This window comes from Phyllobates terribilis, unplaced genomic scaffold, assembly GCF_046119375.1.
Source record: "Phyllobates terribilis strain yellow unplaced genomic scaffold, ASM4611937v1 Scaffold_136__1_contigs__length_4911898, whole genome shotgun sequence".
NCBI lineage: Eukaryota > Metazoa > Chordata > Amphibia > Anura > Dendrobatidae > Phyllobates > Phyllobates terribilis.
Window position 1 is genome coordinate 3,379,243 of NW_027362896.1, and position 144,179 is coordinate 3,523,421.

General features: G+C 45.1%; 3 protein-coding genes across 8 annotated transcripts; 1 reads left to right on the forward strand and 2 right to left on the reverse strand.

The window, feature by feature from the left end:
* Window positions 1-26,132: 26,132 nt before the first annotated feature.
* LOC141204984 (uncharacterized) lies at window positions 26,133-31,519 on the reverse strand. Of its 5 annotated transcripts, XM_073664034.1 has the most exons (8): window positions 31,455-31,519; window positions 30,691-30,839; window positions 30,260-30,414; window positions 29,951-30,130; window positions 29,746-29,869; window positions 29,566-29,663; window positions 29,277-29,367; window positions 26,134-27,208 (listed from the first exon to the last, which is right to left on the reverse strand). In XM_073664034.1, exons 3-8 carry the CDS (start codon window positions 30,335-30,337, stop codon window positions 26,445-26,447), a joined length of 1,335 nt encoding a protein of 444 aa, XP_073520135.1. In that variant the 5' UTR covers window positions 30,338-30,414; window positions 30,691-30,839; window positions 31,455-31,519; the 3' UTR covers window positions 26,134-26,444. The 5 variants fall into 5 exon arrangements, with proteins under 5 accessions (XP_073520131.1, XP_073520133.1, XP_073520132.1 ...); XM_073664030.1 differs by having other exon boundaries at window positions 26,133-27,208; window positions 29,746-30,130; XM_073664032.1 differs by lacking the exon at window positions 30,691-30,839 and having other exon boundaries at window positions 26,133-27,208; window positions 29,746-30,130.
* Window positions 31,520-40,769: 9,250 nt separating this feature from the next.
* LOC141204967 (uncharacterized) lies at window positions 40,770-89,324 on the reverse strand. 2 transcript variants are annotated; one of them, XM_073664007.1, is made up of 7 exons: window positions 89,238-89,324; window positions 88,930-89,109; window positions 88,724-88,847; window positions 88,546-88,640; window positions 88,257-88,347; window positions 85,176-86,213; window positions 40,770-44,152 (listed from the first exon to the last, which is right to left on the reverse strand). In XM_073664007.1, exons 1-7 carry the CDS (start codon window positions 89,307-89,309, stop codon window positions 42,909-42,911), a joined length of 2,844 nt encoding a protein of 947 aa, XP_073520108.1. In that variant the 5' UTR covers window positions 89,310-89,324; the 3' UTR covers window positions 40,770-42,908. The 2 variants fall into 2 exon arrangements, with proteins under 2 accessions (XP_073520108.1, XP_073520107.1); XM_073664006.1 differs by lacking the exons at window positions 85,176-86,213; window positions 88,257-88,347; window positions 88,546-88,640; ... (1 more) ...; window positions 88,930-89,109; window positions 89,238-89,324 and adding exons at window positions 48,085-48,175; window positions 48,372-48,469; window positions 48,553-48,676; ... (1 more) ...; window positions 49,069-49,217; window positions 69,037-69,102 and having other exon boundaries at window positions 40,770-44,527.
* A 31,301-nt stretch (window positions 89,325-120,625) lies between these two features.
* Window positions 120,626-140,873, forward strand: LOC141204963 (uncharacterized). The gene is made up of 7 exons (XM_073664000.1): window positions 120,626-120,696; window positions 130,748-130,897; window positions 131,027-131,206; window positions 131,289-131,412; window positions 131,496-131,593; window positions 131,791-131,881; window positions 137,110-140,873. Exons 2-7 carry the CDS (start codon window positions 130,805-130,807, stop codon window positions 139,137-139,139), a joined length of 2,616 nt encoding a protein of 871 aa, XP_073520101.1. The 5' UTR covers window positions 120,626-120,696; window positions 130,748-130,804; the 3' UTR covers window positions 139,140-140,873.
* The last annotated feature ends 3,306 nt before the right edge of the window (window positions 140,874-144,179 follow it).

Below are 144,179 nucleotides of genomic sequence, written 5' to 3' on the forward strand. Positions count from 1 at the left end.
GCTTGTTTCACCTGCATGGAGAGTTCCTTTGACCGCATGTTTACTTCACAGTAAAAGCTTCCAAATGCAAGCACCACACCTCAAATCAACTCCAGGCCTTTTATCTGCTTAATTGAGAATGACATAACGAAGGGATTGCCCACACTTGTCCATGAAATAGCCTTGGAGTCAATTGTCCAATTATTTTTGGTCCCTTTAAAAACAGGGTGGCACATGTTAAGGAGCTGAAACTCCTAAACCCTTCATCCAATTTTAATGTGGATACCCTCAAATGAAAGCTGAAAGTCTGAACGTCAACTGCATCTGAATTGTTTTGTTTAAAATTCATTGTGGTAATGTCTAGAACCAAAATTAGAAAAATGTTGTCTCTGTCCAAATATATATGGACCTAACTGTAAGTATAACGTCATGCTGGCAACCCATGACCTAGAACGCAAACCCAGCTTTCTGACACTAGGCACTAGATTGCCACACAAAATCCTTTGGTAATCTTCAGATTTCATGATGCCTTGCACACAGTGAAGGCACCCAATGTCAGAGGCAGCAAAACGACTCCAAAACATCTTTGAACCTCCACCATATTCCACTGTAGTTACTGTGATCTTTTCTTTGTAGGCTTCATTCTGTTTAAACAGTAGAACGAAGTGTTTTTTACCGAAAAGCTCTATACTGGTCTCCTCTGTCCACAAGACTTTTCCCCAGAAGGGTTTCAGCTTACTCATGTACATTTTGGCAAACTACAGTGTAGCTTTTTTATGCCTCAGTGTCAGCAGTGGGGTCCGCCTTATTCTCCTGCCATAGCGTTTCATTTAATTCAAATGTTAATGGTTAGTTCACGCTGGCACTGATGCACCCTGAGCATGCAAGACAGCTTGAATTTCTTTGGAACTTTGGTGGGGCTACTTATTCACCATCTGGACTATCTTGCGTTGCAACCTTTCGTCAATTTTTCTCTTCTGTCCACATCCAGGGAGATTAGCTACAGTGACATGGGTTGTAAATGTATTGATTATGTTGTGCACCATGGACAAAGGAACATCCGGATCTCTGGAGATGGACTTGAAAAATATCAAGAATTTCAAGATTAGAACAATTTTGGTTCTCAAGTCCTCAAACAGTTCTCTTGTTCTCTTTCTGTTCTCCATGCTTAGTGTGGCACACGCATGCACACTATGCAAAGATTGAATCAACTTCTCCCTTTTTATCTGGTTTCAGGTGTGATTTTCATGTTGCCCACACCTGTTACTTGCCACAATTGAGTATGAACGAGTTTCACATGCTTGAAACGAAGTTGTTTACCCACACCCCACAATTTTGACAAAAGGTGGCAGCAATTTTGACCGGCCCATTTTTGGTGGTTTTGTGTGAAATTATGTTCACTTTGCCTTTTTTTAATCTGTTTTTTTTTGTTCTTCCTATACACATAAAGGAAATAAACATGTATAGCAAAATGTGTAATTGCAGTAATTTTCTGGGAGAATTACTTCATTTTTTGGAACAATTTTAAGGAAGCCAACACTTTGACCATGACTTTTTTTTGTTGCAGCATTTCATCCTCTACATGTTCAGCTATATTAGAAGGCTTGTAGCAAACTCCAATTAGCAGCGTTCCATTATTGGCATTTCCATGTACATTTACCCATACTGACTCTACATTGTCGAAGCTCCACTCCAATGTCGTCATTTAGCACAGGTCTTAAGTTGGATTTAATGAAAATACCCACCCCTCCACCTTTTTTTCTTTCCTAACCTTTTGAATGTAGTGTAACCCTCTATGTTTGTCACTCAGTCATGGCTTTCTAGCCAGGTTCCTGTAATGCCCACCACATCGTAATCTGTGGCTGACATTAGGTTTGTTTGCAAGACCTCTTGCATTTGCCAGCAGACATTTACTATTAACTATTTATTACTCCTACTTGCCTCCTTACTTTCCTTGAATGTCCCAGCCCCCTAAATCCTCATTGACCCCTACTGTCTCTCTCTCTCTCTGTCTACTCTATGCCCTTATTTGCACAAAAAAACCTCCCTCCTCACAGATCCTAGTTTAAAAGCTCCTCCATCCATCTGACCATTTTTCACTGCAGCACATCTGCACCCTCCCAGTTGAGGTGCAGTTTGTCCTTATCGTAGAGCCTGTAGCCGACAGAAGCAGGCCCAGTTCTCCATGAACCCAAACCCTTTATCCTGCAACTTATTTATCTCCTTAAGTTCCCTCTAACTTTCTAGTGACGCTAGTGGAATCGGCTGTATTTCTGCAAACACTACCTTGGATGTCCTGTACTTCAGCTTCTCTCCTAATTCCCTGTGATCATTTTTAAAGACCTTCCACCTTCCTCTAACTTTGTCATTGGTACCAATGTGTACTGCTGCACAATCTTTCCACTTAACGAGATGGTGCAGACAGCGCCTGACCCACCTGGAACTAAGAACTCGCTCTACCTCATACTCCCAACACCCTTCCAAATCCACCTTATTTATGTCTTGAGGTCCCCTCAAATTTTTTTAAAAGAGAAGAATGGAAAGAATTATGATTTTCCAGGTAATAAGAAGTTGCAACTTAACTGTCACATGATTTAAATTTGTAATAATTTTATAAGGACCTACAAATTTAGGTGCAAACTTTCTATATGTGACCTTTAAGCGCAGATATTTTGAGGACAACCACACAATATCCCCCACCCTAAAGACAGAAGCTTTCCTACGTCTGCAGTTAGCACCACTTTTGGCCTGGTCACTAGCTACCAAAAAGACCCTTTTGTCCTCCCTCCGGACCTTAATTAGTTGGGGACAAAATCTCTCCTCCACTGGCAGGGATGATTGTAATCCTGAAATATTCCCAAACTCTGGATTAAAACTACAGCAGCTAAAAAAAAGCAAGGTCCCGGTAGCCTTTGAGGAACGGTTATTTAGAGCACACTCGATAAGGGGCAGAAATTCCACCCGGTCTTCCTGATTTGAGGAGACAAAACATCACTAATACTGCTCTATTTCCTGGTTCATCCTTCTGGTTGACCATTAGTCTCGGTATGATAGACTGAGAGAAAAAAGCAGCTTATTACCCAATCTGGAGCAAAAACTAGCCAGAAATTGAACCCCTGAATGAAAAATTATACACCATGAAATTTAATCTATGAGAAATGAACAAAGTTGCTAAGATCCTAGCTGTTGGCAACTTTTGAAGCAGGACCAAAAGAACCTTTTTGCTCAAACGGTCCACCACCACCCACACGACAGTAATACCACCAGAGTTAAGCAAATCATTGACAAAGTCCATGGACAAGTGGGTCCAGGGCTGCAACGAAACATCGTTAGGGAAGAGATAACCCACTGAGCTTGATGAGAGGCTTTAGCCCTGGCACAGACTTTGCATTTCCAAACATACTCTCCAATATCCTTAAGAGCATTCTGCCACCAAAAGGACCTAGAAAGAGATCTCCAAGTGGCAGACGAACCCGCGTGCCCAGCTAAAACGGAATCATGTTCTTCATTAAGAAGATGTACATGTAAAGAGGGCAATACATAAAGCTTGTTCATAGGTAAACCTTCCTGAGCATCCTGAATGCGCTGCCTAAGATCTTCACCCACTCCTCTGTGACTGGAGAGGTGGATGGCCGTATATGACCCTTAGGGCTCATACCCATATGTGTGAAAAACGTTTCGATATCTGGACCGGAAAATCGGATGAGTGTCATGCGATTTTCATGAGGACAATGCGATTTTTCACATCTAGCATCCATATGACATCCGTATGCAATGCATTTTGCTTTCTCTGCAACTATTATTCGATAATCATTTACAGTGTTATATGCTACAGAATGGTAATGTATCCGTAAAAATTGGATGCCATATGGATGGTCCGTGTGCCATCCGTTTTTTTTTTCTCGCACCCATTGACTTGCATTGGCGAGTCTTGTCCGATATATGTGGCAAATTGCAGCATGCTTCGATTTTTTGTGCAGATGAGCAGGGACTCATAGATTAACATTGATCAGAGTGCAATCCAATTTTTTATCGGATTGCACTCATCCGTTTTTCACGCAGATGAGTATGAGCCCTATGCAAGAAAAACAGACTAGAGCAATCCGATAAATCGGATTGCACTCTGATCAATGTTAATCTATGAGGTACAGTACAGACCAAAAGTTTGGACACACCTTCTCATTTAAAGATTTTTCTGTATTTTCATGACTGTGAAAATTGTACATTCACACTGAAGGCATCAAAACTATGAATTAACACACGTGGAATTATATACTTAACAAAAAAGTGTGAAACAATTGAAAATATGTCTTATATTCTAGGTTCTTCAAAGTAGCCACCTTTTGCTTTGATGACTGCTTTGCACACTCTTGGCATTCTCTTGATGAGCTTCAAGAGGTAGTCACTGGAAATGGTCTTGCAACAATCTTGAAGGAGTTCCCAGAGATGCTTAGTACTTGTTGGCCCTTTTACCTTCACTCTGCGGTCCAGCTCACCCCTAACCATCTCGATTGGGTTCAGGTCTGGTGACTGTGGAGGCCAGGTCATCTGGCGTAGCACCCCATCACTCTCCTTCTTGGTCAAATAGCACTTACACAGCTTGGAGGTGTGTTTGAGGTCATTGTCCTGATGAAAAATAAATGATGGTCCAACTAAACGCAAACCGGATGGAATAGCATGCCGCTGCAAGATGCTGTGGTAGCCATGCTGGTTCAGTATGCCTTCAATTTTGAATAAATCCCCAACAGTGTCACCAGCAAAGCACCCCCACACCATCACACCTCCTCCTCCATGCTTCACGGTGGAACCAGGCATGTAGAGTCCATCCTTTCACCTTTTCTGCATCGCACAAAGACACGGTGGTTGGAACCAAAGATCTCAAATTGGACTCATCAGACCAAAGCACAGATTTCCACTTGTCTAATGTCCATTCCTTGTGTTCATTAGCCAAAACTTGTCTCTTCTGCTTGTTGCCTGTCCTTAGCAGTGGTTTCCTAGCAGCTATTTTACCATGAAGGCCTGCTGCACAAAGTCTCCTCTTAACAGTTGTTGTAGAGATGTGTCTGCTGCTAGAACTCTGTGTGGCATTGACTTGGTCTCTAATCTGAGCTGCTGTTAACCTGCGATTTCTGAGGCTGGTGACTCGGATAAACTTATCCTCAGAAGCAGAGGTGACTCTTCGTCTTCCTTTCCTGGGGCGGTCCTCATGTGAGCCAGTTTCTTTGTAGCACTTGATGGTTTTTGCAACTGCACATGGGGACACTTTCAAAGTTTTCCCAATTTTTTGCACTGACTGACCTTCATTTCTTAAAGTAATGATGGCCACTCGTTTTTCTTTACTTAGCTGCTTTTTTCTTGCTTTTTTCTTGCCATAATACAAATTCTAACAGTCTATTCAGTAGGACTATCAGCTGTGTATCCACCAGACTTCTGCACAACACAACTGATGATCCCAACCCCATTTATAAGGCAAGAAATCCCACTTATTAAACCTGACAGGGCACACCTGTGAAGTGAAAACCATTTCCGGTGACTACCTCTTGAAGCTCATCAAGAGAATACCAAGAGTGTGCAAAGCAGTCATCAAAGCAAAAGGTGGCTACTTTGAAGAATCTAGAATATAAGACATATTTTCAGTTGTTTCACACTTTTTTGTTAAGTATATAATTCCACATGTGTTAATTCATAGTTTTGATGCCTTCAGTGTGAATGTACAATTTTCACAGTCATGAAAATACAGAAAAATCTTTAAATGAGAAGGTGTGTCCAAACTTTTGGTCTGTACTGTACATCTCATCTGTGATTTTTTTTCTCAGTTGAAATTGGACTGAGAAAAAAATCGCAGCATACTGCGTATATCGGACGAGACTCGCCAATGCAAGTCAATGGGACCAGCCGTATGCCATCCGATTTTTATGGATACATTATCATTCTGTAGCACAGAACACTGTAAATGGTCTTGTAAATGATGGCAGAATAATAGTTGCAGAGAAAAAAAACCCATACGGATGTTAGGTGCGAAAAATCACATTTTCCTCTCATGAAAATCGCATGGAACTCTATCGTTTTTTCGGTCCAGAATACGGAATTTTTTTTTCACACGTATGGGTATGAGCGCTTAGCTGGACTCTTCTGAATATAGTTTTTCAAGGCCGCCCTCCCTGGAAGGGGTTAAACATACGAGATTTCTGCATTTTAGCTCCTGGTATGAAGTGGATAGCACAATCATATGCCGCCATATAGTAGACATCCAGTAACTGGTGATAATCACCTCATGTGTCGTCTATTTGTCTCCAAGCAGGAAAATCCCATGTTGCATCCACACATAAAACTGTAGAAAAGGCGGCGCGGGGTAATTGTGCCAGTAGTGAGGGGCAAATAATGCCGGAAATGTCACTGACTGCGGAGAAGTTTCTCCACCGGCTCTGCAGGTGGAGGTATCTGGAGATCCCCCTTTACTGGGCGCTGGGGGGGCATTAACCCCTTCAGCACGGAGACTCTTTTGGGGTCTCTGTGTGGTGTGAACAGTGAGGTAACAGCTGTGTACAGAATGCGGCTTAGCTGGTTCCCGTCCACATTAGATCCATTCAGACGACTGCAGGATGAAGGACAGAAGCCCAGAGAAGTCCTCGCACAACACCATTAATCATCTCCTAGTTCTATCACAGAATACTGTATGTGGCAGGTACTCAATGGATCTTCTGCTTTCTGGACCGGTTCCTCCTGTAAGTCCTATTAACCCTTTCTCCCCAGAGCCTGTTTGTTCACCTTCCTGAGCAGTATCACTTTATGAGGTAATAACTCTGGAGCTTCAGCGGATCCCATTGATTCTGAGATTGAGTTTTCTTGACAAATTGTTCTTCATGTTAGTGGTAAATTTAGGACGATATTTTTTGCTTTTATTTGTGAAAATATCAGAAATTTGGAGAAAGTTTCACAATTTTCAAACTTTTAATTTTTATGCCTTTGAACCTGAGTTCTGCGACACAAAATAGTTAATAAATAACAACATATCCCACATGCCTACTTTCCATCAACACCATTATTGAAACATAATTTTTTATGTTAGGAAGTTAGAAGGGTTAAAAGTTTATCATCAATTTCTCATTTTTCCAATGTGTGGTGAGCACTTTGAACCCCAATGTGCTTTATGAGGCGTGATAAAAAAAAAAACTAATTTTCCCCACAAAAATGTTTTTAGCCCCAATTTTTTTATTTTCACAAAAGTTACAGGAGAAAATTGACTCCAAAATTGATTGTGCAATTTCTCCTGAGTAAGCTGTTAACCCATATGTGGTGGAAAACTAATGCATTGGCTCGGAAGGGAAGGGACGCCATTTTGGCTGGAATAGGTAGTGGACGCCATGTCTCATTTAAAGAACCGCTGACATTCCAAAACAGCAGAAACCCCCTCAGGTGACCCCATTTTGGAAACTACACCTCTAGAGGAATTCATCTAAGGGAGTAGTGAGCATTTTTAACCCTCAGGCGATTAATAATATAATAATAATAATAATAATAGTTTATTTTTATAGCGCCAACATATTCCGCAGCACTTTACAAATTTTAGGGGGGACTTATACAGACAATACAGAATAAGCATATCTCATATCGAACGGAGTGAGGGCCCTGCTCGCGAGCGTACAGTCTATGAGGAAGTGGGGGAGACACAAAAGGTAAAAAGTACATATATTGTATAATGCAGCCTTGATATACTGAATAGGATAAATAATAATACATGGACTGGTCGCCAGCCAGTATGTGTGCAGTCCTGACAGAGGCTTTTATGTGCATGGTTGGTTTGAACCCGAAGTTGAAGAAGATTTTAATATGGGGGAAAGCTGGGATGGACAGAGTGTGTTTAGGTGATACGCCAGTCTAAAGAAATGTGTTTTTAGGGTTCGCTTGAAACTGTGGGTATTGGGAATTAATCGAACTGTCCTGGGTAGTGCATTCCAGAGAATTGGCGCAGCACGCGAGAAATCTTGGAGACGGGAGTGGGAAGTTCGGATTATGGAGGATTTTAGTTTCAAGTCATTTGCAGAACGGAGGGCACGTGTAGGGTGGTAGACTGAGACAAGGGAGGAGATGTAGGGGGGTACTGAAGCATGGAGCGCTTTGTGGGTAAGCGTGATAAGTTTAAAACGAACTCTATATTGGATGGGCAACCAATGCAATGACTGGCACAGGGAAGAGGCATCTGAGTAGCGGTTGACGAGGAATATGATCCTGGCTGCTGCGTTCAGGACGGATTGGAGAGGGGAGAGTTTAGTAAGAGGGAGACCGATTAGTAGAGCGTTGCAATAGTCAAGACGAGAATGAATAAGAGCGACAGTAAGAGTTTTTGCCGAGTCAAAGGTGAGAAAAGTCCTGATTCTTGAGATGTTTTTGAGGTGTAGATGACATGAACGAGCGAGTGATTTGATGTGCGGAGTGAAAGAAAGATCTGAATCAAAAATGACCCCAAGACAGCGGGCTTGTAGCTGGGGAGTAATGGTTGAGCCACAAACGGAGATGGCAATATCGGGCACAGGTAGATTAATGGAGGGAGGAAAGACGAGTAGTTCAGTTTTTGACAGATTCAGTTTTAGGTAGAGGGAGGACATAATGTTAGACACAGCAGAAAGACAATCACTGGTCTTTTGTAGTAATGCAGGGGTGATGTCCGGAGCAGAGGTGTATAATTGGGTGTCATCAGCATAGAGATGGTACTGAAAACCGAATCTACTGATTGTTTGTCCAAAAGGAGCGGTGTATAAGGAGAAAAGAAGGGGGCCTAGGACTGATCCTTGAGGAACCCCGACAGTAAGAGGAAGTAGGGAGGAGGAGGAGCCGGCAAAAGACACAGAGAAGGAGCGGTCAGAGAGATAAGAGGAGAACCAGGAGAGAACCGTGTCCTTGAGGCCAATAGTGCGGAGCATAGTGAGGAGGAGCTGGTGATCCACAGTGTCAAATGCTGCAGAGAGATCCAGGAGAATCAGCAGGGAGTAGTGACCATTAGATTTAGCTGTTAGTAGATCATTAGAGACTTTAGTGAGGGCAGTTTCAGTAGAATGTAAAGAGCGGAAACCAGATTGTAAAGGGTCAAGAAGAGAGTTGTCTGAGAGATAGCGGATTAGACGGGAGTGGACCAGGCGTTCCAGGAGTTTAGAGATAAAGGGAAGATTGGAAACAGGTCTGTAGTTGGCCGTGCAGTTCTGGTCGAGGGATGGTTTTTTAAGTAATGGTTGTATGCTGGCGTGTTTAAAAGAAGAGGGAAAGATACCAGATGAGAGGGAAAGGTTGAAAATTTTAGTTAGGTGAGAGGTGACAGCTGGAGCAAGGGACTGAAGGAGATGTGAGGGAATAGGGTCGCTGGTGCAGGTGGTAGGGCGAGAAGATGCAAGGAGCCTGATCACTTCATCTTCCGTGACTGGTTCGAAGTCTGAAAATGAGCAAGATACAATGTGGCGGGGGGGAGCATGCATAACATTTGGGGATTGGGAGAAAATTTCCTGTCGGATATGGTCAATTTTTTCTTTGAAATAGTTAGCCAGATCGTCAGCGCTGAGGTCGGTGGTCGGGGCCTGTGCTGTTTGATTGAGGAGAGAATGAAACGTGTCAAAGAGTCGTTTAGGATTATTGGAAAGTGAGATGATGAGGTTGTTAAAGTAGGTTTGTTTGGAGAGGTGAAGGGCAGAGTTATATGTTTTCAGCATAAATTTATAGTGGAGGAAATCTTCGGGCAGATTTGATTTTCTCCACAGCCGTTCAGCGCACCTGGAGTACCTCTGGAGAAGACGTGTTTGAGGCGTGTGCCAGGGTTGTCGCCGTCTATGCCGAATTGTTCTTTGTGTAGGAGGTGCGGCTTCATCCAGGGCGCATAGCATTATTTTGTTATAATGCTTCAATGCAGATTCGGGACATGAGAGGGAGGAGATTGGGGCCAATGATGATTGCAACCTTTTTATAAATTTCTGGGTGTTAATGGCGCGTAAATTTCTATAAGTGTGGACGGTGGGAGTGTCTTGAGTAGAGTCACAGTTCTTGACAGAGAGTGAAAGAAGATTATGGTCAGAGAGTGGAAGGGGAGAGTTAGTAAAGTCATGTACTGAGCAAAGCCGGGAGAAGATCAGGTCCAATGTGTTCCCGTCCTCATGTGTAGGAGAATTAGCAAGCTGTGAAAGGCCGAAGGAGGAGGTTAATGATAAAAGATGCGTGGCAGATGGGGAAAGAGGATCGCCAATTGGGATGTTAAAGTCTCCCATGATTATCGTGGGGATGTCGCAGGATAGAAAATTTGTAAGCTAGGCAGCAAAGTGATCCAGGAATTGACGGGGGGGACCTGGGGGGCGATAGACAACCGCCACTCGCAGGGAGAAGGGCCGGTAGAGTCTGACTGTGTGGGCCTCAAAGGACGGGAAGATAAGGGAGGGTACAGGGGGGATAACCTGAAAAGTACATTTTGTTGAAAGAAGCAGACCAACACCTCCACCTGATCTGTTGTCAGGTCGTGGGGTATGAGAGAAATGTAGGCCACCATAGGAGAGAGCTGCAGCGGCGGTGGTGTCCGACTGCTGGATCCAGGTTTCAGTGAGAGCCAGAAGGTTGAGGGAATTAGAGAGGAAAAAGTCATGGATGTAAGAGAGTTTATTACAAGCTGAGCGTGCATTCCAAAGGGCACAGTTGAATGAGACAGAAGATATGCAGGGAATATTAATGAGATTAGCAGGGTTTCTGAATGTAACAGGGAAAGAGTTAGTGTTATTATTACTGGAGGGTCCTGGGTTGGGAGAAATATCACCTGCGACTAATAGAAGGAAGATACAGAGAGTGAGCAGATGATTGAGTGATTTGTGAGAGCGTTTCCTGCGTTGTATGGTGGGAATGAATGGATCTGCGTGGTATAACATTGTGAAGAGAGCATGACAACTGTACATAGGAGAAGAGAGGAGTGAGGGATTAATATGGATGAAGTGTGCCGCATTTGTGGGTGAACGGTGAATGTGGATGATCGTAGCAACCAGAGTATAAATGGCACAGATACAAATGGTGAATACTGTTTGCCAAAAAGATGACCTGGAAGCAAGTTTGTTTAATTGTCTTGCATGTCTTACCTGTCTCCTGCCCTGTCCAACTGCCATTTTCTAACTGCCAGGGCACTTTGCTAAATTATGGCACTTCGATAAAGTATGCATAAATGCTATATGCATAAATGCCCCCGCATTCACAGAATTGTATAACATTGAGCTGAGCAAAAGAAATATTATCATTTTTTCCACCAAAATGTTACTTTGGCCCTACGTTTGTAATTGAAGAAAACAAACAATAAAATTTATTATGCAATTTCTCCTGAATACGTCAATACCCCATACGTGGTCGAAAACTACTTTTGCGGCACAGTGCATAGCTCAGAAGGGAAGGAACGCCATTTCACAGTGCAGATTTTTCTGTTATGCTTTGTGGGTGCCATGTCACATTGGCAGAGCCCCTGAGGTCCCAGAACAGAAGAATCCCCCTTAAGTGAATAGAAGAATGGTAGCACTCACCATAAGTATGCGGGATCTGCAGTCTTTATTTGGATAAAGACATAAAGGAACAGCAGTGCAGGAGGAGTGCGGGAGAGAACGTTACTGGACTATGGCCGTTTCACGCTTGATTTAGCTTCTACGGGTCTACATCCGTATAATGTACAGTGGACCTGTAGAAGCGCAATCAAACGTGAAATGGCCGCAGTCCAGTAACGTTCTTCCCCGCACTCCTCCTGCACCGCTTCTCCTTTATGTCTATCCAAATAAAGATTGCAGATCCCACATACCTATGGTGAGTGCTACCATTCTTCTATTCACTTACTGCATATACATGGACTCTGGGTATTAGCACCGCTGACCCTAGGCTGATCCTGCAGCAAATCTCTCCTGAGGACGTCTGCTCTGGATGAACAAGTCCTGGTGCTAGCTTAACTTTTTCATAGACCCCCCCCTTAAGTGATCCCATTTATAAACGACACCTCTCAATGAAGACATCTATGGGTGCAGTGATCATATTGACACCAGAGGTGTGTCACAGAATTTTATGCACCATCACTGCAATGCATCACACCAGTGTTACACTGACATAAGCCTCTTAGACCATGCTACTGGCATCTTACAAAAAAATGAAGGTTCTTGGCAAATTTATGTATGCCCATCAACCACTGCAAAGTGACCTCCGCATGATGGGTAACTATCCTCCTAAACATGCTTCTTTTGGGCTATAAGCCTAAGAACCTTAATTTTTTGTAAGTATATTTTATTTAGCAATAATGCAGTTTAGCTCTTCTGTTCTCAGTGTTTGCATGTCTTGGCCCTTACAGTGTGCTGCTGTGCTTTCTTATTATATGTTATGCAGTCATTGCAGCATGCACCTGTTCACACTATATGGAGGTGCTGGTCAGGTTCTTTGTTTTCTTGCAGTTTACCATGGAGTTTTGACTGCCTCCTTTTCTGACTCTGCACTCCACCCATCAGTCCAAGGGTGCTTTTAATTAGTATTGGTTTCTACTTGCCCACTTAAAATTGTAGGCTTATAGCCCAAGAGAGGCACGTTTAGGAGGATAGTTACCCATGCTACTGGCATGATCCAAGCAGACCACTGTTGCTGGCAGACTGGATGTCATCATGACGACCTCGGGTTGATTTGATAACCATAGGGCCCTCTCGATGACATTCTGGGGGCAATGGTTGGACAGGAGAGGGAATCCCTTACCTCTCCTAGCCTACTAAATATTGCGATTGATATCGATCGCAGCATTTAGTGGGTTAAACCACTAGGTGCAGGCACTGCACCTGGCTATGAGAATGTATCATGTAGCCAAGACCCCGGCAGCGATCACGCTGTCACAGCTTCTGTGCCACGCATGATACCCATGTCGTACCTATACAACATCAGTCGGGAACCCCATTCGACCATGATGTATAGGTACGTCAAATGTCATGACGGGGTTAAGGATTAGGTGATAACTAATCGCAGCCTTCAAACTAGTTCTTTGTTCTCCTTTTAATGCATGGGGTGATACAGCATTCAAATATTCCAAAACAATAAAACTGTTCTCCAGGGGTTCTCCAGCAATATGATAAAGATGGCCTTTGTCACATATTTCAGAGTGCAGTCTGTCCTAGTCACGTGTCAGGATGGGTTGCAGAATGAAGAAACACAGCTTGAGAAGTGTCTCAACTTTCAGAGAAGCAGCGTCATGAACAAACAAATCTCCGACAGCCAAAGAGCAGGGCTGTGACATGAGAAAAAATAAATCCCCCCGCTGACTGAGCACAACAGGGGTTTTTCTTCTGCTTCATCCTCCTCTATGCTTAACTGTATACCCGTTCTGCTCTGTCTGCCTGACGGCGTTACAACAGGGAATGGCGACGGACTGAGCATGTAGAACTGAGTCTGGAGAGAAAAAAAACCCTGTTGTGCTCAGTCAGCGGGGAGGTTATATTTGTTCTCATGTCACAGCCCTGCCCAGTGGCTGAGTGACGTATGGTTGTTCAACAATTACCCCACGCTGCTCCTCTGACAATTGTTGCATTTCTTGAGCTGTTTCTTAAGTCTGCAACCCATCCTGACACATGAAAAGGATGGGTTGCAGTTTGAAATATTTGCTGAGGACCATTTGTAAGCTTTGTTTATGCGATAGTTTCCCTTAATAGTGAGATCTTAGTATTATGTATACCTATCCATGTACTATAGATTTGAGTTACTGCAAATCATGTTGGCTAAACATACTCATCAAAATTGCTAAGAGGAGTATTTTTACCCCTCTGTAAAATATGTAGCATGACCTCTTCCAGAGCCTGTCCTATGGAACAGTGGGGGTACCACCAGTCAGACCCTCAGCCAAAAGAAACTTATGTCACTTTACAATAAAACTGTAAAAAATGTTTTGTCCCTTATGATCTCTGCAATTAATCAGGCTGCATGGGGCATATGGAAGGCCGGAATACACCGAGGACTGGGAGGACCTAACACCTTGGTTGTATAAGCGAATATCATGGATGTTTTTGTTGTTGTTTTTAACCGGTACTGCTGAAGACAGAACAATTGTCTGCAAGATCTGAACAACTTAGTGCAGGTCTACTGGTGAGGACTTTGCTGCAGATAGTTTCTGCAACAAATCACACTGTGTGAACGCACCCTGATAATGATCCAACTGGCAGTTACTGTTCTTTAACCCCTTTCCAACGACGTCAGTAATAGTACGTAGCTGCGCCCTGGGACTTATGGACCAGCTACGTACTAATACGCATAATGCGATCGCGCCCGCACTCAAGCGCTGCGGGGCGATCGCCGCCGGGTGTCAGCTGATTGTCACAGCTGACACCCGGTGCTATGTGCCAGGAGCGGTCAAACACCACTGCTGGCATGTTAACCCCCGAAATGCAGCAATCAAAGTCGATCAAGAAACAAAATACTAGAGCTCCAAATCATGTCTCTATTAAAATGAGGCATAAATAAATTGTTTAAATTGTAATTTTATTAGGAATAAATATAAAACATACATAAAATAAGCAAAGGTATCAGAACATGTAGCAATCAAATAGCAAAGCATATGACGGAATAGATTTTAAGTATATAGTGTTTTATAATCATCCCTAGAGGAGTATAAATGCCAATAAATATAAAGGAGCAGGATGTAAAAAAGTATTAGAAAGTGCTAGTGCATAGATATCAGTACTCAATATATATGATAGCAGCAAAATTAAACAAAGTGCAAATGTGTGTCAGAACATAAATAAGTAATGAATAAATAAGATGCAAGCGCCTAAATTCATTTACATTTAACACATACTATCAGCTAGTCAAGATATTGCACATAGGGAAGTCTGAAAAAAAGAGCAAATTTATCAAGTCAAGCATAATGCCACTTACATATTGTAGTTGAGGAGCCTTGCTATCCGGCCACCACCCCCGAGGGTGGTGGCCGGATATCAATCAATCAACATTGATTTGATTTCTTCCTCAGGTCATCATGTGATAAATAAATGTTCACTGTTTTTCTACACCTTCTCATCTTGGTTGTAATCATGACAGCACCCGCCACAATGCCTTATTTTCTGATTTTTTGCCTCGCAACAGCTTCTATAAAAGGAATTTTGAGGAGAAGTTGCCTAAGAAGCTCAAAGGGAGGCTATTGGAGAGCAATAAAAAAAAAAAGGTCCCAAAGTTCCACCAATTGAATGTAAGGAGGGTGCAATGAGCCACCTCCTGTAGGAAGGTCTTAACCTGTTTGTGAAATGCTAGTATATCATGAAAAAGTATGGAAAGGGCAGAAACCTGTCCCTTCAAGTAGGAAAACTTTAGTGTAATATAAGATCTTCGTATAGTGGAGGATCTGGAAGTGGAGGGCTTTGTGGCCTTAAAATGGGTGTGTGAGGACAGTCTAGGTTTGAATGAGGGCTGCCTGGAGTTGGAGGGTCGAGAGGAGTTTGTCGTCTCTGTAGGAATAGGAGTCACGAGAGGAGAAAAACCTCTGGGAGCACCTATATGGCAGTGAGCATAGAGGGAGCCGGGCTAAACACATGGGAGGTATTTGTCACAGCGCAAACAAAGACAATAAGTAACTAGAGCCACAGGAGGCTGCATGTGGGCTCCTAGGAAGAGGACATGGTGCCTGGAAAATTGAAAATAGGCCCAAAATGGCACCTATTGCTAACCAGTAAAGGTGCAGGCATGAAAGCATGCTACTGTGTCCTCAAATGGCAAAGGTGACAGATGGCACCTGGGTCTTCTGTTTGGATGCTTACTTAGGAAAGGAGTGTGAGAACAGGAGAAGAGAGTCAACAAGAGAGTCTGCAGCAGAAAACCCAGGAAAATAAGGCTCTTCCCAAGTAAACCCAGTGAAAACTGCTTGAAGGGAGAAAAATGCCAGTCTCTTATTCCACCCCCCACCCTCCCTTCGCCTCCGTCATACCACTCTACCACTGCACCCAAGCCAGGTGGGGGAGGTGGGAGTGGTATCATGCCACCCTATAGGCGGAACAAGATTTCTGACCTAGCCGCAAGAAAATAAACAGCACAGCCAAAGCAATGAAAGAAACTTTAAAAATTCCCCGAATAATTCATTTAGAAACAAAGCAAAAATGCAATGGTATTGATCAGCCAAGATCGCAAGGAAAATGCACACATGGGATGCAGCAGACCCCCTTACTAGAAGAGGTAACACAGCTGCAGAATACTGATGAACAACCACTCTCAGCCTCTTCATCCATTGAGGGGGGCGATCGCCTTGCATTAGAACTGCACATAGATGAACTTGCAATATTGTGCAAGTCACACACATGTAGTACAGTGCCTAGCCAGCAGCCAGGACCTGGGTGGGCCCCGTACCACCGATAACACTTCCTCGAACTTCACAAAAAAGCACATGAACCCCGGAAAAAAGCCGCCGAGAAGCATCAAGAAAGTACAGAAAGAGAGAAAAGAATGGCCCAATGGGAATAGAAAGTTGGGAGACCCTCAATGGACAGACTCAAGCAAGCCAATAGAAATAAAGAGAAGGGGAGGGGGAGTTTGAAGGGATTATACTCATCTACTGTATCTGATGTCATTGGATGCTCACAGGGTCACCGCTTCCGTGACCTCACATGGATTGTGGAGACACCAGCACTCCACTGCGGTAGCAGTCATGGTGGACAATGGCCAGTGATGAAATGTAATTCGCAGGGAGATACACTACAGTGAAGTGAAAGGGATGGTGAAAAAAAGATGGAGGAAATCTGCACCACCTGGGAAAAAAATTGTGTAGAAGATTCAATGCAATTTGTGCCTAACTACTATGGACACTGGGCTAAAATTGAGCTTCACAGTGTCTGACTAGGGAATGTAGCCCGTTATGTGGAGCAACATTTTTTTAATGCAGTTTTGAGCCTCCAGGTGACACTGTGTGTACCCACGGTTCTGTGTCCCCCAATACTATTAACAAGAAAAAACATTTTATGTTCAAAACATGACTCACTCCTCACCTCTCAGCCCCTTCAGGCAGATATCCATGTAAATAACATTAATCCCTTACTTCAGATAACCAACATCACCCCCTTTCCTGTGACGTCCCCACCCCGCCACGTAAGTAACCTCACCCCTTCCCTTCACATAAACACCACCTACCTGCAGCCTCATGCAAGTAACATCCCCTTTCCTGCGAAGCCCCCAGCATGCAGCACCATGCAAGAAACAGCCAGCAGCCGCTGCCCTGTACAGTCTCCAACATGCAGCCCTATGCAAGCAACATCACCCCTTCCTGTGCAAGCCACCCAACATGCAGCATTGTGCATGCAGTATCAGCACAATCCCTGTGCAAGACCACCGACATGTAACATCACCCCCTTCCCTGTGCAAGCTCCAAATTTGCAGCTCTTTACAGGCAGAATTGCCCCACTGCCTGTGCAAGCCCTCCCATATGCAACAATAGCCTTTCCCTGTGCAGCCCAGTCAACATGCAGCCCCGTGCTTACATCCTCCTCCTCCCTGTGCAAGCCCCCCAACATGCAGCATCAGAATATCCCTTATAAAAGTCCACTGACTTGAAGCCCCATGCAAGAAATATTAACCACTTTTCTGTGCTCTCAAAATACAGTCTCGGACGACTCACACATAGGACGCAGTCAGACAGCCGTATAAATCATGCATAGTGTAGCGTCGGCGTCCCTGCCTCCTGCTAGGCAGGGACGCTGTTCCCCTCACCTCTCCGCTCCGTGCCCGGCGTCTTCCTCCCGCTCTGCTGGCAGCGCGCGCTCCTCCCCGGTCACTGTGCTTAGGGCGCGCGTGCACTCCCCCTCTCTTAAAGGGGCCGCGCGCGCCGCCCTAAGGAGTCCCCGGCCAATGGCCGGAGGACCTCTCCATATATAAGGCACCTCCTCCAAGATGGAGGTGCCCGAGCAATGTTGTTGCAAAGCCTTCACTCTGCTTCAGCCCTCAGGTCCCGTTACCAGTCACCTGCCAGTTTCCTGCTTGTTACCTGCCAGTCACCTGCCAGTCACCTGCCAGATTCCTGCTTGTTACCTGCCAGTCACCTGCCAGATTCCTGCCTGTTACCTGCCAGTCACCTGCCAGATTCCTGCCTGTTACCTGCCAGTCACCTGCCAGATTCCTGCCTGTTACCTGCCAGTCACCTGCCAGATTCCTGCCTGTTACCTGCCAGTCACCTGCCAGATTCCTGCCTGTTACCTGCCAGTCACCTGCCAGATTCCTGCTTGATACCTGCCTGATATCCGCTTACCTGCTTGCAAGCCTGCGGTCCGACGGTCTGCCTTCCGACACCTGTCAGTCTGTCTATGGACCAGCCTGCCCGCTCACCTGGGAGCGTCCACCTGCTACCTGCATGCTAGCCTACCTGGAGGCTCTGCCGTCACTTGCCGTGACCACCTGCCTGTCCAGAGACTCTTGCCCGCTCACCTGGGAGCGCTCACCTGCTACCTGCCTGCTAGCCTACCTGGAGGCTCTGCCGTCACTTGCCGTGACCACCTGCCAGTCCAGAGACTCTTGCCCGCTCTCCTGGGAGCGTCCACCTGCTACCTGTCTGCTAGTCTACCTGGAGGCTCTGCCGTCACTTGCCTTTACCACCTGCCTGTTCAGAGACTCTCGCCCGCTCACATGGGAGCGCTCACCAGCCACCTGCCTGCTGTCCTTCTACCCAGAGACTGTCCCTGTCACTTGCCGTGACTACCCGTCCTTCTACCCAGAGACTGTCCCTGTCACTTGCCGTGACTACCTGCCCGTCTTCCCTGGGAGCCACCCGCTTCCTTACAAGGACCGCCCCCTTGTATAGTTGCTCAGAGGTTCCGCCTCCCAGACCCGTTACAGTTTGCTCGGGCCATGGAACCCGGTGGCACCCAAGCTCCCTCGCTCTCGGACCTATGTCATGAACTGTCCCGTCAGAGGTCCCAACAGGAGTCCATCCTGAGTCACCTGCGGAATGTCAACTCTCGCCTGGACAATCTGACTGCTCCACCAGCAACCACCGCTAGTGTCTTGACTCGCAACCCGGCAGCGCCGCTGCCCACCAATACCATGGTATCCTGACCCCGGCTTTCTGCACCTCCTCGCTTCGGAGTTGACCCCGCTCAAGCTCGGGGCTTCATAAACCAGTGCACCCTGCACTTTGAACTCTTGTCCCACCAGTTTATCTCCGACCGGTCCAAAGTAGCCTTTATCATGTCCCACCTCACGGGGGAGGCTCTGGCTTGGCTAAATCCTCTATGGGAGAGAGGAGACCCCCTGGTGTCCGACCTGCCAGCCTTTCTCACGGCTTTCCGGAAAGTATTCGACGAACCCGGACGGAGAACCTCATCCGCATCGTCTCTGCTACGCCTCCATCAAGGAAATCTCACCGTGGGCCAATATGCCATACGGTTCCGTACCCTTGCTTCGGAGCTGGCCTGGGATAACGACACCCTGGTGTCTGTCTTCTGGGAGGGTCTGTCCGGCTGTATTAAAGATGAACTCGCCGGTCGGGACATTCCGACCACTCTCGACGACTTAATAACACTTGCCACTCGGATTGACATCCGGTTCCAGGAGCGCGCCAAAGAGGTCACCCGTGAGAGGAGGTTTCCACGTCTAGCCCCTACCTTCCAGAAACCCGTCACTCCCTCTGTTACTCCCCAGGCACACTCACCTGAGCCTATGCAGGTCGACCAGACCAAGATGGTCAAAACCCGTCAAGACTTACGCCGTGCCGAGGGGAGCTGCTTCTACTGTGGCAGTAAGGAGCTCCGGATCCGTTCCTGCCCAGAGAGGTCGGGAAACGCCTGTGTCTAGGATCGCTCAGAGAGGTCACCCTAGACAAAAGTAAACCCTCTCCATCCCTGATGCTGTCAGTCTCTATCATCTGCGGAGAGAACCGCTATTTTGAACTGGCTCAACTTGACTCAGGAGCTGCTGGAAATCTCATCTCTCAATCCCTGGTAGAAAAATACCACATTCCCACCAAACCTCTGGCCGTACCTTTATCTGTCGCCGCCGTGGATGGGGGTCTCTTACCACATCCCATCCAACTCATCACCGAATCTCTAACTCTACAGGTGGGAATGCTGCATTCTGAGAGCATCTCCTTTCATGTTCTGCCTGGACTCTCTCACGCACTCTTGCTAGGCCTACCTTGGCTCCAGAAACATGCACCCGTGCTTGACTGGCAGACCGGAGAAGTCCTTCGCTGGGGACAGGACTGCCATAAGACTTGTCTAGTTCCCGTTCATCCTGCTCGTCCTTCTCCTACCCCAGTCAATCTACCCGGTCTACCGGTTCCCTATTGGTCTTATGCGGATGTCTTCAATAAAAAAGAAGCAGAGACATTACCCCCTCATAGACCATACGACTGCCCAATCGACCTGATACCCGGCTCTACTCCTCCCCGTGGGCGTATCAACCCTTTGTCCGCTGCAGAGACCCGGTCCATGTCAGAATATATTGAGGAGAATCTGGCCCGGGGATTTATCCGGAAATCTACCTCCCCGGCGGGAGCAGGCTTCTTCTTCGTCAAAAAGAAGGATGGCTCACTCCGTCCATGTATAGATTATAGAGGTCTTAACCAGATTACAGTGAAGAATAAATACCCCCTCCCGCTCATTCCTGAATTATTTGACCGTCTGAGGGGGGCTAGAATCTTCACCAAACTGGATCTCCGTGGGGCGTATAACCTGGTCCGTATCCGTCAGGGGGATGAGTGGAAGACGGCATTCAACACCCGGGACGGCCACTATGAGTACCTTGTAATGCCCTTCAGTCTCTGTAACGCTCCTGCCGTCTTTCAAGAGTTGGTCAATGACATCTTCCGTGACCTTCTCTACTCCTGCGTGGTGGTGTACCTGGACGACATCTTGGTCTTCTCTCCGGACCTTCCTACTCACCGGAGGGATGTTCGTCAGGTCCTGCTCAGGCTCAGGCAGAACCACCTCTATGCTAAATATGAGAAGTGCATCTTTGAGCAGACCTCTCTTCCATTTCTGGGCTACATAATCTCTCAGACCGGCCTACAAATGGATCCTGAGAAACTGTCTGCCATCCAGAAGTGGCCCCGACCAGAGGGGTTGAAGGCTATTCAGCGGTGCCTGGGCTTCGCCAACTATTACCGCCTCTTCATACCGCACTTCTCTTCCCGGACTGCCCCTATTTCTGCGCTCACCCGTAAGGGTACTAATCCCAGAGAATGGCCGCCCGAAGCTGAGGAGGCCTTTCTTTCCTTAAAACAGGCTTTCTCCTCCGCCCCGGTGCTGCATCGTCCGGACGGCAACAAACAATTCTTCCTAGAAGTTGACGCTTCCTCCTCCGGAGCCGGGGCGGTACTTACCCAAAAGTCATCTTCTGGAAGAATGGTAACCTGCGTTTTTTTCTCCAAACTCTTCTCCTCTTCTGAGCGCAATTATTCTATTGGAGACCGAGAATTATTGGCCATTAAGCTGGCACTGGAGGAGTGGCGTTACCTGCTCGAGGGGGCTCTTCACCCGGTAAAAATTTACACAGACCACAAGAACTTGGCCTATCTCCAGAACGCCCAGAGACTTAACCCGCGCCAAGCCCGGTGGTCCTTGTTTTTTGCCCACTTTGATTTCGTTCTTCATTTTCACCCGGCTGACAAAAACATCAAAGCTGACGCCTTGTCCCGATCCTTCCTGGTGTCTGATCTTGAGGAGGAGCCTAAACACATCATCGATCTCGCCAGAGTAATGCAGGTGGCCCCCATGAGTCTAAATCGTCTCCCTCCCGGTAAGACATTTGTAACGGTACCTGATCGGGAGAAAATCCTACACTGGGGTCACTCGTCTAAGCTAGCTGGGTACGCCGGTCAGAAAAAGACCCTCCAGCTTATTACCCGGCACTACTGGTGGCCTACCCTGCACAAGGACGTTATAGACTTTGTTTCTGCCTGTGTGTCCTGCGCCCGCAACAAGGTTCCGAGACACCTGCCAGCCGGTCGCCTCCTTCCTCTTCCAGTACCTACTGCCCCCTGGCAGCATATAGCTATGGACTTCATAACTGATCTCCCTGTCTCTGCCGGTTGTACGGTCATTTGGGTGGTTGCTGACCGTTTTTCCAAAATGGCTCATTTCATTCCCCTGCCAGGCCTCCCGTCTGCACCCGAGCTGGCTAAAGACTTTATCCGCCACATCTTCCGTCTCCATGGCCTGCCCCTCCACATCGTGTCGGATCGTGGGGTTCAGTTCACCTCACGCTTCTGGAGAGCCACATGTAAGCTGCTAGACGTCACCCTGGACTTCTCCTCCGCTTACCACCCACAGTCCAATGGTCAAGTGGAGCGGATCAATCAGATCCTGACCAGTTACCTCCGGCACTTCGTTAATGCCCACCATTCAGACTGGGTGGATCTCCTACCTTGGGCCGAATTCTCTTACAATAATCACGAGAGCGAATCTTCCTCCAAATTCCCTGTTTTTTGTAGTCTTCGGTCAGCATCCTCGGATCCCATTTCCCGTCTCCACCTCGGTGGACAATCCGGCTGCGGAATCTCTCGTTAGCAAATTTTCCTCCATTTGGGAGAGTACCCGATCCGCACTCCTTCAGTCGTCCGAGCGGATGAAAAAACACGCTGACAAAAGACGCCTGGATCCTCCACAATTCCGTCCTGGAGATAAAGTCTGGCTCTCGTCCAAGTATGTCCGGCTCAAGATTCCTTCCTACAAGTTAGGGCCTCGGTTCATCGGCCCACTGGAGGTTATCAAACAGATCAACCCGGTGGCCTATAAATTGAAACTCCCGGCCAACTTGCGGATCCCTAACTCCTTCCATGTATCTCTCCTCAAACCCGTGGTACTTAACTCTTTTTCCAAGTCTACAGGTACGCCTCCTGCTCCGGTTTCCGCTGAAAACGAGTTTGAGTTAGAGAACATTCTGGCCACCAAAAGGGTAAGAGGAAAGACCTTTTTTCTAGTAGATTGGAAGGGGTTTGGTCCTGAGGAGAGAACGTGGGAGCCCCGGGAGAACATCCATGCCCCTCTCATCCTTGGTAAATTTCTGTCTGGCCTAAAAAAGGGGGGGCCTAAAGGGGGGGGTACTGTAGAGTCGGCGTCCCTGCCTCCTGCTAGGCAGGGACACTGTTCCCCTCACCTCTCCGCTCCGTGCCCGGCGTCTTCCTCCCGCTCTGCTGGCAGCGCGCGCTCCTCCCCGGTCACTGTGCTTAGGGCGCGCGCGTGCGCTCCCCCTCTCTTAAAGGGGCCACGCGCGCCGCCCTAAGGAGTCCCCGGCCAATGGCCGGAGGACCTCTCCATATATAAGGCACCTCCTCCAAGATGGAGGTGCCCGAGCAATGTTGTTGCAAAGCCTTCACTCTGCTTCAGCCCTCAGGTCCCGTTACCAGTTACCTGCCAGTCACCTGCCAGATTCCTGCTTGTTACCTGCCAGTCACCTGCCAGATTCCTGCTTGTTACCTGCCAGTCACCTGCCAGATTCCTGCCTGTTACCTGCCAGTCACCTGCCAGATTCCTGCCTGTTACCTGCCAGTCACCTGCCAGATTCCTGCCTGTTACCTGCCAGTCACCTGCCAGATTCCTGCTTGATACCTGCCTGATATCCGCTTACCTGCTTGCAAGCCTGCGGTCCGACGGTCTGCCTTCCGACACCTGTCAGTCTGTCTATGGACCAGCTTGCCCGCTCACCTGGGAGCGTCCACCTGCTACCTGCCTGCTAGCCTACCTGGAGGCTCTGCCGTCACTTGCCGTGACCACCTGCCTGTCCAGAGACTCTTGCCCGCTCACCTGGGAGCGCTCACCTGCTACCTGCCTGCTAGCCTACCTGGAGGCTCTGCCGTCACTTGCCGTGACCACCTGCCAGTCCAGAGACTCTCGCCCACTCACCTGGGAGCGCTCACCAGCCACCTGCCTGCTGTCCTTCTACCCAGAGACTGTCCCTGTCACTTGCCGTGACTACCCGTCCTTCTACCCAGAGACTGTCCCTGTCACTTGCCGTGACTACCTGCCCGTCTTCCCTGGGAGCCACCCGCTTCCTTACAAGGACCGCCCCCTTGTATAGTTGCTCAGAGGTTCCGCCTCCCAGACCCGTTGCACATAGATCGAAATGCAATGATTGGACTGGCTGGCAGCTCTCCCGACACGAGCGTGACAACTTCATGTATTCCTATAGAGCTGTCACACTTGAGTAGGGAGAGTCGCCGTTTAACATTGCACTCCGATATACGTCCGATTAATATGGCTGTCAGACTGCGTCCTTAGTCCCATATTTAAAAAACAGAAAGACATTGTTCCCATCTCCTTACAGCTCCATGATGCAACGCCTTCCTCCTCTCATTGTCAGTATAGAGAAGCCTCATCTCCAGCCTTCTATCTCCGGCGTTAACACGCCGTTTGAACCCATTTTCTGCAACACTCACGGCTTGTTCTACCGACTCCGGCACGTGTCTATCACCTCTAGTTGCAGTTGTGACTTCTTCAAAGGACCCCTGGAAGCAGCACGCGTATATCTTCATTTGGACTACCATTTTCTCTTAGACAGGTAGGAATCACTCTTTTGGTATTTTGAGTGGTTTGCAGCGCATCTCTTTTCTTTTTAGCATGCACAAAGTTATCTTCACATGAGTATGATCAGGTCACTTACCAAGGGACCCGACACGTGTTTCACCACAGACGAAGCTGTGGTGAAACATGCGTCGGGTCCTTTGGTGGGTGAGCTGATCATTCTCATGTGAAGATAACTGTATGTGCATGCTATATGAAATCCCTTATATTACTTAGCAATTGAAAGACACTTAGTAGGAACATTCAATATCCCATCTTCCTTTTATTCATACAACATCTTGAACCTCAACAAACAAAATCTGTATATCACCGAAGGTAGATGCAGCATTAGAAGTATGGGGTGTACTCACTAACAAAATAAGTTCTATGCTAACTGCGCTCTATAAAAGCGCCTATAGAAACTTTAGAGCAATAAAATCCAGATTTTGAACTTAAAAATTGGTAACTTTTGGGTATTACATCAATTGGAGATTTGTATAAAAAGGAGGAATCAACCTCCTTCTCTTCATGTACAATTAAATATAATCTACCATATAAAGACTACTGTACAGTGGCATGCAAAAGTTTGTGCACCCCTGGTCAAAATGACTGTTATTCTAATCTCTTAAAGGGCTAAAGTTAAAGATGACACATTTCCTGTGTGTTTTAGGCAAAAATATATATACTGTATATAGTCATTTTTTTTTCAATTTAACAATTACAAAAATGAAAATGGGTTGATGCAAAAGTTTGGGCACCCTTGAAAATTTGTGTGCTCAGATAACTTTGACCAAGGTTTCAGACCTTAATTAGACTGTCAGGGTTATAGCTTGTTCACTATCGTCATTAGGAAAGGCCAGGAGACGCAAATTTCGCAGCTTTATAAAAATCCAGCCTTTTCTAACCTTGTGCTAAAAAACAGCAGCCATGGGTACTTCTAAGCACCTGCCTAGTACACCAAAAATAAAAATGGTGGAGGCGCACAAAGCAGGAGGCTTTAAGAAGATAGCATAGTGTTTTCAAGTTGCCCTTTCCTCAGTTAAGAAATGACAGTTAACAGGAACAGTGGAGGTCAAGATAAAGTCTGGAAGACCAAGCAAAATTACAGTAAGAACTACTAGTAGTATTGCTAGAGAGGCAAATCAGAACCTCTGATTGACTGCAAAAGATCTTCAGAAAGATTTAGCAGACTCAGGAGTTGTGGTTCATTGTTCTACTGTTCAGAGACACATGCACAAATATCACCTTCATGGAAGTTTCATCAGAAGAAAACCTGTTCTGCATCCTCACCATAAAATTCAACATCAGAAGTATGCAAAAGAACATATAAAACAAGCCTGATGCATTTTGGAAACAAGTCCTGAGGAACGATGAGGTTAAAATAGAACTCAAAATCCACAATAGACTACCCCTAAAAAGGCGCAAGATAAAGGTTTCACAACTGCCCTGATATGAACACCACTGAACATATGTGGCTAGACCTCACAATCGCAGTGCATGCAAGACGACCCAGGAATCTCACAGAACTGGAGGAATTTTCCAAGGAAAAATGGATGAAAATCCCTCAAACAAGAATTGAAAGACTCTTGGCTGGCTACTAGGTAGTAACCATGCACAGTGCCCAAACTTTTGCATGGACCCAAAGATGACATCACTGTCCCCAACTTCGGACAAATCAAACATTAAGAGGGAATCGGAGAGCAGTCAAACCCCTGGCTTCCTGTTGATGTCCAATACGTCCAAGGTGGGGACAGTGAAGCTGGCGCTGATTGGGCGCAGGGCTCGTGTGATGAAACAACCTTACGAACCCCGGGAACACGAATACCGACACCGCCACAACGGAGCTGGCAAGGAAGGTGAGTATGAGTGTTTTTATGTTAACGAGGTCAAACATGAGGAATGACAAGAGATTGTCCTAGTAGTGGGCAACCCCTTTAAAAAGTTTTTGTACATTTTTATGTTAAAACATATCCAACATTCTGATCATGAAAAAGCCTTCTCCCCTGTGTGACTTCTCCGATGTTTATTAACAGTTGATTTCCGTGTAAACCATTTCCCACATTGAGAACATGAAAATGGCTTCTCCCCTGTGTGAATTCTCTGGTGTTTAACAAAATCTGAGTTATTGCTAAAACATTTCCCACATTCTGAACATGAAAAAGGCTTCTCTCCGGTGTGGGTTCTCTGGTGCCTAACCAAAGCTGATTTATCGTTAAAACATTTCCCACATTCTGAACATGAAAAAGGTTTCTCCCCTGTGTGGGTTCTCTGGTGGCAATTAAGATTTGATTTTTGGTTAAACCATTTCCCACATTCTGAACATGAAAATGGCTTCTCCCCTGTATGGGTTCTCTGGTGTCTTACAAGATCTGATTTCTGGTTATAACATTTCTCACACTTGGAACAAAAAAATCTATTCTCTGCAGTGTGGAATTGTTCAAGTTTAAGAAAGGACTTTTCGAAGGGAAAACTATTTCTATATTCTGAACTTGAAAATGACTTATTTGCTTTATGATCAGTTCGTTTTTTAATGCTTATTTTGTGACTTTGATTTTCCTTAGGAGTCGGTAATGAATCAGAAGACAGGACCTGTTTCAAAGGATCAGATAATAGCTCTTTGCTGTGAAGGGATGATGGTAAATCTGGAGTAATGGCATTCACTTCAATTGTATCCTGTGGGATCTCAAGATCATCTGATTTAAAAATTGAAGATGTCAGCTGTCCCTCTGATCTCCTGGTGCAGTCATCTGCCAAGGATAAAAACAATTATTATTTTAGAATAAAATATCGTTGAATTTTATATATTATGACATTTCTACTTAAACTGTCCGTAAAAACGGCAAGTTATGCAAAAATATGGAATTATTCACTAAGACACTGACAGATCACAGTTTAATAGAAAACCACATATAATGAACCAGTAAAGCGTGGCGTTCAACTATTTGTTCATTCTGCTTCCCAAATATGGAATAAAAAGCCACCAATATTATGTAAGCTAAAATAATACCAATAAAACTTCTACTCATCTCATAAAAAACAAGTCCCCACTCAAGTCATTCATCTGTCGGTGGAAAAACAGGTTTCCACATTATTAGTGGCTCAAAGGCTCTTGTAAAGCAACATGGCTTCCATAAACCAATCCAGCAATATCCGCTCTCCCAAAGTCAAATCTCCCCCTCACTTCTGAGCCTTGCAGTGTGCCCAAACCACATTTAGCATCCACGTATTTGGCATTACTATAGTGAGAAGAACCCACTTAATTTACGGTGTGTGTCTCCTGGAACACGATCTGGGCACTAAGTGTTACATAGTTACATAGTTTATAAGGCCAAAAAAAGACAAGCGTCCATCCAGTTCAGCCTATTTCTTGTGCACTGCAGCTATTCCGCAGTTGATCCAGGGGAAGGCAAAAAGGCCAATTTACATCATTGAGGAAAAATTCACTTCCTGACTCCAATCTGGCAGTCAGATTAAATCCCTGGATAAATTAACTATCCCTAAGCATAAGATGTAATTTTATTGTTCTCAAGAAAGGCAAGAAAATGTTGGGTAATAAAATGGCAAATGTACAAGATTCATTCTCCAACATCCACTACGTGCTAATTTCCGGAAAGTGCATGTGGAGTCAAAATAGTCACTACTCCTATAGATTAATTCACTGAGGGTTATAGTTTCCAAAATGGAGTCACTTTATGGGGATTTCTACTGTTCTGGTTTTCTGCCATTTTGTCATATTAGGGATTCTGCAAATGGTGTGTCCTATCTTCTCTGGGATCTGCTCCCATGAAGTCTGCTTCTGTCACCTGACGCCTTATTCATTTTGCAGGTGTCGCTGGTAATGGAGGAGAAGTCAGAACCAGAAGTTCTGGGCGACGCAGGCTCTATCCAGCCACTAAGAATAGGGCGTAAGATAACACTAAGAAAATGGAGTAGATAGCGCCAAGCCTGTTCGTGGTGGCCATCTTTTGAGCTGCCAGGTGACCATGAACAGTGCCTCCAATACATTGTGTCTGCCAACTATTCCAGCAAGATCTGCATTCATATAGCTAAATGGCGCACCTTCCCTTCTTAACCTGCCATGTGCCCAGACAGTAGTGTACAACTGTATATAGGGTACTGTCAGATTCAAGAGAAGTTGGAAAATAATTTGTAAGGTCCATTTGTTTCCTATTATCCTTTGTGAAGAATTCCAAAGTTATCACCATATAAAGTGACAAACGTCAGATTCGAAAAATGAGGCCTGATTAGAAACACAAAACTGTCTGTGGGAAGGCACAAAATACTGTAGTCAAAAACTGTGAGTATAGACAATAACAAATCATAAAAGTTAAGTTTGGTCATAAAGACTGGACCTGGTCTTGTAGGGACCATATGAGCACATTCAGCAGCACAGAAGGGAGAAAAGGTAGATTCATCTAATACGATATCAGGATTCTAGGAAACCAATAGATCATTACCCTCCGCTTTCTCTTACAGGCTCATCATAATGTTTTTCTTCAAGTGATTTTTTAACTTGTCAGCAAATTATACGTATGTTGTCATTTGGCCTTGTAGTTCACAAACCTGGGCAGGTAACGGTCAGCATCTTCTAATCCCAGGGGGAGGTGGATCCTCCAGGTTGTAAGTTCTACAGGAAAGGTCTTTCAATGCCCAAAGTTATTTGAACAGTTTTGGATGGAGGAGAATGTTGTGGTCTAGAGGCAAAATGGTGATCACACGATTGTGATACAGCCGGACTACACAACCGATAAAGGAGCCACAGCCGGTGACTGAGAAGAATTTGTGACTTCTCAGCATTTAGTGGTTACTACTCACCTGGGTAGTCATATGTAGGAATCTCCTCTTTACACCGCTCATCACCCCTCACATATGTCTCTGTAGTATTAATATGGGTCAGATCTTCACCCTGAAACAAACATTGTAAAAGTCACAGACAGATGGAGAAGTCCCATCTATGATCAGCTCTAATCTTGCCATCTCCACCGTTCTCATTAAACAAGTATAAAACACATAATACTGGTGGATAAAACAAGACTGAGCACAAGACCCTCACAGCTGTCTACACATCATAGGGGAGATCTCATGACACCTTCTCTCCATCTACCTGATGATCCTGAGGAACATTGGGGTCTTCTTGTTTACAGTCCTGTAGAAGAAGAGGACGGGGACATCTCTCTGGTGTTGTCCTCTTACTGGATAGATCTGGAGGAAACACATACAGGGACTGAATTCATTCTTTACATACAGATAATATAGGCCGTGTGTATTTAGTCCTGTCTATTACCTAGAGATGTGAGGGGCTGGGGAACCTCCATCATGACGTCCTTGTACAGATCTTTGTGTCCTTCTAAATACTCCCACTCCTCCATGGAGAAATAGACAGTGACATCCTGACATCTTATAGGAACCTGACACATACAATGATAGTCATCCCCCCGATCCCTCCATAGCGTTACTGTATAATGTCCCAGTATTCCCAGCAGTGTCACCTCTCCAGTCAGCAGCTCAATCATCTTGTAGGTGAGTTCTAGGATCTTTTGGTCATTGATGTCATCATGTATCAGGGGGTGAGGTGGAGGCCCTGTGATTGGGCTCAGGGGTCTTCCCCATCCCTCAGACACAGGGTCCTGACAGCGCTCACTAGAGGTCTTCTTCACAACTGTGTAACCCTGGTTATAGAGAGACACATTAATAAATCTCACTCCAGACATTTCCAGAGTCCTCACCTCTCCAGTTCTGTCCATCTGTTATTCCCATAGATAAGAATGATGTAATGTGACGTCATCAGAATCTCTCACCTCTCCAGTAAGCTGGAAGAGGATCTCTAGGGTGAGGTGGAATATCCTCTCCGCCATCTTGTCTCTTTCCATATCCATCCCTAATGGGATGGATGATTCAGAAAAATTCTGTTATATAGAAGATCTCCACTGAGAGGATCCGATATTGTAGAGACCTGAATAGGAAGATGATGAGCCGATGTAACATCATAAAGATCCTGTGTAATAATACAATTACTGAAGACCATGGGGGAAAACATATCAGGAGATAGAACGTGTAGTTGTTGTATTCTCTAGTCTTGTATGGATGGAACACCAGTTGAATTGCTGACTATGACATCTCCTTCATGCACTTTTCTGTGTTTGTTATGCCAGAACTGTTGGAGGATTATTAAAGGTGATAGTTTTCCCACCAATTAGAGGGGACACCTGTGGATATCGGTGTTTTGTACCTGCTAGAGTTCTGGTGATTTACTAGTTAAAGTGCTCTTGTGGCAAAGTGGACGTTGGACAAACATCACGATCAATTACAATCAGACTGAAGGAACATCGTCCTCTATTCGGCTCTATGATTCTAGGATGAAATCCACTGCGGCCGCTGCTAAAAAAAATTGAAAAAGAGCAGAAGTTTGGTGAGACCACCGTGGCCAGACATTTCTCGGAGATAAAAGTTCTGATGTGCGATGGTCGGTGTTAGAAGAGGTTCTATAAGACAGTGTTCCCCAACTCCAGTCCTCAAGGCCCACCAACAGGTCATGTTTTCAGGATTTCCTTAGTATTGCTCAGGTGATGTAAATTATCACCAGTGAAATCCTGAAAACATGACCTGTTGGTGGGCCTTGAGGACTGGAGTTGGGGAACACTGCTGTAAGACCCAATACGTCCGGCCAATCACAGTAATGCCAGTATCCAACATGGCTACCGGATTACTGTGTATGGCGCGCAATCCCCGCATATTTATTGGCTGTGTAACAGCAGCAATTATTGTGCTGGACGGAACTAGGAGAGGAATAATGGCGCTGTGTGAGGACTTCTCTGGGCTTCTGTCCTTCATCCTGCAGTCGTCTGAATGGATCTAATGTGGACGGGAACCAGCTAAGCCGCATTCTGTCCACAGCTGTTACCTCACTGTTCACACCACACAGAGACCCCAAAAGAGTCTCCGTGCTGAAGGGGTTAATGCCCCCTGCGCCCAGTAATGGGGGTCTCCACATACCTCCACCTGCTGAGCTGCCACCACATATATGGCTGCTCTGTGCGCACAGGAGCTGTGATGAGGTCACAGGAGGGGAGGAGTCAGGGGTCACATGATCAGGGGCCTCAGTGGATGCAGGACTCTGCTGTGCTGGTTGTCATGGTGCTGGATGAGCTGAAGTTTATGTGTGGGGTCAGGAGGGGTTTACAGTGTGTACGGAGCAGAGCCGTGTGTGTACGAGGTGTACGGAGCGGAGCCGCGCGTGTACGAGGTGTATGGAGCAGAGCCGCGCGTGTACGAGGTGTACGGAGCAGAGCCGCGTGTGTACGAGGTGTACGGAGCAGAGCCGCGCGTGTACGAGGTGTACGGAGCAGAGCCGCGTGTGTACGAGGTGTACGGAGCAGAGCCGCGTGTGTACGAGGTGTACGGAGCGGAGCCGCGTGTGTACGAGGTGTACGGAGCAGAGCCGCGCGTGTACGAGGTGTACGGAGCAGAGCCGCGTGTGTACGAGGTGTACGGAGCAGAGCCGCGTGCGTACGAGGTGTACGGAGCAGAGCCGCGTGCGTACGAGGTGTACGGAGCGGAGCCGCGTGCGTACGAGGTGTACGGAGCGGAGCCGCGTGCGTACGAGGTGTACGGAGCGGAGCCGCGTGCGTACGAGGTGTACGGAGCGGAGCCGCGTGCGTACGAGGTGTACGGAGCGGAGCCGCGCGCGTACGAGGTGTACGGAGCGGAGCCGCGCGTGTACAAGGGGTACGGAGCGGAGCCGCGCGTGTACAAGGGGTACGGAGCGGAGCCGCGCGTTTACGAGGCGTACGGAGCAGAGCCGCGCGTGTACGAGGCGTACGGAGCGGAGCCGTGTGTACGAGGTGTACGGAGCAGAGCCGCATGTGTACGAGGTGTACGGAGCAGAGCCGCGCGTGTACGAGGTGTACGGAGCAGAGCCGCGCGTGTACGAGGTGTACGGAGCGGAGCGGAGGTGTACGGAGCGGAGCCGCATGTGTACGAGGTGTACGGAGTGGAGCCGCGCGTGTACGAGGTGTACGGAGCGGAGCCGCGCGTGTACAAGGGGTACGGAGCGGAGCCGCGCGTGTACAAGGGGTACGGAGCGGAGCCGCGCGTGTACGAGGCGTACGGAGCGGAGCCGTGTGTACGAGGCGTACGGAGCAGAGCCGCGTGTGTACGAGGTGTACGGAGCCGAGCCGCGTGTGTTCGAGGTGTACGGAGCCGAGCCGCGTGTGTTCGAGGTGTACGGAGCGGAGCCGCGTGTGTACGAGGTGTACGGAGCAGAGCCGCGCGTGTACGAGGCGTACGGAGCGGAGCTGCGCGTGTACGAGGCGTACGGAGCGGAGCCGCGCGTGTACGAGGCGTACGGAGCAGAGCCGCGCGTGTACGAGGTGTACGAAGCGGAGCCGTGTGTGTGTACGAGGTGTACGGAACGGAGCCGTGTGTGTGTACGAGGCGTACGGAGCGGAGCCGCGTGTGTACGAGGCGTGAGGAGCGGAGCCGTGTGTGTATGAGGTGTACGGAACGGAGAAGTGTGTGTGTACGAGCGTACGGAGCGGAGCCACGCGTGTACGAGGCATACGGAGCGGAGTCGCGCGTGTACGTGGCGTACGGAGCAGAGCCGCGCGTGTACGAGGCGTACGGAGCGGAGCCGCGCGTGTACGAGGTGTACGGAGTGGAGCCGTGTGTGTGCACGAGGTGTACGGAGCGGAGCCGCGTGTGTACGGAACGGAGCCGTGTGTGTGTACGAGGTGTACAGAGCGGAGCCGCGTGTGTACGAGGTGTACGGAGCGGAGCCGCGTGTATACGAGGCGTGAGGAGCGGAGCCGCGTGTGTACGAGGCGTACGGAACGGAGCCAAGTGTGTGTACGAGGCGTACGGAGCGGAGCCGCGTGTGTACGAGGCGTACGGAACGGAGCCGCGTGTGTGTACGAGGCGTACGGAGCGGAGCCGCGTGTGTACGAGGCGTACGGAGCAGAGCCGCGTGTGTACGAGGCGTACGGAGCAGAGCCGCGTGTGTACGAGGCGTACGGAGCAGAGCCGCATGTGTACGAGGTGTACAGAGCGGAGCCGTGTGTGTGTACGGAGCGGAGCCGCGCGTTTACGAGGTGTGCGGAGCCGCGCGTGTACGAGGTGTACGGAGCGGAGCCGCAGGTGTACGGAGCGGAGCCGCGCGTGTACGAGGCGTACGGAGCGGAGCCGCGCGTGTACGAGGCGTACGGAGCGGAGCCGCGCGTGTACGAGGCGTGAGGGGTGGAGCTGCGAGTGTACGAGGCGTGAGGAGCGGAGCCGCGCGTGTACGAGGCGTGAGGAGCGGAGCCGCGCGTGTACGAGGCGTATGGAGCGGATCCACGCGTGTACGAGGCTTACGGAGCAGAGCCTCGTGTGTATGGAGCGGAGCCGCGTGTGTACGAGGTGTACGGAGCGGAGCCGCGTGTGTACGAGGCGTACGGAACGGAGCCGAGTGTGTGTACGAGGCGTACGGAGGGGAGCCGCGTGTGTGTACGAGGCGTACGGAGCGGAGCCGCGTGTGTACGAGGCGTACGGAGCAGAGCCGCGTGTGTACGAGGCGTACGGAGCAGAGCCGCGTGTGTACGAGGCGTACGGAGCAGAGCCGCGTGTGTACGAGGTGTACGGAGCAGAGCTGCGTGTGTACGAGGTGTACGGAGCGGAGCCGCGCGTGTACGAGGCGTACGGAGCGGAGTCTCGCGTGTACGAGGCGTGAGGGGCGGAGCTGTTTGTGTACGAGGCGTGAGGAGCGGAGCCGCGCGTGTACGAGGCGTGAGGAGCGGAGCCGCGCGTGTACGAGGTGTATGGAGCGGATCCACGCGTGTACGAGGCTTACGGAGCAGAGCCTCGTGTGTACGGAGCGGAGCCGCGTGTGTACGAGGTGTACGGAGCGGATCCGCGTGTGTACGAGGTGTACGGAGTGGAGCCATGTGTGTACGAGGTGTACGGAGCCGTGTGTGTACGAGGTGTATGGAGTGGAGCCGCGTGTGTACGAGGTGTTCGGAGCGGAGCCGCGCGTGTACGAGGTGTACGGAGCGGAGCCGCGCGTGTTCAAGGTGTACGGAGCGGAGCCATGTGTGTACATGGTGTACGGAGATGAGCCGTGTGTGTACGTAGCAGAGTCGTGTGTGTACGGAGCAGAGTAGTGTGTGTACGGAGCAGAACCGCAAGTGTACGAGGCGTACGGAGCGGAGCCATGTGTGTACGAGGTGTACGGAGATGAGCCGTGTGTGTACATAGCAGAGTTGTTTGTGTACGGAGTGGAGCCGTGTGTGTGCGTATTGGAGCCGTGTGTGTACGGAGCGGAGTCGTGTGTGTACGAGGTGTACGTAGCTGAGCCGTGTGTGTATGTTTCGGAGCCGTGTGTGTACGAGGAGTACGTAGTGGAGCCGTGTGTGTACGAGGTGTACGGAACGGAGCCGTGTGTGTGTACGAGGCGTACAGAGCGGAGCCGCGTGTGTACGAGGTGTACGGAGCGGAGCCGCGTGTATACGAGGCGTGAGGAGCGGAGCCGCGTGTGTACGAGGAGTACGGAACGGAGCCGAGTGTGTGTACGAGGCGTACGGAGCGGAGCCGCGTGTGTACGAGGCGTACGGAGCGGAGCCGCGTGTGTACGAGGCGTACGGAGCAGAGCCGCGTGTGTACGAGGCGTACGGAGCAGAGCCGCGTGTGTACGAGGTGTACGGAGCAGAGCTGCGTGTGTACGAGGTGTACGGAGCGGAGCCGTGTGTGTGTACGGAACGGAGCCGTGCGTGTACGAGGTGTGCGGAGCCGCGCGTGTACGAGGTGTACGGAGCGGAGCCGCAGGTGTACGGAGCGGAGCCGCGCGTGTACGAGGCGTACGGAGCGGAGCCGCACGTGTACGAGGCGTGAGGAGCGGAGCCGCGCGTGTACGAGGCGTGAGGGGCGGAGCTGCGAGTGTACGAGGCGTGAGGAGCGGAGCCGCGCATGTACGAGGCGTGAGGAGCGGAGCCGCGTGTGTACGAGGCGTATGGAGCGGATCCACGCGTGTACGAGGCTTACGGAGCAGAGCCTCGTGTGTACGGAGCGGAGCCGCGTGTGTACGAGGTGTACGGACCGGATCCGCGTGTGTACGAGGTGTACGGAGTGGAGCCATGTGTGTACGAGGTGTACGGAGCCGTGTGTGTACGAGGTGTATGGAGCGGAGCCGCGCGTGTACGAGGTGTACGGAGCGGAGCCGCGCGTGTACGAGGTGTATGGAGCGGAGCCGCGCGTGTACAAGGTATACGGAGCGGAGCCATGTGTGTACATGGTGTACGGAGATGAGCCGTGTGTGTACGTAGCAGAGTCGTGTGTGTACGGAGCAGAGTAGTGTGTGTACGGAGCAGAGCCGCAAGTGTACGAGGCGTACGGAGCGAAGCCATGTGTGTACGAGGTGTACGGAGATGAGCCGTGTGTATACATAGCAGAGTTGTTTGTGTACGGAGTGGAGCCGTGTGTGTACGTATTGGAGCCGTGTGTGTACGGAGCGGAGTCGTGTGTGTACGAGGTGTACGTAGCTGAGCCGTGTGTGTACGTTTCGGAGCCGTGTGTGTACGAGGTGTACGTAGCGGAGCCGTGTGTGTACGAGGTGTACGTAAATGAGCCGTGTGTGTACGGAGCGGAGCTGTGTGTGTACGGAGCATTGTCGTGTTCGTACAGAGCAGAGCCGTGTGTGTACAGAGCGGATCCATGTGTATAGAGCCGTGTGTATGGAGCAGTATGTGTACAGAGGGGAGCCGTGTGTGTACGGAGCCATGTGTCTGCGGAACAGTGTGTGTACGGAGCCATGTGTGTATGGAGTCGTGTGTGTATGAGGCATACGGAGCAGAGCTGTGTGTGTACGGAGCGGAGCTGTGTGTGTACAGAGCCGTGTGTACGCTGTATACAGCTGTATACCCTCAGGTTCGGTTGCAGACCCCGCGGCTCTTTATCAGACTGTAGAAGAACTGACTCTGGACACTCGGTAAAACTGCGCCCGGACGTCTCTTGTTTCTCGCACAGATACTGATAACATAAGATGGAGTCAGACGAACCCTCCTACAAAACCTGATAACAAAGTCATTACTGCAGGACTGGATGAGAAAGGGATTTATTCTACAAGAAACCCTGGGGCCACAAATGAGAGAATCCGGGCCCCGTGGCTGGATACTCCGGGCCCCCGGCGTGTTAGGACCAGACGGGGTCTTTGTCCCTGGAGCTTCTCTGCTCGGTATAATGAGACTCTGATCTTGTTCTTATAAAGAGGGTTGGAGTAAAATAGAAGCTGCCTGAATATGAGGACCTTGTCTGATCTCTATGTCCTTGTGTACAGAGCTATGGAGATAGCGCTATTCTCTGTATAATAGATGTGATGTCGCTGGAGCCCTAATATTCCTGTACAGGGGTCTCTGTAGAGATAATCTTACCCCAGCATTATGGATTGGGAGAAGGGAAAAAGGGATTGAGGACATTTTATTGTAATTTACCTTTAAAAATAAAACTGTAATTAAAAATAACTGATTAAAAACAGTGGTTTGTTTTTCCACCATTTTGTCTGTAGGAGGTAAAGAGCCGAGGCTGAAGAAGTTTTATCTACAGAAGTCTACAAAAGAGGGAGGATTGGCAACTCCGAATGTCCTTGTCTATTTTGGGATTAGGAGTTAGGAAAAGGGGCAGGAGGACATTTTGGGATTTGTTTTGGGGGGTAGGGGCAAGAGATGCAATATTTGTCCATAAAGTGTAAGTATTAGTAATGAGCGAGCATGCCTGCCATTGCTTGATACTTGATCGAGCATCGCAGTGCCCGGGTATGTTTACTACTCGATCAAGTATAAAACCCATTAACGCGATGCGGCAGGCAAATCACAGTAATTCCAATAGCCAAAATGGCTACGTCATTACCGTGTATGGCAGGCAATCCCCGCGTGTTTTTTGGCGGTCTAACAGCTGCGAAACATGCGGGAGGGGGACTTAAGCACCCACGATATTCGATTGAGAACCTGAGCACCCTGATGCTCGATCAAGTATTGAGCAATGGCAAGCATGCTCGCTTATCACTAGTAAATATATGAATACAGTTAGGTCCAGAAATATTTGACCAAATCTTCGTGATTTCAGCTCTGCAGGCCACTAATGTAGATTTAAAATGAAACAACTGAGATGCAATTGAAGTGGAGACTTTCAGGTTGAATTAAAAAGGATTGAACAAAAATATCCTGTGAATCGTTTAGGAATTGCAACCATTTTTCTGCAAATCCTCCTCATTTCAGGGGCTCAAAAGTAAATGGACAAATTAACTTTGCCATCAAATGTTCATGTTGAATACTTTGTAGAGTATCCATTGCAGCAATTACTGCCTGAAGTCTGGAAGCCGTGGACATCGCCAAATGCGCTGGCGTCACTATCCCCGCTTTCTGTCGAATTGAACATGAAGAAGTGTGGGCTGCAGCTGATCTTTGACTTCCTCTTTGTGTTCAATTCGTACAAAGGTGGGGACAGTGAAGCCAGCTATGATTGGGGTCCTGGCTCACGTGTCACAACAACCGCATGGGAGCCCAGGGATTGCGACTGCCAACACCACTGGAATGGCGCCAGCATGAGAGGTGAGTAGAAGCTTTTTCATTTTATCTGGGCCAAGCATGGGGTATGACAAGGAGTTGTCCAAGTAGTAGACAACTTCTATAAACCTATGAAATGCAGCTCAATTGGGTTGAGATCTGGTGATTGATGACCATTGCAGAATATTCCACCTCTTTGCTTTCACGCTATTTTTTGGGTCATTGTTTATCGGTACTGTGCAGCACCATCCAATCAACCTTACTGCATTTGGTTGAATCTGAGCAGAAAGTATCGCCGTGTACACACAGAATTCATCCAGCTGCTTCTGTCTTCAATCACATCATCAATAAACACTAGTGATCTCACACCATTGGAAGCCATGCATGCTTGCACCATCACACGGCCTCCACCATGTGTTACAGAGGATGTGCCGTGAATTGGATCATGAGCCGTTCCAAGCCTCCTCCATACCTTCTTCTTCCCATCATTCTGGTACATGTTGATCTTCGATTCATTTCTCCAAAGAATGCTTTTCCAGAACTGGACTGACTTCTTTAGATGTTATTTGGCAAAGTCTGGTCCTTGTATTTTTAAGTCTGATTAACAGTTTGCACCTTGTGGTGAACTCTCTGTATTTGCTTATTTACTCTCATGAAGTCTTTTCTTTTATGGTGGACCAAGACACTGAAACACCTTCTTCCAGAAAGTGTTATTCACTTAGGTTGATATTGTGGAGGGGTTTTCTTTACCATGTAAAGGATTCTGCAGTCATCCACTACTGTTTTCTTCAGTGGACGTCAACACCTTTTTAGTTCCAAAGCACACCAGTGCATTTTTATTCGCAGAATGTACCGTACTGTTGATTTGGCCACTCCTAACATTTCTGCTCTTTGGTGGATTTGATCTTTTCACTTCCATTGAGAGCTCCTTTCTGTGTTATGGGTTCATAGCAACAGCTTCCAAATACAAAAGCCACACCTGGAATCAGCCCCAGACCTTTTACCTTTTTAATTGATAATAGATTCATGAGGGAAGAGCCCAAAAAGCCAATGAAAGAGCCTTTGAGATCATTGTCTAATTACTTTTGATCCCTTGAAAAAGATGCAGCTCCATATTAAAGAGCTGGAATTCCTAAACCCATACTCAAATTAGGATGTAAATACCCTCAAGTTAAAGCTGAGAGTTGGCACTTTATTAAGACCAGATTGATTTTATTTTTGTATCTTGAATATGTTTCGGTAAACAGTGAAAATGCCCAAACTTGTGTCAGTGTCCAAATATTTTCTGGACCTAACTATCTAAAGGTGCTATTGAAGTGAAATTCTCACCAGATGTTGGTAACAACCCATCCAATCCACGCAGGCAAAGAAATTAAACCAAAGTTGGCCATAAATTAAAATATGTATTATAATGAGAAATGACACAGGGAAAAAGTATTTAACTTGCTTACTGAAGTTTATTTAATACTTTGTACAAACGCCTTTGTTGTTGATGTCAGCGTCAAGATTCCTCCAGTATGGAGAAACTAATCGCATTGCTCAGTAGCGATTTTGGCCCATTTGTCTACACTAATACTCTTAAAATCCTGAAGGTCCTGTGGGTTATCTTCATCATCTTGGTAGATGGCAGCAGATTTTTATCAAGAATGTCTCAGTACATTTGTCCATTCATCCTTCCTTCAATTATATGAAGTTTGCCAGTGCTATATGCTGAAAAACAGCCCCACACCATGATGTTCCCACCTCCAAACTTTGGTTTTGTGTTTTTGGGTGATATGCAGTGCCTTTTGGTGTCCAAACATGGTGTATATTATGGCATCCAAAGAGTTCAATTTTGGTCTAATCTGACCAGACTATGTTGTTGAGCAAACTTTAAACATGGTTGGATATGTTTTTGTTCAGCAATGGTTGTTGAGTGCATTACTTATAGTTTTCTTTGACACAATTGAACCTGCTTTGCAGTCTAGCTAGATCAAATGCAGAAGTTCTTCTGATTTACTAAGGAGGTACATAACATTTATAGCAAATCTCTTGGAGTATTTCCAAGGGTGCATCATCTTTAATATAATTGTTTAGCCACAATTATTGCCTTATATGATCAGAGGCAGAATATACAGTAAGTTCCTTAAAAGTCACATAGCATAGGTGTGGTGCAGGAAGCCAGCGCCATTTTGAATATCTTCATATAATATTGATATCTTTAACAATTCCAGTTCTTTCTGTTGCTCTCCTCAGATAATTCTTGGCTCTTTGACAATTTTTTGGATAATTCTTTTCACTCCTCTGCCTGAAACCTGGTTGTGGCTGGTTTATGGTGAAATGATGTTCTTTCAAATACTGGATTATTGCCGCAACAGTACTGTACGGTACCGTACTTTAGTAGTTCAGAAATTCTTCTGTAACCAATGCCACCAATATGTTTTGCAACAATAAGGATGCAAAAGTCTTAAGACAGCTCACTGGTTTTACTCATCATTAGATATTTCTTGTATGGCATTCTGGTGAGAATTTCATGTCAATAGCACCTTTAGAAATATACTTACATAGAAATTTGGTGAAGTGTTCAATACTTATTTCACCCGCTTTATAACAATGTGAAATATTGACTGTACATTGAAGATTGCTTTTTGGATTAAAGATAGTAGCAACTTCATATATTTTTAATTCTAATATACTATATTTTTCAGACTATAATACACACCTAATCATAAGACGCATCCAAGGTGTGAAGACCCAGGGTCTTCCGTGAGCAGAACACTACTCAGACAACACAGGGTAATGATAAACAGTGTGGCAATAATTTATTGAACCACCAGCAATCACATATAGAACAGTCCCAGCAAATTCACGAGATAGTGCAAAGTACAGATTCTCACCCTTCCACTGGCCCGCCGGATATAGAGCCATGTGATATGTGGCCAGGTGACCTGATGTTCCACCTGGATTCTTCAAATAGTCTCTGAGAGTTCAGCAATGGAGCAGTTCTGTATTTTTACAGCCAGGGCTGTGGTCCCTTAGGCTGTCATCTTGTGATGTCACACAGAACAGACACAGAGACCCCCTTTTAATAGTCCACATTTGTCCTTTCAAGCCATCATTCATAGGTCAAGGGTCGTGATATTAATTCACAATGCTCAACTATCCACAGCTCATCCCCCATAGTGTTGGCTGGCAAACACCCTGCAATGGTATTTAACTTATCTAGCAAACATCCATTGTTCCAAGGCCCTGTATTGTAAAAGTGGCAGACAATACTTTGTAAGAGTTGATATGAGTTGAGAATAGCAGCCATTCATCAATTACCACCTCAAGTGATCAGTATTCAGGGTTATACAAACAATTGTCAGTGTTGAGCAACCAAAGAAGAACACAGGTTTAAAAGTCAACACAACAATAAGGGGGTATGGTTCCTGGCCATGAAATGTATGTCTGGCATAATTAAAAAGCTGTGTCATCATACAAGGTTTAAACAGCAGGAAGAAGGAAAACATTTTTTTCTACTAATTAAATATTTCTCGATGGTGTAAAGTGGAGGAGTGTGTAACGACTCAGCGCCACTGGAAATTCTGGCCACTTGAATATTGCAATTTATTGTTAGTGTTCAGCATCCCTTTTTGCAGCATTCTGCTGTTTTGATCCTTATATTTTAATGATAGTCTAATAAAATATGCTTTTATATTAATGGATCGCTTCTGTGCTCAGACTAATTATTATGGGAGGGTATTATTCCACAGGGCTCATGTCTCATTGTTTGAGCATTTAATCAGTTTACGTAGTTGGTATAGCAGGGGATCTCTTGTAAATCAACATCTAGCTGGCTTTAGTACAATATGCAATTAGTGCAATTAGCATAGTAACAAACATTGTTTCACCCTGAATCACTGTCCTTGAATAGCCAAAGAAACACACATACAGTCACAAGTCAACACAAACACAATAGTGTATTTCTCTTGGCTTAACAAATCTAGATGTCTGGCTGATTAAGATTAGAAGTTGTTTCATCAAAATCAGGAAGGACAAGGTCTCATTGTTCTCCTCTGTCACAGAAAGCTACCTCCAGTCTATAAGATGCACTCACTTATTATCAAGATTTTTTTCTTGCTAAAAGTGTGTCTTATAGTCGAAAAACAAAAAGTTTTAAAGTAATTTCCCTTTCTCATTTGATTATACAACTGTCTGTTATATGTTTTTGTACAATCTGTCAATAACATATATAGTTTCTCCACCGTCTGAGTTATTTTTGATGGTCAACAAAATGCGATTTTCCAGTAATTAATTTTTCACACTTAAGGTATAATAATGGATTCCCTCTGTGTGGGATTTTTGATCTTTAACAGGGTTGTCCAGTACTTGGACAACCCCTTCTCATTCCTCAAGTTTGGTCCTGTTAAAATAAAAACAATTATACAAACCTCCCATGCCTGTGCAGTTTCAGTCGTGTAAGCACTTCTGTTTCCGAGGCTCATGTGATGTTGCTACGTCATGTGAGCCCTGCAGCCAATCAGCACTGGCGTCATTGTCCCCACATTCGGACACATCGAACAAAAAGAGCAAGCAAGAAAGCAGCAGCAGCCCTGGCTTCCTGTTAATGTTCAATACGTCCGAAGGCGGGGACAGTGAAGCCGGTGCTGATTAATCGCAGGGATTGTGTGATGTAATAACTTCACTTGAGTCCTGGGAACACGAGTGCAGACACCCCTGGAACAGCACCGGCATGGAAGGTGAGTATGAGTGTTTTTCTTTTTACGAGGCCACACATGAGGAATGACAAGGGTTTGCCCTAATAGTGAACAACCCCTTTAAGAAAATACAATTTTCAGTTAAAACATTTCCATCATTCTGAACATGAAAAAGGCTTCTCCCCCGTGTGAATTCTCTAATGTTTATTTAGAAATGACTTCAGTGTAAAACATATCCCACATTAAGAACATGAAAAAAGCTTCTTCCCTGTGTGAATTCTTTGATGACTAATAAAAGAAGATTTCTTCACAAAACATTTCCCACATTCTGAACATGAGAATTGCTTCTCCCTTGTGTGGGTTCTCTGGTGCCTAAGAAGGTGTGAGCTCTGGTTAAAACATTTCCCACATTCTGAGCAGGAAAAAGGCTTCTCCCCTGTGTGGGTTCTCTGGTGGATATCAAGATACGCTTTCCGGTTAAAACATTTCCCACATTCTGAACAGGAAAAAGGCTTCTCTCCTGTGTGGGTTCTCTGGTGGCAAACAAAATGCCCTTTAATGTTAAAACATTTTCCACATTGTGAACAGGAAAAAGGCTTCTTCCCTGTGTGGGTTCTCTGGTGGTCAACAAAAGTGGATTTCTGGATAAAGCATTTCCCACAGTCTGAACAGAAATAAGGCTTTTCCCCTGTGTGAATTTTCTGGTGCCTAACGAAAGTTAATTTGTGTTTAAAACATTTCCCACATTCTGAACATGAAAAAGGCTTTGCCACTGTGTGAGTTCTCTGGTGCTTAACAAAAGCTGATTTATAGTTAAAACATTTCCTACATTTTGAACATGAAAAAGGTTTTTCCCCTGTGTGAGTTCTCTGGTGGTCAACCAAAGCTGATTTCTGGTTAAAACATTTCCCACATTCTGAACAGGAAAAAGGCTTCTCCCCTGTGTGAGTTCTCTGGTGCATAACCAAAGCTGATTTGTCTTTAAAACATTTCCCACATTCTGAACATGAAAAAGGCTTCTTCCCTGTGTGAGTTCTTTGGTGCCTAACCAAATTTGATTTCTGGTAAAAGCGGTTTCCACATTCTGAACATGAAAAAGGCTTTTCCCCTGTGTGAGTTCTTTGGTGGTCAACCAAAGCTGATTTCTGGTTAAAACATTTCCCACATTCTGAACAGGAAAAAGGCTTCTCCCCTGTGTGAGTTCTCTGATGCATAACCAAAGTTGATTTGTGTTTAAAACATTTCTCACATTCTGAACATGAAAAAGGCTTCTCCCCTGTATGAGTTCTTTGGTGCCTAACCAAACTTGATTTCTGGTAAAAGCGGTTGCCACATTGTGAACAGTAAAAAGGCTTCTCCCCTGTGTGAGTTCTCTGGTGGCAAACCAAATCTGATTTCTGGTTAAAACATTTCCCACATTCTGAACATGAAAAACGCTTCTCCTCTGTGTGAGTTCTTTGGTGCCTAACCAAATTTGATTTCTGGTAAAAGCGGTTTCCACATTCTGAACATGAAAAAGGCTTCTCCCTTTTCTTCGCTGTGTGAATATTTTGATGTTTAAGAAAATTTTTTTCAAGTGGAAAACAGTTTCCATATTCTGAACGTGAAAATGGCTTATTTGCTTTAGGAGCAATTAGTTTTTTTAAGCTTATTTTGTGACTTTGATTTTCCTTAGTATTCGGCAATGAATCAGAAGACAGGACATGTTTCAAAGGATCAGATGACAGATCTTTGCTGTGAAGGGATGATGGTATATCTGGAGTAATGGTATTCACTTCAATTGTATCCTGTGGGATCTCAAGCCCATCTAATTTAAAAACTGAAGAAGTCAGCTGTCCCTCTGATCTCCTGGTACAGACATCTGCCAAGAATAAAACCAATTATTATTTTAGAATAAAATATCCTCAAGTTTTATATTTTTTTAACATTTCTACTTACACTGTCCGTAGAAACGGCAAATTATGTAAAACTATTAAATTATTCACCAAGACAATGACAGTTCACAGTCTAATAGAAAACCTCATAGCATGAACCAGTAGAGCGTGGTGTCCAACTGTTTGCTCATTCTGCCTCCAAAATATAAAATAAAAAGCCACAAATGTTATGTAGGTGAAAATAATACCAATAAAAACGCCTACTCATTTCACAAAAAAAAAATCCCCACTCAGGTTCATGATCTGTCAATGGAAAAACAGAGGTTTATACATTATTAGTGGCTCAAAGGCTCTAGAAAAGCAACATGGCTTCAATAAACCAATCCAGCAATATCCACTCTCCCAAAGTCAAATCTCCCCTTCACTTCTGAGCCTTGCAGGGTGCTGAAGCCACATTTAGCATCCATGTATTCGGCATTACTATAGTGAGAAGAACCCATTTAATTTACGGTGTGTGTCTCCTGGAGCACAATCTGGGCACTATGTGTTGGGTAATGAAATGGCATATTAGCAATTTTCACGCTCCAACATTCACTGTGTGCTAATTTCTGGAAAGTGGGTGTGAAGTCAAAATAGTCACTACTCCTATAGATTAATTCACTGAGGGTTATAATCTCCAAAATGAAGTCACTTTATGGAGATTTCTACTGCTCTAGTTTTCTGCCATTTTGTTATTTTAGGGGCTTCTGCAAATGGTGTGTCCCATCTCCTCTGGTATCTGCTCCTGTCACCATGAGCCACCTTATTCATTCTGCAGGTGGTGCTGGTGATGGAGGGGACATCGGAACTAGGGTTGAGCGAGTATATTCTGTCCGAGTATGCTCGGGCCGAGCTCCGAGTAGTTACAGCTGCTCGGTGATATGGTTGAATCGCTCCCGCGTGCATGATTTGCAACTGTTTAACAGCTTTATTACATGTGAGGAATGTGTAAGAAATAGACATTCCTCACATGTAATAAAACTGTCAAACAGTCACAAATCATGCACACGGGAGCGATTCAACCATATCACCGAGCAGCTATAAATACTCGGAGCTCGGCCCGAGCATACTCGGCAAAAGGGTTAATTGAACATACTCGCTCAACACTAATCGGAACCAGAAGCTCTGGGCGGTGCAGGCTCTGTCCAGCCACTAAGATTAGGGTGCCTGGGGTCAGTAGTACCATCCAGTCTAGCAGTATAGGTGTGTGTGCTGTCCAGCTGGAGTAATCTGCTCCCTGCTTCAGCCAATTGGAGAGCACCACACCCTACTAAAGCTGGAAGCATATTTCCGGAAGCTGCCAGATCCAGCCTTGTTCTCCTCTGCGTCAGTCCTCTGTGCTCAGCTCTCGGCTTGTGTATCAGTTTCCTGTTGTGACCCCGGCCCGTTTACTGACTACTCTTGTGTCTTCTGATTTAGTATTTTCTCTGCCCTCCTGGTTCTGACCCAGCTAACAGACTATTCTTCTTTCCATCTCACACCACACAACAGCAGATAGCACCGTGGTCCAAGCCAAGGGGTCTCTCTGTAAGTCCAGATCCATGTAGAGGGGTTAAAGGATGATGGGCAAAACTGTGACTATAGACAATAACACATCTACTAAAATGATCAAACTCAACAGTCTTCTTAAGGAATAAAATGAGTAACTAGTGGTGAAATCTCTCTGGGATAATTAGAGTATGGGGCTCGGTGGCTCTTGGGATTCTAAACTATCGTAAGGAACAATATTTTCTGTCAGATGAGTTTCAAGAAGAAATATTAGACATTCAAAGAGAACTTTTTATAATAGTGCAGAGCTGAGGTGTCTTAAATATAGACCACGAGCATTCATAAGAGGTAATGGAGATCTTTTTTGAAAGACTACCAGGGAGTTACAGACTCACATAAGTAAGGCCGGCCGATCCCACCACAATGAAACGATCATACAGAATGAATGTGTAAAAAAGACATAGAATAAAAAAACATGTTACATCCCCAACAACAACGTATGTATGAGGGGAGAGCTCCAACATTAAACCAGAGTTGCACTCATTTATTTTGGACCATTGGAGCTACTAGGAGTCCTGACCAGAAGAGTACAGAAAGTATTAGCGCCCCCATTTCAGGAGAGATTGTGCAGTAATCTGACTTCCTTAGGATTAAAAACATAATGTAATTTATGACGTGGAGTGAATCCATGAAACCAGGGTTCGAGCCATGCCAACACAAATTGACACTTGTCCCTCACTGCACATTTAATGTTGTCGATCATAAAAGTGAAGTTTGGCCAGAAAGACTGGACCTGGTCTTGTAGGGACCATATGGGCACATTCAGCAGCACAGAAAGGAGAGAGGGTGGATTCATCCAATAAGATATCAGGGATCTAGGAAGCCAACAGCATCATTACCCTCCGCTTTCTCTTACAGACCCATCATAATATTTTTCTTCAAGTGATTTTCTAACTTGTCAACACATTTTATGTACACTGTCATTTGGCTTTGTAGTTTACAGATTTGGGAAAGTAAGAATCAGTATCTTCTAATCCCAGGGGGTAGGTGGATCCTCCAGGTTGTAAGTTCTATAGAAAAGGGCTTTCAATACCCAAAGTCATTTGAACAGTTTTTGGTGGAGGAGAATGTTGTGGTCTAGAGGCAAAATGGTGATTACACGATTGTGATACGGCCGGACTACACCACTGATAACTTCGGCACTCCATACATGAAAATATAAGAAATATTGTATCTAGACTAATGTCACTTTGAAAAATGGAGGTTTTTTGCGCATAATTTGGCCATACAGGCTTACAGCCCAAGAGTGGCATATCCAGTGGTAGCGTAGCGTAGTTTCCCATCATACGAAGGTGACCTTGTCGTGGTTGATGGGCACACATAAATTGGCCAAATTATGCGCAAAAAACCTTCATTTTTCAAAGTGACATTAGTCTAGATACAATATTTCTTATATTTTCATGTATGGAGTGCCGAAGTTCTTTTTGCAATTGAGATTACTCTTTTCTTCAGAGCACCCGAATAGACCAGTGAGCGACCCCTCTCTTTTTTCTATTAATCATTTTTGGGATCCCGCTCCTGGAGCATTGCAGCAGGTACGTGTTCACACTATTAGAAGTTTGACAGCCTTTTTTCTGACCATGTGTCCCTCCCATTCAGTCACAGGTGGTTTTAACTAGCTCTACCAGCCCATACATTGTAGGTTAAAAACCCAAGCAGAGACATATTGTCCATACAGGCTTACAGCCCAAGAGTGGCATATCCAGTGGTAGCGTAGCGTAGTTTCCCATCATACGAAGGTGACCTTGTCGTGGTTGATGGGCACACATAAATTGGCCAAATTATGCGCAAAAAACCTTCATTTTTCAAAGTGACATTAGTCTAGATACAATATTTCTTATATTTTCATGCATGGAGTGCCGAAGTTCTTTTTGCAATTTACACCACTGATAAAGCAGCCACAGCCGGTGTCTGAGAAGAATCTGTGACTTCTCTGCATTTAGTGATTACTACTCACCTGGGTAGTCATATGTAGGATTCTCCTCTTTACACCGCTCATCACCCCTCACATATGTCTCTGTAGTATTAGTATGGGTCAGATCTTCACCCTGAAATAAATATTGTAAAAGTCACAGACAGATGAGAAGTCCCATCTATGATCAGCTCTAATCCTGCCATCTCCACCGTTCTCATTACACAAGTAAAAAACATATAATACTGGTGGATAAAACAAGACTGAACACAAGACCTTCACAGCCGTCTACACATCTTGGGGAGATCTCAAGACATCTTCTCTCCATCTACCTGATGATCCTCAGAAAAGTTGGGATTTTCTTGTTTACAGTCCTGTGGAAGAAGAGGATGGGGACATCTCTCTGGTGTTGTCCTCTTACTGGATAGATCTGGAGGAAACACATACAGGGACTGAATTCATTCTTTACATACAGATAATTATAGGCCGTGTGTATTTAGTCCTGTCTATTACCTGGTGATGTGAGGGGCTGGGGAACCTCCATCATGAAGTCCTTGTACAGATCTTTGTGTCTTTCTAAATACTCCCACTCCTCCATGGAGAAATAGACGGAAACATCCTGACACCTTATAGGAACCTGACACATACAATGATACAGTCATCGTCCCTATCCCTTCATAATGTTACCCTATAATGTCCCAGCATTCCCAGCAGTGTCACCTCTCCAGTCAGCAGCTCAATCATCTTGTAGGTGAGTTCTAGGATCTTCTGGTCATTGATGTCCTCATGTATCAGGGGGTGAAATGGAGGTCCTGTGATTGGGCTCAGGGGTCTTCCCCATCCCTCAGACACAGGGTCCTGACAGCGCTCACTAGAGGTCTTCTTCACTACTGTGTAATCCTGGTTATGGAGAGACACATTAATAAATCTCACTACAGACATTTCCAGAGTCCTCACCTCTCCAGTTCTGTCCATCTGTTATTCCCATACATAAGAATGATGTAATGTGACGTCATCAGAATATCTCACCTCTCCAGTAAGCCGGAAGAGGATCTCTAGGGTGAGGTGTAATATTTTATCAGCCATCTTTTCTGTGTCCATATCCATCTTTAATGGGTAAATCAGGAAAATTCTCTTATATAGAAGATCTTCACTGAGGGATCTGATATTGTAGAGACCTGAATGAGAAGAAGATGAGCTAATGTAACATCATAAAAATCCCATGTAATAATAAAATTACTGGAAATAAGAGAAAAACATGAGTAGATTTATTATTTTACAGTATTTAATTTTTTCTTTACATCTAATAATAAAACCTATATATGTTAGGCCACAGACAACAAGCAGTTTTTTCCTCGGAGCCTTCAGCTGAATACGTTTCTCAAAGACTCAACTTCCATAATGCTATTTCTCGTTTCATTTACCGATACTGGAATCAACATGAACAATACTGCAGGAGATATTCATTACACGTGTCATGAGAAATAACTACTAATGATGAATCTACTACAGCTCTAGAAACATATTTGGCCAGAGTTTGCCACTGACTACATCTCCACCGGCCGTCTATATGAATGTTTCCCGTCTTCCCCGGACTGTCATCTTCTATCATGTTAGATCTCATGTCTGATTCACACACAGAAGTTTGAGGCTTTTATAAAAGCTTTTTTATTTGCACAAATATCGCGGACAGAAATTATTTGATACCAAAGTCTCCATGTACAGTGTTTTATGGGGTTTATTTCTGGCCTTAGGCTTTCCTATATTACAAGAAAAACACCAGAAAAAAGCAGAAATTAAAATGTTTCAAAAGAAAATTGGCACCAACAAATCTTGTAATAAAAAAACATGAAAAAGCATTAGATACATCTTATTTTTTTAAATGTTAAAAAAAAAAAAAAAACTGTTTTGGGCATCAGAACATAGATGTACACCTCAGGCACGGCACAGGTACGGTTGCAACAAAAAAAACTGGCAGCTTAACCACTTGTTGCTGTCAAAAGCAAATCTCAGAATGTTTGACAGAGTTTGGCCCAATACCCCTCCTTCCCCAAGTACTCGATAGCATGGGGATGCCCAGTTACTACGATACTTAAATGCCTAATAATGGTGTCTGGGCCAGCAATATACGAAAATCTATTAGGCCGGGCCAGAGACAGCGTCCAATAAGTTACATTTTAATGTCCCCATTAGACAAAAGTGGCATGAAAGCACTGATTTCGGGGGGTTTGGTAGACTATATAATGTGTTTGGGGGCTTGCCGACAGATGATGTCAGGCAAAGAAGAATCTGGCATCCTAAATTTCAGAAGCTAATCCGTTTGTTCTTCCTGTAGATAATTCTCCGCTAGAGGAGTCTGGAGGTGACTCTCTCATACAGACCACAGGAAAGCTGGAACATTTGTGTGTATGGGGGAGTTGGGAGAGATAGCCGTCTGCCAAATGACCGATCAGACAACACTTATCTCATGTGTATGGGGCCATTAGCATTACACTGATAGGCAGTGATAATACACGGCAGTACAGTCGTAAAGTGCATCAACAGCACCAGCAGCACTACCATCAACAACAGTCGCCATAACAGTAGACAACAGCAGCAGCAGATGATTTACTCACAGAGGCGGTTCGTGGCACGTCAACGGCTTTGACTCCAATGTCAGCTGATGATTTCTCTGTCCCGAAGGCGGTGAGGAGAGCCTTGCAGCAAATTTCATCGGGTGGTGACATAGATGCCTTTTTAACCGTTTTTGAAAGGGTCGCCTATAGTTAGAAATTCCTGCCAGAGCAGTAAGTGGAAGTCCTGGCGTCAAACTTAGCGGGGGAGTCACAAAAGGCCTACTATGATTTAACCTTACAGGATGCCAAAGAATATGAAAAATTGAAAATGGAAATTTTGGCGCACTTGTGAGTGGCAATGTCTGTCAGGGCACGACTGGTTCACCGCTAGGCATATCACTATGAAAAACCCCCTTGCTCCCAAATGTTTGATCTACCTCACCCAAAAGTGGTTACAGCCAGAGTCCGCTACACCAGCACAGATGGTGGAGCGAGTTGTAATGGACCGGTTCGTGCACTCCCTTCTGAGCCCGATGCAGACGTGGGTTGCCCAGGGAGATCCCTGGAACAACTTGGTGGGACTGGTCGAAAGATATCGGGGGGGGTCGATGGGTCCGTGGGAAGGCAACCCATTCCATACTGGAGAGTGGATGTATAAAAGGGGATGGGGCGTCCAAAGTCCAAGGGAGCGGTGGAGGTCATGCAAAAGGTATCAGGGATGTAATTTGCTGGAGAGGTCACGGCCCAGGTCATATAGCTGCCCAGTGTCCCCTGACCACCGAGCAAATGGACTGTAGCATGGGATGCCGGTGTTCATTCTAAGCATATCCAGCTTGCAGTGTGGACTGTTCTCCAGGCAAGGGGCCCCAAACTTGTCCTGTAAAACTGAATGGCCTGCAAATGACTGGACTACTAGACTCAGGGAGTTTGGTGACCCTCGTGAGGGCCACACTCCTTCTCCAGTTGATTGCCAGGAAGAAGGTGGGCATCTGCTGCATCCACGGGAATGCTAAAGACTATCTGGTGGCCAGAGTGGTCATTGAGATGGCCAGAGGTACTGAATCCCATGAGGTCGGCGTGGTCCAGGATTTATTGCACCCAATTATCGTTCGGGACTTTGTGTTGTTTTAGGACTTGTGAGGGAGGGGCGGTGACCTCGATTATTTGGGTAAGAAATGGGTTGGCCCTAAAAAAGTCTCACCAACCCCAGAGTCTGACGAGTTTCCCTTCTGTGTAAAGGGCCAGAGAAAATTTGGGGTTCACCCAATATAGGAACCTAACTCTAAAAGAAGCATTCAATAAGGTAACCATTATAAATGGCATATCACAGGAGTCGGGGGCTGACACCAGGTGTCCCTATTTCATGTTGAGTGGGGACTTATTGTACCGGGTTACTAAGGTGAGGAAGGAGATAGACTAGCAATTGTTGGTACCAGGACCCTATAGACAAAGGGTGTTGGACAGGGCCCATTCACATGTCTTGAGTGGCCATCTGGGGGTGGACAAAACTCAAGAACGGGTCATGCAAAGGTTCTATTGGCCCAGATGTCACCGTGAAATCCTAAGAAATTGCAAGTCCTGTCCCACCTACCTGTTAAACGTTACCACCTCTCCCTTCCAAAATCCTTTTGTGCCACTATCCATCTAGGCAGTGCAACAGAGAAACCACATTGAAATTCTATGTTGGCTGGACAGACCACAAGGTGACACTAAGAGTGTCACCGTGGCAGAAACAATTTCACCAGAAACAACAGTGCCGAGAACTGCTTCAGCGGAACCAGGACCTGTTTTCAGAGTTGCCAAGATGTACGCAGGTTGGTGAACATGGAATCCTGACGGGATCACATGTGCAGGTGAACCAAAAGCCGTATAGAATCCCCAAATCCCGCTGCAAGGTGATTTTAAAGATAGGGGGCTAAATTTGACGCATATCCAATATTGCGCAACTATAAACTCATAGAGAAGCTAGGACCAGCCAGATACATCACCTCCCTGGACATAATGAAAGGTTACTGGAAAATTCTCTTCTCTCAAAGTGCCAAGTAGAAGACAGCCTCTTACAGTGACCGGACGGTTGCTTCCAGTATAGCAGAAGCCCATTCAGACTGCAAACAGACCCAGCTACCTTCCAGAGGGCCATAGACCTGCCCTTAGCCCCTCACAAAAAGTATGCCGCAGCATACTTCGACGGTATTGTGATATTTAGCCCGGATTGGGAAAGTCATCTGCAGGAGGTCCAGGCCGTGCTGGATGCAATGAAGAAAGGGTGGTTTGTCATAAACCAAAGAAGTGTGCCATCGGGTAAAAGGAGGCAAAATACCTGGGCTATATTGTCGGAAGAAGCAAAGTAAAGCTGCAAGTGAATAAGCCGGAGGCAGTCCAAAATTGGCGGAAACCAGTCTCCAAGGAACAGGTGTTCGGACATTTCTGTGAATGGTGGAATACTATCAGTGGTTTATCCCGAATTTTGCCATGATAGCCGTACCCCTGACCGACCTTCTTAAGGGGACAAGTCGTCAATGGCCAAATTGTCTCCTGAAGCAGTCATGGCATTCTCTGAGTTGAAGCTCAGGGATACAGGTCTTCATCTTTCATGTGAAACAGGCCTGGAAATCTGCATAGTAACGCAGATGCCCTGTTTAAACTTCCCTGTTTGATAACTGAAGGTGCGAAAACCTACAGCTTTGGGCAGAGGGGGGTAAATGTGACAAAGTCACTGGCAAAGTACAGGAGGGGAGATATGTAGCACTGAGATTGTTAGCTTCAGTAATAAAAAAATAGGAAAAATGTTCCAGCACACGAAGTGATAAGGGGTTAGTCAGCAATCTTTAGTGCTAGGGTGATTAAACACCTATAGAGAGGGAGGAGGTCAAAGGATAAATTCCCAGCCTTTTAGAGCATTTGGTGTCGGATGGACCTGGAGGTGAAAGCTCTGAGCTGCTTTGTCATGTGAAGGAAAGCTAAACATTGGGTTTGTTTCTGAAGCGGGTTGTTACCCGTAGCAACAGGTAACCCGTTGTTACCGGTTGTGTTTTGTTTTCCTGTTAGGCCGGGAAGGCCGTGTTTGTTTTTGCTAACATTACCGTGGTTTATGCAGCACTCTTAATAAACCCAGTAGAAGATTTAAAGAGACTGTGTTCCTGTATCTATCTCTATATGTGTTAGCGCCATGCCGGATCCCCGCTCTAAAAGGCAGGGATTCCGGCGTGTCAGGTCACTCACCCGCTCCGCAGCTGGCACTTCCCTCCCCCATGCTCTGCCTTTTTCCAGCAGAGCTTCTGGTCGAGTCCTTAGGGCAAGCGCGCGCACTTGCCATTACGTCCCCAGCCAATGGCTGTGGGACATTACATACAGTTGTGCTCAAAAGTTTACATACCCCGGCAGAATTTTTCCTTTCTTGGCCTTGTTTCAGAGAATATGAACGATAACAAAAAAACTTTTTTTCCACGCATGGTTATTGGTTGGGTGAAGGCATTTATTCTCAAACTACTGTGTTTTCTCTTTTTAAATATTAATGACAACCCAAAACATCCAAATAACCCTGATCAAAAGTTCACATACCCCAGTTCTAAATACTGTGTATTGCCCCCTCTAACATCAATGACAGCTTGAAGTCTTTTGTGGTAATTGAGGATGAGGTTCTTTATTTTCTCTGATGGTAAAGCTGCCCATTCTTCTTGGCAAAAAGCCTCCAGTTCCTGTAAATTCCTGGGCGGTCTAGCATGAACTGCGAGTTTGAGATCTCCCCAGAGTGGCTCAATGATATTGAGGTCAGAAGACTGAGATGGCCAATCCAGAACCTTCACTTTGCTCTGCTGTAGCCAATGAGAGGTCGACTTGGCCTTGAGTTTTGGATTGTTGTCATGTTGGAACGTCCAAGTATGTCCCATGCGCAGCTTCCGGGCTGATGAGTGCAAATTTGCCTCCAGTATTTGCTGATAACATGCTGCATTCATCTTTCCTTCAACTTTTACCAAGTTTCCTGTGCCTTTGTAGCTCACACATCCCCAAAACATCAGCGATCCACCTCCGTGCTTTACAGTAAGAATGGAGTTGCTTTCATCATAGGTCTTGTTGACCTCTCTCCAAATGTAACATTTATGGTTGTGGCCAAAAAGTTCAATGTTGGTCTCGTCACTCCAAATTACCTTGTTCCAGAAGTTTGGAGGCTTGTCTCTGTGCTGTTTGGCGTATTGTAGGCAAGATACTTTGTGGCTTTCTTCTGGCAACTCAACCATGCAGCCCGTTTTTCTTCAAGTGCCTCCTTATTGTGCATCTTGAAACATCCATACCACTAGTTTTCAGAAAATCCTGAATTTCAGCTGATGTTACTTGTGAGTTTTTCTTTGCATCCCAGACAATTTTCCTGGCAGTTGTGGCCGAAATTCTTGTTGGTCTACCTGACCGTGGTTTGGTTTTTACAGAGCCCCTGATTTTCCATTTGTTAATCACAGTTTGAACGCTGCTGACTGGCATTATTAATTCCTTGGATATCTTTTTGTATCCCTTTCCTGTGTTATACAGTTCAACTACCTTTTCCCTTAGATCCATTGAAAATTGTTTTGCTTTCCCCATGACTCACAATCCAGAAACATTAGTGGATGGATGAAGGATGCAAGAGTCTGTCTAGATCCCAGAAACGCACTCAGCTTTTATGCAGACACTCTGATTACAAGAAAACAGGTCACAGGTGAGGATGTTACCTTTAGTAGCCATTCAAACCCATTTGTGTCAAATTCTGAGCATGTTATCAGGCCAAAATCACCAGGGTATGTGAACTTTTGATCAGGGTCATTTGGATGTTTTTGGTTGTCATTAAGATTTAAAAAGAGACAACACAGTAGTTTGACAATAAATGGCTTCACTCAATCAATAACCATGAGTGGAGAAAACGTTTTTTTGTTATCATTCATATTCTCTGAAACAAGGCCAAGAAGGCAAAAATTCTGCCGGAGTATGTAAACTTTTGAGTTCAACTGTATACCGTATATTGCTTCCTCCCTGCTGGGGAGGTGCCTGAGCAACCTTCCTGTTCTACAGTCTATGTTGTAAAGGTTGTGTACTACTTTATGCTACCAAGCCTGCTGCACTCCGGTGCAAACCAAGCCTGCTGCACTTTAGTGAAACCTTGCCACACTCCGGTGCTACCCACCCTGATGCTCTCCGATGCTATTCTGTGTGCCACTCTTGTGCACCATCCTACCTGACCACCTGGGCCACCTCCCTCGGGTCGCGGAGTCATAGAGCCGCCGTGCATCCAGGGTCAGATTGGGTCAAAGCCCCTCCAGGCACTCCTCGGTCCGTGGCACAGTGGTTCCACAAACCACGTTCGTGACAGTTTGCTCAGGCCATGCACTCCGCTGGACCCTGGATCCCGTCCGATCAGACCATGTACCAAGAGCTCTGCCAACAGAAAGGCGTGCAGAAGAAGTTGTCAATGCAGTTACAGTCCCTGACTACCAAGTTGGAGGCCATAAACATCTCTCCAGAGTCCCCCCATTTTTAAGGAGCCATATCTTCTTTGGAACCTTCTCAGTCTGTTTGCTTAGCTCGAGGTTCAGGCCCCCAACTCGCCCCCGACTCGCCGCTCCACCACGCTTTGATAACAATCCGAAGCTCTGCCGAGAGTTCATCAATCAGTGCTGGCTACATTTTAAACTTCTTCCTCACCTCTTCCCTTCGGACCGAACAAAGGTAGCATTCATTATGTCGCACCTTGGAGGCAAGGCCCTGACGTGGTTGAACTCATTATGGGAGAGAGAGGACCCGATCATCTCCAATTTTCCGGCATTCTTGGAGTCTTTTCACTAAACATTCGATGAACCCAGGCAGACCACCTCTTCAGCTTCCGCTCTTCTCCGTTTACGTCAGTCCAATTCATCTGTGGGACAATATGCGGTACGCTTCCGCACTCTGGCATCTGAACTCGACTGGAAAAACAAAGCTTCGATGGCGACGTTCTGGGAGGGGCTTTCTGGAAATATTAAGGATGAGCTAGTCGGTTGAGACCTACCAACTACCATCGAGGACCTCTGAGAGCGTACCTAAGAGGTGGCACATGAGAGAGGATCATGCTGCCTGGCTCCAACCTTCCAAGGGCCGCTTGTTCCTCCGTCATCCCCTGTCGAGGCCTCACCTGAACCCATGCAGGTCGACCGCTTTGCACTCGCCAGTGACAGAGGGATCGCCGCGCTAAAGGCCAGTGCCTGCATTTGGAGAAATGGGCCACTTCATTCGCACCTGTCCTGTGAGGCAGGAAAACACCAGCGTCTACGGTTGGTAGGAGAAGCCTCCCGAGACAGAAAAGACACCTCTCTACCCCTGACCCTTACTGTGGCTGTGTCAACCAGTGAATCTCAGTTTATGGAGACTGCGTATTTGAATCCCGGGGCAGCAGAAAATGTTATCCTCCTGGCTGTAGTGGATCGCATCCAAATCCCAGTTCATCTGCTCCAAAACCATCTGGCAATAACATCTGTCAATGGGAGAACTCTTCGGGAGACGGTTCGTCTGGCTACTGAGCCACTTGAAGTTCATATCGGGGTGCTTCATACTGAGAAGATAGTCTTCTATGTTCTTTCCCACATGTCTCACGCCTTTCTCTTAGGCTTACCATGGCTATGACAACATGAACCTGTGTTGGACTGGAGGACTGGAGAGGTGCTCCACTGGGGACATTCCTGCCATGAGAAGTGTCTGAACAATGTACGTCCAGCTAGGGCGCTGTCTTCTCCAGCTTTGCGGCCTGGTCTGCCGTCCAACTATTGGGCCTTTCCTGATGTATTCGACAAGTAGGAAGCAGAGACTTTGCCGCCTCACAGGTCGTATGACTGCCCTATTGACTTGATTCCCGGATCTACACCCCCAAGAGGCCAAATTTATCCACTGTTTCCAGCTGAGACTCAAGCTACGTCAGAATACATTCAGGAGAATCTGGCCAGGGTTCGGAAGTCCTCTTCTCCTGCTGGGGCCGGATTTTTCTTTGTTAAAAAGAAAGATGGACCGCTCCGACCCTGTATAGACTATCGGGGCCTCAACCAAATCACGGTGAAAAATAAATACCCTATCCCACTAATCCCTGAGTTGTTTGACCAATTAAGGGGTACCAGGTTCTTCACCAAATTAGATTTAAGAGGCACCTACAATCTAATCCGCATTCGCCGGGGAGATGAGTGGAAGACAGCCTTCCGCCCTCTTAAAGGGTCAGCGTGTGCACTTGCTATTATGTTCCCAGCCAATGGCTGTGGGACATTACATATACACTACCGTTCAAAAGTTTGGGGTCATTTAGAAATGTCATTATTTTTGAAAGAAAAGCACATTTTTTTTCAATGAAGCTAACATTAAATGAATCAGAAATTCACTCTATACATTGTTAATGTGGTAAATGACTATTCTAGCTGCAAATGTCTTGTTTTTATTGCAATATCTACATAGGTGTATAGAGGCCCATTTCCAACAACCACCACTCCATTATTTTAATGGTACATTGTGTTTGCTAACTGTGTAAGAAGGCTAATGGATGTTTAGAAAACCCTTCACAAGTATGTTAGCCAAGCTAAAAACGGTTTGGTTGATTTGAGAAGCTATAAAATTGACCTTCCTTTGAGCTAGTTGAGAATCTGGAGCATTACATTTGTTTGTTCTATGAAACTCTCAAAATGGCCAGAAAAAGAGAACTTTCATGTGAAACTCGACAGTCTATTCTCGTTCTTAGAAATGGAGGCTATTCCATGCTTGAAAGTGCCAAGAAACTGAAGATTTCCTACAAAGGTGTGCACTACCCCCTTCAGAGGAGAGCATAAACAGGCTCTAACCAGAGTAGAAAGAGAAGTGGGAGGCCCCGCTGCACAATTGAGCAACAATACAAGTACATTAGAGTCTCTAGTTTGAGAAATCGACGCCTCACAGCTCCTCAACTGGCAGCTTCATTAAATAGTACACGCAAAACGCCAGTGTCAACGTCTACAGTGAAGAGGTGACTCCAGGATGCTGGCCTTCAGGGCAAAGTGGCAAAGAAAAAGCCATATCTGAGAGTGGCTAATAAAAAGAAAATATTAATATGGGCAAAAGAACACAGACATTGGACAGAGGAAGATTGGAAAAAAGTTTTATGGACAGACGAATCAAAAGTTTGAGGTGTTTGGATCACACAGAAGAACATTTGTGAGACGCAGAACAACTGAAAAGATGCTGGAAGAGTGCCTGATGCCATCTGTCAAGCATGTTGGAGGTAATGTGATGGTCTGGGGTTGCTTTGGTGCTGGTAAAGTGGCAGATTTGTACAAGGTAAATCAGATTTTGAAAAAGGAAGGCTATCACTCCATTTTGCAACGCCATGCCATACCCTGTGGCAGCACTTGATTGGAGCCAATTTCATCCTACAACAGGACAATGACCCAAAGCACACCTCCAAATTATACATGAACTATTTAGGGAAGAAGCCGGCAGCGGGTATTCTATCTGTAATGGAGTGGCCAGCGCAGTCACCAGATCTCATCCCCATTGAGGGGTTGTGGGAGCAGCTTGACCGTATGGTACGCAAAAAGTGCCCATCAAGCCAATCCAACTTGTGGGAGGGGCTTCAGGAAGCATGGGGGGAAATTTCTCAAGATTACCTCAGCAAATTAACAGCTAGAATGACAAAGGTCTGCAATGCTGGAATTGCTGCAAAGGGAGGATTCTGTGACAAAAGCAAAGTTTGAAGGAGAAAATTGTTCTTTCTTATAAAAATCATTATTTCTAACCTTGTCAATGTCCGGACGATATTTTCTAATCATTTTGCAACTCATTTGATAAATAAAAGTATGAGTTTTCATGGAAAACACAAAATTGTCTTTGTGACCCTAAACTAATGTATACTGCTTCCTCCCTGCTGGGGAGGTGCCTGAGCAACCTTCCTGTTCTACAGTCTATATTGCAAAGGTTGCATAGCACTCCATGCAAACCAAGCCTGATGCACTCCGGTGCAAACCAAACCTGCTGCGCTCCGGTGCAAACCAAGCCTGCTGCACTCCGGTGCAAACCAAGCCTGCTGCACTCCGGTGAAATCCAAGCTTGATGCACTCCGGTGAAATCCAAGCCTGATGCACTCCGGTGAAATCCAAGCCTGATGCACTCCGGTGAAATCCAAGCCTGATGCACTCCGGTGCAATCCAAGCCTGCTGCACTCAGGTGCAATCCAGCCTGATGCTCTCCGGTGCTATCCTGTTGTTATGATCTGCAACATGAACTAAGGAAAGATAGGGGAAAGCTGTCCCTACAGTAAGACTAAGCTGAATCCCTACGAAGTAGCGGGCTGCCTGTTCCTAGCTAACAGACCCGCCTCAGTCCTCGGCTAGTCTGAACGGAGACCTATAGCATAAAGGGAGGGGTCCCTAAAAAAACTAAGGACTGGAACAAATGGGACACCTCCTAAACAGAGAAGTTGTTGCAAAACACAAAAAGACAAACTGACAAAAAGGTACTAGAGGTCCCAGAAGGACCAAGCGAACTGACAGAGAAAGGCACCGAAGCACCTGGCTAGAGAAACAGTCAAACACTGAAGTCCAGCACAGCCAAAAGGGCGGAGCTGGAATATAAAGGCAGATGATCACGTGTCCACAAAAAACAAGATGGAAAAAACAAACAGGAGGGTTCTAACACCTGTGTGCTGCTAATGGGCACCATCCTACCTGTCCTACTGGGTCCTGGGTGCAGCTGCTGGGCGGCCATTGGCCTGTTCTGGAGTATCACCTAGGCCTCCGCCCTCGTCTATTCTCGGATCGCGGAGTCGTAAAGCTGCCGTGCGTCCAGGGTCAGATTGGCGAGGCCCCTAGTTACACCACTCCAAGCACTCCTCGGTCCGTGGCACAGTGGCTCCACAAACCACGTTCGTAACAATATGCAGCCAAGTGAACTGATCTACTACTATATATATTTTAATTTTTTTTTTAATATTATAAATAGAAGGCAGCACTCTAAAACTTACAAAATTGAAATAAAGATGGACTTTATTATGCCCAAATGGCAACTTTTTGGTTCATATAACCTCTCTCAAGCCAATCGTTGTCAATTGGGCTTAATAAATTCCACCTCTTTTATTTTTGGGGGGCTACTCAGCAATGAGAGTTGACTGTCTTTGAGGGAGCTATCAGTTTACATGTTATCTCTGCTTCCCTTGGATGCATTGAGTGTAGGACTATACCTTGGCATCCTCTAGGATTATATCTGCATATTGTTGCCTGGTCAACCTCACCTAGGGGTAAAAACATTTCTATCGAATATTTACATGATATCTCAGCTCTATTGCATTAAGTATCTGAGCATTATTTGGACCATAATATTTTTATGATGATGTTTAAACTTGAATGTATAAATTTCTGAATACTACCTGCTGCAGTTATCATTGAGATTCACCTGAGGCCTTTATGCGGCAAATGTTATGCGTATCCATTGTGGAAGCTGTATAAATACCAAATATCTATCTGGGACTCTCAGACTTTGAGGTCCTACAATGACTTGACTTCACTTCAGGAGATGGGGTGTCATGACAACATCCGGGTCACCAGACAGCAGGAAGATACTTTGGTCATGTGCAGTGCATGACCAAAGTGTCTTCTGCATCTGCAGCGCTGACAGCCTGTATAGCACAGGGATGGTGTTCTATCTCTATACAGGTGATCAGAGTAAAAAAAAGAGAATGTTCCATAGTGGGACAAAGTATAAAAGTAAAAAAAGTGTTAAAAAATGAAAAATAAATAAATAAATAAATAAAAAAAATAATCTACCAAAAATAAAAATATAATGTACCCATCAATAAATATTTTTATGAAAAAAAATAAAATAAAAGTACACATATTTGGTATCGCCGGGTCCGGAACGACCTGACCTATAAAACTGTCCCACTAGTTAACCCCTTTAGTGAACACGGTAAAAAATAAATATAAAAAACGAAGCAAAAAACAATGCTTTATCATCATACCGCCAAACAAAAAATGGAATAACACGCGATCGAAAAGACAAATATAAATAAAAATGGTACCGCTGAAATCGTCATCTTGTCCCGCAAAAAAACAAGCCGCCATACAGCTCCATCAACCGAAAAATAAAAAAGTTATAGTTCTCAGAATAAAGCAATGCAAAAAATTTTTTTTTCTACAAAATAGGTTTTATTGTGTAAAAGCACCAAAACATAGAAAACTATATAAATGTGGTACCGCTGTAAACGTACTGACCCGAAGAATAAAGCTGCCTTATCAATATTACCACACGCGGAACAGCATAAAACCAAACAAACAAAAAAACAATTCCTGAATTGTCGGATTTTGTTTATTCTGCCTCCCAGAAATCAGAATAGAAAGCAATCAAAAAATGTCACAAGCCTGAAAATGGTACCAATAAAAACGTCAACTAGTCCTGCAAAAAACGAGCCATCACATGACTCTGTCGGCCGAAATATGGAAAAATTATAGCTCTCAAAATATGGCGATGCAAAACCTAGATTTTGCAAAACAAAATGTGCCTTTTAGTGTGTGACAGCTGTCAATCATAAAAACCCCATATGATTCTGGTATCGCTGTAATCGCACCGACCCGAAGAATAAAGTCGTCTAATCACTTATACCGCACGAGAAACGGCGTAAAAAATAAATTCTAGGGTTAGGGTTGGGCTAGGGTTAGGGTTGTGTTGGGATTTTTTTCAAAAGTAAAAAAAAAAAAAAGATGACGATATGGTGACTAGTGTTGAGTGCAAGTGCTCACTACTTGAGTTTGCATTGGGTGCTCGGGCATGCACTGAGTATCGCGGATGCTCGAGGGACATGCTCGAGTCTCCGCCCCATATGCTTCGCGGCCCAAAAAAACTTGTGGGGACTGCCTGCCATGCACGAGCGATCCCCGCATGTTTTTTTACGGGTGTCTAATAACCGTGAAACATGCGAGCGGGCACTCGAGCATGTCACTCGAGCAGCCGCGATACATGGTGCATACCTGAGTACCCGATGCAAACTCAACTAGTGAGCACTTGCGTTCAAGACTAATGACAACTTATTCAATATGATGACCTAATGTTATCAAATTCTGTGTCGTACCTCTGGGTTCAAAATGTTCACTATACCCCTTGATAAAATACTTGAGGGGTGTAGTTTCCAAAATGGGGTCACTTGTGGGGGGTTTCCACTATTTAGGCATATCAGGGGCTCTCCAAACGCGACATGGCGTCCACTCTCAATTCCAGCCAATTTTGCATTCAAAAAGTCACACAGTGCTCCTTCCCTTCTGAACTCTGCCATGCGAATAAACACTGTATTTTCCCCACATATGGGGTCTTGGCGTACTCAGGAGAAATTGCACAAAAGTTTTTGGGGTCCATTTTCTCCATCTACCCTTGTGAAAATAAAAAAATTGGGGCTAAAACATCATTTTTGTGGAAAAAGTTAGATTTTTTTTATTTTCACGGCTCCATGTTATAAACTTCTGTAAAGCACCTGGAGGTTCAAAGTGCTCACCACACATCTAGATAAGTTCCCTGAGGGGTCTAGTTTCCAAAATGGTGTCACTTGTGGGGGGTTTCCACTGTTTAGGCACATCAGAGGCTCCCCAAACGCAACATGGCGTCCGATAATTATTCAAGCAAGTTTTACATTCGAATAAGTCAAATGGCGCTCCTTCCCTTCCGAGCCCTGCCATGCGCCCAAACAGTGTTTATTCCCCACATATGTGGTATCTGCCTGCTCAGGGGAAATTGCACAACAAATTTTGGGTTTCATTTTTTCCTGTTACCCCTGTGAAAATAAAAAAAATTGGGCCTAAAGTAACATATTTGTGAAAAAAGTTAAATGTTAACTTTTTTCTTCCACATTTCAAATATTCATGAAGCACCTAAAGGGTTAATAAACTTCTTGAATGTGTTTTTGAGCACCTTAAGAGGTGCAGTTTTGGGTATTTTCTGTCATAAAGACCCCTCAAAGTGACTTCAAATGTGATGTCCCTAAAAAAATGGTTTTGTAAATTTTGTTGGAAAAATGAGAAATCGCTGGTCAACTTTTAACCCTTTTAGCTCCCTAATAAAAAAAAAATTTGGTTCCAAAATTGTGCTGATGTAAAGTAGACATGAGGGAAGTGTTATTTATTAACTATTTTGTGTGACATACAGTATAGACCAAAAGTTTGGACACACCTTCTCATTTAAAAAAATTTCTGTATTTCCATGACTATGAATATTGTACATTCACACTGAAGGCATCAAAACTATGAATTAACACATGTGGAATTATATACTTAACAAAAAAGTGTGAAACAACTGAAAAAATATCTTATATTCTAGGTTCTTCAAAGTAGCCACCTTTTGCTTTGATGACTGCTTTGCACACTCTTGGTATTCTCTTGATGAGCTTCAAGAGGTAGTCACCGGAAATGGTTTTCACTTCACAGGTGTGCCCTGTCAGGTTTAATAAGTGGGATTTCTTGCCTTATAAATGGTGTTGGGACCATCAGTTGTGTTGTGCAGAAGTCAGGTGGATACACAGCTGATAGTCCTACTGAATAGACTGTTAGAATTTGTATTATGGCAAGAAAAAAAGCAGCTAAGTAAAGAAAAACGAGTGGCCATCATTACTTTAAGAAATGAAGGTCAGTGAGTGCGAAAAATTTTTGAAAACTTGGAAAGTGTCCCCAAGTGCAGTTGCAAAAACCATCAAGCACTACAAAGAAACTGGCTCACATGAGGACCGCCCCAGGAAAGGAAGACCAAGAGTCACCTCGGCTTCTGATGATAAGTTTATCCGAGTCACCAGCCTCAGAAATCGCAGGTTAACAGCAGCTCATATTAGAGACCAGGTCAATGCCACACAGAGTTCAAGCAGCAGACACATCTCTACAACAACTGTTAAGAGGAGACTTTGTGCAGCAGGACTTCATGGTAAAATAGCTGCTAGGAAACCACTGCTAAGGCCAGGCAACAAGCAGAAGAGACTTGTTTGGACTAAAGAACACAAGGAATGGACATTAGACCAGTGGAAATCTGTGCTTTGGTCTGATGAGTCCAAATTTGAGATCTTTGGTTCCAACCACCGTGCCTTTGTGCGACGCAGAAAAGGTGAACGGATGGACTCTACATGCCTGGTTCCCACCGTGAAGCATGGGGGAGGAGGTGTGATGGTGTAGGGGTGCTTTGCTGGTGACACTGTTGGGGATTTATTCAAAATTGAAGGCATACTGAACCAGCATGGCTACCACAGCATCTTGCAGCGGCATGCTATTCCATCCGGTTTGCGTTTAGTTGGACCATCATTTATTTTTCAACAGGACAATGACCCCAAACACACCTCCAGGCTGTGTAAGGGCTATTTGACCAAGAAGGAGAGTGATGGGGTGCTACGCCAGATGACCTGGCCTCCACAGTCACCAGACCTGAACCCAATCGAGATGGTTTGGGGTGAGCTGGACCGCAGAGTGAAGGCAAAAGGGACAACAAGTGCTAAGCATCTCTGGGAACTCCTTCAAGATTGTTGGAAGACCATTTCCGGTGACTACCTCTTGAAGCTCATAAAGAGACTGCCAAGAGTGTGCAAAGCAGTCATCAAAGCAAAAGGTGGCTACTTTGAAGAACCTACAATATAAGACATATTTTCAGTTGTTTCACACTTTTTTATTAACTACACTGTGTTCCAAATTATTATGCAAATAATATTTTCTCAGATTTTCCCAAATTACCTATATGAATTGCAGTCATTGTAATTTTCCAGTCAAATAACTATTAGAGTACAATTGAAAGGTTTTTGTACAAACTGCCTATGATAACTGCCTTTATTCTAGGTGATGTTACATTTGCACATAGGACCGCTTGTTCAAAAGGAGCTTCTGAACTCTCTCGTCCATTGAATTTGTCAGGTTTTGGATGGTTTCTGCTTTAATTGTTTTGCATGAGGACAGAATACCCTCCCAGAGCTGTTGCTTAGATGTGAACTGCCTCCCGCCATCATAGACACTCCTTTTGATGATGCTCCAGAGGTTCTCAATGGGGTTGAGGTCAGGGGAGCATGGGTGCCACACCATAAGTTTGTCCCCTTTTATGCCCATAGCAGCCAGAGATGCAGATGTGTTATGTGCAGCATGAGACGGGGCATTATCATGCATGAAATGATCTCGATGGTCCAGATGTATGGAGTGGAGGATGGCTGGTTGATGTACCATCACCTAGAATAAAGTTTTGAGTTGAAAACTGTTTGATTTCAGTTTGTAATAACCTGCTAACGCTTATAATTTCAAAAATGACCATTTTTTTGTTCTTTATTAAAATGAAAAGGTTGAAAACTCTGCTGTGCATAATAATTTGGAACATGCATTTTAAGTGCAGTTTGAGTTTTTTATTTTTTTAAAAATATACTGTTATCATAGGCAGTTTGTACAAAAACCTTTCAATTGTACTCTAATAGTTATTTGAAAATCTGAGAAAGTATTATTTGCATAATAATTTGGAACACAGTGTACATAATTCCACATGTGTTAATTCATAGTTTTGATGCCATCAGTGTGAATATACAATTTTCATAGTCATGAAAATACAGAAAAATCTTTAAATGAGAAGGTGTGTCCAAACTTTTGGTCTGTACTGTATCTCTCTGATTTAAGGGCATAAAAATTAAAATTTTGAAAATTGCTATATTTTCAAAATTTTCGCCAAATTTCCGTTTTTTTCACAAATAAACGCAAGTGTTATTGAAGAAATTTTACCACAATCATGAAGTACAATATGTCACTAAAAAAACAATGTCAGAATTAGTGAGATCCGTTGAAGCGTTCTAGAGTAATTACCTCATAAAGTGACAGTGGTCAGAATTGTAAAAATTGGCCTAGTCATTAACGTGCAAACCACCTTGGGTAGTAAAGGGGTTAATTAATCCGCTTTGACGCGGTTCTCCCACAGGTTCATCAGAAGGCTTGATACAAGGATGTTAATTCATGAAGTTCAGCATAGTGTGCCTAATAGCCAGGTGTCCATGCATAAATATCTCACTTCATCCAAAACCGCTCCCCAGACTAGGAGAGCTATTACTATTGGTGAATTGACATAGGACATATAGAATGAAGTGTGTCTACAGTAATGTACTGTGCCTGCGCTACTTGTCATGAACGACCCTTTCTGAAAGTTATTGTAGGAGTAGATACCACAGAACCACGCAGGTCCGTGTCGGCCACAATTATATCCTAGTCTTTTCTGGAGTATATTAAAGATATGGTCACTCTATTGTCGTCAGTTCCTACTACTTGTGTTATCCCATCTTTTCTTGGTCTCTTGGTTAGGTATGGAGGATTGTCTGTCTCTTCCGTTTTTCTGCAAACGATCGTGCGGAATCCAAAATGTACTGTGGATACCTTTTTCCCTGAATCTGGTGTTCATGCATGTCTATTGCCTGTATATTAATATCTGTGACATTAGAACAATTCCTTCTCAACTGTAAAAATTGTCCCTTGGGTATTCCTTTTTTTAGTGGGATGGGGTGGTGACTATCCCACTTCAATAGTTTAATAGTGCTCATAGGTTTATGATAGATGAGTGTCCCTAGGGTCCCATCCCGTTCTTTCTTGATTAGTACATCCAGGAAAGGCAACTGGTTATAATTAACCTCTGATATAAATCTCAGGCCCACTCTATAGATATTGAGTTCCCAGACAAATTCAAGAAATTGTTCACTCGTCCCAGACCAGATGATAAAAATGTCAATATATCTATACCACACCCCAATACATGGATGTCACCACTTATGATCATCCCTGAATATTGTGGTTTCCTCCCACCAGCCCAGGAATAGGTTAGCATACAAGGGGGCACAGGGGCTCCCCATCACAGTACCCCTGAGCTGGTGGAAGTACTTCCTGTCAAAAAGAAAGAAGTTATGAGTAAGAGTGAATTTTAGAAGATCCTCCATGAAGTCATTATGTCTGCTACACTCTATTGATCTCGATTTCAAGAAATGTCTTACTCCTCTGATACCATCCTCATGCGGTATATTACTGTACAAAGCCTCGATATCTAGTAAGGCCTGCTCCCCTACATGCAAGTATACATGCTCGAGAGTCTACATGGAGGGGAGCAGGCAAAGGTAAAAACATTTTCTAGAGGGATTTTTCCAACTGTAAGGCTACGTTCTCATGATCAGGAACCAGCAGCGCTTTGGATGCAGTTATTTGGCTGCGTCCAAAGCGCTGAGTTCTAATCACGCACTTCAGTACGCATTTGTTCACTGAACCATGCAGATTTAATGCATCCTATACAATGTATTGTGGAAATTTCTGTTGCGGAGACTGGCATCTCTGCAACAGAAATTGACATGCTGCGGCTCGTAGACCCATGCCGCAGGTCAGTTTGCGCAGAGTCTAACAGAAGCACAGTGGGCATGGGATTTATAGAAATTCCATCCACTCTACTTCTACTGTAGAATGCAGCATTTTGGACGCAGCGCAGGTGAGCTTCGTCCAAAACACTGCTAGTCCGGATCATGGGCAAGTACCCTTAAACTTCAGGACTTATTCTAACTGCAGGACCTCAGGCAGTACTGTGGGAACATTATACTGTGTGGGGAGGGATAGCGGTACTGTGGGAACATTATACTGTATGTGGGGGGATGGCGGTTCTGTGGGAACATTATACAGTGTGGGGAGGGATGGCGGTACTGTGGGAACATTATACTGTGTGGGGGCATCATACATACGGCATAAGGGGCATAATGGGGGCATTACACTATGTGGGTGCATCATATATACTGCATAAGGGTCACAATGGGGGCATTACACTGTGTGGGGGCATCATACATACTGCATAAGGGGCATAATGGGGGCATTACACTGTGTGGGGGCATCATATATACTGCATAAGGGGCATAATGGGGGCATTACACAGTGTGGGGTCATCATACATCCGGCATAAGGGGCATAATGGGGCATTACACTGTGTGGGGTCATCATACATCCTGCATAAGGGGTATAATGGGGGCATTACACTGTGGGGGCATCATACATACTGCATAAGGGGCATAATGGGGGCATTACACTGTGTGGGGGCATCATATATACTGCATAAGGGGCATAATGGGGGCATTACACAGTGTGGGGTCATCATACATCCTGCATAAGGGGCATAATGGGGGCATTACACTGTGTGGGGGCATCATACATCCTGCATAAGGGGTATAATGGGGGCATTACACTGTGGGGGCATCATACATACTACATAAGGGGCATATTGGGGGCATTACACTGTGGGGGCAGTAAAGGGGCCCTGTACTATGAGAACAATAAGTTTCCTCCCTTCCTGTCTCCATAGTTGGGTCGTATGTATCTATTACAGGAAACAGAACAAAAACCTTATGATTCTTATAAAGGGGCAACACAAGACACCAAAAGAGTCTCCGTCCTGAAGGGGTTAATGCCCCCTGCGCCCAGTAATGGGGGTCTCCACATACCTCCACCTGCGCGCACAGGACCTGTGATGAGGTCACAGGAGGGGAGGAGTCAGGGGTCACATGATCAGGGACCTCAGTGGATGCAGGACTCTGCTGTGCTGGTTGTCATGGTGCTGGATGAGCTGAAGTTTATGTGTGGGGTCAGGAGGGATTGAGGCCTCTTTCACACATCAGTATCTCCGGTAGGAGTGGTGACAGTTTCCACACGTACCGGAGACACTGACACATGGAGATCCATTCAAATCTATGGGTCTGTGTACATCTCCGTGTTTTTTCACGGACTGTGTGTCCTTGTGCTCCACACGGAGACATGTCCATTTTTTTTTATTAGGGAGCTATAAGGGTTAAAAGTTGACCAGCGATTTCTCATTTTTCTAACAAAATTTACAAAACCATTTTTTTAGGGACCACCCTTCAGGTGCTTCACAGGAATTTTTGGAATGTGGAAGAAAAAAATGAACATTTAACTTTTTTCACAAAAATGTTACTTTAGACACAATTTTTTTTATTTTTGCAGGGGTAACAGGAAAAAATGGACCCCAAAATTAGTTGTGCAATTTCCCCTGAGCACACAGATACCCAATATGTAGGGAAAAACCACTGTTTGGGCGCACGGCAGGGCTCGGAAGGGAAGGAGCGCCATTTGACTTTTTGAATGTAAAATTTGCTTGAATAATTAGCGGACGCCATGTTGCGTTTGGGGAGCCCCTGATGTGCCTAAACAGTGGAAACCCCCCACAAGTGACACCATTTTGGAAACTAGACCCCTCAGGGAACTTATCTAGATGAGTGGTGAGCACCCTGAGCCCCCAAGTGCTTTACAGAAGTTTATAACATGGAGCCGTGAAAATAAAAAGCACTTGCGCTCAACCCTAGTCGCCATATCGTCATCTTTTTTTTTTTACTTTTGAAAAAATCCCAACCCTAACCCTAGCCCAACCCCAACCCTAATCCTAGCCCAACCCCAACCCCAATCCTAGCCCAACGCCAACCCTAACCTAACCCCAACCCTAACCCTAACCCCAACCCTAACCCTAGCCCAACCCTAACCCCAACCCCAACCCTAACCCTAACCCCAACCCCAACCCTAACCCTAACCTAACCCCAACCCTAACCCTAGCACAACTCTAACCTCAACCACAACCCTAACCCTAGCAGAACCCTAAACCGAGAGTTTATTTTTTACACCATTCCTCGTGCGGTATAAGTGATTAGACGACTTTATTCTTCGAGTCGGTGCGATTACAGAGATGCCAGAATCATATTGAGGTTTTATGATTGACAGCTGTCACACACTAAAAGACGCATTTTTTTTGTAAAATCTAGTTTTTGCATCGCCATATTTTGAGAGCTATAATTTTTCCATATTTTGGCAGACAGAGTCATGTGACAGCTTGTTTTTTGCAGGATGAGTTTTTACTGGTGCCATTTTCAGGCACGTGACATTTTTTGATCGCTTTCTATTCCGATTTTTGGGAGGCAGAATAAACAAAAACAAACAATTCAGGAATTGTTTTTTTTTTTTTTTATTATTCTGTTCCGCGTGTGGTAAAATTGATAAGGCAGCTTTATTCTTCGGGTCAGTACGTTTACAGTGGTACCACATTTATATCATTTTTTTATGTATTGGAGCTTTTACACAATAAAAACTATTTTCTAGAAAAAATAATTTTTTTGTATCGCTTTATTCTGAGAGCTATAACTTTTTTATTTTTCGGCTGATGGAGCTGTATGGCTGTTTTTTTGCAGGACGAGATGACGTTTTCAGCGGTACAATTTTTATTTATATTCGTCTTTTTGATCGCGTGTTATTCCATTTTTTGTTTGGCGGTATGATGATAAAGCATTGTTTTTGCTTCGCTTTTTTATTTATTTATTTTTTACCGTGTTCACTGAAGGGGTTAACTAGTGGGACAATTTTATAGGTCAGGTCGTTCTGGATGCGGCGATACCAAATATGTGTACCTTTATTGTTTGTTTTTTGTCATAATAATATTTATTGATGGGTACATTATATTTTTATTTTTGGTGGATTATTTTTTTTTAATATTTTTACAACAAAAAATTCTATTTTTTTTTTCACTTTGACACTTTTTTTTACTTTTATACTTTGTCCCACTCTGGGACTTTCACTTTTTTTATTCTGATTGCCTGCATAGCACAGTAATGGAGCACCATCCCTGTGCTATGCAGGCTGTCAGCGCTTCACAGGGAGAAGATAGTTTGATCATGCACTGCGCATGACGAAAATGTTTTCCTGCTGTCTGGTGACTCGGATGTTGGCATGACGACATCGGGTCGTCAATGGCAACATCCGGGAAGCCGCGACAGCGCTGGAGCCCGGAAGAGGAGGTGAGTAATGCGATTATCTCCCCTTGCCACCGAAATGCTGCGATCAACTTCGATCGCAGCATTGCGGGGGTTAATGTGCCGGGAGTGATGCGGGACCGCTCCCTGCACCTAGTACCGGGTGTCAGCTGTGACAATCAGCTGACACCCGGCGGCGATCGCGCCCGCACAGCCTGTGTGCGATCGTGATGACGTACTAATACATATCAGGCTCTTAAAGCCCAGGGGGCAGATGCGTATTAGTACGTCTTGGGCTTTAAAGGGGTTAAAGTGTTAGTTCATTTTTAAAAAATGAAATAAATTAGCTGCCATGTGTACATCCAGTATGTGTGGTTATTTGTTTGGCCAGATCCTTTTAAATTTTTGCACCAAAACAAAGTGCAATATTGTTTGGATTTCCCTTCCATGGCCTTGTAACTTTCTGCTAGCATTTATTTTATTTCTGCTTCTTGCATTGCACCATATGTGAAGTGAATTTGATGCCTTTGAATTTTTACCCTTATGGATAAATTTTCACATATATAATCCAATGTATTAACTGTATGTTGCAAGGCGAGTGTAAGTTTTCTTGGCTTTTGGGGTTTTGGATCCATAATATCTGTGCCAAAATTAAACATTACATGTATCAACCATTAGGTGGCCATGTGTTGCCCGGTATTGTTCTCCATGCATATGGCAAACATTACTTAATACTACCCCTTTGTGTGAATGTTTGTTTTTTTGTGTTATCTGTTTGAGTAAACACGGACCATTTATTGCCCCTGCCAAGCCCACACATACAATGTGTTATAATAATTGTAATAAAGTCATTGCTTATTTTAATATTTATTGTATATAAGGCATTTTAGATGTAAAATGACATTCAGTTGAAATAAGAATGAGGAGTGTATCTTCTAAAGTTTGTGAATATCTGCTGATCTCCTGAAAATAGTGTTTTCACTTTCTTATCTCTTTAATTAGATGCTTAGTCAAAACTAGAGGGTCTTCATATCTTTTCTGTCCATATGTTCTTTATCTCTTTCTGTAAGTTTCCAGAAGTAGAATACACGCCTTTCAGTGTCTACTTAAACTCAAACAAATTGACAATGGGGTAGACATTTGATTTTGTGGCTATCAATTTGTCTCCTTGCTACAAAATAACTAAACAACAAATTATCTTGCGAATTCAGGTGTGGACGATTTCTAATTGGTAAGGAAGAAAACTCCACTGACATTTTGGTGCGTTGACCGGGAATCCAACATCTTTCCCTCACCGGTGAGGACTGCAAACTGTGGACGGGGGAGTTTTGTAACTCTTGTAGTAAGTCCTCCACCTTCAAATTTGGTGTCAACAGAGGCATTGTCAGTTATCCCGGACTGAGGGAGAGTGACGGATTTAGTATAGTTCAAGGATCTCTGGGAATCGTCTATATCTGAATACAGGTAAGACCATTCAATTTGGTAACTTTGTTAATCCAGTATTGATGTTATTCTAGAAATTGATTTGGCGACTGTGATTGTGAACATTTGCAATTGGAGTTTGTAGGCTCCTGTAAGTTGGAAGTTGTTCACATGCAATTGGGGTTGTAAAACTCCTGTAAGTTGCGAAACTCCATAAATGTGATTGGAGTTTGTTAGTTGTTGTAAGAAATTTTGTAGAATGGGTACACAGCCAATGTGAGAAGGCTACTGTGGAATAAAAAACTCTGTGTGCACGTTAAATTTATCTAGATGGTGAGGGTCGAGGACCCCCGGGGATTAAAGAATCCACTGGATTAACCCAATATAAGAGCTCAATATAAGATTACTTTTTACCGGTATTTTGCTTTGTCTTCTGTAGTTTGTTGAATTTTGATTCCTGTTGAATGTGCAGTTTTCATTCGTTTGTTTTTTGTAGAACTAAAACGCCATAAGGCTGTGTGCCCACGTAGCGTTTTTCAAGCGTATATGCTGCGGAATTTCCGCAGCGTAAACGCTTGAAAAACGCATGTAGATCCGCACCCCATGGTCCCCAATGGCATTCCGCAATGTCAATGCCCATGCTGCGGATTTTTCCGCAGCGTATATGCTGCAGTCAAAAATCCGCAGCATGTTCATTAATTTTGCGGAAGCGCAGCGGAATCAATGTGCGGATGGTACCCAAGTCTGGAGGAGAGGAGACTCTCCTCCAGACCTGGGTACCAAAGAACCTGTAAAAAAAAGAATAAAATAAAGTTTATACTTATCTTCTGATGTTTTCCCTCCGTCGCGCTGTTGTCTGAAGGACCTGCCACGTCATTGAGTCATGTGACCCACCACATGACTCAATGACGTCACCGCAGGTCCTGCACACAACAGCGTGAGCCGCTCAAGACTCCGGACGGGGCAGAGGATGCATCAGAAGGTGAGTATAAAGTTTATTTTTTTATTTTTTACCATTCTGAACAAGTTGTCAAGCACTTTTCCAAGTGATGCTTGGAGAAGTGCTTGATAACCCGCATGCGGAAATGCATGCAAAGACGCCTCACAAACGCTTCTACCTGGCGGGAAAACCGCATGTAATATCCGCATGCGATTTTCCCGCCAGGGAGAAGCGTAAAAAATATGCTTCAGGTCCGCAACGTGGGCACATAGCCTAAATATGTTTTATGTTACATATGAGACTCCTTGAATGATCTCTTGAGTGAATGTATAAGGATTGAAATATAAAATCCTGAGTGTATAAGGGAGTCCACTTAGGTGTGGTTGACAGTCATTTGTGGACTGGAGACAACTCATAGGTTATTGTGATGTTTAAAACACCAAGGTACACGCCATCTGATCCCTAAATAGAGAATATTTGCTGTTGTATTGTTATGTGTTTTTCTCTTAATAACACTGAGGAGTTCATAGAGTCTGCGCCGGTGGTGCTCTGAATACCTGATTTTAAGAACGGGAACGTCTCTGGAAATAAAGAGGCGGTGTCAATAGACTTTATCTCAGCACTTCAGCTCTAGGAGTACGAGGGAACTTTTATCTCTTGTCTTATATGTTTTTCTTGTCTATTACACACATACACAGAGACATATATTGTATGTCCAGTCTCTAACTGTGGAAATTGTTGTATATTGTGTGCTTGTACTGTTATAAACCTTTATTGGACGAAGGTGGCAGGATATAGAGATTCAAGCTGGTATATACCTAGGACATAGTGTAATCAGCGAGGATTATTTAGATCCTGGGTATTAGTAACAGTAATAAGAAACCAGTAGAATCTTCTATCTTATTAATGACATATGAATTCCACTGATATTTGTCAGACTTCTTACAAGTGGGTAGACATCTATTGTGTAAGGATTTGCATTGTACATATATCTCATCTTGTTGTTTTACCTTCGTCCTTATGGGACGTAGATCCACAGCTATATTTTAATGTCTTGTCCTCACTTGTAAGGCAGGATTGTTATTATGTATTTCATCTGAAGGCTGGAAAGTTGTTAAGATTGTATCAAGAAAGTAACCCTTGAATGAAACTGGATACGGTCCTTTTTCATCATGATACATGGAAATAACAGTCTTCAGATTAAATATACATTGTGTTCTTGTTGGCCATAAACTTATAGGCCTAACTCTTACACAAATAGAGTGAAAAAGTGTATGTTTCTAAAAAATAGACCATTCAGGTGTCCCTTTAATCTTGCACAACCAGGAAGAACATACCACAAAGCTGAACAAACAGTCTGGAGTTTGGGATATAAGTTGTGAACATGGGAAATGTTTCAGGCAATAGTGTGGATTGTGGTTGTGTCTGGTGTGACAATAAAAAAGGAACACTAGAAGGGGATATTAAGTATATGCAAAAAATAGACCCTGAATGTGTGAAGTACCTTGATAAATGGCATAAAAAGTTTAGATTTTATGATAAACTTACTTTGACAAAATGTGAAAATTTGGTACAAGAAATACAACATTGTAATGAGAAGGAGAAAAGAAAGTATGGTCTTGCCAGTGTGAATAAATGGTTGAGTGAGGCAAGAAAGAGAGAAAATGGTAGACAAAAGAAAAAAACAGGAGAAAAGGACTGAGATGATGCCCTTGTGTGATAAGGAAGATGTATGGCTGCGAATAGACCCCCACCTCATCAAGCTTCCTCTCCTGCCCCGCAAGTGCAACCACCCTCTGCTCCAGAGTTTGGAGACATTCCTCCTACCATAGAGTTAACTCAGACCAGGGATTTAAGTATTCCAGACCTGGATGTAGGTTCTCCTATAAGGTTAGACCGTAGTTTGACCCGTACTGGTACTGCCTATAGCCATTGGAGTGTGACTAGTCCCAAACTCCTTAGAATAGATGAGGCACAGAGTTACCCCATGATTGAGGTCCCCAATGGTCAAGGAGGAATGGTCCATGTGTACAGACTTTGGACTGACAAGGACATTATAGATGCCACTCAGAATATTCCTTACTAGTGATGAGCGACCATGCTCGCCACTGCTCGATACTCGCCCGAGCATCTCAGTACTCAAGATGCTCGGAGCTCGCCGAATACTTTATAGATGCTCGGGCGGGAGCTCGGGTCCCCGTCCTGCATGTTTGGTGCTATTTAGAGCACCAACCATGCAGAGATTATCTGCCACTCACTGTAATGTCACAGCCATGGTGGTTGTGGCATTACAGTGATTGCCCAAATCGATGGGAACAGTGCTCACAGTGAAACATGAAAAGCCGACAATTCAGCAGCGGTATACACCGGTACCCGACAATTTAGAACAGAAAGAATAGAGCATCACACATAGATTAGATAGAAACATGTAAGTCACACATATAATAAGTACAGTGACAGTGTTGATTACTGTACTTGTCATTTAGTGTTAAAATAAAGGATTTATTAAAAAAAAAAAAAAAAAAATTGGCGTAGGGTTCCCCGTAATTTTAGCCTTTAGCAGACAGCAGGGGCAGATGTTTGAAGCCTGGGAAGGGGGTAATACCCACAGAGCTTCCCAGGCTACTAATATCAGCCCCCAGCTGAATACCTAGCCTTTACTAGCTATTAAAATGTGGGACCCCAAAAAAAATGACGTGGGGTCCCCCCTTTTTTAATAGCTAGCAAAGGCTAGGCAGACAGCTGGGGGCTGATATTAATAGCCCAGGAAGGGTGCCATGAATATTGGCCCCCTCCCAGGCTAGAAACACCAGCCGTCAGCCGCCCCAGATATGGCGCATCCATAGGATGCGCCAAATTCTGGCACTTAGCCTCGCTCTTCCCACAGCCCTGTAGCGGTGGCAGTGGGGTAATAGGGTTGGGGTTGATGTCAGCTTATAATGCCAGCTGACATCAAGCCCAGGTTACTAATGGAGAGGTGTCTATAAGACACCCCCATTACTAACCCCATAGTGAAAGTTTTAAAAAAACACAAACACCCAGAATAAAGTCCTTTAATTGAAATAAAGACACAATTGTTTAATGTTGTAAATTAGACTCTACTTATCGTCACACCCATTCCAGCTAAAGACAACGATCTCCTGCAATAAAAGTAAAATAATAAACCAATCTCATCCTTACCTTTCCATGGTTCCCAGGGCGGCTTCAGCTCTGCTACATTGACATGTCAGGCTGGATCGCAGCAGAACTCTGCCATCCAGTTTGCCATGCCGCAGACACTGAGAAGCTCCTCAGTGAAGCTCCTCAGTGTCTGGCTGTGACGGCATCCAGATGAGCCTAGTTCATGTCCAATGAACTCAGCTCACCTCATGCACGTCACTGACAGCGTGGGAGAATTCTCCTATGCACGCAGTGCCGGCGAAGGACGTCACCGCTTGAGCAGGAGAATTCTTCCACGCTGGGACGGCATTGAGATGGCAGGCTGGATGGTAGCAGAACGCTGCCGTCCAGCATGCCATCCTTCAGAGACACTGAGGAGCGCAGGCACGTTGTCAGAAAATACTGCCATTTCTGGCCTCCATTAAAAATTTCCTTTAGTGTGTAAGTGAAGCAATTCACAGCAGTTTACTGTTCAAACTACTTACCTACAGGCCAGGTATTTAAAACTGTGTTTTCTGCATCACACAGATTAAATATACGTTTTCAGAAAATACTGCCATTTCTGGCCTCCATTAAAAAAAAATTTCAGTGTGTCAGCAAAGTTTTTGACACTGGTTTGCTGTTCAAAACAGTTGCCTACAGGCCAGGTATTTAAAACTGTGTTTTCTCCGTCACACGGATCACATATACGTTTTCAGAAAATACTGCCATTTCTGGCCTCCATTAAAAATTTGTTCCAGTGTGTCAGTGAAGCAATTGACACCAGTTTGCTGTTCAAAATTGTTACCTACAGGTCAGGTATTTAAAACTGTGGTTTGTCCGTCACACGGATCACATATAAGTTCGCTCCAAATTCAGTCATTTGTCGTGAGCGTGGAAGATATTGTCCTCCATTTAAAATGGGCAAGGCACGTGGCAAGGGACGGGGAACTGGACTTGATGGTAATGATGGTGCATGCAGAGGCCGAGGCCGTGGGCAAGTTGAAATTGTGCCACAACAAACACCCACATCTTTTCGCTTGACCTTCCTGTCCCAATTAATAGGGGACTGCAGCACACCACTACTGAACCCAGAGCAGTGTCAAAAGGTTATTGGTTGGATAGCAGATAATGCTTCCAGTCACTCAGCCACCACCACCACCTTGTCTTCCACATGGTCAAGTCTCAGTAGCTGTGAGTCTGGAAAGCATATTCCTCACCCTGAACCTCCTTCCTCCCACTATGCTGAGTGCCCAGAGACAACTGATCCCACACTTGGACACTCCGAAGAGCTGTTTACTTTCCCATTTATAGATTCGGGCCTCTCACCCGGTCCACTTGAAGCGGGGCAAGAGGAGATCGCATGTAGCGATGCTCAAATATTTGAGCAGCTATGGTCACATGAAGGGGACGGTGGGAAAGTGTCACAAGAGGTGGACGATGATGAGACACAATAGGCAGAAAGTCAGGATTAGGACCAGAGTGCAGAAGTGGAAGATGAGGTGGTGGATTATATAGTAACTGACCCAACCTGGCAGGAGGACATGCAGAGCGATGACAGCAGCACACAGGGAGAGGGAGGCGGAGCACCCCAACAGGCAGGAAGAAGCATTGTGGTGGCCGCAGAAAGAAGGCAGGCAACCGTGGCAGGGGTGGCAAAACGACCAACCTGACCACCACCAGCATGATCAGGCACATGTCAGAAAAGCACCTGACTTTGCAGGCCGAACCCCAGGGTCCAGGAACAGTGTCTGCGGGTGGCACCATTGCTTCTTCCGCTGTTGTGCATGCAAGCCAATCCCCTGTCCATGGTGCATGCGAAGATGCCTCCTGCCCTGCATCTGTCATTGCACACTCTCAAGTAGCAGCATCAGGTAGCACGTCCAAGTCCTGGTCCGAGCGCAGCGTTCAGTTGTCCATACCCCAGTCCTTGGAACGCAAGCGCAAATACGCAGCCAACGCCCCACAGGCCACAGTACTAAATTCCCACATTTCACGACTGCTTGCGCTCGAAATGTTGCCTTTTAGGCTCATGGAGACGGAAGCATTCCGCAACCTGATGGCACGGCCGTCCCTCAGTACATGGTCCCGGGCCGCCACTATTTCTCCCGGTGTGCCATCCCCGCATTACACAAGCACGTGCCCAAAACATTAGCCATGCCCTCAACAACGCAGTTACCGGGAAAGTCCACCTAATCACGGACAAGTGGACAAGTGCTTGTCGGCAGGGATGGTACATCTCGCTGACGGCAAATGGGTTAACATAGTGGATGCTGGGACCCAGTCGAACTTTGGGACGGAACACGTCCTCCCGACGCCGAGGATTGCGGGCCCTAGGTCAATCAGGGATGCCCCCACAGTCTACAGCTCCTGCACCTCATCCTCTTCAGCCTCCTCCTCCTCTTCAGTCTCCATCTCCGAAATGATCACATCAGTCACAAGCTGGAAGCACTGCAGCACTGCCTCAGCCAAGCGGCAACAGGCTGTGCTGAAACTAATATGCTTAGGTGACAAACCGCACAATGCTGAAGAGTTGTGGACAGCTCTGAAAGAGCAGGCAGATCTGTGGCTGACACCGCTGAACCTACAGCCAGGCATGGTCGTGTGTGACAATGGCCGGAACCTGGTGGCGGCTCTGAGGTGAGGCGAGCTCACACACGTACCATGCCTGGCCCATGTGCTAAACCTCATGGTTCAGCGGTTTCTCAAATCCAACCCAGAGCTGCCGGATCTGCTTATTAAAGTACGCCGCCTGTGTGCCCATTTTAGAAAGTCACCTACAGCTTCCGCCGCCCTTGCCGTGTTTCAGCAGCGTTTGCAGCTTCCGGCTCACAGACTGGTATGTGTTGTCCCCACGCGTTGGAACTCTACACTGCAGATGTTGGGAAGGATCTGTGAGCAGAAGAGGGCAGTTGTTGAGTACCAGCATCAACAAGGTCATCGGCATTCAGTTCAGACTCCAAACATAAGACCTCAGGAGAGGACATTGATGTCAGACATATGTACCATCCTTCAAAACTTTGAGGACTCCAACAAGATTGTGAGCGGCGATGATGCCATAATTAGCGTCACCATCCCGTTTCTCTGTCTTCTGAAACACTCTCTGCTCACAATCAAAGAGGATGCATTGCAGGCAGAACAAGATGAGATGGAGCAAGGAACCATACAGGGTGATTACACACAGCCCAGCCTCATCTCATCCCAATGTGGATTTGATGACAATGAGGAAGAGGAGGAGGAGGAGGAAGAATAGGAGCTAGTTTCATGCACTATAGATGGTACTACCTGCACAGCTGTCATACCTTCTGTTCAGCGTGGATGGCCAGAGGACAGAGAGGGGAAGGAGGAGGAGAGCATGGTCAGTCATCCTCTTGGTGAGGACACGGAAGTCTTGCCTTTTAGCAGTCTGGCACGCATGGCTGAGTTTATGTTGCGCTGCCTTTCCCATGACCCTCGCATTCTCAAAATTTTGGGTGACAGTCATTACTGGTTGGTGACACTTCTAGATCCATGCTACAAGGAGAACTTTATATCTCTTATTCCTGAGGCGGACAGGTCTACAAAAATGGGGCAGTACCAGAAGGCCCTTGTTGCGGAACTATTAAAAAAATTCCCATCTGAAAACGCTGGCGGCAGAGGTCACAGTTTGTTGAACAACCAAGGAGTACAGGCGAGAAAGACACAAATGTAATCCAGCAGAGGCAGGGGAACACTGTCAAAGTTCTTGGACAGTTTTTTCAGACCCTTCCATCGCACAGGCCCCAAGTGCGGGGTACTTTCACAAGGAGTGCAAAGTTTGGGAAGATGCTGAGAGAGTACCTTGCCGACCGTACCAACATCCTCCGTGATTCCTCTGTGCCTTATAAATATTGGGTATCCAAGCTGGATACGTGGAATGAACTGCCTCTCTATGCCTTGGAGGTCCTGGGCTGCCCTGCCGTTAGCGTTTTATCAGAGCGGGTTTTTAGTGACGCTGGTGGAATTATAACTGATAAGCGCATCCGCCTGTCAACTGAAAATGCTGACAGGCTGACTGTTATAAAAATGAACAAGGGCTGGATTGGGCCAGACTTCTCAACACCACCGAATGATAGCAGCGTAACATGAACTAAAATTCAGTGTCTTTGTTTGGGAGGTGTATTCCCATGCACCTCCTCACACCCACACATGGGTATACGCTTCCTAATTTTGGCTATTTGCTCTTGTCCTCCTCCTTCTCCTCAACCTCCACCACCATATCACCAGGGTGACCGTGGTCAGTGATGCAACACCCACATAATTATTTTAAAGGGTGTTTATGCCCGTAAAAAAAAAAAAATTATACAGTATGTTCATGTGTTTTTTTACTAAGATCCTCCTCTATGTCTCTTCAAAGGGGTATTGGGTTGCGTCCAAATTTTTGGCAGCCCTTGCAGTCACTGCATACGCAATAACAGTATAGGAGACCCACTTGTTAATAATGGGAACAACAAAGCATAGCTGGCTGATGGCTCTCTAACAATAGGGAGGGCCGACTGCTGGCCTTTTAAGAATAGTAAGGGCCGTCTGATGGCCCTATAAAAATAGGCTTTATGACTTTCAGAGTCCCTCCATCATAAATAAAACAGGATGTGTCTGATGATGTGTCACACACCACATTGCCAGATAAGGTTGTAAAATGTTAAAATGACATTTCCCGGTGAATGCATTTGTCTTAAAAAATAACGTAAAAAACCCCAAAACAATAGGATCATTCTTTAGTATAAAAGAATTTTAACCCCAATATAATCACATTGTTCAGCTCCTGCACCTCCTCCTCCATCTCCGAAATGACCACATCAGTCACAAGCTGACAGCACTGCCTTGGCCAAGCGGCAACAGGCTGTGCTGAAGATAACATGCTTAATACTTAGGTGACAAACCGAGCAGCGCTGCAGAGTTGTTGAAAGCTGTAACACAGCAGCCTGATCAGTGGCTCTCACCGCTGAACATACACCCAGACATGGTCGTGTGTGACAATGGGCGGAACCTGGTGACAGACAAATGACAGCCAGAGTAGATACAGTTTCTCTTTATGCCAGTACTTTCACCGAGCTAAAGAATATGGCTGTGGTGAAATACAACTCCCACTAAGAAGCTGTTTCAGATTGAAAAACACTGTGCCCACCAGAGGATTTGATTCTGAGGGCTCACCTTTCTTCCCCGCTCAAGAGCCCCATAGCAGCTGCAAAGTTAGCGCTATCATGAACTCTCCTGAGGTAGAAGCCAGGGCACACCAGAGGATTCTCTGGTGGGACCGTCCAACCCTGCCGAGAAGCAGTCCTGGCTAAGAAAAGTGTGGGGAAGGTTCCTGGACACTCTATGGCTGCTATTTTATGTGGATCGGACGTGCTTGTGCATGTTATTTCTCAAACTGCATTGCAGATCAGGCCATTGTCCAACTCTGTATTCATCAAATTAAATGCGCAAAGAAAGATGTTTGTGTGTCAAAGCACCACTGACAAGTGCGAGTTGATGTTGGACGGGCTGCCATTGCTTCTGCAACAAGCTACATTAGAGAACTTCCTGGGAGAAATGACACCCAGGGTAGATACGATTTCCCTCTATGCCAGTCCTTTCACCGAGCTAAATACAACTCTCAGCAAAAAAAAACTGTGTACTGGCTCCGTACCGTCCCTGGCCACATTTACCTGTCCACGTGTTTGTGGTTAGGCGGTCCTTCCCAGTAAGTGCACTGGAGAGGGCACGGGTAATGTTGTGGGACCCGTGCTTGTGGAAGGCGGAGACTATACCGGGAGAAATAGTGGCGGCTGGGGACCGAGTATGGACACCCAGCTGCCGCTGGCATGAGATTGTGAAAAGCTTCTACCTCCACGAGCCTAGAAGGCCATATTTCAAGTGCAAATAGCTGCCCAGAAATCTGGCAGTTTAGTATTGTGGCCTGTGGGTGCGTGGGTGGCTGCATACTTGCGCTTGCATTCCAAGTAACAGAAAACTAAGCAGATGGTGGCCTCTATCATCATCATGGCCTCATCTCAGGACTATGAACTCTCCTGAAGGAGAAGCCAAGGCCCACCGAAGGAGTCTCCGGTTCTCTGGTGGGCCCGTCCAACCCTGCCGAGAAGCAGCCCTGGCTAAGAAAAGTGTGGGGGAAGGTTCCCGGGCACTCTATGGCTGATCCATTTAATGTAGATCGGACATGCTTATGCATGTTATTTCTCATACCGCATTGAAGATCAGGCCATTGTCCAACTCTGTATTCACTGTATTCATCAAATTAAATACGCAAAGAAAGATGTTTGTGTGTCAAAGCACCACCGACAAGTGCGAGTTGATGTTGGATGGGCTGCCATTGCTTCTGCTTCTGCAATAAGCTGCATTAGAGGACTTCCTGGGAGAAATGACACCCAGGGTAGATACGGTTTCCCTCTATGTCAGTCCTTTCACCAAGCTAAATACAACTCTCAGTGGTCCTTCCTAGTAAGTGCACTGGGGAGGGCACAGGTAATGTTGTGGGACCCGTGCTTGTGGAAGGCGGAGACGATACCGGGAAAAATAGTGCCAGCTGGGGACAAAGTATGGATAACCGGCCGCCGCCGCCATAAGATTGTGGACAGCTTCTGCCTCCACGAGCCTAAAAGGCCACATTTCAAGTGCAAGCAGCTGTCAAAAATTTGGCAGTATAGTATTGCAGCATGTGGGAGGGTGGGTGGCTGGCAGCATACTTGCGCTTGCATTCCAAGGAATGGGGTAGGGACAACTGAATGCTGCACTGTGACAAGGACGTGGACAGGGATTGTTGCAAGTCTGCAATGACAGGTGCATGACGGGAGGCATCTTCGCATGCTCCCAGGATCACTTATGATGGGCACACTTTTAGGCAGTGACCTGGGAGTCAGAAATGCTTCCAGAGGTCTTCCCCATGCTGTTACCATGTCTTTTCAGCACTGTATGCATGGCCAGATAAGGTTGTAAAATGTTAAAATGACATTTCCCAGTGAATGCATTTGTCTTGGTTGAAAGCAATGCAAAAACGCATCAAAAACGCTACTTGTGAACATAGCCCAAGGTGTGGAGGAGTATTTTTGTTTTTGGCTATTTATTTTGCCTTATATACAAGTCATTACCCTGGAAAGGAAGTTCCTTAACATATTTCCCAGGAAAATACATTTTGGTTTTGTATGTTTTATTGTGAGTCCGTAAAAGTGGCGTAATACCTCTGACAACATTGTTTACAGCAGTGACCTGGGAGTCAGAAATGCTTGCAGGGGTCTTTCCCTTGTCATTTGAGCACTGTTCCCATCGATTTGGACAATTTTTAGACCCTCTGCAGACCGCCGGGGAAGCCGCCTGAAAAATACTCGAGTTTCCCATAGACTTCCATTGGACTCGTTGCTCGGATCGAGCACCCGAGTATTCCAATTTGCTCGACCCGAGCAACGAGTACCTGAGCATTTTAGTGCTCGCTCATCACTAGTCCTTAATGATTAATTGCTTACATTCTAGACTTTTCTTACACCAAACTGTGGAGTAGTGAGAGACAAGGATGGTGAGAGATGTAACCAAGATATTGCAGCTATGGAGAAAAGATTTCAAGGAAAATGAAATCCATCAATGCTTCCAGATTATTGTGGCATAATTTTAAGAGATGATCCGATACAGTAGTACAAGAAACAAGCAAAAAACAGTTGTTACTGAATGAGGACTAATTTTGTAGTGCAATTTCTGTAACTGTTTAAAATTCGCAATAGGGTATAGACAGGTTTTAGTTATTTGAATTGTTTCTAAGTTTTCTCTACATAAATATCAGAAAATTGGCATAATAAAATATTCTGCATCTGTATATTTACAAAAATAATAATGTTTCAAAGTATTGAAACTTTTATCATTAATTATATGTAGCAGTAAAAGGAAAACTCATTGTCCAATTTAAATTCAGGTCAAACTCATTAAGAAATGGCACAGTTCATAACGGAACCTGACAACTTTTAAAAATATGTAAAACAGTGTTACATGATCTGAAAGGTCCATGAGCTAGGTTCTTCAGCTGCTCAGTCAGGACGTGCAGCCTCCGGACAGGTCCCGATACCTTCCTCTCCTCCTCTGCACCAAACAGATCTAAGTGTGGGGCTTGAGGAGACAGCAGTTCTCTCACTGATCAGGAAGGACACAGTCTCATTGTTCTTAGTCACAGGAAGCTATCTCCAGTCTATAGGATGCACTCACTTATTAGCAAGAATTTTTCTTGCTAAAAGTGTGTCTTTTCAAGTAAAACATTTTCCACATTAAGGATATAAAAAAGGATTCTCCCCTCTGTGACTTCTCTGATGTATATCAAGATGCGCTTTCCGGTTAAAACATTTCACACATTCTGAACAGGAAAAAGGCTTCTCCCCTGTGTGAGTTCTCTGGTGACTAAGAAGATGTGATTTCTGGTTAAAACATTTCCCACATTCTGAACAGGAAAATGGCTTAACCCCTGTGTGAGTTCTCTGATGTCTAACAAGATCTGATTTCTGGTTAAAACATTTCCCACATTCTGAACATGAAAAAGGTATCTTTTCTGTGCGAGTTCTCCGATGTCTATCTAGATCCACTTTAAGGTTAAAACATTTTCCACATTCAAAACATGAAAGAGGCTTATCCCCTGTGTGAATTCTATGATGTTTGATAAGACTTGATTTCTCTGTAAAATATTTTCCACATTCTGAACATGAAAAAGGCTTCTCTCCTGTGTGAGTTCTCTGGTGCTTAACAAGATTTGATTTCTGGTTAAAACATTTCGCACATTCTGAACAGGAAAAAGGCTTCTCCCCTGTGTGAGTTCTCTGATGTGTAACAAGATCTGATTTCTGGTTAAAACATTTCCCACATTCTGAACAGGAAAAAGGTTTCTCCCCAGTGTGAGTTCTCTGATGTCTATCAAGATCTGATTTCTGGTTAAAACATTTCCCACATTCTGAACAGGAAAAAGGCTTTTCCCCTGAGTGAGTTCTTTGATGATTAAGAAGACTTGCTTTCTTGTTAAAACATTTCATACACTTGAAACAAGAAAATTTATTCTTTGCTGTGTGAATTTTTTGATGTTTAAGAAAAAACTTTTTGAGGGTAAAATTATTTCCACATTCTGACCATGGAAATGGCTTCTTAGCTTTAGGATCAGTTTGTTTTTTAATGCTTATTTTGTGACTTTGATTTTCCTTAGTAGTTAGTAATGAATCAGAAGATAGGACCTGTTCCAAAGGATCAGATGGCACATCTTTACTGTGAAGGGATGATGGCATATCTGGAGTAATGGCATTCCCTTCAATTGTATCCTGTGAGATCTCAAGCTCATCTGATTTGAAAATTGAAGATGTCAGCTGTCCCTCTGATCTCCTAGTACAGTCATCTGCTAAGTAAAAAAAAAATTACATTTGAATAAAATATTCTTGAAATTTATATTTTTGAACATTTCTACTTAAACTGTTGGTACAAATGGCAAGTTATGTAAAAATTTTGAATCATTCACCAAGACAATGACAGTTCACAGTCTAATAGAAAACGTCATAGCATGAACCAGTACAGCTTGGTGTTCAACTCTTTGTTCATTATGCTTCACAAATATGAAATATGAGAAAATGATACCAATAAAAATTTCTACTCATCTCACAAAAAACAAGCCCCCACTCAGGTCCATCATCTGTCAATGGAAAAACAGAGGTTTCCACATTATTAGTGGCTCAAAAACTCTTGAAAAGCAACATGGCTTCCATAAACCAATCCAGCAAAATCCGCTCTTCCAAAGTTAAATTTGCTCCCTACTTAACTCAAATGGAAAGCACTACACCCTACTAAAGCTTATGCATAATGCCAGAAGCTGCCTGATACAGCCTTGTTCTCCACTGGTTAAGTCCCCGTGTTGTGTATTTTCTTCTTCGTTTCTTCTTGTGATCCCAGTCCATTTACTGACTACTATTGTGTCTTCTGAATTTGTATTTTTTCTGCCCTCCTGGTTCTGATTCGGTAACCTGACTATTCTTCTTGTAATCTTACACCACAGAACAGCAGGCAACACCAAGTCCAAGCCTAGGGGTCTTTGTGTAAGTATAGATCCATGTAGCGGGGTTAAAGGATGATGGGCAAAACTTTGACTATAGACAATAACACATCTAATGAAAAGATTGAAAAAAAAAAAGAAAGAGTAACTAGTGGTGAAGCCTATCTGGGATAATTAGAGTATGCTTCTCGGTAGCTCCTGGCAATTTAAACAATAGTAAGGGCCAATATTTTCTGTCAGATGAGTATCAAGAAGAAATATACATTTAATGAGAACTTTTTATAATAGTGCAGAGCTGAAATGTCTTAAATTAAGAACTCGGGCATTTGGAAGAGACAATGGAGACCTTTTTTGAAGGACTACCAGGGAGTTACAGACTCACATAAGTGAGGCAGGCCAATCCCACCACAATCAAACTATCATACAGAATGAACCTGTAAAAAAAAAAGACAATAAAAAAACACGTTACATCCCCAACAAGAATGTATGTTTGGGGGAAGGGGGAGGACTCCAACACTAAACCAGAGTTGCACTTATTTATGGTAGACCATTGGAGCTACTATGAGTCCTGACCAGAAGAGTAGAGAAAGTATTAGTGCTCCCCATTTCAGGATAAATTGCATCTAAATTCTTTAGGATCGATAATATAATTTATGACATGGAGTGAATCCATGAAACCAGGGCTCGAGTCATGCCAACATATCTCCTGCAGGCATGAGTAAATTTTATTACAGCCATCAGCCACTCACAGCTTAGAGATATATCATGGCACAGGTGTAATGTTTTTTTGTATACTTTATCTATTTGAAGTTATTTGGTTTAAAAACAAATTGAAAAGTCAGGGTAAAGGGAAACTCTGTTGTTATTCTACAGAAATTCACACTTGGTCCTCACTGCACATTTAATGTTGCCGATCATAAAAGCGAGGTTTGGTCATAAAGACTGGACCTGGTCTTGTTGGAACCATATGAGCACATTCAGCCGCACAGAACGGAGAGAAGGTAGATTAATCTAATAAGATATCAGGATTCTAGGAAGCAGACAGCATCATTACCCTCCACTTTCTCCTACAGGCTCATCATAATATTTTTCTTCAAGTGATTTTCTAACTTGTCAGCACATTCTACGTACGCTGTCATTTAGCTTTGTAGTTTACAGATCTGGCAGGTAAAAGTCAGGATCTTCTAATTTCAGTTGGTAGGTGGATCTTCCAGGTTGTAAGTTGTATAGAAAAGGGCTTTCAATGCCCAAAGTCATTTGAACAATTTTTGGTGGAAGAGAAGGTTTTAGTCTAGATCCAAAATGGTGGTCACACGATTTTGATATGGCAAGCCTACATGACCAGTAAACTATCCACAGCCTGTGACTTCTCTTCATTTAGTGGTTACTACTCACCTGGGTAGTCATATGTAGGAATCTCTTCTTTACAGAGGTCATCACCCCCTTCATATGTCTCTATAGTATTAATATGGAACAGATCTTCATCCTGAAAAAAATATTGTACAAGTCACAGACAGATGGAGCAGTCACATCTATGATCAGCACTAATCCTGCCATCTCCACCGTTCTCATTACACAAGTATAAAACATATAATACTGGTGGATAACACAAGACTGAGCACAAGACCTTCACAGCCATCTACACATCATAGGGGAGATCTCGTGACACCTTCTCTCCATCTACCTGATCCTGAGGAACATTGAGATCTTCTTGTTTACAGTCCTGTGGAAGAAGAGGATGGGGACATCTCTCTGGTGTTGTCCTCTTACTGGATAGATCTGGAGGAAACACATACAGGGACTGAATTCATTTTTTACATACAGATAATTATAGGCCGTGTGTATTTAGTCCTGTCTATTACCTGGTGATGTGAGGGGCTGGGGAACCTCTATCATGATGTCCTTGTACAGATCTTTGTGTCCTTGTAAATACTCCCACTCCTCCATGGAGAAATAGACGGTGACGTCCTGACACCTTATAGGAACCTGACACATACAATGACAGAGTTATCCCCCAATCCCTTCATAGCTTTACTATAAAATGTCTCAGCATTCCCTGCAGTGTCACCTCTCCAGTCAGCAGCTCAATCATCTTGTAGGCCAGATCTAGGATCTTAAGGTCATTCATATTCTCATGTACCAGGTGATGAGGTGGAAGCCCTGTGATTGGGCTCAGGGTTCTTCCTAATCCCTCAGACACATGGTCCTGACAACGCTCACTAGAGGTCTTCTCCATTATTGTGTAGTCCTGTTTATGGAGAGACACATTAATAAATCTCACTACAGACATTTCCAGAGTCCTCACCTCTCCAGTTCTGTCCATCTTTCATTGCCATAGATAAAATGATGTAATATGGCATAATCAGAATCTCTCACCTCTCCAGTAAGCCAGAAGAGGATCTCTAGGGTGATTTTTAATATTTTCTCAGCCATCTTGTCTGTGTCCATAACTATCTTTGATGGGTAAATCAGGAAAACTCTAATATAGAAGATATTCACTAAGAGGATCTAATATTGTAGAGACCTAAATGAGAAGTTGAGCAGATGTAACATCAAAAAATCCTGTGTAATAATACAATTACTGGAGATAATAAGGGAAACATTTGAGATTTATGTTCTACAGTATTTAGATTTCTTCTTTACATCTAGTAATAAAACCTATATATTTTAGGCCACAGACAACAAGCAGTTTCTTCCTTGGAGTCTGCAGCTGAATACTTTGTCATAGACTCCTCTACTTTATTGCTAATTTTTGTCTCATTTACTGACACTGGAATCAGCATTAGCAATACGGCAGGAGATATTAATTACACATGACATGAGAAATAACTATTTCATGATGAGGACGACATCTTCATCTTCTACTACAGGTCTATAAACATATTTAGCCAGAGTCCGTCACAAACTACATCCCCAACGGCCGTCTATATGTTTCCTTACTTCACCGGACTGTCATCTTCTAACAAGTTAGAGCTCAGGTCTGATTCACACACAGAAGTTTGAGGCATTTCTAAAAGCTTGTTTGTTTGCACAAATACCGTGGACAAAAATTATTTGATAGCAGTCTCACCAAGACAGGAGGTATTTGATGCCAAAGTCTCCATGTACAGTGTTTTATGAAGTCTATTTCTGGCCTTAGGCTGTCTTATATTACAAGAAAAACTCCATAAAAAAGCAGATATTAACATTTTGTTAATTATTTTAAAACAAATGTTTAACATGTTAAAAAGTAACTCTTTTGGGCACCAGAACATAGATGTACACCGCAGGGATGGCACAGATGGCCACATGGCTACACAAACCCTGGCAGTTTAACCACTTGCTGCTGTCAAGAGCAAACATGGCATCTAAGATGGTTTGACAGAGTTCGGCTGAGCGCCCCTCCTCTCCCAAGTACTTGATAGTATGGGGCTGCATAGTTACTACGATACTTAAATAACCAATAATGGTGTCTGGGCCCGCAATGTAGAAAAGTCTATTAGGCCGGGCCAGAGGCAATGTCCAATAAGTTACTTTTTAATGCCCCATACACATTAGACTAAAGTTGCATGAAAGCACTGATTTCCGGGGTTTGGTAGACTATATACATTATTTGGGGGCCTCCCAACAGATAATGTCAGGGCAGAGAAGCATCTGGCATCCTGAATTTCAGAGGCTAATCCGTTTGTTCTTCCTGTAGATAATCTTCCAATAGAGGAGTCTGGAGGCGACTTTCTCATATAGACCACAGGAAAGCTGGAATATTTGTGTGTACAGAGAAGTCAGAAGAGATAGCAGTCTGCCAAATGACCGCTTAGCCAACACTTATCTCGTGTATGGGGCCGTTAGTATTACATACATACAGCTGACACCTATCGGGTGGCAATATTCCCTTATTCCCTTGTTCTCCTGTGTGCCCATCTAGCTCAGAATGAGGGCTCCCAGACAGTATGATTGCCCTCCCAATTCCTGATATTTAAAAACAAACAAAAAAACACACCACACACACACACACGGCTGAATGGTGGATCAGGGACCCTTCAACTCCCTGATTCACTGTTCTATTCAATGGTATCACCATCATAGGAATGTGGATATCACTGAAATTGTGATGATGGGTAAGGAGAGCGTGCTCGGTGCCGAGCCGTCTCAATTCATGGGCACCATACAGGCCGCATGGGCGGCCACTATGGATGATACGGTCTTACCAACTATTGTGCGGCAAATATCTCATAGATACTGGGTTCATTATTATCTGAACCAACAATGGGGCTAAGTGAGTATTCATTCATTAGCTGTGGGGTACTCCGTGGGGTAGATGGTACCATATTGTGTGTGAAGGGGACAATACTGTGGGAACTCCACCCTAAAATAAAATACTAAACCTTTTTTAAATATATAAATTGAAAACGGGGACTAACAACATATATATTTACTTATACTAAAAACTAGCAAAATTACCTGCTGAATGGCTTGTTGTGGATGTACATAAACAGATGTAAGCAATGATGCTGCTGAACAAATGAAACAGTCACTACTGTACCCTATCCTGTACCTAAACAAAGCTGATATTGCCTAGCTGCCGAGGTTAGCACCCTAAGGAACGACAATGGCGCCCCCGCTCACTGGTGGCTGTCCTTCAGAAGCCCTAGTTAACTCTGACATACAGTTAGGTCCATATATATTTGGACAGAGACAACATTTTTCTAATTTTGGTTCTAGACATTACCACAATGAATTTTAAACAAAACAATTCAGATGTAGTTGAAGTTCAGACTTTCAGCTTTCATTTGAGGGTATCCACATTACAATTGGATGAAGGGTTTAGGAGTTTCAGCTCCTTAACATGTTCCACCCTGTTTTTAAAGGGACCAAAAGTAATTGGACAGATTAAGTAATTGTAAATAAAATGTTCATTTCTAGTACTTGGTTGAAAACCCTTTGTTGGCAATGACAGTCTTGAACTCATGGACATCACCAGACGTTGTGTTTCCTCCTTTTTGATGCTCTGCCAGGCCTTCACTGCTGTGGTTTTCAGTTGCTGTTTGTTTGTGGGCCTTTCTGTCTGAAGTTTAGTCTTTAACAAGTGAAATGCTTGCTCAATTGGGTTGAGATCATGTGACTGACTTGGCCATTCAAGAATATTCCACTTCTTTGCTTTAATAAACTCCTGGGTTGCTTTGGCTTTATGTTTTGGGTCATTGTCCATCTGTAGTATGAAATGACGACCAATCAGTTTGGCTGCATTTGGCTGGATCTGAGCACACAGTATGGCTCTGAATACGTCAGAATTCATTCGGCTGCTTCTGTCCTGTGTCACATCATCAATAAACACTAGTGACCCAGTGCCACTGGCAGCCAGGCATGCCCAAGCCATCACACTGCCTCCGCCGTGTTTTACAGATGATGTGGTATGCTTTGGATCATGAGCTGCACCACGCCTTCGCCATACTTTTCTCTTTCCATCATTCCGGTAAAGGTTGATCTTGGTTTCGTCTGTTCAAAGAATGTTCTTCCAGAACTGTGCTGGCTTTTTTAGATGTTTTTTAGCAAAGTTCAGTCTAGCCTTTTTATTCTTGATGCTTGAGTGGCTTGCACCGTGCAGTGAACCCTCTGTATTTACTCTCATGCAGTCTTCTCTTTATGGTAGATTTGGATATTGATACGCCTACCTCCTGGAGAGTGTTGTTCACTTGGTTGGCTGTTGTGAAGGGGTTTCTCTTCACCATGGAGATTATTCTGCGATCATTCACCACTGTTGTCTTCTGTGGGCGCCCAGGTCTTTTTGCATTAATGAGTTCACCAGTGCTTTCTTTCTTTCTCAGGATGTACCAAACTGTAGATTTTGCCACTCCTAATATTGTAGCAATTTCTCGGATGGGTTTTTTCTGTTTTTTTTTCAGCTTAAGGCTGCGTTCACATATTGCGTATTTTCGCGCGCTTTTTTGCGTGCGCTTTTTCAAAATACGCAATGTGCCTTGTGTCTGCCAGCAAAGTGAATGGGAAATTCACTTTGCCGTTCAGACACTGTGTTATATTACGCAGCGCGAAAGCGCAGCTGCGTCCTGCGCTTTCTCCTATTGTGCCCATTATAAGCGATGGAATTACGCAGCGGTGTTCACACACTGCGTAATTCCATCGCTTTTTTACGGAGGCGCAGGATGGATACTCACCTACCCGATGTCAGGGGAGAGGCGCCCGGTCTGCTCCAATCCCGCGCTTCCAGCATCTGCCGGTGAGCTGATCAGCTGTTAGCTAACCGGCTTGTAACCGGACGGTCAGCTGATTACAAGCCGGTCAGCTGACAGTCTGCTGATCGCTTCACGGCAGATGCTGCAAGCGCGGGACGGAGCAGACGCGTCTCTCATCCATTGGGTAGGTGAGTATCCATAGTCTGTACATACACTGCTAGGGACACACACGACACATAGACACACAGACACAGACAGTACACACACGACACACAGACACAGACAGTACACATGTCACCCTTCATTTCACATTGCGTTTTTTGCTGCGCTTTTTTATGCAGTGTGTGAATGGAGGTGCTTTTTTTACCTGCGTAAAAAAACGCAGGTAAAAAAAAGCAGGAAAATATGCGCGCGTAAAAAACCGCAGGGAAATATGCGATGTGTGAATGCACCCTAAGGATGGCTTGTTTCACCTGCATGGAGAGCTCCTTGGACCGCATGTTTACTTCACACCAAAACCTTCCAAATGCAAGCACCACAGCTCAAATCATCTCCAGGCCTTTTATCTGCTTAATTGAGAATGACATAATGAAGGGATTGCCCAGACCTGTACATGAAATAGCCTTGGAGTCAATTGTCTAATTACTTTTGGTCCCTTTAAAAACAGGGGGGCACATGTTAAGGAGCTGAAACTCCTAAACCCTTCATCCAATTTTAATGTGGATACCCTCAAATGAAAGCTGAAAGTCTGAACTTCAACTGCATCTGAATTGTTTTGTTTAAAATTCATTGTGGTAATGTCTAGAACCAAAATTAGAAAAATGTTGTCTCTGTCCAAATATATATGGACCTAACTGTATATAAAAAAAAATGTCTCAAGGTATACAGGGTGGTCCAAAAGTAGGTGGACAGAAAGTGTAATAAGGTTATGAAGGGGGAGAGTTATCAAACAAGGTGTAAAGTGAAACTGGCTCAGTTGCCCTTAGCAACCAATCAGATTCCACTTTTCATTCCTCACAGACTCTTTGGAAAGTGGAAGGTGGAATCTGATTGGTTGCTAAGTTATCTAGTTTTCACAGATAGATCTCCCCAAAATCTGTTTTCTTTTCAGATAATTCAGATAACACATAATGGCAAATAATTTAAAAACATATCAAAGAAAATGGAATTTAACAGAGTATTGGAAATCTCAAAATGCTGAAAAATTGGGTTGAAACATTGGGTACCCAAGCCCCAAAGAGACAAACCATTTACCGCATTCGTGACAAATTCAATGCCACTGGCTCAATCCTTAAAGCTCCAAAAACTGGTCGACCCAAAACAGTCTGTACAGAAGATAATAAACAACTTGTTGCTGAAACATTTTTTCAGAGTCCAAAAAAGTCCACAGAAGAGCCTCTTTGGAATTGGGATTTTCACGAGCTGCGAATCCTGAAATCTATTGGGTGGAAAGCTTATCGTCCACGTCTAATTCATGATTTATTGGAGGATGATCCAGACAGGCGGCTACAATTTAGTGAGATTATGCTTAACGAAATTGAAGAAAATCCAGTAATTTTAGATAACATGTGGAGTGATGAAGCTTCTTTCACATTATCCAGCCATATTAACAGACATAATTGTATTTACTGGTAAAATGAGAACATGCATTTAACATTAGAGCAACAACTAAATGAGCCTGGTGTCAATGTTTGGGGTGGTATTTCAAGTTTTGGTGTTTTTGGACCAATATTTTTTGATGGAACAGTCACAGGAGATAAGTATCTCGAAATTCTAATGAATCAAGTTGTTCCCCAGTTACAGCAACAGCCTAATTCAAATGACCTTTATTTCCAACAAGATGGGGCCCCTCCACATTATTCAAGAGTGGTCCGCGAGAATCTTGATGAAACATTTCCTAATAAATGGATTGGCCGAAGAGGCCCACTTGATTGGCCGGCACGTTCACCAGACTTGACCCCAATGGATTTTTTCTTATGGGGAGTAGTCAAGGACAAAGTTTATAATCGAAAACCAAAAAGTGTCAGTGATTTGAAAAATTACATAAGAGATGCATTTCAAGAAATTAATACCCAAAGGACTTGTGTAAAAAAGTTTGTTGAAGCGACAGGCAGACTTCAAAGCTGTGCAAATTGTAATGGAAAACAGTTTGAGCACCTGCGTTGATAAAATTTAAGGGCTTTTGTATTATTGTTCAGAATATCTAATTGTCAATGTTATGCTTGTGTTAGTAAATATAATTTTATATATAAATCAAAATAAATGTTATTATTTTCTGTCCACCTACTTTTGGACCACCCTGTAAAAAGGAAAGGGTATGGTACTCATCAGAGAATGTTTCAATAATCTGCCTCAGCGTGTTTCCCCAACAGCTTCATCAGGAGGCTTAATACAGGGATGATAATTCATGATGTTCAGCATAGTGTGCCTAATAGCCAGGTGTCCATGCATAAATATCCCACTTCATCCAAAACCCCTCCCAGACTAGGAGACCCATTCCCATTACTAGAGGTGTATTGTCATAGGACATATAGAATGGAGTCTGTCTACAATAACGTACTGCACCTGCGCTACTTCTCATGCGCTAGAGGTCCGATAATGACCATCCCCTAGTGCGCATGTCCGGAACTGAAGTGCTTTACACTGAAACGCCAGATAAACTGATTGCCGCCGCGCCACTCGTACCCGTGACTGCGCATGTCCGTAGTTATGTGTTCCATGTGGGAGAACATAATGGCCTATATGTGCCCGGACCATCACCCTTGTCAGTAGATAAAGTAACATAAGGTTAGAGGGTGTCTGTTTGCCTGTGTGTTGTATCCAGTCACCTGATTACAGGGGCATAATGGGGGCATCATACATACTGAAAAAGGGGCATAATGGGGGCATTACACTGTGTGGGGGCATCATGCATACTGCATAAGGGGCATAATGGGGGCATTACACTGTGTGGTGGCATCATACACACTGCATAAGTGGCATCATACATACTACATAAGGGGCATAGTGGGGGCATTACACTGTGTGGGGGCATCATACATACTACATAAGGGGCATAATGGGGGCATTACACTGTGTGGGGGCATCATACATACTTCATAAGGGGCATAATGAGGGCATTACACTGTGTGGGGGCATCATACATCCTGCATAAGGGGCATAATGGGGGTATTACACTGTGTGGGGGCATCATACACCCTACATAAGGGGCATAATGGGGGCATTACACTGCGTAGAGGCATCATACACCCTGCATAAGGGGCATAATGGGGGCATTACACTGCGTAGGGGCATCATACATCCCGCATAAGGGGCATAATGGGGGCATTACACTGTGTGGGGGCATCATACATCCTGCATAAGGGGCATAATGGGGGCATTACACTGTGTGGGGGCATCATACATACTGTATAAGGGGCAATATTGGGGCATTACACTGTGTGGGGGCATCATACATCCTGCATAAGGGGCATAATGGGGGCATTACACTGTGTGGGGGAATCATACATCCTGCATAACGGGCATAATGGGGGCATTACACTGTGTGGGGCATCATATATCCTGCATAAGGGGCATAATGGGGGCATTACACTGTGTGGGGGCATCATACATCCTGCATAAGGGGCATAATGGGGGCATTACACTGTGTGGGGCATCATATATCCTGCATAAGGGGCATAATGGGGGCATTACACTGTGTGGGGGCATCATACATCCTGCATAAGGGGCATAATGGGGGCATTACACTGTGTGGGGGCATCATACATCCTGCATAAGGGGCATAATGGGGGTATTACACTGTGTGGGGGCATCATACATACTGCATAAGGGGCATAATGGGGGCATTACACTGTGGGGCAGTAAAGGGGTCCTGTACTATGAGAACAATACGTTTCCCCCCTTCCTGTCTCCATAGTTGGGTCGTATGTATCTATTACAGGAAACAGAACAAAAACCTTATAATTCTTATAAAGGGGCAAGACTAGACCCCAAAAGAGTCTCCGTGCTGAAGGGGTTAATGCCCCCTGCGCCCAGTAATGGGGGTCTCCACATACCTCCACCTGCAGAGCCGCCACCACATATATGGCGGCTCTGTGCGCACAGGAGCTGTGATGAGGTCACAAGAGGGGAGGAGTCAGGGGTCACATGATCAGGGGCCTCAGTGGATGCAGGACTCTGCTGTGCTGGTTGTCATGGTGCTGGATGAGCTGAAGTTTATGTGTGGGGTCAGGAGGGGTTTACAGTGTGGATGTAGCAGAGCCGTGTGTGTACGAGGCGTACGGTGCGGAGCCGCATGTGTACGAGGTATACGGAGCGGAGCCGCATGTGTACGAGGTGTACGGAGCGGAGCCGTGTGTGTACGAGGTGTATGGAGCGGAGCCGCGTGTGTACGAGGTGTATGGAGCGGAGCCGCGTGTGTACGAGGCGTACGGAGCGGAGCCGCTTGTGTACGAAGTGTACGGAGCGGAGCCGCATGTGTACGAAGTGTACGGAGCGGAGCTGCGTGTGTACGAGGTGTACGGAGCAGAGCCGCGTGTGTACGAGGTGTACGGAGCGGAGCCGCTCGTGTACGAGGCGTACGGAGCGGAGCAGCGCGTGCACGAGGCGTACGGAGCGGAGCCGCGCGTGCACGAGGCGTACGGAGCGGAGCCGTGCGTGCACGAGGCGTACGGAGCGGAGCCGCGCGTGTACGAGGCGTACGGAGCGGAGCCGCGCGTGTACGAGGCGTACGGAGCGGAGCCGCGCGTGTGTATGAGGCGTACGGAGCGGAGCCGCGGGTGTACGAGGCGTACGGAGCGGAGCCGCGCGTATACGAGATGTACGGAGCGGAGCCGCGTGTGTACACCCTGGCCACACCCCAATATACGCCCATTTACCATTTCTTTCTTCCCTGGCAGGAGGAGTTGTCAGAGGGGCGCTGGTATGAGGGGCATTCAGCAGACAGCCCTCATCCCCATTCCTGATATGCATGGCCCCCTCATCCCCCATCCAGGTGTGCATGGCCCCCGCAGACCCAATCCTGGTGTGCATGGGCTCCGCAGACTCAATCCAATCCTGGTATGCATGGCCACCTCAGCTCCAATCCTTGTATGCATGGCCTCCTCAGACCCAATCCTGGTTTGCATGGCCTCCTCAGATCTAATCATAGTATGCATGGCCTCCACAGACCCAATCCTGGTATGCGTGGCCCCCTCATCCCCAATCCTGGTATGCGTGGCCCCCTCATCCCCAATCCTGGTATGCGTGGCCCCCTCAGCCCCAATCCTGGTATGCGTGGCCCCCCTCACACCCAATCCTGGTATGCATGGCCCCCTCAGACCCAATCTTGATGTGCATGGCCCCCTCAGACCCAGTCCTGATGTGCATGGCCCCCTCAGCCCCAATCCTGGTGCGCATGGCCCCCTCAGGCTCATTCCTAGTGTGCATGGCCCCCTCAGACCCAATCTTAGTATGCATGGCCCCCTCCTCCCCAATCCTGGTATGCATGGCCCCCTCCTCCCCAATCCTGGTATGCATGGCCCCCTCCTCCCCAATCCTGGTATGCATGGCCCCCTCAGCCTCAATCCTGTTATGCATGGCCCCCTCAGCCCCAATCCTGGTATGCATGGCCCCCTCAGACCCAATCATGGTATGCATGGCCCCCTCAGACCCAATCGTGGTATGCATGGCCCCCTCAGACTCAATCCTGGTGTGCATGACCCCCTCCTCCCCAATCCTGGTATGCATGGCCCCCTGCTCCCCAATCCTGGTATGCATGGCCCCCTCCTCCCCAATCCTGGTATGCATGGCCCCCTCAGACCCATTCGTGGTATGCATGGCCCCCTCAGACCCAATCGTGGTATGCGTGGCCTCCTCAGACCCAATCGTGGTATGTGTGGCCCCCTCATCCCCAATCCGGGTATGTGTGGCCCCCTCAGCCCCAATCCTGGTATGCGTGGCCCCCTCAGCCCCAATCCTGGTATGGGTAACTCCCTCAGCCCCAATCCTGTTATGCCTGGCCCCCTCAGCCCCAATCCTGGTATGCGTGGCCCCCTCACACCCAATACTGGTATGTGTGGCCCTCTCACACCCAATACTGGCATAAAGTACAGACCAAAAGTTTGGACACACCTTCTCATTTAAAGATTTTGCTGTATTTTCATGACTATGAAAATTGTACATTCACACTGAAGGCATCAAAACTATGAATTAACACATGTGGAATTATATACTTAACAAAAAAGTGTAAAACAATTGGAAATATGCCTTATATTCTAGGTTCTTCAAAGTAGCCACCTTTTGCTTTGATGACTGCTTTGCACACTCTTGGCATTCTCTTGATGAGATTCAAGAGGTAGTCACCGGAAATGGTTTTCACTTCACAGGTGTGCCCTGTCAGGTTTAATAAGTGGGATTTCTTGCCTTATAAATGGGGTTGGGACCATCAGTTGTGTTGTGCAGAAGTCTGGTGGATACACAGCTGATAGTCCTACTAAATAGACTGTTAGAATTTGTATTATGGAAAGAAGAAAGCAGCTAAGAAATGAAGGTCAGTCAGTCTGAAAAATTGGGAAAACTTTGAAAGTGTCCCCAAGTGCAGTTACAAAAACCATCAAGCGCTACAAAGAAACTGGCTCACATGAGGACCCCCCAGGAAAGGAAGACCAAGAATCACCTCTGCTTCTGAGGATAAGTTTATCCGTGTGACCAGCCTCAGAAATCGCAGGTTAACAGCAGCTCAGATTAGAGACCAGGCCAATGCCACACAGAGTTCTAGCAGCAGACACATCTCTTCAACAACTGTTAAGAGGAGACTTTGTGCAGCAGGCCTTCATGGTAAAATAGCTGCTAGGAAACCACTGCTAAGGACAGGCAACAAGCAGAAGAGACTTGTTTGGGCTAAAGAACACAAGGAATGGACAATAGACCAGTGGAAATCTGTGCTTTGGTCTGATGAGTCCAAATTTGAGATCTTTGATTCCAACCACCATGTCTTTGTGCGACGCAGAAAAGGTGAACGGATGGACTCTACATCCCTGGTTCCCACCGTGAAGCATGGAGGAGGAGGTGTGATGGTGTGGGGGTGCTTTGCTGGTGACACTGTTGGGTATTTATTCAAAATTGAAGGCATACTGAACCAGCATGGCTACCACAGCATCTTGCAGTGGCATGCTATTCCATCCGGTTTGCGTTTAGTTGGACCATCATTTATTTTTCAACAGGACAATGACCCCAAACACACCTCCAGGCTGTGTAAGGGCTATTTGACCAAGAAGGCGAGTGATGGGGTGCTACGCCAGATGACCAGGCCTCCACAGTCACCAGATCTGGACCCAATCGAGATGATTTGGGGTGAGCTGGACCGCAGAGTGAAGGCAAAAGGGCCAACAAGTGCTAAGTATCTCTGGGAGCTCCTTCAAGATTGTTTGAAGACCATTTCCGGTGACTACCTCTTGAAGCTCATCAAGAGAATGCCAAGAGTGTGCAAAGCAGTTATCAAAGCAAAAGGTGGCTACTTTGAAGAACCTAGAACATATTTTCAGTTGTTTCACACTTTTTTGTTAAGTATATAATTCCACATGTGTTAATTCATAGTTTTGATACCTTCAGTGTGAACGTACAATTTTCATAGTCAAGAAAATACAGAAAAATCTTTAAATGAGGTGTGTCCAAACTTTTGGTTTGTACTGTACATGGGCCCCTCAGACCCAATTCTGGTATGCATGGCACCCTAGACTCAATCCTGGTATGCATGCCACCCTCCTCCCCAGTCCTGCATGCATGGCCCCCTCTCACCCAATCTTAGTATGCTTGGCCCCCTCAGAGCCAATCCTGGCATACATGGCCCCCTGTCATGCAAGGTGTGGGAAAGACTTAGTGCAACACTAAGGGAAGAGGGGAAGGAGCTCAGACTCTAGGGAAAGGGGTGGAGTTGAGACCTCCTAAGTTGGTCTAGTGTCACCCTGTCTCCTCTAACGACCCTATATTGGCTCTTCACCAATCGCCGCACGCGTGCCTCGCCCTATCTTTCCCTGGCATATGGCTAAGGCTAGGGAAGGGAAGAGATGAGCACTAGTCGATCCCCACTGAACACTAAAGACAACAAGGGAGAACAAACAGGGAAATACCTTAGGTTTAGATGACTCCAGACAAATGCACACATGTCCTCAAGCTCCAGAGAGGAAGAAGTACTGCTCTTGCTAAAGCCTTCACAAGCAGTAATGAAAATCGCTGGCACCTCCCTCTGGAACACAGCAGGTATTTATACCCCCAGGACAGGGTGTTAATTGGCCAGAGGAAGGTAGCAGCTGTATCCTAGAGACAGCCTCTAAGAAGATGTCTGTAATGCCAAACGTAGAGATCTCCTGCAACCAACTGCAGGGCAACTGTCTGTCACTTTTGACAGACCTGTGACACGCCCTCAGACCCAATCGTGGTATGCATGGCACCCTCAGACCCAATCTTGGTATGCATGGCCCCCTTATCCCCAATCCTGGTATGCGTGGCCCCCCATCACTGCACACATGAAAAAAATAAACACTTCTACTCACCTTCCTACCTCCTGTCTGCTCCAGCGCTGCGTCCTGTCTGTCAGTAGCTAATCTCAGCATCTGATCAGCGCATGACATCACTGCCATGCATCCTCAGATGCCGAGGTGAGCTGCGGGGATATTCGGGACTATGGGCGTGGAGAGGAGTGAATAGTCATTCTCCTCAATATTGCGCACTGACAGCACGGCCGTGTGGTAGCTGCAGCTTCCAGCTACTACCTGGTGCCCACTGCTCCAACGCCGAAACCCCCACCTTCACTGCTGGGACAAGTGCTGAGCAGTGACAAGATGCAGGACTGAGCCCTCAAAGCAGGACAGTCCCACGGAAACTGGGATGGCTGGGAGCTATGCGCATGTGTACGGAGTGAAGCAGAGCGTGTACGAGGCATACGAAGGGGAGCCGCGCGTGTATGAGGCGTACGGAGCGGACTCGCGCGTGTACGAGGCGTACGGAGCGGACTCGCACTTGTACGAGGCGTACGGAGCGGACTCGCGCTTGTACGAGGTGTACAGAGTGGACTCGCGCGTGTACGAGGCATAAGGAGTGGTGCCGTGCGTGTACGAGGTGTACAGAGCGGAGCTGTGTCTGTACGACGTGTATAGAGCGGAGCCGCGTGTGTACGAGGCGTACGGAGCAGAGCCGTGTGTGTACGAGGTGTACGGAGAGGAGATGTATGTGTACAAGGTGTACGAAGCGGAGCTGCATGTGTACGAGATGTATGAGGTGTACGGAGAGGAGATGTGTGAGTATGACGTATACGGAGAGGAGACGCGTGTGTATGAGGTATACGGAGAGGAGCCACGTGCGTATGAGTTGTACGGAGAGGAGACGTGTGTGTATGAGGTATACGGAGAGGAGCCGTGTGTGTATGAGGTGTACGGAGAGGAGTCGTGTGTGTATGAGGTGTACGGAGCGGAGCCGTGTGTGTATGAGGTGTACGGAGCGGAGCCGTGTGTGTATGAGGTATACGGAGAGGAGATGTGTGTATGAGGTGTACGGAGAGGAGATGTGTGTATGAGGTGTACGGAGAGGAGACGTGTGTGTATGAGGTATACGGAGAGGAGACGTGTGTATGATGTGCTCGGAGCAGAACGATGATAACGGAAATAGTGCGTGTGGAGCATAGAGTGAAGCACTTGCTGATTGGTGTCAGAAGGAAATTGTGAAATGTCTAAAGTCGGTACAAATTTGCTTCTCTAGTCTGGAGGGTCGGCCGTGGTACCTGACGGACTTCAGAGATGTGTTCTCGGAATAAGAGGCGGAGATACTACCTCACCATCGTCCTTATGATTGTGCTATTAATCTAAATGCTAAATTACCTAAAGCTCATATCATATAGAAAATGTACTGATGAACCAAGATGCATAAAATATAACAATGCTTTATGAAATACAAGATAAAATACACAAAATATATTACAATAAAAATACAGTGGGAAACGACAAGATGGCGCCACAAACCCACAATATGGAATCATGTAAAACTAGGTACTGGATCTCTATATCGCCAGGATTAATCATCAAGTGGGAACCCAGTGTCAGACACTATTATAGGAACCTGCAGAAGTCTCTGCTGTCTCAGCAAGTACATAGACACATGTTGTAAGATAGCAATAGAGTATATACATTACCTTCTTGTGGGTGGTATCACCAGCCCCTAATAACTCAATGTTAGAACATAGAAGAAATATATGTATAACCATTTGTCCATGAATCTACCACTTGGGTACTTCACACCACCATGGAGGCGGTAACTGGTTCCCTACAGAAAACCCTCATCATATAGAAAATGTACTCATGAACCAAGATGCATAAAACACTTATTGATCGTAAGCTCTTGCGAGCAGGATCGTCATTATTTTTGCTTTAATTATTGTATTATCTTTAGCTATGTTACTTATGACTGTTGTATATGAATTGTACAGCGCTGCAGAATATGTTGGCGTTATATAAATAAAGATTATTATTGTTATTATATTGTGGGTTTGTGGCGCCATCTTGTGGTTTCCCACTGTATTTTGTATTGTAATGTATTTTATCTTGTATTTAATAAAGTATTGTTATATTTTATGCATCTTGGTTCATGAGTACATTTTCTATATGATGAGTGTTTTCTGTAGGGAACCACTTACCGCTTCCATGGTGGTGTGAAGTACCCAAGTGGTAGATTCATAGACTAATGGTTATACATATATATTTTTTCGGGGTACTATAAACCATTGACACAACAAGTGTTGCAACATTTTGTAGGATTCGCCAACTATTATAGGAAATTCATTAGGCTTTTTTCTCAGATTGCTGGACCTCTTATTGTCTTCACATGGAAGGGGGCAGATATGAAGGTTTGGTCACCAGATGCTATTGGGCTTGTGAAAAATTGGAAGAGTGTTTTATGTCTGCTCCTGTTCTACATAATGCATCTAGTAGTGCGGGGCTATGTAAAAAAGAAGGCAGGTCAGTGAATGATCAGTGAGCTGTCATAACAGCATACAGATGAATATATAAGCAGAGCACCACAGGCCACCCTGGAGCACGAGCATATCATTATCTCCAAGCTGAAAGTAAAGGTTACACAAGAACCACAGGACGGATTTCATCAACCAAGGTATCATATTATTCAGTGTAATGTCGTCCACCAGACAGTGTATGTAGTTTATTGAGCACAATCCTGCTGACGTGTGCTTTAAAGTGCCTTATTATAATATAGGGGATTTACGAGAAGCCGGCAATAATAGTGAGAATTGTATGTATGATTCTCCTGGAATATGGTGGTGGTATGTAGATAGAGATTATGAATAGTGATGGGCGATTCCGAACAGTAATGTTTGGGGTCCGTACCGAACAACTACTGTTCGGGCACAGACTTTCTCGGGAAATCCGTGTTACTGTTCGGGTCCAGGTTCGGGTGTTTCCCGGGCTGTCATCTGCGTGACAGCGCAGGAAACACAGGCTCTGATTGGCGGTAACATAGTTACCACGGTAAGAGCGCTGTGGGATTATGCTGACAGATGTCAGCATGATCCCACAGCTGTGACAGTGACCTGCGGTGAAAATCTTACTGCAGATCATAGACGCCAGCTGATGTGACTACTACCCCCATCAGCCGGCACCTGCTGTCATAGAAAATAGGGAGCACAGGCGCCACTGGATTGAAGCAGTAGTCTGTTGTCAGCGGCGCCTGTGCTGAAAGTAAAAAAAACAAATGTCGAAATGAATAAAAAGAATTAAAATAAAAAAAACACATTATACTCACCTACACCTTGTCCCTGATGTCTTCGACCCCTACAAAAAATAAAAACACGCCATATACTCACCTTACACCTAATCCCTGAAGCCATTGTCTCCTGAAATAAAGATAAAATAATAAATGACCATAATCTTCACCTGTCCACTGTAGTCCATATTGTGAGTGTCCCACATCGATCTCATGAATAGAACGGCCACATCAGAAAATGTGACGTCTCTATTCTGCAGCCGCGATACACTGACAGGAGCGTGACCTCACTTACGGCACTACTGCTGCGTGGGAATTTTTTGACAGTCTGTGTCAGGCGCAGCACTTCCTGTGGTGCTGAAGCAGCCTGTGACATGCGCAGTACGATTTGATATTCTTACTTCAACAATCATGGCGCAGGATACACTCAGGCGCTTAGAGCGCATGCCCGGCCAGAACACCTCCTGGCACTGACACTGACATGCGCGGTAGCATTTGATAGACACTCAGTTTTGGCGCTCGATTGTATGATCCAATGGGGTGAGTCATGTTATCTTAGATTATTGAAAGCTACGCATCTGGTACTTGATTGCAATTAAATGTAATATGTGTTTTGTGTAAATCTGCGATCTGTGTATCACCAGGACTTTATTCATAAATATACAATGAGGTTTGCACATGTCTTTTGTACTAGGCATTTTGGTTCTGTAAAGCACTTATGCACTTTATTTACATCATTGATTATCTGATGGATGACTCTATTTATATGATGTAACTTCACTTATTCACTGCTTGAGAAAGGCTCAAATCGGAGCCGAAATGTCACCACTAGCCCTTATGGGCCATGAAACCACATTATGTTTTCTACAAGGAGTGCTGTCCTTTATTTTTGGAGTAGAGACATGGATAGATAGATATACAGATAATAGATAGATAATAGATAGATACATAGATAGATAGATACATGGATAGATAGATAATAGATAGATGCATAGACTGATAGACAATTAGATAAATAGATATACAGATATTAGATAGATAATAGATTCATAGACTGATAAATAGATAGATAAATAGATATATGGATAGCTGTCTGAAAGCAGGAAAAGCGGGAATCTGTCCTGTTCGCTGACGGCTCCTTGTTATACGGATGAGATGGAGTCACTGTGTCTCCTGGACATCGTGTTCTGTATCTGCACTTCTGATTAGCTACAACACCTAGTCGCTGATAACAATGCCTCAAATAAGAACCTGAAAAGTCCTCTGTATCTGTGTGAATAGAGTCCTCTGTATCTGTGTGAATAAAGTCCTCTGTATCTGTGTGAATAAAGTCCTCTGTATCTGTGTGAATAAAGTCCTCTGTGTCTGTGTGAATAAAGTCCTCTGTGTCTGTGTGAATAAAGTCCTCTGTGTCTGTGTGAATAAAGTCCTCTGTGTCTGTGTGAATAAAGTCCTCTGTGTCTGTGTGAATAAAGTCCTCTGTGTCTGTGTGAATAAAGTCCTCTGTGTCTGTGTGAATAAGTCCTCTGTGTCTGTGTGAATAAAGTCCTCTGTATCTGTGTGAATAAAGTCCTCTGTATCTGTGTGAATAAAGTCCTCTGTATCTGTGTGAATAAAGTCCTCTGTGTCTGTGTGAATAAGTCCTCTGTGTCTGTGTGAATAAAGTCCTCTGTATCTGTGTGAATAAAGTCCTCTGTATCTGTGTGAATAAAGTCCTCTGTATCTGTGTGAATAAAGTCCTATGTATCTGTGTGAATAAAGTCCTATGTATCTGTGTGAATAAAGTCCTCTGTGTCTGTGTGAATAAAGTCCTCTGTATCTGTGTGAATACAGTCCTCTGTATCTGTGTGAATAAAGTCCTCTGTATCTGTGTGAATAAAGTCCTCTGTATCTGTGTGAATAAAGTCCTCTGTATCTGCGTGAATAAAGTCCTCTGTATCTGTGTGAATAAAGTCCTCTGTATCTGCGTGAATAAAGTCCTCTGTATCTGTGTGAATAAAGTCCTCTGTATCTGTGTGAATAAAGTCCTCTGTATCTGCGTGAATAAAGTCCTATGTATCTATGTGAATACAGTCCTCTGTATCTGTGTGAATACAGTCCTCTGTATCTGTGTGAATAAAGTCCTCTGTATCTGTGTGAATAAAGTCCTCTGTATCTGTGTGAATAAAGTCCTCTGTATCTGTGTGAATAAAGTCCTCTGTATCTGTGTGAATAAAGTCTTCTGTATCTGCGTGAATAAAGTCCTATGTATCTATGTGAATATAGTCCTCTGTATCTGTGTGAATAAAGTCCTCTGTGTCTGTGTGAATAAAGTCCTCTGTATTAGTGATGATCGAGCATACTCGCAAGTACTCGGTACTCGCCCAATCATCTCAGTACTGCGAGATGCTCGGGCGGATGCTCGGGTCGCTTCCCTGCATTTTTGGCACTCTTTACAGAGCCAATGAACATGCAGGGATTGCCTGCCACTCAATGTAATGCCGCAGCCATGTTGGTTGTGGCATTACAGTGATTGGCTGGCCGCACATCGTCATCAGATCTATATCAGACCTGGCACCGCTGTGATCGTCAGTCTACTCCGCAATCAGGCAGTGTAGGGAAAGGTTCTGCTGAGCTAGGGAGAGATTTGATTGTGTATTAGGTAGTGTAGGAAAAAAACAAGTACATTACACATATCCATCTCAACAAACAGTCCTTCTGAGGACTAATCCATCTGCAGAGATATCAGGCAGGCAGTGTATATAGGCAGGCAGGCAGTGTATATAGCAGACTGCAGTGCATATAGCACAAGAGGCTCCATTCCAATTCTGCCTTCTGCTGCTGTTAGATATTTCTAGACAAAGGCCCAGGTCTCAGGGGCCAGGAATAATTTTTTGTTGGATCTTAATCCTCATTATTTGCTTAAAAAGCAATCCAGAGAACACCGTTTTTTTGTGCCATGTGCTTGTTGGTACTGCAGAATACAACCAGGTCCTTTCCATATTACAGCGCTAAAAATCCATCTATTTAAAACTGTGGTTTGTCCATCACACAGATCACATATAATTGCGCTGAAAATACTGCCATTTTTGGCCTCCATTCAAATTTTTTTTCAGTGTGTCAACAAAGTTTTTGACATCCGTTTGCTGTTCAAAATACTGTAGTTACCTACAGGCCAGGTATTTAAAACTGTGGTTTCTCCGTCACACGGATAACATTCACATATAATTGCGCTGAAAATACTGCCATTTTTGGCCTCCATTCAAATTTTTTTTTAGTATGTCAGCAAAGTTTTTGCCACCGGTTTGCTGTTCAAAATAGTTACCTACAGGCCAGGTATTTAAAACTGTGGTTTTAGCCATTTGTAGTGAGCGTGGAAGATATTGTCGTCCATTTAAAATGGACAAGATGAGTGGCAAGGGAAGGGGAACTGGACGTGATGGTGATGGTGCATGCAGAGGCCGAGGTCGAGGCTGTGGGCAAGCTGAAATTGTGCCACAACAAACACTCATATCTTCTCGCCTGACCTTCCTGTCCCAATTCCTAGGGGACCGCAGCACACCACTACTGAACCCAGAGCAGTGTCAAAAGGTTGTTGGTTGGATAGCGGATAATGCTTCCAGTCACTTAGCCACCACAATCACCCTGTCTTCCACACGGTCAAGTCTCAGTAGCCGTGAGTCTGGACCGCATATTCCTCACCCTGATCCTCCTTCCTCCCACCATGCCGAGTGCCCAGAGACAAATGATCCCACACTTGGACAATCTGAAGAGCTGTTCACTTTTCCATTTATAGATTCTGGCCTCTCGCCCGGTCCACTTGAAGCGGGGCAAAAGGAGATTGCATGTAGCAATGTCAGAATATTTGAGCAGCCACGGTCACACGAAGGCAACGGTGGGAAAGTGTCACAAGAGGTGGACGATGATGAGACACAAATGCCAGAAAAGCCAGAAATTCAGGAGGAGGACCAGGGTGTGGAAGTGGAAGACGAGGTGGTGGATGATATAGTAACTGACCCAACCTGGCAGGAGGACATGGAGAGCAAGGACAGCAGCACACAGGGGGAGGGAGGCAGATCACCCAACAGGCAGGAAGAAGCAGTGTGGTGGCTGCAGACAGAAGGCAGGCATCCGTTCCCCGTAACACCAACACGAAGGAAGTTGCCAGTTAGGTCTTCCCGAGTCTAGTTGTTTTTTAAAGACTCTGTCGATAACCCCAAAAAGGCCATTTGCACCACCTGCCAGGCCAGCCTCAGCAGGGGTGGCAAAACTAGCAGCCTGACCACCACCAGCATGATCAAGCACATGGCAGCAAAGCACCCAACTTTGTGGGCCGAACCCCAGGGTCCAGGAAGAGTGTCTGTGGGTGGCACTATTGCTTCTTCCGCTGTTGGGCATGCAAGCCAATCCCCTGTCCATGGTGCATGCGAAGATGCCTCCTGCCCTGCACACTCTCAAGAAGCAGCATCAGGAAGCACGTCCTTGTCCCAGGGCAGCATTCATTTGTCTATACCCCAGTCCTTGGAACGCAAGCGCAAATACACAGCCAACACCCCACAGGTCACACTACTAAATTCTCACATTTCACGACTGCTTGCTCTCGAAATGTTGCCTCTTAGGTTCGTGGTGACGGAAGCATTCCGCAACCTGATGGCAGCGGCCGTCCCTCGGTACTCGGTCCCCAGCCACCACTATTTCTCCCGGTGTGCCGTCCCTGCATTACACAAGCACGTGTCCCAAAACATTAGCCGTGCCCTCAACAGCGCATTTACTGGGAAAGTCCACCTAACCGCGGACACGTGGACAAGTGCTTGTGGGCAGGGATGGTACATCTTGCTGATGGCACACTGGGTTAATATAGTGGAAGCCGGGACCCAGTCGGACCTTGGGATGGAACACGTCCTCCCGACGCCAAGGATTGCGGTCCCTAGGTCAATCAGGGTTGCCCTCACAGTCTACAACTCCTACACATCATCCTCCTTAGCCTCCTCCTCCTCTACAGCCTCCATCTCCAAAATGACCACATCAGTCACAAGCTGGAAGCACTGTAGCACTGCCTTGGCCATGCGGCAACAGGCTGTGCTGAAGCTAATACGCTTAGGTGACAAACCACACAACGCTGAAGAGTTGTTGACAGCTCTGAAAGAGCAGGCAGATCTCTGGCTCACACCGCTGAACCTACAGCCAGGCATGGTCGTGTGTGACAATGGCGGAAGCCTGGTGGCGGCTCTGAGGCGAGGCGAACTCACACACATACCATGCCTGGCCCATGTGCTTAACCTCGTGGTTCGGAGGCTTCTCAAATCCTACTCAGAGCTGCCGGATCAGCTTGTTAAAGTATGCGCCGCCTGTGTGCCCATTTAAGAAAGTCACCTACAGCTTCCGCTGCCCTTGCCATGTTTCAGCAGCGTTTGCAGCTTCTGGCTCAAAGACTGGTATGTGATGTTCCAACGCGTTGGACCTCTACACTGCAGATGTTGGGACGGATTTGTGAGCAGAAGAGGGTAGTTGTTGAGTACCAGCATCAACAAGGCAGTCAGTATTCAGTTCAGACTCCACACATAAGACCTCAGGAGTGGACATGGATGTCAGACATATGTACCATCCTCCAAAACTTTGATGACTCCACCAAGATGGTGATCTCGCTTCTCTGTCTTCTGAAATGCTCTCTGCTCACAATCAAAGAGGATGCATTGCAGGCGGAGCACGATGAGATGGAGCAAGGAACCATACAGGGTGATTACACACAGCCCAGCCTCATCTCATCTCTCATCCCAATGTGGATTGGGTGACAATGAGGAAGAGGAGGAGGAGGAAGAACAGGAGCTAGCTTCATAGGCTATAGACGGTACTACCTGCACAGCTGTCATACCGTCTGTTCAGCGTGGATGGCCAGAGGACTGAGAGGAGGAAGAGAGCATGGTCAGTCATCCTCTTGGTGAGGACACGGAAGTCTTTTCTGTTAGCAGTCTGGCACGGATGGCTGAGTTTATGTTATGCTGCCTTTCCCATGACCCTCGCGTTCTCAAAATTTTGGGTGACAGTCATTACTGGTTGGTGACACTTCTAGACCCACGCTACAAGGAGAACTTTATATCTCTTATTCCTGAGACAGAACTATTAAAAAAAATCCCATCTGAAAACGCTGGGGGCAGGGGTCACAGTTCGTTGGACAACCAAGGAGTACCGGCGAAAGAGACACAACTTCAATCCAGCAGAGGCAGGGGAACAGTGTCAAAGTTCTGGGAGAATTTTCTCAGCCCCTCCCATCGCACAAGCCCTGAGGCGCAGAGTACTCTCACAAGGAGTGCAAAGTTTGGGAAAGATGCTGAGGGAGTACTTTGCCGACCGTACCAACGTCCTCCGTGATTCCTCTGTGCCATATAATTATTGGGTATCCAAGCTGGATATGTGGAATGAACTGGCTCTCTATGCCTTGAAGGTCCTGGCCTGCCCTGCCGCCAGCGTTTTATCAGAGCGGGTTTTTAGTGCCACTGGTGGAATTATAAGTGATAAGCGCGTCCGCCTGTCAACTGAAAATGCTGACAGGCAGACTCTTATAAAAATGAACAAGGGCTGGATTGGGCCAGACTTTTCAACACCACCGAATGATAGCAGCGTAACATAAACTCAAATCCAGTGTCTTTTCTTGAGAGGTGTATTCCCATGCACCTCCACACCCACACATGGGTATACGCTTCCGGATTTTGGCTATTTGCTCTTGTCCTCCTCCTTCTCCTCATCCTCCACCACCATATCACCAGGGTGACCGTGGTCCGTGATGCAACATCCACATAATTTTTTTAAAGGGTGTTTATGATCAGGGCCGGCGTCAGCACCCGGCGCACCCGGGCAAGTGCCGGGCCCTGAGCAGGCAGGGGGGCCTACTGGCGGTCGCGCACCCCGCCGGGCTATGGGCGGAGGAGAGCGGTGTCAGCGCCCGCCCTTCTCCGCCGCTTGCTCAGGGCCCCGGCAGCCGGATACTTACCTCTCCCCGTGCCTCTGCAGATCCGCTGTCTTCCTGCTCTGCGCTCCCTGTGACGTCTCAGGTCAGAGGGCGCTGTGACATCTTTCCACCGAGCCATCACAGGGAGCGCAGAGCGGGACGACGCCGGCAACGCTGGGGTCCGGACCCGAGCAGCGGGCAGCAGGTGAGGAGGAGGGAGGTGAGTATTTTGATTTTTTTTTTAATGTATGGAGGCATGGGGCATAATATGGGGGGTGACATCCTGCATGGGGCATAATATGGGGGGGTGACATCTTGCATGGGGTATTATAAAGAGAGGGGGGGAGACATCCTGCATGGGGCATTATAGAGAGAGGGGGGGTGACATCCTGCATGGGGCATTATAGAGAGGGGGGGTGACATCCTGCATGGGGCATTATAGAGAGAGGGGGGGTGACATCCTGCATGGGGCATTATAGAGAGAGGGGGTGACAGCCTGCATGGGGCATTATAAAGAGGGGGGGTACATCCTGCATGGGGCATTATAGAGAGAGGGGGTGACAGCCTGCATGGGGCATTATAAAGAGGGGGGGTACATCCTGCATGGGGCATTATAAAGAGAGGGGGGTGTGACATCCTGCATGGGGCATTATAAAGAGAGGGGGGGTGACATCCTGCATGGGGCATTATAAAGAGAGGGGTTGGTGACATCCTGCATGGGGCATTATAGAGAGAGGGGGTGACATCCTGCATGGGGCATCACAGGGAGCGCAGAGAGGGACGACGCCGGCAACGCTGGAGTCCGGACCCGAGCAGCGGGCAGCAGGTGAGGAGGAGGGAGGTGAGTATTTTTTTTTTTTTTTTAAATGTATGGAGGCATGGGGCATAACATGGGGGGGGGGGTGACATCCTGCATGGGGCATAATATGGGGGGGTGACATCTTGCATGGGGCATTATAAAGAGAGGGGGGGTGACATCCTGCATGGGGCATTATAGAGAGAGGGGGGGTGACATCCTGCATGGGGCATTATAGAGGGGGGGTGACATTCTGTATGGGGCACTATAGAGAGAGGGGGGGTGACATCCTGCATGGGGCATTATAGAGAGAGGGGGTGACAGCCTGCATGGGGCATTATAAAGAGGGGGGTACATCCTGCATGGGGCATTATAAAGAGGGGGGGGTGACATCCTGCATGGGGCATTATAGAGAGAGGGGGTGACAGCCTGCATGGGGCATTATAAAGAGGGGGGTACATCCTGCATGGGGCATTATAAAGAGGGGGGGGTGACATCCTGCATGGGGCATTATAAAGAGAGGGGGGTGACATCCTGCATGGGACATTATAAAGAGAGAGGGTGGTGACATCCTGCATGGGGCATTATAGAGAGAGGGGTGACATCCTGCATGGGGCATTATAGAGAGAGGGGTTGACATCCTGCATGGGGTATTATAGGGAGAGGGGGTGACAACCTGCATGAGGCCTTATAAAGAGGGGGGTACATCCTGCATGGGGCATTATAAATAGAGGGGGTGACATCCTGCATGGGGCATTATAAAGAGAGGGGGTGACATCCTGCATGGGGCATTATAAAGAGGGGGGGTGACATCCTGCATGGGGCATTATAAAGAGTGGGGGGTGACATCCTGCATGGGGCATTATAAAGAGAGGGGGTGACATCCTGCATGGGGAATTATAAAGAGGGGGGTGACATCCTGCATGGGGCATTATAAAGAGGGGGGTACATCCTGCATGGGGCATTATAAAGAGGAGGGGTGACAGCCTGCATGGGGCATTATAAGGTGGGGAAAGCCTGCATGGGGCATTATAAGGGGGGGGGGACAGCCTGCATAGTGCATTATGTGGGGGGAACAGCCTGCATGGAGCATTATAAGGGGGGGGGGACAGCCTGTATGGGGCATTATGTGGGGGGTAACAGCCTGCATGGAGCATTATAAGGGGGGGACAGCCTGTATGGGGCATTATGTGGGGGGTAACAGCCTGCATGGAGCATTATAAGGGGGGGGGGGACAGCCTGTATGGGGCATTATGTGGGGGGTAACAGCCTGCATGCAGCATTATATGGGGGCCAGTATCCTGTATGGAGCTTTATAAGGGGACCAGTATCCTGTATGGAGCGTTATATGGGGGCCAGTATTCTGTATGGAGCCTTATATGGGGGCCAGTATTCCGTATGGAGCCTTATATGGAGGCCAGTATTCTGTATGGGGGCCAAGTATTCCATATGGAGCCTTATATGGGGGCCAGGATTCAGTATGGAGCCTTATATGGGGGCCAGTATTCCGTATGGGGCCTTATATGGGGGCCAGTATTCCGTATAGGGCCTTATATGGGGGTCAGTATTCCGTATGGGGCCTTATATGGGGGCCAGTATTCCGTATGGGGCCTTATATGGGGGCCTGTATTCCGTATGGGGCCTTATATGGGGGCCAGTATTCTGTGTGGAACGATTCGCTGGTTTCTGAGCTATTGTGGAATTTACAATAGATATCGCTCATGTAATGTAAGAAGTGAAATCTTTGCAATGTACTATATATATATATTTCTCTGCGGTATCTGTGCATCATGAATCGTGGCATGTATTAAAGGGGCCCACTGAGACTCTTTCGCCCGGGGCCCAGAAAAACCTAGAGCCGGCCCTGTTTATGATGCCCATAAAAATTTTTTTTTATACAGTATGTTCATGTATACCCCCAGGGGTAAATGTTTGTCGGCCCATACACTTAGTGCATGGGCATTACAAGTATAGGAGGCCTGCTCCTTTCTAATAAGAACATTTTTTTATGAGGCCCTCCTCCACGTCTCTTCCAAGGGGCGTTGGAGTGCCTCCCAAATTTTGGGAGCCCTTGCATTCACTGCATAGGCAAACACAATGGGAGACCCACTTCCTAATAATGGGAACATTGTTTTCAGGAGACCCTCCTCTAAGTCTCTTCAAAGGGGTATTAGGGTGCGTCTAAATTTTGGGCAGCCCTGCCACTCACTGCATACGCAATAACAGTATAGGAGACCCACTCTTTAGTAATGGGAACAATAAAACATAGCCGGCTAATGGCTCTCTAAGAATAGTGATGGCCGACGACTGGCCCTTTAAGAATAGTAAAGGCCGCCTGATGGCCCTATAAAAATAGGCTTTGTGACTTTCAGAGTCCCTCCATCATAAATGAAACATGATGCGTCTGATGATATCTCACACACCACATGGCCAGATAAGGTTGTAAAATGTTAAAATGACATTACCTATTCTATGGGGCAGCTCAGATCACCGTTTTTTTTCTCAAGCGTATTAGGCGTTCATGCAAAATCACAGCATGCTGTGATTGTACGCGTATATCGTGCGAGACTCGCCAATGCAAACCTATGGGTGTAAGAAAAAAATCGGTCACCACACGGACCATCCGTATGCCGCCCAATTTTTACGGATACATTACCATTCTGTAGCACAGAACACTGTAAATGGTCCTGTAAATGATTGGAGAATAATAGTTGCAGAGAAAATAGACGCATTGCATACTGATGTCATACGGATACACGGGCGAGAAAATATCGCATCATCGCATTACACACGGATTATCATACGGAGAACTCGTGCGACTCTCATCAGTGAGAATCGGAACGATTTTGTCTACGTGTAGTGTGACTCCGGCCTGAAGCTTCTGTTCTGCTCCAATAGTCTCAGAGATTAACAAGAACACATCCATCACAATAAGACTTTATACACACAAGACTTGTGTTATTGTGGAAATTTATACCTCAAACTGTGTTTTCATTTGAACTTTATGTCTATATCCATATATAGATGTACTGTATATGTATATATATTTAGAGATAGTTGTATATTTACATATATCTATGTGAGGACACAGCATTTCTTCTTAATTCTGCCAAACGCAATGTTAGTCAGTGGGCACAGGGACAGGAGCTGTTGTCGGTGACTCTAGTTGTAGATGTAATTAATTGTTGGAATCTTGAATGGCTGCTGTGTACGGATTATAGCGCCCCCTACAGCTTATTGTCCTGCTCTCCTTGTGGAACAAAGGCACAGGCTAACTGAGCCATTGATCATTGTTAGTTTCCTGTCTACCTATTGTATTAGTGCATTCAAGGTTGTTCTCATGCAAATATTGAAGGACTGGCTATGAACACTTGGACAATGAGAGACGACCTTCTCCCAATCCTGTTGGAAAATACCTGAATACAAGCTGTGACCAAGAAAAGTAGGATCTGCCTCTTTTTCCACACACTCTACAGCAGGGGTCTCAAACTCGGCTGGGTATATGGGCCGCACATGGAAAAAATTAGAATTTGGGGGGCCGCATTCTTTGTTCAATGTGACATTTTTAGTGATACCATTTTTTTTTGTGTACACCTTTTGAACATTTTTTCCGTGTTTATTTTTTTATAGCTTGGGTCGTTATGGATGTGGCGATAATAAACGTGCACTTTTTTGTGTTTACTTTAGTTTACATATAAAACAGCATTTTTAGTGCCCAATATTTTTTCATGCTTTATTTTTATTTTTTTGATTTTTACAATTTTGTTTCCCCCAATTGGCCACATACAGTAATATTGTCTTACAATTAGCATCATATAGTAATAATGGCAAACATCTTGTACTAATGTTCCCCATCCAAGTCCCCATCTTGTACTAATGTGCCCCATCCAGGTCCCCATCCTGTGGCTATGTGCCTCATCCAGGTCCCCATCTTGTGGCTATGTGCCCCATCCAGGTCCCCATCATGTGGCTATGTGCCCCATCCAGGTCCCCATCTTGTGGCTATGTGCCCCATCCAGGTCCCCATCTTGTGGCTATGTGCCCCATCCAGGTCCCCATCTTGTGGCTATGTGCCCCATCCAGGTCCCCATCCTGTGGCTATGTGCCCCATCCAGGTCCCCATCTTGTGGCTATGTGCCCCATCCAAGTCCCCATCCTGTGGCTATGTGCCTCATCCAGGTCCCCATCTTGTGGCTATGTGCCCCATCCAGGTCCCCATCCTGTGGCTATGTGCCCCATCCAGGTCCCCATCTTGTGGCTATGTGCCCCATCCAGGTCCCCATCCTGTGGCTATGTGCCCCATCCAGGTCCCCATCTTGTGGCTATGTGCCCCATCCAGGTCCCCATCTTGTGGCTATGTGCCCCATCCAGGTCCCCATCTTGTGGCTATGTGCCCCATCCAAGTCCCCATCCTGTGGCTATGTGCCTCATCCAGGTCCCCATCTTGTGGCTATGTGCCCCATCCAGGTCCCCATCCTGTGGCTATGTGCCCCATCCAGGTCCCCATCTTGTGGCTATGTGCCCCATCCAGGTCCCCATCCTGTGGCTATGTGCCCCATCCAGGTCCCCATCTTGTGGCTATGTGCCCCATCCAGGTCCCCATCTTGTGGCTATGTGCCCCATCCAGGTCCCCATCCTGTGGCTATGTGCCCCATCCAGGTCCCCATCTTGTGGCTATGTGCCTCATCCAGGTCCCCATCCTGTGGCTATGTGCCCCATCCAGGTCCCCATCCTGTGGCTATGTGCCCCATCCAGGTCCCCATCTTGTGGCTATGTGCCCCATCCAGGTCCCCATCTTGTGGCTATGTGCCCCATCCAGGTCCCCATCCTGTGGCTATGTGCCCCATCCAGGTCCCCATCCTGTGGCTATGTGCCCCATCCAGGTCCCCATCTTGTGGCTATGTGCCCCATCCAGGTCCCCATCTTGTGGCTATGTGCCCCATCCAGGTCCCCATCTTGTGGCTATGTGCCCCATCCTGGTCCCCATGTTGTGGCTATGTGCCCCCTGTTCTTCACACACATAAAATAGAAAAAAAAAGATGATTCTCAACTGTCCTCCGTTCCCTCGGCGTCCTTCCTGCAGATGTGGCCCGCAGGCACCACAGAGTCAGACCCCTTGACGATCCCGACCTGGTCCAGGAGGAGCCGCCGACAGCAGCGCTGCATTGCCGCACAGAGACTGTCTCCCAGCACAGCATTTCCAATGCCAGCCGCCGACCAATCAGAGGCCAGCAGCTGATATCTGCGTATGGCAATGACGTCATACTCGCTGCGCCGACACGCAGATATCAGCTGCTGGCCTCTGATTGGTCGGCGGCTGGCATTGGAAATGCTGTGCTGGGAGACAGTCTCTGTGCGGCAATGCAGCGCTGCTGTCGGCGGCTCCTCCTGGACCTGGTCGGGATCATCAAGGGGTCTGTGCCTGCGGGCTGCATAAAGCAGCCTCAGGGGCCGCATGCGGCCCGCGTGTTTGAGACCCCTGCTATACAGCAAGCCACCGACCAGCTGGAGGAACACAGATCTGCTCCACTGACCATCACTGAACCCTCAAAGACGCTGGAGAATCCAGGTTGGGGACAATCAGGTCACCTGGCCACATACCTCACTGCACTCACTCAGCTTCCTAAGCTTGCCGCTACCTCCTCCCTGGTTGCCGGCCACAAGTTGGGGTAGTCGGCCCTGGATGCTCCAAAGTCACAGCTGCTCAGAGCCAGCGGAAAGGTGAGACTATGTCATGTGCACCATCTCATGTACTTGCTGGGGCTGTACTGTATGTGACTGGCTGGTGTTGGTGCAATAAATTATTGCCGCACTGTGTTACCCTCACCCTGTCTGGTCTGAGTAGTGTCCACGGGAAAGGAGAGCGGGCATTCAGTGGGGTGAGCCGTGGTCCATATGGTTTTCTAAAGGTGAGACCACCCACTGACCCTCGTGTCTCCACTCTATCTATTTATTATATTTCAAAATGTTTATGAATTTCTCTATAAAATGCTATATGACAATGATTATATAATGTACATTGTGGACCATTCAGCCTCAGATGCAGAGTGTGAACATTGACAAAAATCTATATTGTACATTTAACTGAAATAAATGATACAATCCATCAGAAATGTTAACCATTTAGACGGTTTTCGAAAAGTTCCGGATAAATATGAACAAAATGTAAATGTTCATTGATAAGACGTGAATTCAGCGGGTCGGTCCTGAGGGAATTTACATCCCATGTAGGAATTCAGGGGATCTGGGAAGGGATTTCGCACCATATGAACAACACCGGATGGAATGGGCCCAGATAACCCGGCACCAAGGCTGGAAAAGATCCATATGCTGGTTTTCTTTGATGCCGATATGAAAGAAATAAAAACAAATATTTTCTAACGCTTTTCTATTTTTTTTTTATAATTATTTGATATTAACCCCTTTACCACCTTGGGCTTCTCCATTTTTGCGTTTTCGTTTTTTGCTCCCCATTTCTCCAGAGCCATAACTGTTTTATTTTTCCGACAATATGGCCGTGTGAGGGCTTCTTTTTTGTGAGACGAGTTGTACTTTTGAAAGACACCATTAGTTTTACCATATTGTGTACTGGAAAACAGGAAAAAAATTCAAAGTGAGGTGAAATTGCAAAAAAAGTGCAATTTCACAATTGTGACTCACCGGCGCCTGCGCACAAGTTTCCTGCTCCACCTGGCTACACAGATGGCAGGAAGAACAGCGCCGTCCATACAGGGTAAATTGTGCAGGCGCGGGATCCGGCCGGGAACTGCACATCACAGGCCCCTGTAACATGCAGGGTAGGGGGGGGGGATATGGGAAGGAAGCTAATAGGCAGGGATTACTTCGCATCCCCCAGACGTGAAGCTTGCCAAAACTAATTTAATAAAAAGCTATTACCCAGCAAGTAGACCTCTAATATGGGACATTCAGGTAAGTATAGATTCATACTTCACCTGGATCCCAATATTAGAGGTCAGATAGGTCCCAGGGGTGACAAATTCCCTGTAACATGTTAACTGCCATGGGAGGATCGCGACTCCACCTGTGGCTGTTAGGGGCACGTGACAGCTGTCATGTCCCTGGAAAGGAGCAGAGTCATCGCCGGAGTCCACACGCCTCGCACACATGCGCGGCTCCGCTCCGTACGCCTCGTACACGCGCGGCTCCGCTCCGTACGCCTCGTACACGCGCGGCTCCGCTCCGTACGCCTCGAACACGCTCGGCTCCGCTCCGTACGCCTCGTACACGCGCGGCTCCGCTCCGTACGCCTCGTACACGCGCGGCTCCGCTCCGTACGCCTCGTACACGCGCGGCTCCGCTCCGTACGCCTCGAACACGCTCGGCTCCGCTCCGTACACGCGCGGCTCCGCTCCGTACGCCTCGTACACGCGCGGCTCCGCTCCGTACGCCTCGTACACGCGCGGCTCCGCTCCGTACGCCTCGTACACGCGCGGCTCCGCTCCGTACGCCTCGTACACGCGCGGCTCCGCTCCGTACGCCTCGTACTCGCGCGGCTCCGCTCCGTACGCCTCGTACACGCGCGGCTCTGCTCCGTACACCTCGTACATACACGGCTCTGCTCCGTACACCTCGTACACACGCGGCTCTGCTCCGTACACCTCGTACACACGCGGCTCTGATCGGTACCCCTCGTACACACGCGGCTCTGCTCCGTACGCCTCGTACACAAGCGGCTCCGCTCCGTACACCTCGTACACACACGGCTCCGCTCCGTACACCTCGTACACACACGGCTCCGCTCCGTACACCTCGTACACGCGCGGCTCTGCTCCGTACACCTCGTACACGCGAGGCTCTGCTCCGTACACCTCGTACACGCGCGGCTCCGCTCCGTACACCTCGTACACGCACTGCTCCGCTCCGTACACCTCGTACACACGCGGCTCTGCTCCATACACCTCGTACACACGCGGCTCTGCTCCGTACACCTCGTACACACACGGCTCTGCTCCGTACACCTCGTACACGCACGGCTCTGCTACATCCACACTGTAAACCCCTCCTGACCCCACACATAAACTTCAGCTCATCCAGCACCATGACAACCAGCACAGCAGAGTCCTGCATCCACTGAGGCCCCTGATCATGTGACCCCTGACTCCTCCCCTCCTGTGACCTCATCACAGCTCCTGTGCGCACAGAGCAGCCATATATGTGGTGGCGGCTCTGCAGGTGAAGGTATGTGGAGACCCCATTACTGGGCGCAGGGGGCATTAACCCCTTCAGCACGGAGACTCTTTTGGGGTCTTGTGTTGCCCCTTTATAAGAATCATAAGGTTTTTGTTCTGTTTCCTGTAATAGATACATACGACTCAACTATGGAGACAGGAAGGGAGGAAACGTATTGTTCTCATAGTACAGGGCCCCTTTACTGGCCCCACAGTGTAATGCCCCCATTATGCCCCTTATGCAGTATGTATGATGCCCCCCACACAGTGTAATGCCCCCATTATGCCCCTTATGCAGGATGTATGATGCCCCCACACAGTGTAATGCCCCCATTATGCCCCTTATGCAGGATGTATGATGCCCCCACACAGTGTAATGCCCCCATTATGTCCCTTATGCAGTATGTATGATGCCCCCATTATGCCCCTTATGCAGGATGTATGATGCCCCCACAGTGTAATGCCCCCATTATGCCCCTTATACAGGATGTATGATGCCCCCACACAGTGTAATGCCCCCATTATGCCCCTTATGCAGGATGTATGATGCCCCACACAGTGTAATGCCCCCATTATGCCCCTTATGCAGGATGTATGATGCCCCCACACCGTGTAATGCCCCCATTATGCCCCTTATGCAGGATGTATGATGCCCCCACACAGTGTTATGCCTCTTATGCAGGATGTATGATGCCCCCACACAGTGTAATGCCCCCATTATGCTTCTTATGCAGGATGTATGATGCCCCCACACAGTGTAATGCCCCCATTATGCCCCTTATACAGGATGTATGATGCCCCCACACAGTGTAATGCCCCCATTATGCCCCTTATGCTGGATGTATGATGCCCCCATTATGCCCCTTATGCTGGATGTATGATCCCCCCATACAGTGTAATGCCCCCATTATGCCCCTTATGCAGGATGTATGATGCCCCACACAGTGTAATGCCCCCATTATGCACCTTATGCAGGATGTATGATGCCCCCACACCGTGTAATGCCCCCATTATGCCCCTTATGCAGGATGTATGATGCCCCCACACAGTGTAATGCCCCCATTATGCCCCTTATGCAAAATGTATGATGCCCCCCACAGTGTAATGCCCCTTATGCAGTATGTATGATGCCCCCCACAGTGTAATGCCCCCATTATGCCCCTTATGCAGGATGTATGATGCCCCCACACAGTGTAATGCCCCCATTATGCCCCTTATGCAGGATGCGTGATGCCCCCACACAGTATAATGCCCCCATTATGCCCCTTATGCAGGATGTATGATGCCCCCACAGTGTAATGCCCCCATTATGCCCCTTATGCAGTATGTATGATGTCCCCACACAGTGTAATGCCCCCATTATGCCCCTTATGCAGTATGTATGATGCCCCCACACAGTGTAATGCCCCTTATGCAGTATGTATGATCCCCCACACAGTGTAATGCCCCCATGATGCCCCCACAGTGTAATGCCCCCATTATGCCCCTTATGCAGTATGTATGATGCCCCCCACAGTGTAATGCCCCCATTATGCCTCTTATGCAGTATGTATGATGCCCCCACACAGTGTAATGCCCCCATTATGCCCCTTATGGAGTATGTATGATGCCCCCCACAGTGTAATGCCCCCATTATGCCCCTTATGCAGTATGTATGATGCCCCCACACAGTGTAATGCCCTCATTATGCCCCTTATGCAGGATGTATGGTGCCCCCACACAATGTAATGCCCCCATTATGCCCCTTATGCTGGATATATGATGCCCCCCACACAGTGTAATGCCCCCATTATGCCCCTTATGCAGTATGTATGATGCCCCCACACAATGTAATGCCCCCGTTATGCCCCTTATGCAGTATGTATGATGCCCCCACACAGTATATGCCCCCATTATGCCCCTTATGCAGGATGTATGATGCCCCCACACAGTGTAATGCCCCCATTATGCCCCTTGTGCAGTATGTATGATGCCCCCACACAGTGTAATGCCCCCATTATGCCCCTTGTGCAGTATGTATGATGCCCCCACACAGTATAATGTTCTCACAGTACCACCTGAGGTCCTGCAGTTGGAATAATCTCTCTGGAATTGGTTTTCCTTTGCCTGCTCCCCTCCATATATACCCCCCAGCATGTATACATGCATGTAGGGGAGCAGGCCTTACTAGATATCGAGGCTTTGTACAGTAATACACTGTGTTCCAAATTATTATGCAAATAATATTTTCTCAGATTTTCCCAAATTACCTATATGAATTGCAGTCATTGTAATTTTCCAGTCAAATAACTATTAGAGTACAATTGAAAGGTTTTTGTACAAACTGCCTATGAGAACAGTATATTTTAAAAAAAATAAAACACTCAAACCATTTTCAACTCAAAACTTTATTCTAGGTGATGTTACATTTGCACATAGGACCCCTTGTTCGAAAGGAGCTTCTGAACTTTCTCGTCCATTGAATTTGTCAGGTTTTGGATGGTTTCTGCTTTAATTGTTTTGCATGAGGACAGAATACCCTCCCAGAGCTGTTGCTTAGATGTGAACTGCCTCCCGCCATCATAGACACTTCTTTTGATGATGCTCCAGAGGTTATCAATGGGGTTGAGGTCAGGGGAGCATGGGGGCCACACCATAAGTTTGTCCCCTTTTATGCCCATAGCAGCCAGAGATGCAGATGTGTTATGTGCAGCATGAGACGGGGCATTATCATGCATGAAAATTATCTTGCTGCAAAATGCACGGTTCTTCTTCTTGAACCATGGAAGAAAGTGCTGTTTGAGAAACTCAACATACATTATGGAGTTCATCTTTACCCCTTAAGGGATCCTAAAAGGGCCGACAATCTCTCTCCCCATGATTCCAGCCCAAAACATTACTCCACCTCCTCCTTGTTGGCGCCGTAGCCGTGTTTGCATGGGGTGTCCATCAACTAGCCATCCTCCACTCCATCCATCTGGACCATCGAGATCATTTCATGCATGATAATGCCCCGTCTCATGCTGCACATAACACATCTGCATCTCTGGCTGCTGTGGGCATAAAAGGGGACAAACTTATGGTGTGGCCCCCATGCTCCCCTGACCTCAACCCCATTGAGAACTTCTGGAGCATCATCAAAAGGAGTGTCTATGATGGCGGGAGGCAGTTCACATCTAAGCAACATCTCTGGGAGGGTATTCTGTCCTCATGCAAAACAATTGAAGCAGAAACCATCTAAAACCCGACAAATTCAATGGACAAGAGAGTTCAGAAGCTCCTTTCGATCAAGCGGTCCTATGTGCAAATGTAACATCACATACAATAAAGTTTTGAGTTGAAAACTGTTTGATTTCAGTTTGTAATAACCTGCTAATGCTTATAATTTCAAAAAAGACCATTTTTTTGTTCTTTATTAAAATGAAAAGGTTGAAAACTCTGCTGTACATAATAATTTAGAACATGCATTTTAAGTGCAGTTTGAGTGTTTTATTTTTTTTAAAATATACTGTTATCATAGGCAGTTTGTACAAAAACCTTTCAATTGTACTCTAATAGTTATTTGACTGGAAAATTACAATGACTGCAATTCATATAGGTAATTTGGGAAAATCTGAGAAAATATTATTTGCATAATAATTTGGAACACAGTGTACACGTCACAGGGCATTTCTTCCCGTCCACCGGCCCGCAAGCATCGGAATCTTCACTGAATAAAAAGCCTTTTCATAGCAAACAGACCTGTAATATGAGGCATACAGGTAAGTATAGATTCAAATTTCTATCATCTGTATCCCCATATTAGAGGTCAGATAAGTCCCAGCGAGTGACAGATTCCCTTTAACCCCTTTACCGCATGTGACGTATTAGTACGCACATGCGGTAATCCCCCGGTTCAGTGAGGGCTCCGGCGCTGAGCCCGTACTGAACCGAGCACATGTCAGCTGATTCTTACAGCTGACATGTGCCCACAACAGCCGCAGGTGGAATCGCGATCCACCCGCGGCTGTTAACCAGTTAAATGCCGCTGTCAATCTCCGACAGCGGCATTTAACTCGCGCTTCCGGGTAGCGCGTCACTTACCCCGCCCATCGGCGATCCCGTCACGTGATCGCGGGTCTACGATGGGTGGCCATGACAACCCTGGGTCTGCAGCAGACACCAGTGGTTGTCATGATCCTGTCGCTATGAGCGCCACCTAGTGGTCGGCGCTCATAGCACAGGACCATTTCTGCTACATGCAAGGGATCTGCTCGTCCCCTACATGTAGCAGAGCCGATCAAAAGAGTGCTGCTTCTAGTCTCCTATGGAGACTACAGAAGAAAGCAAAAAGTGAAACAAAAAAGTTTTAAAAAATATGAAAAAAAAAAAATATATAAAAGTTTAAATCACCCCCCTTTCGCCCCATTCAAAATAAAATAATAAAAAAAAAAAACCCATATACACATATTTGGTGTCACCGCGCTCAGAATCGCCCGATCTATCAATATTAACCACTTCGCGCCAGAGCCTGTTTTTGCCTTCGTGACCGGGCCAATTTTTTCAATTCTGACCACTGCCAGTTTATGAAGTAATTACTCTGGAACGCTTCAACGTATTCCCCTGATTCTGAGATTGTTTTTTCGTGACATATTGTACTTCATGATAGTGGTAAAATTTCTTCGATATCACTTGTGTTTATTTGTGAAAAAATCAGAAATTTGGCGAAAATTTTGCAATTTTCAAACTTTGAATTTTCATGCCCTTAAATCAGAGAGATATGTCACACAAAATAGTTTATAAATAACATTTCTCACATGTCTACTTTACATCAGCACAATTTTGGAACCAAAATTTTTTTTTGTTAGGAAGCTATAAGGGTTAAAAGTTGACGAGCGATTTCTCATTTTTCCAACAAAATTTACAAAAACATTTTTTTAGGGACCACATCATATTTGAAGTCACTTTGAGGGGTCTTTATGACAGAAAATACCCAAAAGTGACACCATTCTAAAAACTGCACCCCTCAAGGTGCTCAAAACCACATTCAAGAACTTTATTAACCCTTCAGGTGCTTCACAGGAATTTTTGGAATGTGGAAGAAAAAATGAACATTTAACTTTTTTCACAAATATGTTACTTTAGACCCAATTTTTTTTATTTTCACAGGGGTAACATGAAAAAATGGACCCCAAATTTTTTTGTGCAATTTCTCTTGAGCGTGCTGATACCCCATGTGTGAGGGAAAACCACTGTTTGGGCGCACGGCAGGGTTCGGAAGGGAAGGAGCGCCATTAGACTTTTTGAATGTAAAATTTGTCTGAATAATTAGCAGACGCTATGTTGCGTTTGGAGAGCTCATGATGTGCCTAAACAGTGGAAACCCCCCACAAGTGACACCATTTTGGAAACTAGACCCCTTAGGGAACTTATCTAGATGTGTGGTGAGCACCTTGAACCCCAAGGTGCTTCACAGAAGTTTATAATATTGAGCTGTAAAAATAAAATTTTCACATTTTTCCCACAAAACCGTTTTTCATCCCTTAATTTTGCATTATCATAAGGGTAATAGGATAAATTGCACCATGAAATTTGTTATGCAATTTCTCCTGAACACGCTGATACCCCATATGTGGAGGCAAATTACTGTTTGGGCACATGGCAGGGTTTGAAAGGGAAGGAGCGCCATTTGACTTTTTGAATGTAAAATTTGTTTGAATAATTAGCGGACTCCATGTCACATTTGGGGAGCCCCTAATGTGCCTAAACAGTGGTAACCCCCCACAAGTGCCACCATTTTGGAAACTATACCCCTTAGGGAACTTATCTAGATGTGTGGTGAGCACCTTGCACCCCCAGCTGCTTCACAAAAGTTTATAATATTGAGCCGTAAAAATAACATTTTCACATTTTTCCCATAAAAAATGTTTTTCATTCCCTAATTTTGCATTATCATAAGGGTAACAGGATAAATTGCACCATGAAATTTGTTGTACAATTTCTCCTGAGTACGCCGATACCCCATATGTGGGGGAAAACCACTGCTTTGGTGTACGGCAGGGTTCGGAAGAGAAAGGAGCGCTATGTTGGCTGGGATAGGCAGCAGACACCATGTCACATTTGAAGAGTCGCTGACATGCCAAAACAGCAGAAACCCCCACAAGTGACCCCATTTTGTAAACTACACCTCTCAAGGAATTCATCTAGGGAAGTAGTGAGCATTTTTTAATTTTTAAATTTATACCATTGGGCTGTGAAAAAAGCATAATTATATTTTTACCACAAAAAAATGTTTTACCCTCAGATTTTACATTTTCACACAGGGCAATGGGTAAAAATGGTGCCGAAATGTGTCACACAATTTCTTCTAAAAGTGTCATACCCCATATGTGGCTGTATCGTACCACTTAGCCATACGGCGAGATCTGAGGGGGAAGGAGTGCTATTTGACAATTGGAGAACAAATTATTGTAGAATAGGCATTTGGATTTGGGAGCACAAAATTTTCTGAATTTCTTTTGGGGGGCAAGGACCATTTTGCTTTTCCAGAGCCTTTCTGCTACCAGTAACTTGGAAGTCCCTTATATTTTTAACAGATGATGGACCTGAGTGGGGGCTAGCTTTTTTTGAGGACTGAGTTGAAGCTTTTATTGGGAACATTTTACGTAACATTTATCCGGCGCTCTAGGCTGAGCACTTACATCGGGGTTTCCATCTAAATTTCCAAGTGATGTAATTCAGATGAAACCCCTGCAGGATCCATTCACTATAATGAGGCAGCAGAGTTACTCTGGACTCCGTCTGGCCTCTGTTTAGTGGTGTCCTTTTTTTCAGAAGTGCACAAAACTGTGGCCAACCGCACTTTTTCTTTGCACGCCTAAAACAAATGACACCGTGGGATCCCAGGCTAGACGGCATTCACAGTGGCCTATATCTGCCTCATTACAGGGAATCTTCCATCATGGGTTCTGGCTGAATGACGTATTTCAGAGATTTACACGGAAACTCTGGTGTAAGTGCTCAGCGCAGAGCACAGGATAAATGTGAGCAGAGCCTTACTGGGATCTTTGGGAAACATAATAAACAAATCAGTAGCAGGTGAATAATATTTGTTTTATTTATTTTTTATGCCGTTCCTAGTGTGATATAACGGATTAGATTACTTTATTCTTCGGGTCGGTGCGATTACAGAGATACCAGATTTATATCGGGTTTTTATGACTGACAGCTGTCACACACTAAAATACGCTTTTTTTGCAAAATCTAGTTTTTGCATCACCATATTTTGAGAGCTATAATTTTTCCATATTTCGGCCGATAGAGTCATGTGACGGCTTGTTTTTTGCGGGACGATTTGACATTTTTATTGGAACCATTTTTGGGTACGTGACATTTTTTGATCGCTTTCTATTCCATTTTTTGGGAGGTAAAGTTAACAAAAACAAACACTTCAGGAATTGTTTTTTGAGTTTTTTTTTATGCCGTTCTGCGTGTGGTAAAAGTGATCAGGCAGCGTTATTCTTCGGGTCAGTACGTTTACAGCGATACTACACTTACTGTATTTTTTTTATGTTTTGGCGCTTTTACACAATAAAACAATTTTATAGAAACAAAAATATTTTTTTTGCATTGCTTTATTCTGAGCGCTATAACTTTTTTATTTTTCGGCTGATGGAGCTGTATGGCGGCTTTTTTTTTGCGGAACAAGATGACATTTTCAGTGGTACCATTTTTATTTCTATTCTGCTTTTTGATCGCATTTTTTCCACTTTTTGTTTGGCGATATGATGAAAAAGCATATTTTTTTGCTCCGTTTTTTATTTATTTTTATTACGGTGTGCACAGAAGGAGTTAATTAGTGTGACAGTTTTATAGCTCGGGTTGTTTCGGACGCGGCGATACCAAATATGTGTACTTTTTTTGGTTTTGTAATAATATATGGATTTATTGGTTTAATATTTTATTTATTTATTTTTATTTATTTTGTGATTTTTTTTTTTAATAGTTTCAAAACTTTTTTTTACTTTTTTTTACATTTTTACGTAGTCCCTGTATGGGACATTAATTTTTATTTTTCTGATCACTGATCTCATGTAATGTAATAGACATGTATTACATTACATGAGATCTTCACTGACTGTTTCAGTCAGTCTCCTGTCTGGCTCAGCTGTAGGCTGAGCCACACAGGACACCATATATGGCAGAGCTGGAGGCGGTCATGTGACCTCCAGCTGCCATAGCAACCCCAGGTCCTCAAACGAAACGGAGGTCTTCGGAGGTAAGTAAAACGACCCCCTCTCCTCCTGCTGTCTTCTATATGCCGCGATCACTATAGATCGCGGCATATAGAAGACAGCAAAGGGTTAACATCACTGGGACCTGATCTAATCAGGTCCCGATGATGTTCCCTGTCAGAGCTAAAGCTCTGCACCGGAATCGCAGTGCTTGCAGGACCCTGGGGGTCCTGAGCACTGCGAGACCACCCACCGTTTTTAAACGTCGGCGCTGCACAGAGCCCAGGCAGCGCGGACGTTTATCTACAGTGGGCAGTCGGGAACCGGTTAAAAAAGAATTAATCTGATCGGTAAACGGCGTAACGAGAAAAAAATTCTAAACGCCAGAATTACGTTTTTTGGTCGCCGCAAAATTGCAATAAAATGCAATAACGGGCAATCAGAACATTGTATCTACCCAAAAATAGCATCAATAAAAACTTCAGCTCGGTGCGCAAAAAATAAGCCCTCACCCGGCCCCAGATCCCAAAAAATGGAGACGCCACAGGTCTCGGAAAATGGCACCATTTTTTTTTATTTTATTTTTTTTTTTTACACCACTTAAATAAAAAAGAACCTGTACATGTTTGGTGTCTATGAACTCGTAATAACCTGGAGAATAATAATAGCAGGTCAGTTTTAGCATTCAGTGAACGTGGTAAAAAAAAATAAAAAAAAAAACATCTGTGGTATTGCACTTTTTTTTGCAATTTCACGGCGCTTGGAATTTTTTTCCCGTTTTACCATACACGATATGGTAAAACTAGTAATGGCGTTGAAAAGTAAAACTCGTCCCGCAAAAAATAAAACCTCACATGGCCATATTGACCAAAAAATAAAAACGTTATGGCTCTGGGAACAAGGGGAGCAAAAAACGAAATCTCAAAAACGGAAAATGCTCCGGGGCTTAAGGGGGTAATCAGCCGTGGGGTAGTCGGTGGAGTGGATTCTCTTTAATAAATACTCACTTAGCCCCATTCTTGGTGCAGGTACTAATTAATCCAGGACCTACGAGATTTTTACCAAATGATAGGAGTGTATCATCCATAGCGTCGGCCCACACGGCCACTATGGTGCCTGTGAAAAAATACAGATTTTGAGCTTGGTTTAAATTGGTATCCATGCAGCACATAGACACATGTTTACTATGGCCATAAATCAGAAAAAAACTATAAAGAAAAATGATCATGAACCCTGCTGTAAATAAATAAATAAAAAGCAAAAGTGCATTTAAATAAAATAGGGTTCTTATCAACACTGTATTTGATCAAAAATAGCATGAAAACTATCCCACCATGGCAAGGTGCACCCATTCGAGGTAGTCCTACTCATAATATTAAAAACCTTACCATGTGTGAATCAGACATGAGATCTAACGTGATAGAAGATTACAGACCGGGGAAGACGGGAAACATTCATATAGACGACCGGTGGAGATGTAGTCAGTGAAGCACTCTAGCCAAATATGTTTCTAGAGCCGTAGTAGAAGATTAAGATGTCGTCCTATTCATGAAGTAGTTATTTCTCATGTCACGTGTAATGAATATCTCCTGCAGTATTGCTAATGCTGATTCCAGTGTCGGTAAATGAGACGAGAATTAGCGTTATGGAAGATAAGTCTTTGAGAAACGAGTTCAGCTACAGACTCCAAGGAAGAAACTGCTTGTTGTCTGTGGCCAAAAATATATAGGTTTTATTACTAGATGTAAAGCAAAAAACTAAATACTGTAAAATGATATATCTCATATGTTTCCCCTTATTATCTCCAGTAATTGTATTATTACACAGGATTTTTATGATGTTACATCGGCTCATCATCTTCTCATTTAGGTCTCTACAATATCAGATCCTCTCAGTAAAGATCTTCTATATAAGATAATTTTCCTTATGGACCCATCAAAGATGGATATGGACAGAGACAAGATGGCGGAGAGGATATTACACCTCACCCTAGAGATCCTCTTCCGACTTACTGGAGAGGTGAGAGAATCTGATGACGTCACATTACATCATTCTTATCTATGGGAATGACAGATGGACAGAACTGGAGAGGTGAGAACTATGGAAATGTCTGGAGTGATATTTATTAATGTGTCTCTCCATAACCAGGATTACACAGTAGTGAAGAAGACCTCTAGTGATCGCTGTCAGGACCCTGTGTCTGAGGAATGGGGAAGACCCCTGAGCCCAATCACAGGGCCTCCACCTCACCCCCTGATACATGAGGACATCAATGACCAGAAGATCCTAGAACTCACCTACAAGATGATTGAGCTGCTGACTGGAGAGGTGACACTGCTGGGAATGCTGGGACATTATACAGTAACGCTATGGAGGGATCGGGGGATGACTGTATCATTGTATGTGTCAGGTTCCAATAAGATGTCAGGATGTCTCCGTCTATTTCTCCATGGAGGAGTGGGAGTATTTAGAAGGACATAAAGATTTGTACAAAGACATCATGATGGAGGTTCCCCAGCCCCTCACATCACCAGGTAATAGACAGGACTAAATACACACGGCCTATAGTTATCTGTATGTAAAGAATGAATTCAGTCCCTGTTTGTGTTTCCTCCAGATATATCCAGTAGGAGGACAACACCAGAGAGATGTCCCTGTCCTCTTCTTCCACAGGACTGTAAACAAGAAGATCCCAATGTTCCTCAGGACCATCAGGTAGATGGAGAGAAGGTGTCATGAGATCTCCCCTATGATGTGTAGACGGCTGTGAAGGTCTTGTGCTCAGTCTTGTTTTATCCACCAGTATTATATGTTTTATACTTGTGTAATGAGAACGGTGGAGATGGCAGGATTAGAGCTGATCATAGATGTGACTTCTCATCTGTTTGTGACTTTTACAAAATTTGTTTCAGGGAGAAGATCTGACCCATATTAATACTACAGAGACATATGTGAGGGGTGATAAGCGGTGTAAAGAGGAGATTCCTACATATGACTACCCAGGTGAGTACTGACCACTAAATGCAGAGAAGTTACAGATTCTTCTCAGTCCCCGGCTGTGTCTGCTATATTGGTTGTGTAGTCCGGCCGTATCACAATCGTGTGATCACCATTTCCCTTTAGATCACAACATTTTCCTCCATCCAAAAATGTTCACATTACTTTGTGCAATTGTAAAAGACCTTTTCCATAGAACTTACAACCTGGAGGATCCACCTGCCCCCTGGGATTAGGATACGCTTACCGTTACCTGCCCAGATCTGTAAACTACAAAGCCAAATGACAGTGTACGTAGAATGTGCTGGCAAGTTAGAAAATCACTTGAAGAAAAATATTATGATGGGCCTGTAAGAGAAAGCGGAGGGTAATGATGGTGTTGGCTTCCTAGATCCCTGTTATCTTATTGGATGAATCTACCTTCTCTCCCTTCTGTGCTGCTGAATGTGCTCATATGGTCCCTACAAGACCAGGTCCAGTCTTTCTGGCCAAACATCACTTTTATGATCGACAACATTAAATGTGCAGTGAGGCCAAGTGTGAATTTCTGTACAATAACAACAGAGATTCCCTTTATCGTGACTTTTCAATTTCTTTTCAAACCAACTAACTTCAAATAGGATTGTGATAAACTATACAGAAAACATTACACCTGAGCCATGATATATCTCTAAGCTGTGCGTGGCTGATGGCTGTAATATACATTTATTCACGCCTGCAGGAGATGTGTTGGCTCGAGCCCTGGTTTCATGGATTCACTCCACGTCATAAATTACATTATTTTTCAATCCTAAGGAATTCAGATTACTACACAATCTCTCCTTAAATGGGGGCACTAATACTTTCTCTACTCTTCTGCTCAGGAGTCATAGTAGCTCCAAAGGTCTACCATAAATGAGTGCAATTCCGGTTTAGATCTGAAGTTCTCTCCCCTGATACATACGTTGTTGTTAGGGATGTAACATATCTTTTATTCTGTATTTTTTTCAAGATTCATTCTGTATGATACATTTATTGTGGTGGGATCGGCCTGACTCACTTATGTGACTCTGTAACTCCCTGGTAGTCTTTAAAAGAAGGTCTCCATTACGTCTTCCCAATGCCTGAGGGCTAAATTTAAGACACCTCAGCTCTGCACTATTTATAAAAAGTTCTCCTTCAATGTCTAATATTTCTTCTTGAAACTCATCTGACAGAAAATATTGGCCCTTATCATAGTTTAGATTACGAAGAGCCACCGAGCCCCATACTCTAATTACCCCAGAGAGGTTTCACCACTAGTTACTCACTACTTACTGATGGAGACTGTTGAGTTTGATCATTTCAGTAGATGTGTTATTGTCTATAGTCAGTTTTTGACTACAGTAGTTAGTGCCCAAAATACTCTAATTTTAACCTCTTCCCACAGACAGTTTTATGTACCCAATCAGGCCCCATTTTTTTAAATCTGACGTGTGTCACTTTATGTGGTGATAATTTTGGAATTCTTCACAAAGGATAATAGGAAACAAATGGACCTTACAAATTATTTTTCAACTACTCTTGAATGTGACAATCCCCTATATACGGTTGTACACTATTGTCTGGGCACATGGCAGGTTAAGAAGGAAAGGAGCGACATTTAGCTATCTGAATGCAGATCTTGCTGGAATAGTTTGCAGACACAATGTATTGGGGGCACTCTTCATGGTCACCTGACAGCTCAAAAGATGGCCACCACGAACAGGCTTGGCGCTATATACTCCAGATCCCAGGGATTGCCTTTCTCATCACCCTTTAATGTCAAGACGAATAGTCAGGTAGCCGGGTCATAAGCAGGAGGGCAGAGAAAATACAAAATCAGAAGACACAAGAGTAGTCAGTACACGGGCCGAGGTCACCACAAAAAACAAATACAGAAGCCGGGAGCTGAGCACAGAGGACTGAACCAGAGGAGAACAAGGCTGTATCTGGCAGCTTCCGGCAATATGCTTCCAGCTTTAGTAGGGTGCGGTGTTCTCCAAATGGCTGAAGCAGGGAGCAGATTACTCCAGCTGGACAGCACACACACCCATACTGCCAGACTGAATGGTACTACAGGTGCCAGGCACCCTAATCTTAGTGGCTGGACAGAGCCTGCGCCACCCAGAGCTTCTGGTTCTGACTTCTCCTCCATCACCAGCGCCCCCTGCAGAATGAATAAGGCTCCTGGTGAGAGAAGCAGACGTCGCAGGAGCAGATCCCAGAAGAGATGGGACCCACCATTTACAGAAGCCCTAATATAACAAAATGATAGAAAACCAGGGCAGTAGAAATCCCCATAAAGTGACTCCATTTTGGAAATTATAACCCCCAGTGAAATAATCTATAGGAGTAGTGACTATTTTGACTCCACAGTCACTTTCCAGAAATTAGCACGCAGTGGATGTTGGAGAGTGAAAAGTGCAAATATGCCATTTTTTTACCCAACACATTGTGCCCAGATTGTGCTCCAGGAGACACACCCCGTAAATTAAGTGGGTTCTTATCACTATAGTAATGCCAAATACATGGATGCTAAATGTGGTTTGGGCACACTGCAAGGCTCAGAAGTGAGGGGGAGATCTGACTTTGGGAGAGCGGATATTGCTGGATTGGTTTATGGAAGCCATGTTCCTTTTCAAAAGCCTTTGAGCCACTAATGATGTGGAAACCTCTGGTTTTCCATTGACAGATGATGGACCTGAGTGGGGACTTTTTTTTGCGAGATGAGTAGAAGTTATTATTGATATTATTTTTGCCTACATAACATTGTTTGGTGGCTTTTTATTCCATATTTGGGAGGCAGAATTAACAAACAGTTGAACTGTTATTGTCTTGGTGAATAATAACGGCTAACATAGGGCAAAATTTAAAAAAATCACAGAAAGATACAGCCTTACTAACACCAATAATCGTACCAATTCATGGAGAGGATGGTTGCCTAGTATTAAAGATGTACACAGATGAAGCTTGCATAGGACGCCAGTCACACAGGTAGGTTTGATGCACAGTGTCTGGCTTAGGATACTGATGATGTCCATACTGGGCAGGAAGGCTGCCCAGCACTATGTAAGTGCACCCCACGTGGACAGACACCCCATACATAACTACATAAATAGTAAAAAACTAAAAAATGATAGTGTTGGCCCCCTTAAAAATAGTCTGGGTGAAATTGTGGATGAGGATGAGGAAAAAGCCAATATGCTTAATGATTTTTTTTCAACCGTATTTACACAAGAAAATCGCATGACAGAAAACATGATTAGTGATAACAAAAATTCTCCAGTAAATGTCACTTGCTTAACCCAGCAGGAAGTACGGCGGTGTCTAAAAATCACTAAAGTTGACAAATCCCCGGGCCCGAATGGGATACACCCGCGAGTACTGCAGGAATTAAGTAACGTCATAGATAGACCATTATTTTTAATCTTTAAAGATTCCATAATAACAGGGTCTGTACCACAGGACTGGCGTATAGCAAATGTGGTGCCAATATTCAAAAAGGGGCCAAAAACCGAACTTGGAAATTATAGGCCACTAAGCTTAACCTCTACTGTGGGTAAAATCCTGGAGGGTTTCCTAAGAGATGCTGTAATAGAGTATCTGAAGAAGTATAACCTCATGACCCAATATCAACATGGGATTACGAGGGACCTTTCCTGTCAAACTAATCTAAGTTTTTATGAGGAGGTAAGTTCCTGACTGGACCAAGGAAATGCAGTTGATGTTGTGTATATGGACTTTTCGAAAGCTTTTGATACGGTTCCACACAAAAGGTTGATACATAAAATGAGAACAATGGGGATAGGGGAAAATATATGTATGTGGGTTAAGACTGGCTCAGTGATAGGAAACAAAGGGTGGTTATTAATGGAACACACTCAGACTGGGTCTCCGTTAACAGTGGGGTACCACAGGGGTCAGTATTGCGCCCCCTTCTTTTTAACATATTTATTAATGACCTTGTAGGGGGCATGCAGAGTAATATTTCAATATTTGCAGATGACACTAAACTCTGCAGGGTAATCAATACAGAGGAGGACAATTTTATATTACAGGAGGATATATGTAAACTAGAAGCTTGGGCTGATAAATGGCAAATGAGCTTTAATGGGGATAAATGTAAGGTAATGCACTTGGGCAGAATAAATAAAATGTATAATTATATGCTTAATTGTAAAACACTGGGCAAAACTGTAAGTGAAAAAGACCTGGGTGTATTGGTGGACGACAAGCTCACGTTTAGTGGCCAGTGTCAGGCAGCTGCTGCAAAGGCAAATAAAATAATGGGATGCATTAAAAGAGGCATAGATGCTCATGAGGAGAACATAATTTTACCTCTATACAAGTCACTTGTGCGACCACACTTAGAATACTGTGTACAGTTCTGGTCTCCGGTGTATAAGAAAGACATAGCTGAACTAGAGTGGGTGCAAAGAAGAGCGACCAAGGTTATTAGAGGACTGGGGGTCTGCAATACCAAGACAGGTTATTACATTTGGGGTTTACTTATTGTAGAAAAACTAAGGCTGAGGGGTGATCTTATTACTATGTACAAGTATATGAGGGGACAGTACAAAGACCTTTCTACTAATCTTTTTACTCTGAGGCCTGAGACGGGGACAAGGGGGCATCTTCTACGTCTGGAGGAAAGAAGGTTTAATCATAATCACAGACGCGGATTCTTTTCTGTAAGAGCAGTGAGACTATGGAACTCTCTGCCGCATGATGTTGTAATGAGTGATTCACTATTAAAATTTAAGAAGGGCATGGATGCCTTTCTTGATAAGTATAATATTACAGGTTATATATACTAGATTCCTTGATAGGGCGTTGATCCAAGGAACTAGTCTGATTGTCGTATGGAGTCGGGAAGGAATTTTTTTCCCCAATGTGGAGCTTAGTGTTTGCCACATGTTTTTTTTTTGCCTTCCTCTGGATCAACATGTTAGGCTATGGGTTGAACTAGATGGACTTAGTCTTCCTTCAACCTTAAAAACTATGTTACTATGTTACATGTTACCCCAGTACACCCAACCAACACTAAAATGCTAATGCATTTGTTATCTGATTTGGTGTTGGTAAGGCTGATTTTTCTGTGATATGTTTTCTTGGTAGATAATGATACCTTTACATAAAGTGCATTTTTACGTAGAGTTTAAGTAAAAATATTCAACAATATAAATTTTAAGGATATGTTATTCATAAATAATAATTGGTTTTATTCTTGGCAGATGACTGTACCAGGAGATCAGAGGGACAGCTGACATCTTCAATTTTTAAATCAGATGATCTTGAGATCCCACAGGATACAATTGAAGTGAATGCCATTACTCCAGATATACCATCATCCATTCACAGCAAAGATCTGTCACCTGATCCTTTGAAACAGGTCCTGTCTTCTGATTCATTACCGACTACTAAGGAAAATCAAAGTCACAAAACAAGCATTAAAAATCAAACTGCTTCTAAAGCAAAGAAGCCATTTTCACATTCAGAATATAGAAATAGTTTTTCCCTCGATAAGTCTTTTCTTAAACATCAAAGCATTCACACATCAGAGAATAGATTTTTTTGTTTCAAGTGTGGGAAATTTTTTAACCAGAAATCAGATCTTCTTAATCACCAGAGAAGTCACACAGAGGAGAAGCCATTTTCTTGTTCAGAAAGTGGAAAATGTTTTACAGAGAAATCAAGTTTAATCAGACATCAGAGAACTCACACAGGGGTGAAGCCTTTTTCCTGTTCAGAATGTGGAAAATGTTTTAGCGGGAAATCAGGTTTGGTTATACACCAGAGAACTCACACAGGGGAGAAGCCTTTTTGCTGTTCAGAATGTGGGAAATGTTTTATCCAGAAATCAGATTTGGTTAAGCACCAGAGAACTCACACAGGGGAGAAACCTTTTTCCTGTTCAGAATGTGGGAAATGTTTTAACCAGAAATCAGAATTGGTTAATCACCAGAGAACTCACACAGGGGAGAAGCCTTTTTCCTGTTCAGAATGTGGGAAATGTTTTAACCAGAAATCAGAATTGGTTAATCACCAGAGAACTCACACAGGGGAGAAGCCTTTTTCCTGCTCAGAATGTGGGAAATGTTTTATCCAGAAATCAGATTTGGTTAAGCACCAGAGAACTCACACAGGCGAGAAGCCCTTTTGCTGTTCAGAATGTGGGAAATGTTTTAAAGATAAATCAGTTTTGGTTAAGCACAACAGAACTCACACAGGGGAGAAGCCTTTTTCCTGTTCAGAATGTCGCAAATGTTTTAGCCGGAAATCAGGTTTGGTTAAGCACCAGAGAATTCACACAGGGGAGAAGCGTTTTTGCTGTTCAGAATGTGGGAAATGTTTTAAAAATAAATCAATTTTGGTTAAGCACCAGAGAACTCACACAGGGGAGAAGCCTTTTTCCTGTTCAGAATGTGGAAAATGTTTTAGCGGGAAATCAGGTTTGGTTATACACCAGAGAACTCACACAGGGGAGAAGCCTTTTTGCTGTTCAGAATGTGGGAAATGTTTTATCCAGAAATCAGATTTGGTTAAGCACCAGAGAACTCACACAGGGGAGAAACCTTTTTCCTGTTCAGAATGTGGGAAATGTTTTAACCAGAAATCAGAATTGGTTAATCACCAGAGAACTCACACAGGGGAGAAGCCTTTTTCCTGTTCAGAATGTGGGAAATGTTTTAACCAGAAATCAGAATTGGTTAATCACCAGAGAACTCACACAGGGGAGAAGCCTTTTTCCTGCTCAGAATGTGGGAAATGTTTTATCCAGAAATCAGATTTGGTTAAGCACCAGAGAACTCACACAGGCGAGAAGCCCTTTTCCTGTTCAGAATGTGGGAAATGTTTTAAAGATAAATCAGTTTTGGTTAAGCACAACAGAACTCACACAGGGGAGAAGCCTTTTTCCTGTTCAGAATGTCGCAAATGTTTTAGCCGGAAATCAGGTTTGGTTAAGCACCAGAGAATTCACACAGGGGAGAAGCGTTTTTGCTGTTCAGAATGTGGGAAATGTTTTAGCCGGAAATCAGATTTGGTTACACACCAGAGAAATCACACAGGGGAGAAACCTTTTTCCTGTTCAGAATGTGGGAAATGTTTTATCCAGAAATCAGATTTGGTTAAGCACAAGAGAATTCACACAGGGGCGAAGCCTTTTTCCTGTTCAGAATGTGGGAAATGTTTTGTGCAGAAATCCTCACTTCTTAGTCACCAGAGAACTCACACAGACGAGAAGCCATTTTCATGTTCTTAATGCGGAAAATGTTTTACACGGAAATCAACTCTTAATAAACTTCAGAGAAGTCACACAGGGGAGAAGCCTTTTTCATTTTTAACCGAAAATTGTATCTTCATAAAGGGGTTGTCCACTACTAGGACAACTCCTTCTCATTCCTCATGTTTGGCCTTGTTAAAATAAAAACACTCATACGCACTTCCTGTTCTGGCGCCGTTCCATTGTCGCGTTTCCGTAAGGATGTTACATCACACAAGATTGTTACATCACACAATCCTGCTCCCAATCAATGCCACCTTCAAACATATTGTACATCAACAGGAAGGACATGGCCTGGACATAGCACCAAGAGAACGCACACACTGAAAGCACTCTCTTCAGACCGTGTTCCTGGGGGAATTATAAGCAATTTACAGCCTCCAATATGACGCCTGATATGGGAAAGAAAGAAGAGATCAGAGGTTAATCTGAGGTCCTCCACCTCTGTCAGCATGTCTGGTATGCAGCGTTTCTTATGGAAGGTCTTATCTTCCTGCTCTGGAGCCATTACTGCCTCACCTCAGCGTGGAAAAAGAAGCAGTCATAACCCTCATGATGCCAGACAGCTCAGGCCTGTAAGTCCTGCACCAATTTCTCTCAATGTAGGCCTCACAAGAAAACAGCTCCACCAATCTCCCTGTACTCTCACCAAAGCCCACACACTGAGCAGTGCTTGCTTCACAGGGTCATTTACCCCCCAGCCACAGGTTATTCTGATATGGGGAACAACATAACTTATTTGTATATCAGATTGCATCTATCCCTACTAAAGAAGATATGGAGCAATATATTCAGAGGCTGGAGACCACATACAATACTGAAATACGTCCCCTCACTTCTATCCTGTCACAGCTTACTGACAAGGTACAGAGATTAGAGGATAATGTCATCCAAGTTAGAGGCCATCATAATGCTCAGAAACTAACACTGGATCTTCACAGCCAGTAAATAAACCACCTGTTTAATATGGTTGATGATCAAGAAAATCACAATAATATCTGGATAAGGGGTATACCTGAAAGCATCAATGCACAAGCGATTATGCCAACACTGCGATCATTATTCATAATGTCCTTGGTGATTCTATTGATAAGGAGGTCGAAATTTAAAAAGCGCACCGTACAATAGGCAACCATGGCCCAGATCCTGAGTGTCCAAGGGACATTATCTGTCGCATACATTTTTTCAATGTAAAAGAGACCATTGTGAGGAAAGCAGAGGAGTTGGGTCCTGGTGATTTCAATGGAAAACGCATATAATTGCTCACATGTCTATCCTGAATGACACTTGCTAAAAGAAGGGTATTGAAAACACTACTTGATGCCATCTGGGAAAATGGCCTGATGTACTCCTGGGGGTACCCATTACAGCTGTATATTTTCAAAGATCCAAGCAACATGAGACCTATTTGTGATGCCCTGGACATTCCATATATCTGACTTGCTATATGCTCCACCATTGCCACAGAGAGTACCAGCACGTCACAGAAGGTGTTCAATGGATCAGGAACTTGATGGTGATGCAGCCAGATGGGAAAGGAACCTGCCAGTCATATGAGCTCCTGAAATGAATCTCGTCTTCCCTGATGAGAGACAGTTTGCAGATGCTTACTTATTTCTTTAAGCATATAATAAGATATATCTAAATAGAGCATTAGGTGCCACTCTTCCACTATATAGAATGTCTAAGTTCATATAAGATCTTAGACCAGGATATAAGTCAAGTGCACATGATACTACTGTAATATCAGGCTGTATTACTTTACTTGATTTATATTCCATGGTTCTATACTTCTTAGACACTGAGAGGTAGACGTTAGTATCTACCTTCTATACTTCCTCTTTTCTCTTAACCTTTATCTCTTCCACTCCCCCTTTTTTTCATATAACATGGCACAACTCAAAACTTGTTTATTAACCGGTTTCCGACCGCCCACTGTAGATAAACGTCGGCGCTTGCTGGGCTCTGTGCAGCGCCGACGTTTAAAAACGGTGGGTGGTCTCGCAGCGCTCAGGACCCCCAGGGTCCTGCAAGCGCTGCGATTCCGGTGCAGAGTGTTAGCTCTGACAGGGGACATCATCGGGACCTGATTGGATCAGGTCTCAGTGATGTTAACCCTTTGCTATGTTCTATATGCCCCGATCTATAGTGATCGCGGCATATAGAAGATAGACAGAGGAGAGGGGGTCGTCTTACTTACCTCTTCGACGACCCCTGATACCTTCCAGGACCTGGGGTTGCTATGGCAGCTGGAGGTCACATGACCGCCTCCAGATCTGCCGTATATGGTGTCCTGCCTGGCTCAGCCTGCAGCTGAAGCCTGGCAGGAGACTCTGACTGTGAAACAGTCAGCAAAGATCTCATGTAATGTAATACATGTCTATTACATTACATGAGATCAGTGATCAGAAAAATAAAAAATAATGTCCCATACAGGGACTAAGTAAAAATGTAAAAAAAAGTTTAAAAAAAATGTTTTTAAACTGTTAAAAAAATCACAAAATAAATAAAAATAAATAAATAAAATATTAAACCAATAAATCCGTATATTTTTACAAAACCAAAAACAGTACACATATTTGGTATCGCCGCTTCCGAAACAACCCGAGCTATAAAACTGTCACACTAATTAACTCCTTCTGTGCACACCGTAATAAAAATAAATAAAAAACGGAGCAAAAAACTATGCTTTTTCATCATATCGCCAAAAAAAAAGTGGAAAAAAATGCGATCAAAAAGCAAAATGGAAATAAAAATGGTACCGCTGAAAACGTCATCTTGTTCCGCAAAAAAAAAGCCGCCTTACAGCTCCATCAGCCGAAAAATAAAAAGGTTATAGCGCTCAGAATAAAGCAATGAAAAAAATGATTTTTTCTTTAAAATTGTTTTATTGTGTAAAAGCGCCAAAACATAAAAAAAATATACAGTAAGTGTAATATCGCTGTAAACGTACTGACCCGAAGAATAACGCTGCCTGATCACTTTTACCACACGCAGAACGGCATAAAAAAAAAAACCTCAAAAAACAATTCCTGAATTGTTGGTTTTTGTTAATTTTACCTCCCAAAAAACGGAATAGAAAGCGATCAAAAAATGTCACGTGCCCAAAAATGGTACCAATAAAAATGTCAACTCGTCCAGCAAAAAACAAGCTGTCACATGACTCTGTTGGCCGAAATATGGAAAAATTATAGCTAATATGGCGATGCAAAAACTAGATTTTGCAAAAAAAAAGCGTCTTTTAGTGTGTGACAGCTGTCAGTCATAAAAACCCGATATAAATCTGGTATCTCTGTAATCGCACCGACCCGAAGAATAAAGTAATCTAATCAGTTATATCCCACGAGGAGCGGCGTAAAAAAATAAATAAAACCAATTCTTCACCTGCTACTGATTTGTTTATTATGTCTCCCAACGATCGCAGTAAGGCTCTGCTCACATTTATCCTGCGCTCTGCGCTGAGCACTTGCACCAGGGTTTCTGTGTAAATCTCTGAAAAACGTGATTCAGCCGGAACCCATGACGGAAGATTCCCTGTAATGAGGCAGATATAGGCCACTGTGAATGCCGTCTGGCCTGTGATCCCACGGTGTCATTTGTTTTAGGCGTGCATAAAAGTGCGGTTGGCCACAGTTTTGAAAAAAAGGACACCACTAAACAGAGGCCAGACGGAGTCCAGAGTAACTCTGCTGCCTCATTATAGTGAATGGATCCCGCAGGGGTTTCATCTGAATTACATCACTTGGAAATTTAGATGGAAACCCCGATGTAAGTGCTCAGCCTAGAGCGCCGGATAAATGTTACGTAAAATGTTCTCAATAAAAGCTTCAACTCAGTCCTCAAAAAAAGCTAGTCCCCACTCAGGTCCGTCATCTGTTAAAAATATAAGGGACTTCCAAGTTACTGGTAGCAGAAAGGCTCTGGAAAAGCGAAATGGCCCTTGCCCCCCAAAAGAAATTCAGAAAATTTTGTGCTCCCAAATCCAAATGCCTATTCTACAATAATTTGTTCTCCAATTGTCAAATAGCGCTCCGCCCCCCCCCCAGATCTCGCCGTATGGCTAAGCGGTACGATACAGCCACATATGGGCTATTGCCACTTTTAGAAGAAATTGTGTGACACATTTCGGCACCATTTTTACCCATTGCCCTGTGTGAAAATGTAAAATCTGAGGGTAAAACATTATTTTGTGTTAAAAATATAATTATGCTTTTTTCACTGCCCAATGGTATAAATTTAAAAATACTCACTACTTCCCTGGATGAATTCCTTGAGAGGTGTAGTTTACAAAATGGGGTCACTTGTGGGGGTTTCTGCTGTTTCGGCATGTCAGCGACTCTTCAAATGTGACATGGTGTCTGCAACCTATCCCAGCCAACATAGCACTCCTTTCTCTTCCGAACCCTGCCGTACACCAAAGCAGTGGTTTTTCCCCACATATGGGGGGGTATCGGCGTACTCAGGAGAAATTGAACAACAAACTTCATGGTGCAATTTCTCCTGTTACCCTTATGATAATGCAAAATTAGGGAATGAAAAACATTTTTTGTGGGAAAAATGTGAAAATTTTATTTTTACCGCTCAATATTATAAACTTCTGTAAAGCACCTGGGGGTGCAAGGTACTTACCACAGATCTAGATAAGTTCCCTAAGGGGTCTAGTTTCCAAAATGGTGTCACTTGTGGTGGGTTTCCACTGTTTAGGCACATTAGGGGCTCCCCAAATGCAACATGGCGACCGCTAATTATTCAAGCAAATTTTACATTCAAAAAGTCAAATGGCGCTCCTTCCCTTCCAAACCCTGCCGTGCACCTAAACAGTGGTTTTCCCTCACATATGGGGTATCAGCGTGCTAATGAGAAATTGCACTACAAATTATGTAGTCCATTTTTAACCTGTTACCCCTGTGAAAATAAAAAAATTGGGTCTAAAGTAACATTTTTGTGAAAAAAAGTTAAATGTTCATTGTTTTCTTCCACATTCCAAAAATTTCCGTGAAACACCTGAAGGGTTAATAA

Excerpts from the sequence above, each read along its gene's own strand:
- LOC141204984 (XM_073664032.1), bottom strand. The coding sequence starts at position 30,337 with ATGGATATGGAAAGAGACAAGATGGCGGAGAGGATATTCCACCTCACC. Across the intron at positions 30,131-30,259 it reads TCTTCCAGCTTACTGGAGAG|GGTTACACAGTTGTGAAGAA; the intron begins GTGAGAGATTCT and ends CTCTATAACCAG. Across the intron at positions 27,209-29,276 it reads TCCTACATATGACTACCCAG|ATGACTGCACCAGGAGATCA; the intron begins GTGAGTAGTAAC and ends TATCCTTGGCAG.
- LOC141204967 (XM_073664007.1), bottom strand. The coding sequence starts at position 89,309 with ATGGACACAGACAAGATGGCTGAGAAAATATTAAAAATCACCCTAGAG. Across the intron at positions 89,110-89,237 it reads TCTTCTGGCTTACTGGAGAG|GACTACACAATAATGGAGAA; the intron begins GTGAGAGATTCT and ends CTCCATAAACAG. Across the intron at positions 88,848-88,929 it reads TTGAGCTGCTGACTGGAGAG|GTTCCTATAAGGTGTCAGGA; the intron begins GTGACACTGCAG and ends TGTATGTGTCAG.
- LOC141204963 (XM_073664000.1), top strand. The coding sequence starts at position 130,805 with ATGGACCCATCAAAGATGGATATGGACAGAGACAAGATGGCGGAGAGG. Across the intron at positions 130,898-131,026 it reads TCTTCCGACTTACTGGAGAG|GATTACACAGTAGTGAAGAA; the intron begins GTGAGAGAATCT and ends CTCCATAACCAG. Across the intron at positions 131,882-137,109 it reads TCCTACATATGACTACCCAG|ATGACTGTACCAGGAGATCA; the intron begins GTGAGTACTGAC and ends TATTCTTGGCAG.